The sequence below is a fragment of the Perna viridis genome, chromosome 10, assembly GCF_037379345.1.
Source record: "Perna viridis isolate PV_CMFRI_1.1 ecotype Kerala chromosome 10, ASM3737934v1, whole genome shotgun sequence".
NCBI classification, from domain to species: domain Eukaryota; kingdom Metazoa; phylum Mollusca; class Bivalvia; order Mytilida; family Mytilidae; genus Perna; species Perna viridis.
In genome coordinates this window covers 41844690-41970415 of record NC_142454.1, presented here as the reverse complement: position 1 = coordinate 41970415, position 125726 = coordinate 41844690, and the positions used below count along the sequence as shown (strand labels likewise).

The 125726-nt window shown below is 33.6% G+C and overlaps 3 protein-coding genes across 4 annotated transcripts; 1 reads left to right on the top strand and 2 right to left on the bottom strand.

The window, feature by feature from the left end:
• Window positions 1–19617: 19617 nt before the first annotated feature.
• LOC148605950 (uncharacterized) lies at window positions 19618–26567 on the bottom strand. Its single transcript, XM_088550345.1, has 6 exons — window positions 26384–26567; window positions 25367–25547; window positions 23727–23836; window positions 22391–22519; window positions 20673–20765; window positions 19618–19734 (listed from the first exon to the last, which is right to left on the bottom strand). Exons 1-6 carry the CDS (start codon window positions 26451–26453, stop codon window positions 19697–19699), a joined length of 621 nt encoding a protein of 206 aa, XP_088406471.1. The 5' UTR covers window positions 26454–26567; the 3' UTR covers window positions 19618–19696.
• Window positions 26568–37571: 11004 nt separating this feature from the next.
• Window positions 37572–39997, bottom strand: LOC148605949 (galactosylceramide sulfotransferase-like). The gene is made up of 2 exons (XM_088548962.1): window positions 39859–39997; window positions 37572–39231 (listed from the first exon to the last, which is right to left on the bottom strand). Exons 1-2 carry the CDS (start codon window positions 39897–39899, stop codon window positions 37992–37994), a joined length of 1281 nt encoding a protein of 426 aa, XP_088405088.1. The 5' UTR covers window positions 39900–39997; the 3' UTR covers window positions 37572–37991.
• A 7215-nt stretch (window positions 39998–47212) lies between these two features.
• Window positions 47213–123422, top strand: LOC148605948 (lymphocyte antigen 75-like). Of its 2 annotated transcripts, none has more exons than XM_088547630.1 (49): window positions 47213–47367; window positions 53891–54045; window positions 60462–60577; window positions 61227–61369; window positions 62233–62468; window positions 63570–63649; window positions 66111–66214; window positions 66523–66658; window positions 68164–68237; window positions 68470–68595; window positions 69691–69795; window positions 70217–70387; window positions 71672–71757; window positions 72676–72829; window positions 73377–73421; window positions 74059–74232; window positions 75140–75268; window positions 76421–76546; window positions 77873–77917; window positions 79199–79336; window positions 80742–80956; window positions 82488–82629; window positions 84191–84522; window positions 85480–85621; window positions 86551–86732; window positions 87541–87687; window positions 89461–89599; window positions 90128–90418; window positions 91618–91797; window positions 92471–92628; window positions 93110–93223; window positions 94271–94386; window positions 96646–96794; window positions 97229–97425; window positions 99292–99422; window positions 99743–99804; window positions 100303–100470; window positions 102661–102711; window positions 106822–107077; window positions 108405–108505; window positions 109087–109341; window positions 110438–110583; window positions 111399–111498; window positions 112920–113170; window positions 114413–114587; window positions 118472–118732; window positions 120065–120244; window positions 120914–121147; window positions 122702–123422. In XM_088547630.1, the coding sequence occupies exons 1-49, from the start codon at window positions 47325–47327 to the stop codon at window positions 122923–122925; spliced, it is 7485 nt and encodes a 2494-aa protein (XP_088403756.1). In that variant the 5' UTR covers window positions 47213–47324; the 3' UTR covers window positions 122926–123422. The 2 variants fall into 2 exon arrangements, with proteins under 2 accessions (XP_088403756.1, XP_088403757.1); XM_088547631.1 differs by lacking the exon at window positions 47213–47367 and adding an exon at window positions 50570–50585.
• Window positions 123423–125726: the final 2304 nt, after the last annotated feature.

The following is a 125726-nucleotide window of genomic DNA, read 5'->3' as shown; positions in this document are numbered from 1 at the left end:
TACGGTTCGTCGTCGATTTAGCAGGCAACAACCTCAGAAGTCTACATACTGCTAGAGGACCTGTCATGACACCAAGACATCGTTTAGCACGTCTTCAATTGACTTTGTAGCGATATATTTGTTTTGCGTAACTGAAAATGGCGGAATGTTATCTTTTCCGATGAAAGCCGTCAATACATGTCAACAGGGAGAACGAGGATGTGGTGGAGGCAAGGAAAACACTACAACGAAAATTGCATGTTGAAAGTGATTCTTGGGTGTCCAAGCATCATGTTCGGTATTGGTCTCAATGTGAAACTTGGTCCTGTTATCTTCCACAATCTTGACCCAGGAAGAGATAATTGTTGTCCGATACATTGACCTAGTTCTGCGGCCCCATGTTATACCACATTTTGCTCAGCGTCAAAACAAGACATTTCAAGATACAGCCAGTGTTACAACAAACTTCTTGCAACAAAACAACATCAATGTTTTGAACTGACCAGCCCTTAGCCCTGATCTGAATCCTATTGAACATGCGGGGAATCACCTCCGGTTAAAGTTGAATGAACAAGGCCGACAACTGCAGTTGAACTTTCGGTATAGTATCAAAGGGTATGAGCACATGTACCCATGACATCAATCGTCTGATCAACTCTATATATCGTAGATGTGTTGGTTATCAATGCAGCTGGTGGAAGCATCCGTTATTAACTGTTGTTGATTATAACAGTCAAATGCTGTATTTTTCATCAATTGGGTGATAAATTGATGTTCATAATCTAAAGAAAATGAATTAATCATAAAAAGTAATTTAATGAATGTAAATTATATTTCCAAAATAAATAGCTGAAACATTGTAATTTAGTGCAGTTCTTTTGCGGTTCAGTATATTGGATATTTTTGTTCCAGTTAATTATCTGTGATTTCCTGGTTGTATGATGCTATTGCATTCCTCAATAAGTGTGAAATAAGTCGTAGGTAATGACGTCACTGTATTACTTTCTATTATGATGTCAAAAATGACGACTAACTTTGCACTTACGAATATTGTTAAAACCAGAAACAAACGCCAAGCTTTGTCTTTGGTTTCTGTCTGCTAAACGTAGTGGATTCATTGTTTATCATCAGGGGTAGCCGTAGAAAATAATAGCTGTGATAAGACCTATACTGCCACTACCTTCTCCAAAGAAGAGATAGTGGAAAACCTTAAATCTGTGCTATCCTCTTTTGGTCCCTCTACCAAAGACGATGATAGTGATTTACCGTATATGTACTGGATTCCTAAACTGAAAATTAATCCGTACAACAAAGTTAAAGAACTGGATATGCAAAGTGTACCACTAAACTTCTTTTATACCTTGTAACTTTTATATTCACAGTTGTCAAAAAGTGTTTCCAGTCTTACCACAACATTTGTTAATGTGGATCCTAAAAAATTCGGAAGATGTTTTGGAGACCCTCAATTCGAGATTATTATCATAATTTAATAGCATTAAAACTTATGATTTTTCATTACTGCTTCTATTCCCCATACTCAGTTAACATCCCGAGTCAAAAATATTACACATCGTTGTTTCTCCAAAAAAGTTGGTACACCGAGATACAAATATATAGTTCTTGGTAGAGATTCCGCATTCTTTGTACAAACTAATTCCAAATTATCTTCCAAATATACCGAAGATGTTTTCAAAATGCTGGAATTTATGATCGACAACATATTTGTCCAGTGTGGTGAACGAGCTTTTAAACAAACGGTCGGCATTCCAATGGGAACAAATAGTCCCCTTCTACTTGCTGACGTATTCCTTCACTCGTATAAGGCTGACTTTATAGCTGATCTGATCCGAAAGAAAACATTGTTTAGCTAGATCCTTTAATCTCAGTTTCCGCTATATAAATGACGTATTATCGTTAAACAATCATAGTTTCGGGGATTTCATATATCGCATCTACCCCAAATAAACATGAGATAAAGGATATTACAGACATTGTGAAGTCAACCTCACATCTTGACCTACAATTAGAGATCGATGGTAAAGGAAAACTATTGACCACACTTTACGACAAATCTGATGACTTTTCATTCAGAATTGTCAACTTTCCTTTCACCTGTGGCAACATCCCTTCAGCACCTGCATATGGAGTGTTCATATCACAACTCAAACGTTATGCCAGAGCTTGTCGTAACTACGTTTTTTTTTTTGTTTTTGTTTGTTTGTTTGTTTGTTTTTTTTTTGTATCGCTCTAGACTTACAATTAGGCTTTTGGAACTGGGTTATGTTGCTACAAGTCATTACCATAGAAGTTTTATGGTCGTCATCATGAACTCGTGGATCGTTACGATGATTCCATTTGCACCATTAAGACTGATTTGTTCAACCTGTAATAGTTTTCCTTTCCACTTTCATCTACCCAGGATTTGACTTTTTATGAGCAACTCGGGGGTGTTTCTGGAAAAGAAGTGGACGCTTACCCAACCGGAGCACCTTGTCCAAGCTCCCAGTGTTTAGCGGAGTCCGAGATGCTCATTTAACTGTGTTACTTAGTATGTATGATTATAATTACTTTGTTCTTTGCTGTGTTTGTTTGTTTTCCATGTCTGGTATTTGCTACTGGATTACATTCTTTGGTTTTTTGCTAGAATCTTGGTTGCCTTGATTACTCTCACATATAATTGCTAGTACGGGAAAGACAAAAAAGGAAAGAAAACCTATGATAAGGTTGGCAAATCGGTTAGCGTGGTGCAGATGGATACACCGTGAGCTTAAATATATTTAGTGCATCGTAGTACAAAAGAACAAAACAAATGATCATTGATATTATCAACATTGTGTGACAAAGTTTTCATTCTAATAAAATTTGATATATTCTAACATGCACTCTTAACCAAATGTATGAATATATTTACCCACACAAGATGTGTTTTGATTTATGGAAGCATCAGGTAAGATTTCGGACTTACTTTGCATAGGGAAAAATACATATTTTGATAAAGAAAGGTACAACAGAAGTTTTTTCTTTTGTGAAATACTCTTTAGGATACAAAGGTTTCCGATATACTTCTGCTTTAGTAATCATGTATGAAAGCTCTTATGAGGACAATACCATAGCATATACTGTTGAAATGTACGAATTGTAAACCTATGCTCAATGCTTTTATTGCTTAGGGTCGTTACCCTTACCCTTACCCTTACCATTATCTCCATTGCCCAATTCCTCGTCCCAACCGTTCCATACGTAATATTCAGGAGCTTTGAAAGTAATTGATTATTATTTTATCTAATTATTTCATGCAATATTTAACATATAATGTATAAAATAAAAATATGTTTATCATCAATGTGTGCTTATTCTATATACCTATTCCCAGTTTCCCGTGCCCCATTGCCAATTCCTGCATGTCCAGTCCAGTCCCCTATCGTCCATTGCGTTTTTGCCCCACGCGAAATTTCTCGCTGTTTCATACCCCTTTATGTGGAAGGTTGACCCCATGCTTCTACTGTATAATTGTATTTATTGATTATCGAGTATGTAAAATAACGGAGACTCCAACATTTATTGATATATTTGTCTTATTAACTAAGCAGAGGACAGAAGTGTCATATTTTAAACGGTAATGGGTTGTATTTTGTTTTCTTCTTACTTTTCTTTGTTTGTTTTGTTTTTGTGGATTTTCTTGTTTTTTTGGTTTTGGTTTTGGTTTTGTTTTGTTTTGTTTTGTTTGCTTTTTTTTTGTTTATGATTTTGATTTTTGTTATTGTCATATTCATTTTACTTTTTTGTGTCTTTGTTGTTACATATTGTAAGCTTCTTTGTTTGTTTGTTTGTTTTTGGTTTGCTTTTGGTTAGTTGTTTTTGTATGTATTTTTTTTTCATTTAATTTTTTTTCTGTATGCTCGGTTGGTTTTAAACTATAATTGTAATGATTTTAAAATTACTCTTGTCAAATATTGATATTTAGATATTTTGTCTATTTCTCATTCAGAGTTGTCTACCATATAGTATAAGAAGATATGTTAGGTTGGTTAATCAGATATGTGTCTCGGGTTCAACCAATGATAAGGCAGCATTACTCATGGGCCTTCAATTCGAAAATTATGCGCGAACATGTAAATCATACTACCATGGAATCAGCTGTAGATAACAAAGGTAACCGTATGTATTTTTTTCTACTTTGATTACTTAATTGTTATGAAGATATGTAATTCACAGCAATTGTATACAACGACAAAATCTGTATCTTGGCAAATATGTTTAATACAATTCAATCTAAGATACAGAAAAGGTGCTTGTATCAAAACATGTGGTTGGTACCTTTTATGGTACACAAACATAGAAATAGGTCATGATGACGGAGAACTCAAGCAATGTCGTAGCAACTGAGACTTCATCAGCTCATTTACCATTGAATTCATTATGATGCTCAAAGTAGATAATACCTATTATCCTAAGGCGGTGATTAAAAATGTACATCCCTTTTTAACCACCGGGTGGTGATTGTATTTCCAAGATTCTCCTATAATGCTGTCGGGAATTACAAGATTTCTCCACTTTCGATAATTGAATTTTAGATTTAATCCACTCGCTGAAGCTCGTCGGTTGAATTCTAAAATATCAAGTGGAGAAATCATTTATCATCCTCTACACTGAAGGAGAATCTATATTTGCACGTATCATTCTTTTCTGTCATCTGGCAAAAGCATACGAATATATGTATTTTCAACTAACTACTGGTGTTTAATTGATGTGAAAAAATATGTTCAAAATATTTTAAAAGAATTTCTTACATAAAAATTCGTATGGTAAAGTAACCATTAATTATTTGGGAAAATTCTTACAAAGGGAGATAATTTGCAGGAAAATGAAATATGAATGAATTTCAGTTAATTGTTTGTTATATGATCATGAATTTATAAGAAATATTATCTAACTGTTTTAGTAGTACGCGAAATAGTGAAAATCCGACTATGTAATTCACTTGGTCACATGCTAAAGGAACACGATTGTCACAACAACAGCACTGAACTCAATAAGAAGTACACAAGTTTTCCTTGGTATTTCAGTTATCACCTTAATCATGTAATAAACAATTAGCTTTAGGAAGATACAAACGGACAAACCATACTGCCAGGAAACTCCTTATCAATAAAACATTTAAGTTTTTAATTATGACACATTTTTATTAATAGTTCATTGTTGTATTTTTAAGTTTATTACACAACAAACTTGCCGATACGTTCTGCTACAATGGACGATTTTGATGGCATCATGGACATCTATTTTGATTTAAAACATAAAAGCGAGAGACTTCCAGTATATTATACATTGTGTTTTGATGACCGTACCTGTCACACGTATGTTGCCCTCCTTGACGAGAGAATTGTAAGTGCCACATAATAACAGACAGTCATAAAAAAGTAGTTATACAATTTTAATAACAGATTGGTTTTCATCATTAATTCTGGTTGTATTACGGTAAACTATTGATGTGATAATTAATATGTTATCTCGTGTATTGAAACTTGCGTTCTATTACTTTTGCTGTATATATCAGAAAGGATACAAGGCAACAAATCAGACTCCAAGGATATTGGCACAATTGAAAATAAATCACGATTAACTTACACAATGCAGACACATTCAAGTGGCTGTTCATGTAAAAATCAGGCAGATCCTATAATACGGCTTGCACAGGGTAAATTGTAACCCATTATTATTTTTTGTTGTAATGTAATGTATATACCACTTGTATGTCAATTCGTACCAAGTTTGTTTTAAGTCGACAATAAATGGCTTTGAAACGCATTTAAATTTCCCTAACAATGCAACCAAATTTTACTCAAATAAAAGAGTTATCTCCTTTTCTTCAATGCATTTCAATACTTTCTATGTAATCTAGTTCTCTTTAATCATTGAAGCTAATCAAAAACGAACATATGTCATATGCCTCAAACCAAGAAATCAATTGAGTGTAAAGCAAAGAAAGACATATACATGCCTTAGGATGTAGTGTTGAAACTACAAACAAAAGTCAAGATTTTACATATCTCAGTGGTGCAGTAAAAAACGTTTTGTTTTGCTCTGTTGACTTAATTTTATTTTTTATGATTTGTTTTCGTTTTTGTATTTGCTTTTGCTGTGTTTTTGTTTTTGTTTTTGTTTTTGTTTGTTTTTGTTTTGTTTTTGTTTTTGTGTTGTTATTTTTTGGTTGGTTTTAAAATTGATTCATCAATTTATTATTTTAACCAACCTTAGTAATGGAAATGTAATTTTGTCTATTAAATTGAAAAACAGTTCGGTTGAATAACTTTGTTTATCACTTGTTTGTAGGAAGTTTCAACGTATCACGGAACTACCGAGTTATGTAATGTCGGGCATAACACCGGTAACAAACAAAAAATTCAGAGGCTACAACAGACTGATCTGCTAGATCTGATGACGGATAGTCGCCGGTTTCCCTTGGTATTTAATGACGTTCTAATAATCGTGGATACAGTACCGTACAAATTGACGAATTCAAACGTACCGTTGATTTGCTCAAGCAGAACGAGCATAATGGCGTCTTACATAGAGGCACCTCAAAAGACAATGCTTACATTCGGCACTCATTATCAGCTTTTTACGGGTGAAATTTTCTGCAAATTAAGTATATATGAAACAATAAACGAATGTCTAACCTCACAGATATTTGAGCATTTTATGGCATTTAAACAAGAGATCAAATTTTTTTCTTGTGGAAATTTTGACAGAAAATATCAGTGAAAACTTTCACAAGTCTGTGATAAAATTGGGGCTTCACCGAGCACCAACTGCTATAGATAATCGAAACAAAGCAATAGTAATACGATTCGGATATCCGTTCTTATCAGTTAAGAAATGAACTGCGTCGATCGTCGTGACTACTGCTGTACTCAGGTCTGGTATTCTTTGTGTAAAATTATATTCGGGTACTGTGTTTTATTTGCGTTATCTGGAATGAGAAGATCTACTGCTCTTGGTATAACTGTAACATTTTCTCTATTAAGCTCCTATCTCATCAGACTGATTCACAAGATAACTATTGCAATAACTTTGTGAAATTGGCTTCATATATAAAGGCCACGTTCATCAATTCCCCATCGTCATCGGCAATTTTCCACTCACTTGTGTTTACATCAATGTGCATATCATATGCTATTCTATATCTTTATGAATTGGGTTATCGTTATCAATGGTAATATTTGTTTTTTTTTACTTTTATGATATTTGGAAAGGTTTCGTTGAAATTAATCCACCGTCATAAAAACATGAACAGTTATGACAAATGAGTGATACGATAACACTTAATTACTGAGGCACAGTTCTCATATCGATCAGAAAATTAAAATTAGTGTTTTTATGTCATGAGGACAGGCTTTATCTTGACCAATTTCTGAGGCAAACAAACTCATAACTTGAACTGACATTTTGGGATTTTGATCGTTTTTCTTATAAAGGGAACGATAGATTTGTTTGAATGCATAATTGTATTCAAAGCAGTAGTTTTTGTGATATTATTTGATTATTCTATTATAATCTGTGTTTTAAATGAATGTTTAATGTTTTCCTTCGCTATAAACTATCCTCTAATCAGAAATTATGTATGCGTTCCTACAACAGCATGAATAGAAAGGGAAGGTATGATATGAATCCACTGTAACTACTGACAATAGCATAGTATGCAGTATATTGTCGATTATAATCAAAGCGTTTATATATATATTTACTTGGAATATCCAAGGATTGAACAGCTATTTTCGGAGCTCCCAAACTCAATGAACGGCCAAAGGCCGTTCATGTAATTTTTGGGAGTGGAGAGATCCGTTCATACATGCATAAACGACCGAAAATAGATGTTCAATCCTTGTAATTGTATCCGACAGTCAATGTTACCCTCTGAGAGCCTCATACGGGTAAATTGATACATTGTGTTTATGTTTACGCTTCAATACACACACATTCCTTTGCACACGTTTGTGAGCGCGGACGAATATTTACACATAGTCGGCTGCACAACGACAGTGAAGGCGGCATGGACGAAGTGATAGTTGGCATTGAAAAATACGAGATGTAAACAATGTCAGCAGGATAAATTATTAAGGAAATACAACAAGGTGTTTTCAAGGGTTCAGTCAGGCTCTTTCCCCGAGCTGAAAATTACTCTCTCTCTCTCTGTAAACAAACTTTGTTTGTTTGTTGGGGTTTAACGCCCGAGCAGCAATATTTCAGCTATATTCAGGCGAGTAAACAAACTTGACCGGTAAAATAAATGTGCATTTAATAAACTATTCTTACGGCTATATTATGCCGTTCAGTTCGTTGCCACACTCTTTCGAACTACACGGCCGCTATATTAGTTTCAAGTTGACTGGCGTTCATGCATATATGAACGATCTGGCAACGACGTTCTTGACCAATCAAAAACCGCTATAAGCATGAAGAATCTCATGATTAGAATAATATATCCATACATTTATAGAAAATACCGTATAAATTAATGGTTGAATGCAATCTAGTTATATGGAGATATATATCCCAGCCTTTCCTTGAAATTGGCATGGGTTTCAATATTTTTCTCCGTCATTTTAAAAAATTATAGAAATGATATCTTAACTAAAATCAATACCAACATATGTGTATATATCCACTGTATTTTCTTTACTTCCAGGTCAATAAACGGAAACCTGCTGAGTTCATTAACTTTGTCGAGCATAAACAGTATGTTCTTAATACGAAGAAATACTTCATATTTAAGTACCATTCTATTTAAAAATCAGGCAATGGGAGGTACATCGTTTTTTCTCAATTTGGTCTTTTTTGTCTCAGTTATATTCAACAAATTTAGACAGCAACCAAAAAGCTATTCAAATTTATCCCAAAGCATCTGTGTCTTAGATATTTTTTGGCAACCAATATAGGGGAAAAGTGTGGGAAATATTTCCCGCTATTTCTCCACAGTGCATTCCAACTAAAGTTGACCCATTAATATTTCAAAAAAAAGCAATCTTTACAAACACTTTTATGTTTTTGTAGGTTATGATGTATAAATACCTCGATATAGACAATATCAGTGTTTATTTTTCTTCATGTACCCCACCTTATACACATTTCGCCTGATTCCTAGACAGAAAAGTACTTATGTAATGACTCACTACACTCTATGATCAGAGAAGCTTTTTTCTCATGTTTGTTTGCTTGTGTGTTTGTCAGTTTGATAATTTGTTTATTTGTTTGTTTATTTTACTTGTTATGATTTTTTGTTTTTGTTTTAATGCTTACAATGGTTTAACCATGATTTCCTTACAATTGAGTTATTGACAATTGTACTTGGTAAAATCCCAAGATAACATATATATTATAGCATCTGTATTAATTATAACATAAATTAAAAAAATTACAGATGAAACCTTATAAAAACATTTCAATGATACAGACCATAAATATTGTAGTCTTATTATCTAACATGTGAAATGTGGAAGGATTCAAAACTCTGCTTTTCTCAATCTGAATTTTTCAATGAAAGATTGAGTTAACAAATGAAGTCACTGAGATCTGTCCCGAGGGCTTCGTTAGTTGACCTGTAAACATAGTTTAATTTTGTGGATGTTTTTGTAATAGGACATTTATTCCAGTTAGCAATTTTGTCAATTTTTATGTTTTTGACAAATAATAATTAGGATAGAAAGAAGAATTTATGATATCACATTTTGTTCGTAAGTAATTCTGGTAACAAAAACATTATTATTTACAGCTACCATGATTCAAGACTTGTAATTCGCCTAATATTTTTGTGTATGTAGCTGGACGGGAGGCAGAGTGCACATTTGATATTTGTATGCGTTAGATGCACTATATATATTTTTTTATATCCTTTAATCATATCTTTTTAACATCTGGGCGGTGAATCCTTCTTCCTCATTTACAAACATTTACTTATGTAGCAGTCTTTATAAGAATCATGCAAATTCTGTGATATTTGATACATCCAAAAAAAACGGCTACACATTTTATTTTTGTTTTTAAATTGCTACATGATGTAATGTACAATTATTCATTCCAATCTTTCTGTTCATAGAAGATAATCCACATTGAAAATTTTCAATTGAAAAAAAGTTTATATTGTATTGTAGTGTCATTTACAGAGTTATCTCCCTTAACTGTGAAATCAATAATACATTTCATATATTTTGTATCTCCTAAGAATAATATGAATAGCCGCATATTTATTTCTGTTTGCTATAAAAAAAAATTGTAATATCAAAAGTAAAAGTATGTAGGTTTCCCAACCAGGAATCACATTTTGCATGATTCGTATCTAAAGTGCTGCTTAATCGGGAATTTTGACGCCGTCATTTTTTTCGCGATCGTCACACAAATCGTATTATTGTGTCCTCGTCAAAAATATTCAACCCAGTTAAATTTTCGCGTTACGGGTCTTACGATGAAAATAAAACTGTCGCGTTAATTTCCGGTTTTACAGTATTTTGAACATTTTTTCATGTCGACGTGTAATGTTTTAATCTACATCTCGACAATAACCTATGAAAACGTCAGAATAATGTCGTGATTTCTATATTTGGGGATTCACCATGATTGCGATGAATACTACCATGTCTTAATTCATTCAAAAAAGTATTTTAAACATTTACGCATCATAGAATATTAATGCAGATTGTACCTATTTTTGCATAAAGATGATATTGATTAAACATACTGTAATTGTTTGACATAACAAAAACATACTTTGATAAATCTTGAGAAAAAAGAGTCTTAATGTCAGCGAATTTTTATAATATATCGAGAATAGATGTGGGTTTATATCTAAAAGACAACAACCCCAACAGGATAAATATGTCAACTAACATATTGGTCCTCGACGAACGACAAGAAAATGTTCATACATGTACCATAGGGCAGCTGGCCCCAAAACATCATCATACACAGGTAGAGTGAAAGAGCTGCCCCTTTATACTCAAGTAGCATTAAATTAAACTAATGGTTTAACAAAACAAGTTAAACAGGGGCCAAATATTTCTGACTTGGGACAGGCGCAAATAATGCAGCGGGGTTAAAGTAATTGGCGTGATCACAACATTCCATCTTTAAAATCTGGCCACTGTGAAAAAAATATAAGACAATTAAACACACCTTAACAAAGAACAACCTAGATCAAAAAGATATGATTCCCTCGTTACAATGGAAATAAAGAAACTGCGCAAACAAAAATAACGCAATTTTTCGAAGTAAAGACTCTTAATAGTTAACTGACATGCCATCACCCAGACTAGGAAAGACCCCATCGCTTGTATAGTAAATCCAAATTCTTCCCATGCGGGGTTGGGATTCAAGGTACATCATAAGTCATACAAAAAGAACACAAATCATGTGCGTGCGAAAACCTACTATTAAATCTAGTGTTTTAATTTCTATGTAGAGTCTGTATGAGCGAATCAATGTTAATACCAAAAATGCAATCCTTAACGATTTGACAACAATATCATAACTATAACGAATGAATCTATCCAACGGTTTAGACATATATTGACCTACAATAAGAGACCGATGGTAAAGGAAAACTATTGACCAAACTATACGAAAAAAACACGATGACATTTCATTCCGTATTGTCAACTTCCTTTTCATCTGTGGCAACATCCCTTCGACACCTGCCTAGGAGTTCATATGACAACTCATAGGTTATGACAGAACAGCTTGCCGTAACTACACAGACTTTTTGTATTGCACTAGACTTCTTACAATTAGGCTTCTGGAACAGAGTTATGTTGATACAAGATCAAAGTCATCACTACAGAAGTTTTATGGTCGTCATCATAAATTTGTGGATCGTTACGGTGTATCCATCTGCTCCATGAAAACTGATTTGTTCAACGTGTCAGATTTTTATTATTATTTTTTTTAATTAAAAACACTCGATATGGATGTAATTTCTAATCAATTACAGTCTTCATTGGGAATAATTTATTTTAAATATTGACAACTGCATTTTGTGGACTAATCTCCAACAAAAAACTGGCCAATTCAAAGACTTGTTCCAAATAAAGTTAAATTATTCAATAACGAATTAATACCCGTTGAAAAATTAATAATTTCAAGTTTCTACGAAAAGCTGTCAGAAATAGCTTATTAGCAAACATTGTTTTCATTGCTGAGAATTCTTACCAAGAATAACGAATGATTTTATGTCGCGATAGGCATTACTATAACAGAACACATCCTTAATCAAGAATGACTAGGAAATTATGCATCATTTTATTTATGGTAATATATATATTTGTGCATGTAATACCAGGCTAAATGCATGTAATATCTGGCCAAAAACATGTATCTTCTTCTTAGGGGTACCTCGTTCGTGACAGTTCTGGACCTAAAATACATTTCAATAAAATACGTGCTAATATCTATGTATAAAAAAATAATTACCTCCCCACCTTTTTGTAATTGGTATAATTCCATTGAGCATTACTGTAACTTATCAATACCGGATGTAAATGTCTGTTACTTTTTTATTTGTAGTTGTTCGTTTAATTTTTTTTTTCAAATTTTATCTCGATAACAGTTTCCTGGTATGTAATCACATTTTTGAAGATCTGAGATTTCTTCCACGGGTGTGAGAAATTCAATCTTTTGACGAGTGGACAGCACCAGAATGAGAGAAAAGACGAGGAATTTCTCTCACGGGTAAATGAAATCCCAGATACTGAATAGATAACGATTGTAAGAACATATTTCTTTCGTTTTACAGCCAAAAACCTGTTGAATTACAACAAAGGTCAATGGGTAATTGGCATAAAATATGCGTCGTATTCCTGGGCGTCGATTAACCACTTGCAATTAACAGTAATCATCCCAAAAAATCCGTTATATAGTAATTAATTCTTAAGCTTTTGTATAATTTGAATATATTATACATCATGAATTGTCATACAAAGGTTTTGGGCTGGGCACCAAAAGTTCCGAACTTTCTTGAACTACTTGTTTTAGTGTTGTGTTTGGCAATTTTACCCATGACAGACACGGTCGCGTGTACCTGTCTGTCATGAGCTTTCTCTCATAGAAAAACAACGAACATGGAAGAATGTAGGTTTCTTTACCTGTAGTTGTCCCACTTATAGTTGTCGTGCTTGTCGTAGTCTGACTTAGAATGTAGGTTTCTTTACCTGTAGTTGTCCCACTTATAGTTGTCGTGCTTGTCGTAGTCTGACTTAGAATGTAGGTTTCTTTACCTGTAGTTGTCCCACTTATAGTTGTCGTGCTTGTCGTAGTCTGACTTAGAATGTAGGTTTCTTTACCTGTAGTTGTCTCACTTATAGTTGTCGTGCTTGTCGTAGTCTGACTTAGAATGTAGGTTTCTTTACCTGTAGTTGTCCCACTCATAGTTGTCGTGCTTGTCGTAGTCTGACTTACAGTTGTCTTTCCTGTAGTTGTCTTAATTGTAATTGTCTTAGATGTAGTGACAACAGGATTACACAACTCTATTGAAGTTTGGCATGGCAGCTCTTGAATGATGTAGAATTGGGTATCGCATCATTGGTTCTTGGAAAATAAAGAAAGGGAAACAATGCTTAGAAGGAGTTTACACAGACTACCGAGCAAAACATAACATTCACATATAAAGTATTAGACATATTTCAAAAAATAGAAAGAAACAATATTTTAATCTGCATGTCAAAAACCCACTGACTTCAGTTTAATTTCTTCGTCAGAAACAGTTCCTAATCACATAACCAGTCTTAGTTTTTCATATTGTGGTTGTGCTTTTGAGAGAAAAAATATACATATTGTACATAAAATTGGAACAAGAGTTATTGTTCTTGATTTTGGTTATTTTGGTAAATTTTAGTGGGAGATAAATGTGATGTTTTCTTAAAAGTGCAGATATGAATTCAGAAATAAATATTATTATGTAAATAAATAGCATATGTAGATTGTAAAAGCATTGTTTGTTCCGTGGGTTTTTCTACACCATGAATCACTTTACTCTTGGCATTGTCTGAATGTTATATGGACTGGTACTTAAATATTTAATGAATTAACAAAATGAAACAAACTTTGTTACATATCATGAACATGTAAACTTAAACTCACAGCATGAATGACAAAGAAAACCTGCTAAGCTTTACAAATAAGATTAGATTAGTTAATGTTAACGAGTAATCAAGGGAACCAAGGTTATAGCGGTAATCAAAAGAATGTAATCCAGGGACAAAGACCAGACATGGAGAACAGACATACACAACAAAAAACATAAAGTAACTAAAATCATACATACAAAGTAACAAAAGTAAATGAGCAACTCGGACTCACTTAAAACTAGGAGCATGGACCAGGTGCACCGGTAAGGTAAGCGTCCTCTGCTTTTCTAGACACATCTGCCGAGTTGCTCATAAAAAAGTCAAGTCCGGGGTAGACAAACGAGGAAAGGAAAACTATGATCCGTTGAACAAATCAGTTAAAATATAGGTCTAGGGTGTGATATAGGGTATGCGATATAGGTCTAGGGTGTGATATAGGGTATACGATATAGGTCTAGAGGTGTGATATAGGGTATACGATATAGGTCTAGGGTGTGATACAGGGTATACGATATAGGTCTAGAGGTGTGATATAGGGTATACTATATAGGTCTAGGGTGTGATACAGGGTATACGATATAGGTCTAGAGGTGTGATATAGGGTATACGATATAGATCTAGGGTGTGATATAGGGTATACGATATAGGTCTAGGATGTGATACAGGGTATACGTATTATAATATTCTTATATTCTAATGTAACATTTAATCATGAGATCATAACAAGTAAAACAATAATAATGGAAATCAATGAAAATAACAGTTGAAACAATGCGAATAATAATACCTTTGAAAGCATCAATAATACCAAAGGATGTAATAAATTACCTTGCAGCTTAATAAATGAATTTGATAATAAAACCAAACTAAAGCAGAAACTCCACTGATATTCCATATTCTAAGGCTCGTTCAAGGGAACTAATGCAGTATGACAATAATAAATGTTTGTGTAACTTATTCGATATTATGTAGATATTTTATATCCAATTGACACATCTCTTGTAAATTGGTCACGGAACCGTCTGATGTGGCTGTTGTATTGTACTGCGCGATTTGCGGTGCAGAATATCTCAAAGTCCGTTTCGTTACAAGGGCGTATTTTTTACAAAACAAGTGACAAAAATATATGCACAAAATGAGATCAGTAAGTTGATTTTCTTAACCAAACCAGCAATATTGAATCGATTTACATTTGCCTGCTCATCAATTTCAATAAAAACAGTATCCAGAAATACGTTTGGCTAATAATGAATGGAAAGCACTGAGATACGTTTATGCAACTACCTGTTATTGGCTGACTATCATATCACGAGAGAACGTTTGTCATGGCGTCAACTGAGATCTGTTTCGTATCAGTTTTAAGTATGTTTAAGATGAAAAACAATCCTTACTAAATATTGATTTGATATATGAAAAAAGTACGGTTTGTGCCTATTCTTTTGTCTTGTAGGTTTTATTCTTCTGTCTTGTACTATTTGTTCTCCAGTCTTGTGCATTTCGTTTTTTTGTATTGTACATTTTGTTCTTCTGTATTGTACAATTTGTTCTGTCGTGTATGTTATGTTCTGTCGTGTATGCTATGTTCTGTCGTGTACGTTATGTTCTGTCTTGTATGTTGTGTTCTGTCTTGTATGTTTCGTTCTTCTGTCTTGTATGTTTTGTTTCCCTTATGTTTGTTCTGTATTTAATGTTTTTTTTTCTGTCTTTAATAGTACGTTTTGTTCTTCTGTCTTGTACGTGTTGTTCTGCCTTATACGTTTTGTTCTTCTGTTTTGTTTTGATTGTGGTGTTTCCGCTGCTGTTTTGGTAAAGGACTTTACCTCGTTTGCACTTTCAACGGGTCATAGTTTTCCTTTCCTCGTTTGTCTACCCCGGACTTGACTTTTTTTGAGCAACTCGGCGGTTGATTCTAGAAAAGCAGAGGACGCTTACCGTACCGGTGCACCTGGTCCATGTTAACCAATTTTAGTGGTGTCCGAGTTGCTCATTTACTTTTGTTACTTTGTAACGCAATGGTTGTTTCATGGCATTTTCAATGTAAAGTTTAAAATTTGTATATTTTTACGTATTTGTGCGTGTGAAATAGACACAATTGAAATAATATGATTCAGAGTAAATAATAAATTTATAGTTATGAGAGTTATGAACAACGACTATAAATCGATATGAACTGAGATATAACAGCAGATAAAAAAAAAGATAAAGAAAACATTTACATGTGTTTACTAATATCATTACACTAGCCCACATCAACTTAAGTTTTTCTAGTCGTTATTTTTTGAATTTTTTTATTCTTTTTATTTTGAATTACGTTCGAACCATGGTTCCCGTGATTACATACAAGAACCTTTAATTAGATTTAATATTCGCATAACGCATGCGTTGGTAAAATATAGTGGTGGTTGATTATGTACACTGATATTCATTATATTATATTATTAAGTAGCTGTCTTTGTAAGAATCATGCAAAATCTGAAAAATGTGATACACCCAAAAAGCATACATATTTTTATTTTTGTAATGAAGTTGTTTTATAGGTCTATATTATGAAATGTGTAATTATTCATTCAAATCTGTCTGCTCTTAGGAGATAATCAACATTGAAAATCCAATAGATTCTATTGTATTTGAGTGTCACTTACAGAGTTATTTCCCTTACTTTCGAATTCTAGAGTTCATTCTATACAATTTTTATCTCCTATGAGCACGGGTTATATGAAAAACCAAATGTTAATTTCTGTTTACTAAAGCATTTTAAACAAAATATCAAAAATAAAAATATGTAGGCTTTCCTACCATGTATCACATTTTGTATGATTCTTAGCTGTAGTGCTACTTAAACATTAATCGCTTACTTTATGGTTGATTTTATTTGGTCGAAGATGATTAAAAAACACCCTCAATCAAACGATTTATTATAACCTCTACATAACCATTGAATAAACATGTTCTTACATGGCTTTGTTTTCTTACTAAAAACTTACATAAAACACGCAGACAAAAAAAACAACAGACGTCGTAAATGACACAAAATATGAAATTGATAAAATGAAAAAAAACGGACCTAAAAAGGGGTTGAACGGAAATGATTTCGTCATCAATTGTCTACCAACAGCGATGTTTAGAGTTGAGAAACCTGTATTGTTTTACCATGACCTCCTGTTTCTGTCATTCATAGGTCAAATAAGCATGAAAATTTTAAATATTGAATTTAACGTAGATAAAGTGAGTGTAACTGTAAAAGGGGATTTGACAAGAGTAGAAAGGGCTGGGTGAATGAATACCATTTTAAGATCTTTGAGTACAAGTTTTTGTAAAAGTGAGACAAAACGGTGAAAATCTCGAACATGTTTGACGAACACTCACCACTCATTTATTTATATTTTTTTTAAATCTTCGTTTTTAATTTACTACCTTTTTCATCTGTCCACCCCTGTGTTTGTACGGAAATTCTTTTTCAGAATGTCAGACAATTTAAGATTTGTAAACTTATTCACCCTGGAAATGCTTATTTATAGTTCATTGCAATGTATTTGTTTGTGCCTGTACCATGTAAGTAATTTCAGGCCTCTGTTCGTTTTCACTTTCAGTATAATTTAAAATTTGCTGTAGTATATTGGGGTAACTATTTCGCTGCACATTTTGGGATCAGCTGCAGCCTGCCTTGTGGTGTGAAGAATTTCTCGTCGCTCATTGAAGGCCTTGCGCATACATTTTTCATTCCGGTGGTGTTATAGTCTCGTTGACATATTCCCAATTTCAATTCTCGTGATATTTTTGAGAGATATATTTTCACATTGATATTTACATTTAAAAACATAAGCAACGCTGTACACTTATATTTCATTTAAATTATAACTATCATGATATAAAGCAGATGTCGACAAAAGTGCGATCGATATTTAGTCGATATATATATGTAAAGGAGAAAATGATTACACAAAAACCGAGGTATTGATAAAACGGAAAAAAAAATAGACCAAGGATGGAAAGAAAAAAACAAAGTAAAGCAGTAGCTTTAACGGAGATAAAAAAAAATCAGGTTCTGATTTTTTTCTCATAATGACATGACAAGTCTTAGTTTATTTTTAGTAATATAGACAGCTCATGGAAATGGCATTTTCAAGAGTTATCGTTCTTGATGTATTTATTTTAGTTGGGAGATGAATGTATGATTTTCTCCAAAATACAAAGGACAAGAGTAACTTATGAATGCTGTATGCGTGATAAGTTTCTCTGCAGCATGGATCATTTTCTGCATTTTTATTGATTGGTACTAAACAGGCGATCCTTATACGTACACGCATAGGTTAACATAGAACCTACGAACCTAATCTACCAAACATTCCCTTTATTTCGCCATGCGAGCTCTCTGGTATTGTTACTTCAGAACAAGAAGTCGTTGATCAATTTTGGATTCTCAATACCAGTAAGCCTGCTCGTCCAGATAACTTACCACCAAAATTTCAACTATTTTTGGTGTCGGATTAAGCCTCTTGCGATTTTATTTAACAAGTTTGAATATAGGAGTTTTTCCTAGTGATTACAATCTAGCCAATGTATCAGGTATCCAAAAGGGAAAAGGTGTTGGTAAGAATCATTCGAATCATAGACCAATATATGTAACCTGTTGTTTTGGTAAATTGTTTGAAAAAAAAAATTAAATACCTTCACAACTACTCTCTCCATAGCAGAATTGTGACTGATAACCAGTCAGAGTTCCGACATAATATAGAATTGATTATCCTGTCAACCAGTACCTCGTCATTTATGGTGATATTATGAAAAAAATAAACAGTAAAGATGTTAGGTTTATCTTTTGTGATGTGTCGAAGGCCTTTGGTATGATATAGCATAAGGGCCTGTTGTGTAGTCTGAAATTTTCGTAATGATGTTAGAACTGCCAAATTTGCGAAGGAAATTTTTTGTTCCCACTGCCGGACTCGATTTCGTATCACTGTGACATCTATGGCAATACCGCCTGCACAATGTCCAGCCATATTTGGTATAACGGGGCAGTTCAACTAGGCGAGGTAATGTAGTATGGAGGACAAAATTAACGATACATGCCACAACAAATCAATATTATGTATATGCGTCTCAGAATGTGACGACTCTATTCGGTACAGTGCTCCATCGGAGGGCGCTGGACAATATGTAGGCGGTGTTGCCATAAATGTTACAGCGGTACGAGTTCGAGTACCGCAGAGGGAACGTCCAAAACATTTCTTCAGTCTGCTAGTTCAATTCACAGATGCAACAACCCACGCAAAAGGGCGTATAATAAGACACATAGTTGTGCCTCTGAACAAATCAATCGTCACTAAATGCCACGTGCTTAGCAAGGGAGCAGACTACGAATTTGAAAATGAAGTGACTCACTCGGTGGTCGAAAACATCGACGGCGGTTATGGAAAGAGAATCGTTAGGGTAATCATTGGAGGCGTAAACAGTAAAGCATATAGTATTAATTATGAGATGATCATTGATATTGCTTTTCGCATATATATACATATCAGATATATCACGTATATAAAGTATTTATTCAAATTACAGATATGTCTTGGTAATATCAAGAGTTGACTTTTCTGTTCTCGCTTTCCTTATCTGTGGCGGCACCCCTTACGCCCTGCTGTTGGACCTAAATAAAAATTTCAAGATAAGAACAATGTTTAGAGACATTAATTTACAAATTTCAACAAATTCATAAGATGTCCATATTAAAACTGAATGCAAGAAATAATGTCTTTTATACTATTTAATCTTGTTTGTACATGCTTTTACATGCATTATGATTGGTTATTCACCTTTTACGACCTCAACGATGGCAGCTTTTACAATTGTGTAAATTCTACGTGCATATTGAAGCAAGCATGGCTATCATCGCTTCGACAAAAGATGAAGCCGAATAAAGCAGTGAAACGGTACTATTTGAATATTCCATACATTTTATGCATCGTACATTCAAAACAACAGTTTTGAAGGAATACGGTTTTCAATAACCCCTTTGTTTACTTCGAATATTGAAATTGAAAACCATGTATAGTTTTCGATTGAATGTCACCAATTTCGGATATCAATTTCACTGAATAAGAGCCTACATGAAAAAAAACGAGTCGTGGTAAGAACAAAACGTCTATGAAGGAGGTAGACCTAGTGTAAGGAACATAACTCTTATAAATCCATGGAATGTTGTGTAATGTATTTAACATCAATCTCAAGTAAGCATTAAAGTAACTTGAATTGATTTCATTCTTTATCAAATGAACGCTTTCGATGAAATTGAATATGATGCAAACATATTACTGATTTCAAGAAGTATATCACTTACCCTAGGTCTACCTCCTTAAGAGATACTGCAATAGCAATATTGCGTAGTTTTTGGCATATGTTTTACAATCTATAACAGGAAGGATTACATTTAAACTTACTAAAATTGTTTTGAAAAGCGACAAAAGCTAATTAGTCAATTTATACAATATGGAAAAAGTTTGTTTTTTTTTTCTTACATTTAGAAAAAAAGGCAGTGACACAAGTTTAAAAAAAAATATGAATATATACTCTCTAAAATTATCTTACTTTTAGGCGGTACAGCGGGATAACACACGTCTGTCGTAGTTTCGCACGGGCAGTACTTGAAAGTGTAATCATTCGGTACCGGATCACTGGTCCCTGGAAGTAAAATAGTGGTAAATAGATAAACCATATCAATACTTGAAACATTATGATACACAGAATCAATACTGTTTATTATCATTTGATATAATACTGACAAATGATATGTACATATAAAGACAATATAGAGATTCAAGCCAAGAATTTATTAAAACACTTCAGGGGGCATATCAAGGTCAAAGGGCAAATTTCTGGCCAACTATTTGTTCGTGCGTTAAGGCCATTTTTAGGAAATTCAATCCATGAATTCAAAACAGCATAAATCTATCTACAAATGTATGTTGTGTTGATTGTGTTGTTACACCAGTAAAATTACATATATGTAATTTTCCGGTCTGGAAATGGGATGGTTTTGGAGTCAAGTTATTGCATACTATAAAAATGAATTCAAACCCACTCAAACTGAATGCCATTGAACATAAGAAGGGAAAAAAACAATATTACGTTTGTTGCATTTGAACACGAAAACACTGAAGTTTTGTTAAAACTACTTTTTGAAATTACAAAAAAGTACAGAACAAGATGTTATACTTCTTCCCATGTTTTAGTATTTGCCAGGAGAATGTGCGTTTCTTTTTTTTTTTCGCTAAGGTTCTTCATTCAGATAGTATTACCAATACATTGTATAACATAAAAAAATGTTTTAATACGAACTATGCAAAAAAGGAAACAGATAAAATTAAAAATAGCTACTAGTCCTACAATTTGTATACCTGAAATACTGACCTCAAAAAAACAAATCCAGGAAATTTACAATAAAGTACCAAATATTGGACTTTCGGGAATCTATTTGCACATAATGTTGCAACTTACATCATGTTCAACATGAGGAAAGGGGTAGGTTTATGATTCCGGTCGAAAGTATTGAGAAAAACTTATGCTTTATTATCATGGAGAACCTATGATCGAGTGTGAGTTTTCCCATTACAGGCCTAAATGATGGTCTAATGCAACATTTATAAGTTTAGTTTAAACTCATTCTCATACACAACTGTAAATGTCCATTTGAATCTCTTTTATGTATTTTCAGCAAAGAGATATGGATCTGATATAAAACAGGACAATTTGCTAAAAATGTTCAGTTCCATTATGAACTGAAAATGAGTTGCGGCATGATAATAATGCATATTTTTTTAATTCCTTTCTTCTTGAGTTTAGCACATTGTCACATTTTATGAAAAAAAGGCTTTTTAACCTAGCATATCTGAAAGATCACAATTTCAACCTTAAGTGTTTGACTTTCACTAGATGTAATTATAATTCACAGGAAGCATTTTGGTCGCAGACAATTTAGTTTAAAATTGGCAGTTATTGATATCATTCAAATGATTTTTTGTATAAATGCATGATAAAATAACAAAAAGCACACACTTTATTTATTCGTAAATGAAAAGCATCATACACAAAATAACCCTTAATTTAAGAAAAAGGTGCATGATACATCTCTAAAAAAACAAATTTTGTCAATTTTGCGAACAATATATATACGTGAAAATAAATTGTGACGAGGAAGTATATTGATTAAATCTTTGTAGAGATTGGTAAATACAAAATTAAAAATATGATTGACATTCTGTATCCCCAACATTAGCTTTTGTGTGATAAATTGCTTTATCGTTTACCGTCTTTTTTAAGCAATGAGTATTCAGTGTCTGTTGGTGGATTAGAAACCGTACAGCGATTGCATGTCTCAGGTGGAGCATCATCATCCGTAAAAGCGTTGTACCTGATACCACCAGATTTATCGGGATCTACAGAACAAGCATAATAGAATATTAGGATTAGTAATATTGATGTTAATTAGATATATTGTTTGGTTGACTGTGTGCTTGATATTAATTAATTTTTGATTTTTTTTTTTATTGATACTTAGTATCTTGCTTTTGTCTTAAGGTATGTTGTTAACTACGGTACGTCTACTGTTACGTATCAAGCAAAATGTGATACATTGTTGGAAGGTTGGAAAGTTACATAATTTTATTTTTGCTAAAAAGTGTTAAAGTAAAAAAGATAATAACTTGTGGCTTTTCATATAATCCCTGGTTTAGTAGATATAAAGAATGCACTATTGAATTAAGATAAATAGTGATAACTCTATAAATGACAATGAAATACAATAGAAACTGTTGAATATTCAATGTAAATTATATCCTTAGAACAGATAGATCGGAATGATTAGTTATTCATTTCATCATATAGACCATAAAACAACTAAGTTACAAAAATATTTTTTCAGCCTTTTTGGGATGCATCAGATAATTTGCGTGATTCTGCAAAGAATACTTCTTAACAGTGGTTTATAATACCCCTGCGTTGTTGGACAGCATAATCTACTCATTTTTGTAAGAAATGCCAATAGCTTGAAAAACTATCTTATATTTAACAAAAAGTTACAAAAATCAATTTCTATAAAAACAGAGAATACTTTATCTTCCAATTATTTAATCATAAAGCAGTCATAATTGAACTTAAACTGTGTTCAAGCACATTTTAATCAAATACGGCTTTTTTATTGGTTGATTGATTATTGCCTGACGTTGTATGACTTATATTGCGTAAAATTGAGGACAAAATAATTTGCCAACCAATGAGACCCTGCTTTGTACTAGTCTGACACACTGAATTATATTTCTTTGTGTTAGCTGACTGAAGCAACAGCCAGTTGACCGGTCCAACCAGTCGTCCGATCATTCTATTTAATACCGCGTGCTTGACGAAGAAGCTGTGAAACTAAGATCTTAAATGTTTAGTGTTACTTCGCCGGGGATAGAACCCACGACTTCCCGAATTAGAAAAAAAAAATTCTATCCTGAGACAACCGCGACGATAACTTTTTTCATGAAAGTTGGTTATGTTAGATCGTATTAATTATTCAAAAACATGAAAGTTTGTGTATTTTCAAAAATGTTCTAAATTTTTCTTGGTCTTTATTTATATAATTGACAGCAAATGTGTTACCTCCTAAAATATAGAAGGAGTAAAGGTTATTTGTTATCTTCTTTAACCTTAAACATATATACACTCTCTTGTATGCATTGGCTGAGGGGTCATAAAACTCGGAATCACTCCTAAAAATATAAAAGTAGATTACATATATATGACAATGACATGCTTAAGTTAAATTAGACAGAGTTCATAATGGTGCACTAAAGATAATGAGACAAAATTGTACAAATTGTTTCAGTGATACTAGTTATTGGTGATTGTCTATTAGGTGTCTTCAGATGTTGCTAAATACTCATCTCATTTTTTTGTTATTATAGATTATGTTATTCATAAAACAACAGTAAAAGAATAATCAAGCGAACCAAGGTTATAGCGGTAATCAAAAAAGAATGTAATCCAGGGACAAAGACCAGACATGGAAAACAGACATACACAACAAAGAACATAAAGTAACTAAAATCATACATACAAAGTAACAAAAGTAAATGAGCAACTCGGACTCCACTAAAAACTGGGAGCATGGACCAGGTGCACCGATAGGGTAAGCGTCCTATGCTTTTCTAGAAACACCCGCCGAGTTGCTCATAAAAAGTCAAGTCCGGGGTAGACAAACGAGGAAAGGTGAACTATGACCCGTTGAATAAATAAGTTTTCATGGTGCTGATGGATACATTATAACGATCCACGAGTTCATGATGACGACCATAAAACTTCTGTAGTGATGACTTCAATCTTGTAGCAACATAACCCTGTTCCAGAAGCCTATTTGTTAGAGTTCTAGCGCAACACAAAAAGTCTGCGTAGTTTCGGCAAGCTCTGGCATAACATATGAGTTGTGATATGAACACTCCATATGCAGGAGCCGAAGGGATGTTGCCACAGATGAAAGGAAAGTTTACAATTCTGAATGAAAAGTCATCACGTTTGTGGTAAAGTTTGGTCAATAGTTTTCCCTTACCATCGATTTCTAATTGTAGGTCAAGATATTGCTTTGAAAAACTTTGAAATTGTGGTCTGGTATTTGACAATAGGGTATGTAAGTCTGGTCACGTGATTCCGTGGTTTCATGAGAATGGGTCCTCGTCTACCATTCAAATGCATGGACATTCGTCATTAACATATCATTGGGTTCAATATTAACAGCAAAACATCTTTTTGTGTAAAAATACTGATGAAAAATATCTAGTTTTACAGGATAAAAATGTTAAGAAAAGCATAAAATAAAAGATTTGGCATTGTGATACAGCGTGTTGATTTCCCGGAGGTAAATAATAAAATGTATATCGGTCTTTGGATTTCAATACGTTCTACATAGGAAATTCCGGAAGGGAAACTGAAACTGAAACGAGACTTACAAACCCTATTACTCTGGACGCTGCATAAAAATCGCTCTTAGAAAAAGTAGGAATTTTGGAATGTCGTTAAAATGTTAAAGTGAGTCTTTGCGACGTTATCCAACTTTCAAGCTACGGCTGATTTTTTGACAAATGTCCAAGCATTGCGGATAGCCTGTCTGCAGCGGTTAGTTGTGAGAGAAAAGTAATGTATCTTACTTTGCAGAGCTTGTATGCTACTACACGTATTATGCTACCTTTAAACCACTTAAAATAACTTCTGTGATAGTATTAAAGGTTATTAAAAATATGAATTACCTGAAAACGTATATTCCGTTGGCTGCTATATAATTGACACATGTGTAGTCGTTGAAATTTTCACCTTGTATATTTATGTTAAATCCCTGGAGAATAGTCGTTCCAAACTTGACATTTCCGACTGCATATTGCCCTGATGTAACCCAGGTCGACTGTTGTATGTCTGTTGGAAGTTGGCACCCTATACCAGAAACAATTTGATTCATAATAAGTATGTGAAAAGGTTTGAAAAAAACTTGTATGAGACAGTTTTTACCAAAGTTATAAGATGGAGAGGACTTTATGAAATGATTTATCATTTTGGCAGTCTTTGGTCCTAGTAGACATGGGCGGCATGTCTAGGGGCTAAGTTGAAGAGAAAGAGCACGCGTTCAATTCAGCTCAGCTACTTTAACTTTGTCAATATATGATAAAGAAACTATTTAAACTGAAAATTGTGCAATTATATTCAACATGTCGCAATCATCATATAGTTACATTTGAATTAAGAATGAATAAAACATTACACTAGTTTTCTAATTTTATCGGATTTTAAAAAAGAAAAATATAATGGACAAAGATGATAAAGATGATGAGTTTCTTTATTTCTTACATATCACACCACCGTGCTAAAACAAAAAAAATATTCAAAATAATCATGAGATGAATTGTAACGTTGAAAAAACCGGCTTGTTTTACTACTTTCATTTACGTAAATACCAACACAAATAAAGTGAATACTCAAAGTTAACAAAAACCGCATTGTCTGCTTTCTTGTATCAAAAATGTTTTAGTACACGAGAACTTGAAAAGTCGTATATGTAAGGCCTAATCTAGAGGAAGAAATGAGCAAAAAAAATTGTCCTTGTTTGTGCTTATTTCTCTCACTTGTCATTGATAGGGAGAAACTTTTGTAATAGAGTACATAGACAAAACTTTGAATACTGTTAATTGCCAAAGAAAATTTTCTAGAATTTCTCCTTGTCATCAGTGACCAGATAAAACCGTGGTATATCAAAAGAGAGAATAATTATTTACCTTGTAGTGTTGTAAATGAAAATGAAATTATAATCAGAACTAAAACCGACGTCCACCGATATTCCATCATGTATATCTCTTACTTGACAAAATAAAGCTGTGTCAAGATGCTCAAAATGAACAACTGTGAGGCTTTATCGATTTCACGCTAATATTTATATATCCATTTATTACACCTTCGATCGAATTTAATATGCATGTATCTTTTCATTTAAAATATTACAGTCAATTTGAAGAGAAAAAAAACTTTTGGTTATAAAAGTTATTTTTCAGTACAGTTACAAGAAAACATTAGGAAAGTACTCATATAAAGAGAAATGTGTAAAAGTTTAATTCCATCAAAAGAAAAAACCGTAAATCTTTGTTACTGCAAGTCTCAAACCTTCCGTTTCTAGTTAAGAGTAATCAACGGAACCAAGATTCTAGCAGAAATCAAAAGAGTGTAATAAAGGGACAAAGACCTGACATGGGAGAGTAATAAAGGGAACTAAGATTCTGGCGGAAATCAAAAGAATGTAATCCAGGGATAAAGACCTGACATGGAGAACAAACAAACACAACAAAGAACATAAAATAACCAAAATAAAAACTTTTTTCTCAATATTGTCTTATAACACGATATATTTTTATTTAAATGTATGTTCATTTAATTCAAGTTAATTTGTGTTTTAAATACGATCTGGAGAACAAGGAACATTAATTTAAATTATACATGTAATAGATTGTCATGTTTATTTTATATTATTTTTATTCATTTTTTTTATTTTATTTTTTTTTTTATTTTTTTTTTACCAGAAGTCTCCCTTTCTGCCTAATTCCTACAATTACATATACCGATTTTACTTAGTGTAACCCAGTGATACACATCGTATAGTTTTAGATGTTACATTAACTCGCATGCTAGAATTCTGTTTTTATTTAAACCTTTTCACTGTGCATGTTGCAATAACGTGCCTTTTAATCGACTCAATAATCTTCTTTCAAACTTAGTAAAAATAATGTAAAATGTAAATAAATCAAATGTTTAAACATATATTTATATATAGAAAAGTTATATTTATTAACATATCTTTTACTCAAATTTAGTGTAACATTCAATTTATTCTGTGCTCGTGTATATTGTCTGGGCGTTTAATTACGCAAAATGTGAAGTAGCCTGTTGTAGGCCCTACAACATGAGATAGTTAAAACAAATCGAAAGAGCAATTATAGGAACAAAGATTAAAGGAGAAATTTAAAGAATGTAATCCGGGGACAAAGACCAGACATGGAAAACAGCAACAACAAACATAAAGTAACTAAAATAATACATACAAAGAAACAAAAGTAAATGAGCAACTCGGACTCCACTAAAAACTGGGAGCATGGACCTTAAAAATTTCACAATAACTTTTTTACATTGTAAATGGTGTGATGAAGCCAATCTACTTATATAACATCTTCAAAGAGTTACGCTTTAACTTATGAATTGGCATTTTCGCATTGGATTAAGCAACTTGAATTAGCTAGAACCATCACAATGTTTTCAAATAAAAGTGTGGTATTATCAACACTTTTACAACAAATAACTTTGTCTAAAGTAACATTGATTTTTAGGTTAACACATTTTTATTTTTCTATCAAGTCTCTTTATAGGTCTATATGATGAAATGTATAATTATTCATTTCAGTCTGTCTGCTCTTAGGATACAATTAACATTGAAAATCCAATGCTTCCTATTGTATTTTAGTGTTATTTACAGAGCGTTCTCTTTTAATTTTGAAATCTATAGTACATTCTATGTAATCCAAATCTCTTATAAACAAGGGAAATATGAAGGTCTACATGTTTCTTATGTTTTTTTTCTGTTTACTTATGCATTTAAAAACCTATCAAAAATAAACAAATAAGCAGGCTTTCCAACCATGTATCACATTTTGTATGATTCTTAGCTGAAGTGCTACATAACTGTGGTTCTGTCTAAAAACCAGACAGGTGATTCATCACATCTACATATAATCAATGAAACAGTTCAAATATATTTATTACGTCCTAAAAACAACTCAACTTTTCCCAATTTCATTTCCTTTCATCTACTGAATAACGTGAAATATTCTTAATGGTAACAGTGCAAAAAAGCTGGCAGGGAATTGTACCGTAAATTTAAATAGTCGAATATAACCATTTTAAGTGTTAATATATCCAATGGACAACTTTCATTTCCACTTTAATTATTGTATACAGTTTCCATGAGGCCTACTGAAGGATTTCAAAACAAATAATGAATCACTAATCATAAGCTTCTGTCTTGCTTTAAAGAAGTGATGTACTTTAATACAGATCGAAATACCACACCCATCATATACACAAGTCTTACTTATTAATGTTAACTTGGAATTGTTAGTTTGTCATTCTTTTATTTTTAATGTTATTGTTGTTCCCTCTGAATACGTCACTTCATTGCTACGTAAAAAATGTTTTCAACAAGTAACTAACAACAGTAGCAAATTATATCTTAAAGCTTCACTGATCTTTTGATACGTGAGAAAGTAAATTCAGTTCGTTTCCCCTGTCACGGTCGAATGAAAGTCATTAGGTTTTATAATATTATATGCACTATTTATTCAAACTCTAGCTTGTTATTTACAAAATTATTTTAATTAGTACAAATTTATTATATATTTTATAACTTAACATGAGCATATGTAGTAAAGTAATGTTAAGTGTGATAAAGGAATAGCATTATAAGTGTTTATGGATAACTCTTTGTTTTGTGTGTTTAATCCTGGTAAAACTCGCAACTCTGATCCGGCCATGTGCTTCCTAGGGTTGGACCTTCAAGACCTCCCTCTTTCATTACATTTTGTGCACATGATGAAAATACAGTAAAACCTGTCTAAATCAAACCCTTTTGGACTTTAAAATTGGTTCGGTTTAGACAGATGTTTGGCTAACTTAGCTTCAAAACCCATTTCAATTCTTATAACGAGACTTAAAAAATTGTCTTGTAACGACATGTTTTCAAATTATTCAGGGTATGGTTCTTACATGTTTCATTGTTATGCCTTCGACCCCATTATATACTGTTTCGGTCCGCATCTTAGAAAAAAACATACACATGCAGACTTAAGTAATTCATACTTCATAGTGGAAAGACGGGTGTACGTTGTCCGTTTTACTTTGAGGAAAAGAGTAATCAAGGGAACCAAGATTCTAGCGAAAATAAAAAATATAATCCAGGGACAAGGAAATGATCTGTAGCTTTCAACCTAATTAAATTCAGACCTATCAATTGTTCAATTCAGTCATTACATGTAGGATCCTACAACATTTCATTCTTGTTTCTGTTCGGATCACCTTTACAGAATCGTCGGATAATTATGAAAGATGAAATTTGATTGGCTGATTAGGAGGGTCAGCAAGTGAGGGCAAAGGAATCAAAGATGTTGAAAGGTACGAAAAACAAAAATACTAATCAAATATATTGTAAATGTCGATATGCTGTACACGAGTTTTAATGAATTACCTCTTATGAGTAGCAATGGAATCAAATATGAAGTAGATCATAATTAAAAACTTGGTTGAATACGAGAAATACTCAAAAACAAAACTATCGAAATAAGAAGCCGAATCCATCACCAAAAGGTTCTACGATGTGCAGTACAAGGAATGAAGCTTCAGTGTTTAAGTATTTTGAAATGTGTATAATACTGCAACATTTGATAAACAAACCCTGATATGATTCGGTGTCGGACAAGTCTGACTATTGGATTAGAAGTGTCCTTTCTATAGAAATTACATTGAATTGTATTTTTCTTTATATTCAATGTCTTCTTAAAACCGGTCATTGCGAAGCTTTCAGAAAAAAAAACAATCTGTATTCGTGCAAGTTTGGTTCATGGTGCATTGGTGAGTTGGGTTAATGTATATGTATTTTCACTCATGTTTCAATATTCCGCTCTTTAGTCTCCAAAGTTGTTTTAAAAATAGGGTACGATTTCTCCTTAGTTAAATCACCACATGTCTTCTGTCATTTTCATGTAATTAATAAACAATAAAATTATCTTATTGTGTAGTTTTACAGAGATATTGGAAATGTTCCATTGATGTGGTTTTGGAGGGAACTAATATATTACAAAATAAACTGTTTAAGATTGTATTGCACTTAGGACTCTTTTTATTAGGGTACAGCATGTGCATAATTATAAGAGTATAATAGTTATAACCCTAGAAGGTGAAGCTTATACAGCAGTGATACTGACCTATTGTTTAATATTTAATATTAGCAGAAGCTTTCATTCTTATTCTTCTAATGTATTTTATAATAATGATAAATTCTAAGGCTTTTTATTTTTTCTTGAATCCAATATGACTGATTTAATGAAACATGAAAAGGTGACACAAGTACAATCTTCGCAGGGATGCTAAGATATCAAATCTATTTATTTTAAATAGGCATTTTTCCGAATGCAATTAATTTTTGAACCCATAACATTTCAAACGCACACCTCAGTGCTGTTGAATAACTAATGTTATGCTACTGTTTTTCGCCATCTGAACCAAAGAACAGTTTCAAAGGTGGTTTAATTCCGACAATTTAACCTAAAATGGTGTGGAAAGACCTTTAACCGTAATATTTTTAATACTATATATTTCCTATCTTGTATCAGAAAGCTTGTGGCTATTTATTTATTACTCTATTAAATCATTAATATGATTCTATTATATTTCTATTTTTGTATTTGCCATTGTTCAAATTAAAGGTAGCATCATGATCGTACGACAGCTGCAACGTCACTACATGTAAACCTGTCTAAACCGAACTCAAAATAATCTTAAAACCTGTCTTAACCAGTCACTTGTTAAATTCCCTTTATACGTATTTAATTGGTTTTAATCCTGAGTATATCGAACACCTGTCTAAACCAAATAATTTTTAAAGTTCAAAAGGGGTTTGGTTAAAAATGTCTTACTGTGCTTTAGTATTGGTGGCTATCTATTGGGATATAAATGATGTATTGTTAGATCGTATGTTATTCATGTCGCTTTATGAATGTAATGTGACATGCTGACGTTTTAATGACAAAACTAAAATAAGTTATTTCATACTCACACATTTGAAAGGTAATGTGTTTTCCTATGGCAAGCCTAAAGACTACATTTAAATATAAAAAGTGCAAAATATTGATAAAATAATAAGTATCATTCTTTGAAAGAATCAGGAAATGAGTGGTACATCATATTTCTCAATTGGGTGTCTTTTTTTATATCAAATATATTGGATACATATAGGAAGGATCCGAAAAGCTATTATTTTTTCCTGAGGCATCCGTGATGTAGATATTTTTGAATGTTTATACATGTATAGAAAAATGCGTATTGTGCGTTTCAACTATATTTGATCTAATAATATCTTGAAAAGGAAAATTTTAATGATACTTTAATGGTTATTTCTGGAGGTTATAAGGTATAAATAATGCAATAAATATCTGCGTTTTATATCTATGTGCCACTCTTTATACCATCTTTTTTGACTGATTTTTTAGACAGAGAAGTACTTAGTTATGAACTAGTAAACATATGAAAAACACTAAGTTTACTTCTCAGAAACTTCGGGAAGTAAAGCACATTTAAAAGAGTAATCAAGGGAACCAAGATTATAGCGGTAATCAAAAGAATGTAATCCAGGGACAAAGACCCGACATGGAAAACAGACATACACAACAAAGAACATAAAGTAACTAAAATAATGCATACAAAGTAACAAAAGTAAATGAGCAACTCGGACTCCACTAAAAACTGGGAGCATGGACCAGGTGCACCGATAGGGTAAGCGTCCTCTGCTTTTTTAGAAACACCCGCCGAGTTGCTCATAAAAAGTCAAGTCCGGGGTAGAAAACATTTAACATCAATAGAATGTATATCTGTGTCCATACTTTTGTTTTGTTTTATTGGTTTTTAATATCTTTATTTTTGTTTTGTATTGTTGTTTTGTATTAAGGAAAAAGATTAAATTAATTGAAGTATATTCAAAAATACCACCCATCAAGTTTTGTTTATGTTTTATTTCCCGCAAATATGATTTTGGGATATCATGCAATAACGAAGGATTATTAACAATATTTAGGACACTAGTGATGACTTGTTCTGTAGAACTATTGTTATATGGCAAAGTTAGGGAAACAGTCATGTGGTTTGGATTGTAAATCATCAAGTTTAAGATCTCTCAAAACCGTTTTATGATTCAATATTAATAGAAAAAAAGTCCAGCAATTTGTTTGATAAATGTTATTGATATGGAAAATCTCTGATTGGTATTTGATTTCCCCTTACGTAAAGAAAGTTACTTGTATAAGTACTTTTATATTTCATGTAGTTAAATATTCAAATAAAATTCATTTTATAAGGCATCAACATATCACAAAGTCATAAAATCAATGAATTTTATATAGAAAAATATCGATATTTCTCGACCTGAGATATATTCATTAAGCCGTAGGGGTGATGAAAATAACATTTTTACAGGTTGATAAATCATGACAGCGACTTAAATCAAGGTCATATTAAAAATGTTTAGTTGCCTGTACATGAATACACAAAAAATCATGTACATGTTTATTGTAAATTTTGATATGTTGTAGACGTATTTCTAGGAGTAGCCTTTCATTAGCAGTGTTAGGATCAAATATATAAAAAATCTCAATCTAAAATATAATTGTATACAAGAAGTAATCAAACCCAAAACTATTTCAAAGTTAAAACAATACGCATGATCGACCGCTATAGATCTACTTAAAACGTAACTTTGAAAGCGAAAATTACATGCCTATGGCAAAATTAAAACACTGCCATGAATTAGCATTAGCTGTAAACAATTTTAGACCAATCAGAAAAGAGAAAAAATCGGTTCATGTAAAAAATTCATATTCAAATGCAACTTAAAGGGGAAGGATCAATATGAATAAAAACAAATATATTTATACAACTAAATCTAAAGAGTTAAATCCGAATTTAACAAATTTTTATAGATCGTTTTATTGTTGTATTTCCCCACCAATATCCAGGGATTGTGGGAGGATGGAGCGCTCACAAACATGTTTAACCCCGCCACATACTTTGTGTGCCTGTCCAAAGCCAGAAACCTGTAGTCCAGTGGTTGTCGTTGTTTTTTATAATCATTGTTATTCGTTTTACGTCTTTTCTATACATTAGGTTGATTTTCGTCTTTTATGAATAGTTTCATTTCATTTATTTTTGTTTTGGCCTTTTACAGATTGCTGTATAGTATGGGTTTTGCCCACCACTGAAGATCGTATGATGACCTGTAGAAGTTTAAGTGTTCGTTGCTTGACTTTTGGTTGATGTCTGTCTCATTGACAATCTTACCACATCTCCTATTTTTATCGTTCTTTCGAAGCATTGATTAATTACTATAATTAATGCGTTATGTGCATTTAAGCATTTTAAACCTATTTTCTCACAGGCAGAGCATAGATTTAAAGAAAAAAGATATAGCGAATTATAGAATGTGATTATTGCGAGCATAACATCTCAATGTAATGTAGATGCTCGTGAGCATCCAATAATTATAACGTTTTAATATAACCCAAACCTTATTTAGATAAGGCTTAAAAAAGAGCACTTCTTCATTTTGCAATGTTTTGTTATGGTACAAATGGTAATGCCTTTCTTTGATGAATGGTGTGCTTACTCTACCGGTGCACCTGGTCCATACTCCCAGTGCTTACCCTACCGGTGCACCTGGACCATGCTCCCAGTGCTTACCCAACCGGTGCACCTGGTCCATGTTCCCAGTGCTTACCCTACCGGTGCAACTGGTCCATGCTCCCAGTTTTTAGTGGAGTACAAGTTGTTCATTTGCTCTTGTTACTTTGTATGTATGAATTTATTTACTTTATGTTCTTTGTTGTGTATGTCTGTTTTCCATGCCTGGTCTTTGTCCCTGGATTACATTCTTTTGATTACGATAGAACCTTGGTTCCCTTGACTACTCTCTCTAAATTCGTCCTCAAACGAGAATTATATACATATACGTTGGCTGGCAAGGTGACATAGTCATTGAGTTGTAGTTTTTAAACATGTTAAACGATAATTTACTATCTGATCTATTAAAATCGATGTTTACATTTTTCATTACATTTACAATTATAAGATCGATATTTGATGCGCAACTATGACAATACAAATGTAATTCACCGTATCGATTTAATTTCATTAATAAATTTATCAGATTGTCTTTATCGCGGGGAAAGTTGCTTCTAATAATACATGAAAAGTTCATTTTAATATCAAAAAGGAAACTAGTTTTAATTGATACGCGGGACGTAACCGATATCCCCTATGCTTCCGCAATTGTCACAAGAACATTAAAAATCGCTTTCTATGCATTCATGATATTTTGTTGGTTTTCCTGTTAAACTTTTGTCAAGCAGCCAAATGGATGCCAATTTTTCAAATTAATTATAATCAATCGATGTATCCCATATAGTGACCCCTTTTTTAAATTAGTATGAACTTTTCGCGAGTATTTCATATTTTACGACGATGTTTGTTAGGTTTGAAAAAATATGAAAAGGTACAATACTACAACTTGAATTACTGTAACCAAGCTCGCAAATAATTACCCATGAACCTCTATTCATGTACATATGTCCATTTATGCAGGCCGTGGGTGGCCCATGACAAATTTTCTCCTTTCCTTCTCATCTACAATTATTTGTACGGCATACTTTTGTAACAGGTAAAAAGTATTCAGAAAAAAAGGCTTGTATTGGAATAAATAATATGAATTTATCAGTATTGACAAACACGGCAAGATGAAAAGTAATCATACCAAGTAATGAATAAAAAAATGAAATGAAAAAGAACGTATATTGACAAACAAGACAGGATAAAAAGAAATTATACCAAATAATAAATAATAAAAGAATAAAATTAAAACAGGGTATATTGAAAGCAAGACCCCTTCCTCTTATTCGTTATACATTTATGAAACTGACAAAATTCAACTGACTTTTTTCGTAATGTACATGAAGGAAAAATATATCTGACTTAAAATCTTTAAATAAATGTAATATAAGTATACTATTTAAATTCGTCTATAACCATCTAAAGAAAAGAGAATTTAAATTTGAAATCAAACAGAAACACAGTTTTTCTTTTGAATTAAAGTCGTACCTAATACCACCAATAAGGATGACACTCTCTTTTCTAATTATATATAATTAAACAGATGTTTCAAAAGTCGGTCTAAGAATTCAATGAAAGTTAATAAACTCGTTCCAAATGATGATCAAGCGCGTTATTTCTGTTGTCAAAATAAACAAAGTTCGAATACATACGTACCTGTTTTCAATTTTCGTCTGAATATGGTCATGAATTTAATGTAAATGTACTTGTTTACAACATAACAAAAATAGATTTTATCGAAATGTTTGAAATACTTATGTTCTAAAAGTAATCAAGTGAACCAAGATTCTGGTGGAAATCAAAAGAATGTAATCCAGGGAAAAGACAAATACAACAAAGAACATAAAATAACCAAAATAATACATACAAAGTAACAAAAGCAAATGAGCAACTGTGACTCCACTAAAAACGGGGAGCATGGACCAGGTACACCGGTAGGGTAAGCTTCCTCTGCTTATCTAGAAACACCCGCCGAATTGTTCATGAAAAGTCAAGCTGGAGTAAATGAAAGACATGTTGAACCAATCAGTTTCCATGGTGCAGATGGATACATCGTGACGTTACACGACTTCATGATGACGACCATGAAAGTTCTGTAGTGATGACTTCAATCTTGTAACAATATAACCCTGTTCAAAAAGCCTAATTGTAAGAAGTCTTGTGCGATACAAAAGTCTGCGTAGTTACGGCAAGCTCTGGCATAACGTATGAGTTGTGATATGAAAACTCCTTACGCAGGTGCTGAAGGAATATTGCCACAGATGAAAGGCAAGTTGACAATACGGAATGAAAAGTAATCGCGTTTGTCGTATAGATTGGCCAATAGTTCCCATTACCATTGATCTCTAAGTGTACGTCAAGATATGAGTCTGACGTCACAGTGTCTGTAGTATTCTTTATCTCAATTTCTTTTGAGTAGATGCGGTGTATCAAATCTCCGAAAGTACGATTGTTTAATGATACTACGTAATCTATATAGCGGAAACTGAGAATGGAGGATCTACTTAAACGAAATTCTTTCTTTCTGATTAGATTAACCATAAAGTCAGCATCATAAGAGTGAAGGAATAGGTCAGCAAGTAGAAGAGCACAAGTTGTTCCCATAGGAATGCCGATCGTTTGTTGAAATACGCGTCCGCCACACTGGACAAATATGTTGTCGATCAAAATTTCCTGCATTTTGAAAATATCATCTTCGGTATATCTGGAAGATGATTTGGAAATAGTTTTTACATAGTAAGAAGAATATCTTTTTTGGAGTAACAACGATGCATAATGTTTTTGATTCGGGATTTTAACTGATTATGGGAATAGAAGTATAAAGAGTTGAAAATCACAGGTTTTAATGCTATTGTATTCTGATAATAATCTTGAAATGAGGGCTTCTAGAAGATCTTTTTCGAATTTTTCAGGGTCCACATTGAATAAATACCACTACGGAAAAAAAACAAGTGTTTGGTAGAACTGGAGACGCTCTTCGACAGCTTTGAGTATCGAAGGTAGAAATTTTGAGGTTTAAGGTATACTGCAGGTTGAAATTAAACCCCTGGTGCATACAACAACTATAAATACTATGACAATGCTATAACAACTGTAAATCGTGGGGAAACAATTTTCGTGGTTTTGTAAACAAACGTCCCTTTGTATATTCTTGAACTTGTGGATTTGACAACTCCATAATGTAAACGAATAAGAAATGATGTTTTCTCGCAAACCAAATTTTGTGCTTTGCCATACCCACGAACATCCCGAAAACCAAGATAATTGGTACCCAAGAACAATGATATTTTCACAATAGTCCGATTTCAAAGTTTTTGATATGTCGGTCTGTTACTCAACATTTAAGCACAAAGTGTACATCTTCCGTTATTTTCAGATAATATCGTCCAACTGAGCAATAGACGTGTGTTCTTCAAGAACTTCCCGTATTAATCTTTCCCATAAAATAAAGCAAAACTCAAGAAAATACTAAAGGCACATGTACATAGGACGAAGTCATCATAACGGTATTTAATGCGAAATAAAATGCATTGACACCCTGATTTCAGTCTGACAGGAAGTAACGTTTTTTTAGCTTCCCATACAGTTTAGTATTTTCGTATCGTCATCACTAAAAAAGACTTTTTCGTATGATTTTCAATAATTATTCAAATACATTTTTGGGGGTTTTTTTTTTCGTTTCTAACGTGCCATTAAAATACGCCTTTCTGGCTTTGTGGCCGAAGTACGAACAATAAGAAATACTTGACTCACTAAATAGCGACAAGACGCGTCAAAAAGCGTCACTTGAGGTCTCTGGTAAAAAAGCGACAAGATGGGAAAGAGTTTTAAATGTATCTATATATTCAACGTCGTCCTCTTACGTGTTACATCTGCCTGATACTAAACAGCGTGATGACTATAAATGCAATACGTTCCTCATTTTAATCTATGCCTCATTTTGTATTTCATTTTTAATTCATCAAGTAATGTCCATTCATGTTTAGTTGCAAATATGCAATCTGATTTGGTGAAAATAAATTCTTCATTCCATTGGGTTTTACCTATAAGATATTCATTCTTAGCTTTGTTTTCAACTTCACAATATGTTTGTATTTCCTTCAATATTTGTTTGAATGTCTTGACCTCATCATGAAAATCATTTTGCTCCGTTTTAATTCTTTTAAGAAAAAGTGCTTTGAAAAAATCATAAAGTATAAAATCTGGCCAATTATAGCTTTTCAGATTTTCTAGATCTTTGCCCTTAATTTCAACACGTTCATTTCTATGCTTTGGTAATCTGTTTAATGGAATGTATAAAATATCCTTTAAATCCCAACAAAGATACCGTTTCATAAGAATCAAAGATTCGTCAAACATTTCCATCACCATTACCAGCTTAAAGTCTTTACTTAGAATTAGTAAATGTTCGATAAGTTTGTCCTTAGATTCAATATCCTCGTGTCGAATACCAAAATCTCTGCACATTCTTGTTTTCACAAACTTTTGTTCCTCTTCGGTACATATATCTGGATTTTTTAGGAAAGTCGTCATTAGTTGCTGTCCTGTCATATGACCTATCTTTTCTCGAAGGTCAATAAATAGATCAAAGAATTGTGCAGCGGATATGATTAGCGTTATTGGGTCTCTAACAATAGCAATAAAAACCGTATCAGCTGGCAGAAATTTGTAAAACACAGTTTTGTTGTATACAACGTGGTTACAAAGTATGTTGTATGTTTGACCTTTCGGTGGGGGAAGGATATTATCAACATTAATGGTTGTGTCAAAACCTAGGTAGTTCTCCGGTCTCGGATAAACAACATTAAGATCGTAAAACTGTGCAAAACGTAGAAAAATATTCATTACAGTTGTGCTTCCTGCTTTATGGACTTTCAAAAATGCTACATTCTTTTGTCTCTCGGTACAAATTCCTTTGTCTGACACAGGAAAGTTGTCAACGTATTTCTGTAAAATTCTATTTTTAACCTTGAAATTGTCCAAAGAATTGTCAACTTGTGTTTTGTTGTTCTTGTAGAGTATGCATAATGACGTCAATGAACACAATCGTGTTCCATCTGCCTTAGCTTCTAACTGTTCTGGTATGTATCTGCTCACTAAAAAGCCATTATATAGTATAAATGTCATGCCCATGGTAACGACCAACACACATAGCTTCCTGAAAAGAAATAATGAGACTGTTAACGTCAGTGCTGTAAATTATAATATTGCAGATCATCGTCTCTCCCTCTCTTACAGAAATAGTTCCTATCCCACCATTTTGTCTGTACTATACATCCAAAAAAAAGAATACTGTGTAACAGTAACTCCTTGGAGTATCTGTTTAAATGTATTTTTTTTATTCAGATCAAGTGTAAAACATGGTCATTCTTGTTATTTTTTATCAATAGGTGACAAGTAACCAAGATCTAATGCATCTCAACAACCATAAAATATATTTAAAAAATTAGTTTAATTGTTGAAAAGATCCTAATGACAAGCCCGGAATTGTCCAAGTTGTGTGAGATGATGACTCCTTATTAATTGGGAAAGGTCAAGAATCGCAATTTCTGTGGGTTATATAATTAAAACCGATGAAATTATCTTTAACATAAGTGAAGTCGAAGCTGAGCAACGGCTCTTGATTTGAGTTAAAACCCTGTTAAGGCCAAGAATAACTTTTTTACTACGAACGTGAGAAAATCGGGATCTCTAGAGCCTCTAGATTTGTTTGTTTTATTATATCATGTGTAGCACATTTGTCAGTGTAAAGGCTGGCATAATAAAAGCATATCATTAGACTTACCTATGCCTTTTACTCCTATATAATCTTAAAATTCCGCTCATTATTGTTCAAGTTCTAGACATAAACGCCAGTAAAATAGGCATGAGTGTTTGATCTAAACCTGAATATTATTTTGCTCTTGTTGACTATGGTAGTCTGACTGATGCCTCCGCTGATTGATTTTGATTAAGTTGAAAACGATATCTTTTTTTCACTTAGTATTTCCTTAGAAACGAGATTTAAAGACACCATAAAAGTTTGTACGCAATGTGAATCGATTGATACTCGATAATTATTCGATGCTATTATGAAAACCTGTTGACGGCAAAATCATATTTAATAAGATAGCATGATAAAACTGCATTTACTCGATTGTCCACGATATTATAGGAAAATGAGCAGATATGCTGAGACGCAACAGATGCACCATCTTACTACCTTAAAGATTATAAAATAGTGAGTACTTACAGAGATCACCAAACGTTCTTCTGGTAAGCATACCTTTAAGTTAGCTCTGAAAGGCCCCGACAACAAAAGTAATAAAATTCACTCTAATGTTGACATAAAGATGACACTTTTTCAAAATGAAATAAAAAGTCAAATAACGACCCGAAGACAGTCACATTAATGACCAACATCTCCTGGGTGTGGGTTGGTGCATGTCTGCGGTGGAGGGTAACTAGTACCACATTGTAAGGTCAAAAAAGAACTAAAACAACACATAAAAAAAATGTTCTCAGTAATATACCCGATTCTCCTTCATGGAATACCTCAGCATACATTAATATATAGACAAAATGAACTGAAATCTAGCTGGGAAGTTATTAAAATATGTAATACCATCAAAATTATCAACATTAGAAATAATCGGTCACTACCGATTCAGCGGACTGGATTTGGAGAAGTAACGTCAAGTACTAAAGATTTGACGAAGTGCAATACTAACAAATGACTTCGTTTTTACGTATGGTTGCAATTAGGGGTCAGATATCTGTATTTGTAAAAACAAGGTTCAAAGAATACACAATGGTTTGAAAATCTTATCCTTTCCGAATAAATCTATTAGGGCAGTTCATAAATCAATCGGATTTCATTTTAAAAAATGTGATTTATAGATATATTTCCATAAAAAAAACTAGTATAGAAACACAATTTTTAATTAAGAACCTGCAAGTACTATTATATTTTTATATTAAACTTTTATAACGGTGTAAAAAAACTTAGTAAATGTGTCAGAAGTTTGTGAAATTCTGCATTCCACAATATTTGATACTTTATTACAAATACTAGCAAAACAGACACTAAATGGAAATACCGTTGGAGGGTACTTCGAGAATATCACCATCTAGGAATGGAAAATTAATGATAGGGAAATCAAAATCGTCTCTTTTGTCATAAAGTTTTGTATGAAGGCTGATTTTTTTTCTAGTGTATAGCTAAATCAAGAAAACATTCTTTATTTCCGTTCATTGCGATTTAATCTGCGTCCATGAGACTTTTTGTCACTTATTGGTTTAGAAACTTCGTCGAAAATGTTAACCGAATCTGTTCTTGAGATGCTTTAATTCCCACGACAATGTCGTTAAGAACGGAAGGGTAAAACTGTCTGCAGCTTCCGTATCCATTCCAATTCAACCAATCTACGGGAATTGCGACTTTGGAATGAGATTCTACCGACTGTTTATTAACTATTTCCAAAGTTTGAACGGTTAAATATTTAGTGTCATGATTGTGATTTTTACAATGTTCATAAACGAAACTATTGACCAAACTTTACGACAAACGTGATGACTTTTCATTCAGAATTGTGAACTTTCCTTTCATCTGTGGCAACATCCCTTCGGCTCCTGCGTATGGAGTGTTCATATCACAACTCATACGTTATGCCAGAGCTTGCCGAAACTACGCAGACTTTTTGTATCGCGCTAGAACTCTAACGAATAGGCTTCTGGAACAGGGTTATGTTGCTACAAGATTGAAGTCATCACTACAGAAGTTTTAGGGTCGTCATCATGAACTCGTGGATCGTTATGGTGTATCCATCAGCACCATGAAAACTGATTTATTCAACGGGTCATAGTTTTCCTTTCCTCGTTTGTCTACACCGGACTTGACTTTTTATGACCAACTCGGCGTGTGTTTCTAGAAAAGCAGAGGACGCTTACCCTACCGGTGCACCTGGTCCATGCTCCAAGTTTTTAGGTCCGAGTTGCTCATTTACTTTTGTTACTTTGTATGTATGATTTAAGTTACTTTATGTTCTTTGTTGTGTATGTATGTTTTCCATGTCTGGTCTTTGTCCCTGGATTACATTCTTTTGATTACCGCTATAACCTTGATTTCCTTGATTACTCTTAAACATTATTGATCTGTTGAAACAATGAAGATTTTCCTATGTACGTTTAGATACTTGTAAGTACCAGACGGCTCACCTACATACTGAATCCTACATCCCGGTTTGCTTAACTAAGTAAGTAGAACAAATGGTAAGTCCTTCGGGTGGTATCGGAATCAAATTTCAAAGAAAAATGGAACCATTAACATTAGAAGTTATTGTTGTTTGAGGAAAGGCAAAGACAAGTTATAATCATCTGTTGGTATGACACTTATCGATAGAAGGGTATCTATGACTTCCGTTGAAAGTATATTTGTATTGGCAACTGTTACAGTAGTGTTTTGAGAAAGATGGTTTCGAATATTGAGTTTTCAGGGTACCTTTTGAAAGGACTAGTATACTTAATTTTTATACCGTTACATATAGTTCATTGCTGTTTCCCTTAGGTCATGGTAAGAGCAAAACAAGGCGCTTAGAAAACTTATCCCGCGTATAAGAATTGAAGCAGGTAAATAGAATGTACGGTATTAAATATCGAGCGCTATCCGTCATGAATTACCCGACTGAGAACATAAAGTGAACAAGAACAATGTATAAAACAAAAGGGTATATCAGGGTAGCGCTCTACATTTGACTGTATAATAGAATGGGGCAACAAATTAAATGAGTTTAGTCAGTGTAAAGTCTAAATATCGGAACTTCAGGAAGTTCTCTCTCGGACACGCACTCCGTTAACTGAAATCATATAATAGCATATATCTCTTGCACGGGAAGACATGTTCCCGTCTCCACATAGCACTGGAGACAAACTCTAAAAAAAAATATAGCAAGAATGGATATGGTGAATATGTCAAAGTGACAACAAACCCTCCAGAATAAAAAAAAAATGTCAGCTCAAGGCCACCAATGGGTCTTCAATGAATGACGAGGAAACCCTAACACCACAGTATTTTGGTGTGATCACAACCCTCTCCTTTTAAGGAGGTAGACCTGGGGTAAGGGATATAACTCTTCAAATCAGTGATATGTTGTATCATATACAATTTCACGAAGCCTTTCAAGCTTCCCTTTGAAACAGAATGAATTCAGTCCAAGTTTCTTTGATGCTTACATGAGATTGATGTAAAATGATGAATACAAACGTTCCAATGATTTATAACAGTGGTCTCTCTTATCCTAGGTCTACCTCCTTAAATCTTTCCACTGTGGAAAAAACAATATTATACAATTAAACAGTTTAAACAGACCTAAAATTCAGATCAAATTGTTCGAGTTCCTTGTTAAAAACAGAAATATACGTTACACGAATACTCAAACAAGGGACTATATACTAGCAGTTAACTGACATGCCAGCTCCAGACCAGTTTAAATCTACATAAAGTTACATGTATGTCCTCATCGTATGTAATAGCATTCCCAATTCTTCCCATGCGGGGTTGCAAACCACGGTACATGGCCATACAATAAGGATACAACCCACGACACGCCGAAAACTACTTTTAAGTATAGTGTGTTAGTTTCTATGTAAAGACCCTATGAGCGAATTAAAGCTAACACCAAAAAAAATCTTTCTTTAACGATTTGACAACAATGCCATAGCTATATCCCTTGCGAATCGGCCTATTTAATGGTTTGGTTTGGTTTTGATGAGTATTGAGCTTTCCGTGCTTTGTGAAGAATATTACCAAAAAATGTAGGTTGGGAGATACCCGCCCGTATTAAACGTTTACATTATACAAGTACATCTGTATTGTTACCGTGTATCTCCTCCAGATTTACTACGTTTTTGAATATATGATCTATCCACAAGCTGTAAAAGATATGTACAGCCTCTGAACAGGAGATGGTTTGCTCCTTCTTTTTGTTTTGTTTTCTTTCTTTATTTTTTTATATTTTTTGGGGTGGGTGGGAGAGAATTGTTTTTATTTTCATTTCCAGTCAGACTGGAATCGGATCATCAATAATATGGAAAGGGTAGTAGGCAAATTCGTATTTATCTGTGAAGGATTTTGTCCTCTAAAATAAACTAGTCTATATAAGCTCAGCTATATACAGAATGTGAAAAAAATCACAAGGCATGAGCACTACTCATTACAAGTCAGCGACGCTATTTTTATTGTTTGTAAATTTGTTCTGAAGATGTGCCCTTAAGAGTTTTTGATTATCTCTAAGTCGTCAGATAAACAATTCTTTGGTCTAAATTAAAAAGCCGTTTTCAAAGAAACTTTCGCTATTTCAAAGCTTTTACACACGAGTAGATACGGAGGCAGAAAACCTGGCCTCCCTTTCGCTGAAAAAATCGTTCAATCTAATATATAGAAAATACATGTAGCTACAATTCAATGTGTCCAATCCCCCTTTTCCGGAATGTTTAATCTGTTACACTCCTGTCACACCTCATGATCAGTACTTAATCAAGTCAAATCAAACTTTACTATCAATACAACATACACACATAAATAGATTTTGTATTACCAAATTAAAAATATAGTATATGCAAATAAAGTACGGCAGAGCTATCCGGGGGGTGAGTACGTAATCAACCAGGAAGTGATTATTAGGTCTCCGGAGGAGAGTGGGTATTTGAATTGTTTTATATATCTGCCTTTAAGATCACAAACGGTTACTACAGTAACTGATTCCAATGTTGTAACCAGACGGTATTTGAAATCTATAATATCTTTTTTTTAAATATTGGACTGTTTGGTCCAGTTAAAAACATCCCTTTGAATTGTTTAATAAACTCTTTTGAGGTAAGTTGAAGAGCATGCCCATTATATACTTCCACGTGGTAGGGCTTTGGAAGAACAAATTTAAAGATTTTTTCTTGCGGAAGTGTATATTGAGCATGCACTGCGCATGCTTGTCGACTAGACCACAGTTAGCACAAAAGGTTCTATTGATTAATAGAAAAAAACGGACGTAACTAATCATAATCGGAAGTGACTTGATGGAGCAACTATCCCCTGATTTTAGCCTAGTCTAAAATTTCAAATGCGAGGAGACAGGAAAAAATTTAGAATGAACAATTGTACACTATTTTTATTGTTTTGGGGGTGTGAGGTGGGGGGGGGAGCTCGGTCCATACCCTTATCTAGATGTTATGGTGAACTCATCGTTCTTTGAAGAACCATGGGTCGCCTTGGACTGCTTATTTGGCCACTGACCAAAATTGCGGAGATACATGCGCATTTGTGTAGGCTTAGGTGACTTAAATCTTTTATTATTATGAAAATGGTATATAGACCCTGGTATACTATTGATATTACGTGCCCCTGGAAACTACAATAACTATTTTGTCCAATCTCCTTCGTCGACCTATAAGCGCTTCCTGATTCACTGTACAGGATGTAAAAGAACTTACAAGACATGAGCACTATGTACTCATAACAAATCCACGAATCTACTTCCGCTGTACAAGGCATGAGCACTAAATATGTACTCCTCATAAAGCCGCGAAGCTACTTACGTTGTACAAGGCATGAACACTAAATATGTACTCCTCATAAATCCGCGAAGCTACTTCCGTTGTACTTTACTTGTACTTGCATAGAGGAGGGTTATAATTAAGTACTAAGTGCATATGGCAGATATTGGTGAATATAGTTAACTCTCAGAGTAGGAAATCGATTTGGGCTAATTTTGTGTTTCTATTCTAAGACTAAGCCTGTGGTCTTTATTTGTCGATCTAATCTGATAAGCTTAACTTAAGTTCATGGACATGGCATTGACATAAAATGACCAAAGGGGGTTGTATCCTTATGATTGAAAAAATTTAGTGGTTGTAAAGGAAAATATGGAAATCTCTGGAAGTCCCCTTAGGTCAATCATATGGTCCACCTTTTCTGAATTTCTGGATCGTCAGTGCTTGTGGCTAAGAGGCTATGTATTGTTTCACTTAAAAATATTGTTATCAAATTTGTAGTATATCGCTAAAAAGAATAGTATGCCTACCAAAATATGGTTATTTAGCTAGACCTACGTATATTTTCCATCATTCAATCTCATTGTCACCCCGTGCAGGTCCGGGTGTTAAAAGAATAGGCCTGCAGCAGCGCTAAGCTTGTAGTAAAAGGCGACTAAATAGTGCTCAGAACTCTTGCCGGGGGCTAGGGCGCTCTGCCAACAGAGCAACTGGGATGTGTGCCCCAGGTGGTGGAATGGGGTACCCCTGGCGTGTTACATGCTGGGGTTGTCAGGCTATAATACGGAAAACCTGACCGCAAACCATAGTGGTGCACCGTGTTGGGAAAGATGCCACGTTCTTTGCACGTTAAAGAACCCTACTGTGGTATTCTCCCGGAGTAGGAACCATAGGGTTCCGCCACAGGAGGCTAAATTCCCGACCTTACCCACCTCTCCCTATTTCCAGTGGCAATCAAAATTATTGACCCCATTGTCCTTGTGTCCCATCCCTTTTTCATTTCATCATCATTTCATGTTCATATTATCATCAATTTCATGTTCATCGTCTGAATATAGCTGAAATATTGCTGCTCGGACGTTAAACCCCAACAAAAAAACAACAAACAAACAATCAATCTCATTGTCTATTTTATCTAGTTAATAATTAACTTATTTGAATTCATATATCTGTAAAGATGTTGGATTGGGGCTTTGATAAAATAACTACGTGTAGATACAAGTATTCATCTAATCATATTCAATATAGTTCATCATTGGCAACAGAAATCTATGTCATATGCTAAAGTCTTACATCTTTCATTAAGAAACCATTCAGAAATTTGGGAACGGCCAGTTGTATCTTATTGGGTAACAGTTTCCTTTATCAGAATATCGCTGCGTGGTTTGTTCCGGATAGGATTTGAAAGCTCGCCCACGCGAAGAAATGTTGATAGTCTGTCCACGGCCAGTTTGTTCAGGTTACTGAGTTCAAGAAAATGCGACTGTCCACACCTTTTCAACTAGTCTAAAATAAGGGGTGGTAATCAAAATAAACAAAGAGAAATTAGTACCTGCCTCCCCTAATCTGATCTGAAAGATAGTAAACGTAAGATACTGATAAAATTTGGACTGAAGTCCACCTACGTTATGTAAAAAGATATTTCTAATATCTACTTTATACATATATGTATGTGTGTTGGTTTTTGACGGAATCAAATTATGTTGTGATCTTTTAATTCCATCTAAAATGCGGAATTTATTTAACATTTTGATATTTGTTGTTTTCATAGGTAAGACGAATTAATTCTTAGCATCGGACCCCCTTTTGTTGGAAAATGTTATTAATTTCGTGAGAAATTTTGGCAAAAAGTGAGAAATCAACAGACATAACCCGCTATTTTTCTAAAACCCCTCTGGAAATGAAACCTCTTTTTCAAAATTTCATGCAGATCCGATCCTGCAATATACGCAATTATGAAATTAAGGATAAACATACGTACATATACAAAAGGGCAAAAGTTCATGAGCCTTAAGAAAATAGATTTAATTTCGAATTCCTTGTTTACTATTGACATCAATTTTGGAAACTTGACAATTTGATTTAGACATAATTTTCAGTTTTTTGTTTTTGTTTTTTTGTTTTTTTTTGGGTTTTTTTTTGCAGTCTATTAACAACATTAAAACATGATAAAACACGACTTTAACAACTCTTTTAACGTTCATTTGCCCCATTTGAAGAAGATAATTTTTCAGAACTAACATTATGAGAGTGAAAACTTGAAATGTCGATCGCGAAGAGATATCACTGTCACATTGCGGAAATTAAAACAACCAATGATTGATTGATTATTGGGGTTTAACGTCCGAGCAGTAATATTTCAGCTATATTCACGTTATAAAACAACCAAAGGCTATCAATGGGCATATGCTTAAAATCGTTAACCATATCTAGTATTGTATGTTAATATTCTTTGCGCCGTCACTTGCGCAGATCACAGTACGGATCCAAAGAACTTGAAAGGGGATTCCAGGCTTTAAATTACCCGTTTTTTCATATTTTACACGAAATTGACAAAAAGTTTCCACAAAAGGGAGGTTTTCAATCCCACGAGCCTATGCCTTTTTGGATCTGTGCCTTTTTCTTTGATATTAAGAAGATTTATTTTTGTTTAGAAAGTTTCAATTTGGACCCACTTGACAACATATTTGTCCAGTGTGGTGGACGTGTTTTTCAACAAACGGTCGGCATTCCAATGGGAACAAATTGTGCTCCTTTACTTGCTGACCTATTCCTTCACTCTTATGAGGCTGACTTTATAGCTGATCTGATCAGAAAGAAAGAATATCGTTTGGCTAGATCCTTTAATCTCAGTTTCCGCTATATAGATGACGTATTATCTTTAAACAATCCTAATTTCGGGGATTTGATACATCGCATCTACCCAAAAGAACTTGAGATAAAGGATACTACAGACACTGTGAAGTCAGCCTCATATCTTGACCTACACTTAGAAATCGATGGTAAAGGAAAACTATTGACCAAATTTTATGACAAACGTGATGACTTTTTATTCAGAATTGTCAACTTTCCTTTCATCTGTGGCAACATCCCTTCGGCTCCTGCGTATGGAGTGTTCATATCACAACTCATACGTTATGCCAGAGCTTTCCGAAACTACGCAGACTTTTTGTATCGCGCTAGAACTCTAACGAATAGGCTTCTGGAACAGGGTTATGTTGCTACAAGATTGAAGTCATCACTACAGAAGTTTTAGGGTCGTCATCATGAACTCGTGGATCGTTATGGTGTATCCATCAGCACCATGAAAACTGATTTATTCAACGGGTCATAGTTTTCCTTTCCTCGTTTGTCTACCCCGGACTTGACTTTTTATGACCAACTCGGCGGGTGTTTCTAGAAAAGCAGAGGACGCTTACCCTACCGGTGCACCTGGTCCATGGTCCTAGTTTTTGGTGGAGTCCGAGTTGCTCATTTACTTTTGTTACTTTGTATGTATGATTTTAGTTACTTTATGTTCTTTGTTGTGTATGTCTGTTTTCCATGTCTGGTCTTTGTCCCTGGAATACATTCTTTTGATTACCGCTATAACCTTGGTTCCCTTGATTACTCTTTGAAACACTTTTTAATTGCAATGAAAATGATTATCATAATGACCGATGTTTTATCAATAATGGCAAGTCGAATCTTGGCTTCAACTAACTTAAATATTTCTTATGACACGGCTTATATTTTTCGGATTTTTTTTTCCAAATCCGTGCAACTGCAATTACGTCAGAATAAAATACTTATTCAAAATCTTTCTTATCATTATTTTTTTTCAATAGTCAAAACTTTATTATTTTACCTCATTTATTATTTCTTCCCTTCTGAATTATGGATGGGATCCAGGGCTAAGGATGCAGTGATATAAGTGACAAACAATCCGTTTCAACAATGATTTTTTTTCAGCAGCTCAGCTTCTGCGATGTATTCATTCTTTTTCAGTTAAAATTTAGTTGTTTTTTTTTCTGTACGAGGTTTTCTCTTTGACTCGTATTTGTTTTGTTTGTGTTTGTGTGTTGGTTTTGTTTTGTTTTATTTCATTTTTATTTTTTGTGGTAGTTTTCCCCGGGCATGACTTTTTACGAACAACTCGGTGGGTGTTTCTAGAAAAGCAGAGGCGCTTACCCTACCGGTGCACCTGGTCCTTGCTCCAAGTTTTTAGTGGAGTCCGATTGCTCATTTGCTCTTGTTACTTTGTATGTATAATTTAAGTTACTTTATATTCGTTGTTGTGTATATCTGTTTTCCATGTCTGGTCTTTGTCCCTGGATTACATTCTTTTAATTACTGCTATAACCTTGGTTCCCTTGATTACTCTTCCATGATTTATCGTGTTTTATTTTCTTTTTTAAGTTTTTGGTTTGTCTTAAATTGTTTTGATTGTTTTTTCTTCTTTTTTTTTTTTGTTTTTTGTTGTTGTTTTTTTTTTCGACGCAGTAGGTATAGTTTCGCTTTTTACCCTTTGACCTCAAAGACTCTCTTTCATGGAAACGCAAGTCACCTAAACGCAACTATGTTTCCCGATTGGCCAAATATTGATAACTTAGTGGCATTCGAAAAGAAACTGTATCGAAAATTAAGATCGCGTGTCATATGTTTTTTCCTGAATGAAATGTAGGAAATTATTAGTAAAAGGAACAAATTTTACTTCGTCGGCTATCTTTATTTTAGATAGTACTTTTTTTTTTATTATTGTTAATTGTTTAATGTTTGTATTTGTTTTTATTTGTTTTGTTCTGTTCAAAGTTTTTTTTTAATTCATTCCTACAAAACGCGGATTTCTTTCGCTCTATTTTCCGTTCTACAATCATTTAAAATTTCAGGGGAAGATAATTTTTGCGCGGAATGTCATATTTCAAAATTAGTTGACGAAGAAATGAAAGATCTGAATAAATTATAGTCAGCTGGCTTGTTCAGAGTAGTTTTGAGTACTATAACATGACGGTTTGCTTTATTATCATATTCTAAACGCTTTTATCCGTAACTTGGTAACACTGTATTAAACTTGTTGTTTTAAAATCGATTTTTAACTCTCCCTTGCTTTTGGCTTCATTTTATTTCAAGTACAATTACAAATGCCTTGTGATTCATGCACTAAAATGGTTATCATTTATCATCCTCTGAAGAAAGACATCTTTTATACAAAGATCTAATGGTTCTGGCTGTTTAATAACATTTCAGTAATGGGCAGAAAAAAATATTGGGAAGTACATTTTGTATTGATACATGTATTGAGCAATTTTATCTCAGCTTTTACTTTGGTGGAGTTAGAGTGGAGGACTTGAGTGGCCCATAGTGGAGATATTAAGTGTATTTTTGGGTACAGGCACTTTCAACTGATTTTTTTTAAAATTTTTAACTCCTATACAAATTGTAATTGTGTATATAATTTGATGCACACTCCTTGAGACATTTCGGTTTCTCACATACTAAACGCTCACCAAATGCACAATAAACGAACACTTCTATGGTGCATTTAAACGCACAATAAAAAAAACATTCCCAGCATGCCTTTAAACGCATGATAGACGAATGCTTCCAGCGTGTGTTTAAAAGCATGATAGACAAACGTTGAAAAATAATGATATTAACAAATAATGAAGAAAGAAAAAATAGAAAATAGGAGAAATGAAAATATATAAATTAATAATAGCAAAAAATATGAAAATAACTGTTGAATCAAGGAAATAAAGTACAAAAATAAATGAACGCTTCTATCATGCGTTTAAAGGAACACTTCTAAGTGTACGTTTAAAAGAATGCTTGTATCGTTTTTTAAATGAACACTTCTATCGTGCATTTATCTGTGGTTTAAACAAAGACATAATAAATGATGCACGATCGTTAAAATGGGAAACGTGAACGTCTCAAGGAGTGTATGGCTTTGCTTATAATGGATTGAGCTAATATACTTAAATTACACTTCTCTTTGTTGATTATGCATTGATACAACAGGATATGCAATGTATGTAAGATCTCACTTAAAGAATTACACTCTGTCTCAGACCCTATTATGATTGCCTGCTTACTGGAATATTTGGCAAAAGTTAAATCTGTAAATTAATGTAAATGTAGTTTTGCCCCCAGCCCTATCTTTAAAAAAAAGGACTCTTCAAAGGACCATGGCCTGGTGTGCATATTTTAAACCATTTTGGCATGGTAATTATTGACTATATTGTAATTAAAAGTTTGTAGTTGCTTACTTTTGTATTTGTATGTTTACATGCACTACCATCAACAAAAATTTTAATATCTCCACTCTTCACAGTTGGGCCACTCAAGTCCTCCACTATAACGCCACCAAAGTAAAAGCTGAGATAAAACTGCTCCATACATGTATCAATACAAAATGGAGTTATCAATATTTTTTTCTGCCCATTACTGAAATGTTATTAAACAGCCGGAACCATTAGATATATCTTTGTATAAAGACAGGTCTCTGAAATAAACTACAGACAATTTTTGAAGTGGTGATTCCACTGAGGAGAGTGGAGACACTGACTCCACTCATAATACATGTATCACTATTGTTGAGAGTGGAGAAATTAAAATTTGTCATGTGCATATAAACATTTACATGTATATACATGTACATTTGTATATGAGTGTCCTCACTAGAAAGAAAATAATGAAGTGCTGCATCCTGCCGTTCTGAGTGCCCCTGCACCTTGCTTCACAATTTAAATGCCCTGATGATTTGTTTTCAAACAGCAACAAAAAGATATCTCTATATTTAAAAATTAAGGTAAATTAATCTTTTTTTTGGGTGAGTACAAGACATGCTACCATGTAGGTGTATTAAAACAATTTAAGAAACTTAAAGGTCTATGGTACCTGCTGAAGTACCTTCCTTCAGAGACCCTCTAATTTCAGATTGTTGTTGTCAATTTGGACTTTCTCTTTGCAACTTTTTAGAATCTCAGACCCATCGAAACCTGCCGGACCGTCGGACCTGTCCGGTAAAATTGTCCCGGGTCCGGTAAATACACGTTGCTTGTCGGCCCGGGTGTCCGATGTTTTTTCTTACATTAAAGAAGATTTTCTCAAAACTGAAGTGGTTTTTGTGAATAATAAAACTAGAACGTTTTAATAATTACGTGAATTAGTCTACAGTCTAGCGAGATAGTCAATCAATTTGATTGTAAACAATAATATGTAACTTCCAGTTCATTCGCTACACGTAATTTCGTCCTTTGATATATCGTCCCTTCCGTTGTCTCGCTACTCGTTTACATGTGAAACATGCGGTCATTATATTGTCATCAGATACACTCTAGCCAAAATGAATAATGGTGACAAATTAACAAATTGAAGAGCCCATACCCAGTAGTTTTAAAATCAGCTTGATAATAAAATGTACTTGGAGATTCCCACCCCCATCAAAAATGTTAGCGTGTCGATAAATTGTTCACAGTTTTTTCGATCAGACAAATTGTTGTTCGGTCAGACAAGTCATCACCTTGTGTCTGACCGAATGTCAGATGTGCTTAAAAAATTTCGATGGGTCTGGAATCTGCTGAATGAAATTTAATTATACTCTTCATCACAAGATATTTTTGTGCACTTTCTATTTCACATATCCATGTGTATGACTTCTTGGGTTCCCTGGTACAAAACATGGACTTTATCAGTCAGGGACCAAGGAAAGTTGATCTTCCAATCTGCAACTCCTCCAATACCACTGAATGGAATTCAGTGAAACTTACACTCATTCTTTATCAGATGATACCATTTGCACCTATTTTGAATTTCCATCCAAATGTACTTTGTGTTTCCTGCTGCTAATTTTCACAAAGTCTTTGTCACATGATGCCATTGTGCAACTTCTATTTTGGATTTCCATTTAAATGACTTTTGGGGTATCCCGCTTTGAAACATGGACTTTGTTTTTTTGAAAAAAATTGGGATGTCCAAAATTGACATTATGAATTCTTATAGCTTTTTGTAACAACCTAGTGCAAAGTAAGTGACATCGATGCAATTACATTTTGGGTTTCACCCAAAACACTCCTTTATAGAGTACCTGATGTTAAAATACATGTACTTAATCTATGACATAAGTAAATGCAAAATTAGAGTATGAAAAAATGTTAAGACTTAAAACCATCACTGGACTAATAAGGTACCCCCAAAAAATGTGCGTGTTTACTGTACCCCAACCAACTCCCAGACTCTAAACTTTTTTAGAAGAAAAATTTCGATTGCCAAAATTTTACACTGTATTATAATTTTGAATTATATTTTTGCAGTTTACACCTGTAAGGCAGCATGTCCTACTAACTGGAACGAATATGATGGAGACTGTTATTTATTTTCGGAGACGCGTCAGCGGTATCTTGACCAGGAAGCAGTGTGTGCCAGTAGAAATGCTACTATTTATGTATTCCACAATGAAAAACAGAAGGTACATGTAATTTAATCAACTGATTGACAGTCTTGGCCCTTTTTATTTGCCAAAGGTGTATGGACATTAATCTGAATATGACACGAAAATACCAACTTTGTTGTTATTTTTAAAAAAATGTTCAAAAAATAGTAAAATGTGTAATTACATGGCAAGCCAAAGTGGACAAAAATCAATATTTTGTGATATTAAAAAATGAATTTTTAATATTACAAAATAATTTTGTTAATATTACAAATGATTTTTTTAATATTAGATATTCATTTTCTTATATTATGAATTGAATTTGTAATATTAAAAAGTCACTTTGCAATATTGCAAAATCAGTCACATTTTTTAATATTACAAAATGATTTTCTCATATTAAAAAATCGTAATTGAATACAACAAATCCATTTTCTAATATTAAAAAAAATCATTTTTTTATGTTAAAAGAAATTCAATTGAATTTTTGATATAAAAAAAGTGTTATGTGATATTAGAAATCTAATTTGTAATATTAGAAAATGAATTCGTAATATTAAAAAAATTTTTTTTGATATTAGAAAACTTTTATTTTCTAATATTACAAATTCCTGATTTAGTAATATTATAAAATATTACACATTTTGTAATATTACAAATTGAATTTGTAATATTAGAAAATCACTTTGCAATATTGCAAAATCAGTCACATTTTTTAATATTACAAAATGATTTTCTAATATTAAAAAATCGTAATTGAATATGACAAATCCATTTTCTAATATTAGAAAATCAATTTCCTATATCAAAAAATAGTTTTTTTTATAGGAATTCAGTTGAAATTTTAATATTAAAAAAGTGTTTTGTGATACAAGAAATCTAATTTGTAATATTAAAAAAATTATCTTTTAATATTAGAAAATAAATCTCATTTTTGTCCACTTTGGCCTGCCATATAATTACATTTTGTATACGGAAGATAAATTTTGTGTAGCTCATTTGCTTTTGTTACTTTGTATGTATGATTTTAGTTACTTTATGTTCTTTGTTGTGTATGTCTGTTTTCCATGTCTGGTCTTTGTGCCTGGATTGCATTCTTTTGATAACCCCTATAACCTTGGTTTCCTTGTTTACTCTTTAGTTCATTGTAATGACATCTCAATAGTGTCACAATTATACATCATTTAAAATTGCTGAGATTTGTATATTTTCTGGCTTTTTTAGACATGCATGTGTATGTTTATTTACATTGCATATCCAGAAATCTATGTCTACACTCAAAAAACATTTTTATATTTTCACATATGATAAACTACATTTTTTAATGATACAGACATAGACATAGACAAGCTTTATTTAAAGTCGGCAAGACATAAAAACAATGAACATAAGCTCTTATGAGCTTTTGAACCTACAAACATAATATTTACAGTCATACATAATCATGCAAGTAGGTAAAAGAAGTCATACATACACACACAGAAGACAAACATAAAAACACATAATTATATCAGTCAGTACTATGATACGAGAATATAAGCAGTTGAAGCATACAAACACTAAAAGAATATTACTACTACTAGCTAAAGAATAAAATAAGCAGATAAGGAATAAAGCTATCGTGCAACTAAAACAAAGTAACTAAAAAATAATAAAACTGAACCAAAATAAAACAAAAGTCTAGTATGTGTGGTTGGTATGCTGCATCAGTAAGAAAATTTTAGTCTGAATTTTTGCATACAAGACAAGTACATTCTTTTCCATTCCAGAAAGATAATTGACTTTTGAACTGATTAAAATTTGAAATTTGCTTGAAAGATTCTGGCAATGAATTCCAAAGAGCAGGTGCACATACCTGAAAGATCTCTTACCATAGCTAGTAGTTTTCACACTTGGAATTTGCAATAAATTTGTGTATCTAAAATTATCCTTGTGGTCTTTCTTTTGAACTAGATTTGATAAGACAGGAGGTGCTAAATTATTAAGTATTTTAAATATTTCTATTGCCATTGTTCTTGTTCTTTTTATATACATTGTTGGCATTTTTGCCTTGATTAAAAGATCTTCATATGTTGAAATATAGTCCTCATAAACAAATCTTAGAGCCCTTTTATGTACTTTTTCAATTTTTCGAGTATCACCTTCTGAACAAAAATGCCATGATAGTGGGCAAAAGTTAAAATTTGACTGTATAAATGTGTGAAATATCGTTATACAATTTAATTTGCTCAAGTTTTTACCTATTCTTTTTTAGATATATAACTGTTGCACTGCCTTTTTACACAAATTCTGTATATGGAAATTAAAATTTAGTTTAAAGTCTACGTCTACTCCTAATAATTTTACAGTTTCATCACAGCTTATTTTTGCAGATCCAATATCAAAAGTGGGTGTTTTATCAAAAGTCTTTTTGCCAACAGCTATGGCCTGAAACTTTTCATGATTTGCCTGCATACAATTAAAGTGAAACAAGTTTATCAAAATAGTACTTTCTGATTGTAGTATATCTGTTACTTCATTAAAATTTGGAGAATGAAAAGATAATGTGTGAAGATAAAGATATTGTGAATTAATGAATGTTTCTTGGGTGTGGACACTGTTTCCTTGCCAGAAAGATAACTGGAAAAAGACCAACAAGAACAAAATGCACAGAATATCTGAATTTTTGTAAACTTCAACCCATTGTTTTGTCCTTTTTAAAGTAAGAATTGTTTAAAGTCTTTATATTTTCTTTGATCAGTGGTATGGATTCAAGTGTCCCCTGTGTTCTCCCCATAATTTTCAAATAGCACAGTGCCTACTGGTGTAGCACAGCTCTTTTGGCCTTCCTTCAAATTTGTAGCACAGTGCCCATAGTGCTTTCTAACTAAAATTAATAACTGATAGCACAGTGCTATAGTTATCATAGTGCTGCAATGTACAGTGCTATTATGGCCTGGGGAGAACAGAGATTCATGATTATCCCTTTCAACACTTGATGATTAATTTTCAGTTGTATTTTAGGCCTTTAACGGCTTTTAATGCACCTTTACAGGAGTAATGGGACTGGGGAGAACAGAGATTCATGATTATCCCTTTCAACACTTGATGATTAATTTTCAGTTGTATTTTAGGCCTATAATGGCTTTTAATGCACCTTTACAGGAGTAATGGGACTGGGGAGAACAGAGATTCATGATTATCCCTTTCAACACTTGATGATTAATTTTCAGTTGTATTTTAGGCCTTTAACGGCTTTTAATGCACCTTTACAGGAGTAATGGGACTGGGGAGAACAGAGATTCATGATTATCCCTTTCAACACTTGATGATTAAATTTCAGTTGTATTTTAGGCCTATAACGGCTTTTAATGCACCTTTACAGGAGTAATGGGACTGGGGAGAACAGAGATTCATGATTATTCCTTTCAACACTTGATGATTAATTTTCAGTTGTATTTTAGGCCTATAACGGCTTTTAATACAGGAGTAATGGGACTTTAAACATTTTTGTGAATATGAAACAATGAGAACTTTGTAGGTGCAAGTCGATTGATTTGGATATATAATTCTATTTGTTAAACAGAATCACACCCAGGTCATCCTAAGTTAATAGAGAACTAGTCCACTTTGAAATTTCAATTGCAACTAGTACATGTAACAGGAAATGAAAATTATATAATGCAGTATTTTGTGGATTCTCACTTCCTGTCGCATTGTACAAGGGACATTTTTGTTAGAGAAAAATATTCATTATGTTCAAATTTCCCCAAAGTAATATATGTAGAGAAAGAGTATATTCTTTTATACCAATTTTTGGACCTATTATTAAATGAAAATACACTAGGCTTTTATAGTTAGAATATTTAATTCTTCGAAGCATGTGGACAAAATCTCCTGCAAAGGAAAAATGTAATGAAATCATTTGCTTCACTAATTTTGGCAGAATTCACACATTGTGGCTTCATTTGGCACTAGAGTTTCCATGTTATGCCAAGATGATAAGGTTGACAAAGTAAGCACAAATGTTATTCAATATTATGCAATGTCCATCCTGATTTGGCTAAGTTTGGTATTTTCAGGGCTGAATTTGACATAACCCAAACATACATGTTCCCCTTTGGAAAAGATATTTACATGTAGTACAATGTATCAGCAAAAAATTAAGGTTAAATTTTGGAATTTGCACCAAAAAACATATTTTTCTGGACAACTGATGTACAGGCTTAAGTTCATCTGTTATATCAGAGTAAATATTAGGACAAACTGACCCAATTATTTAGTATGTAAATATTGTGAAAACTTAAACTCATGATATACATTCATAAGTTCACTCATTATCATGCTGTGTGCAATAGATAAAGTAAAGTTTACATATACCAAATACCACTATCATAAATGCACAAAATTAACAAAAGTAGTATGTGTATTCAATAAAGCCGATACACAAAATTTACAAGACAAGTATGTGTATTCAATAAAGCCGATACACAAAATTTACAAGACAAGTATGTGTATTCAATAAAGCCGATACACAAAATTTACAAGATAAGTAAGTGTATTCAATAAAGCCGATACACAAAATTCACAAGACAAGTATGTGTATTCAATAAAGCCGATACACAAAATTCACAAGACAAGTATATGTATTCAATAAAGCCAATACACAAAATTTAGTGGTGAGGCAATTGACAACCATGCTGTAATGATAGGTGAATGTAGGCACTTTTTTGGGGGGTTCCAAGTCATTATGAAGCATTAGAATGCCCTTTTCCTTGCAACCCTACATTTCAAAATTCCAGCTTGAATACTGAAAGATGGTATTAGAAGTATTTCGATTGAATAAATATGTTAATTTTAAGAAGCCATAACCTTTAAAACCGAACCAATTTGAAAGTAAAAAAAAAGTTGATGGTATTAGAAGTATTTCGATTGAATAAATATATTAATTCAAGAAGCCATAACCTTTAAAACCAGACCAATTTTTAAGTAAAAAAAAAGTTCTGTTTAGGCAGATTTCACTGTAATGCCCTAATATGGAAATACATGTGACCCTAAAGCATGGTTCACTTTGTATTACAAAATTTTGTGATTCAATTCTCAATGACAAGTTGTCAGACCTCCTAATATGAATTAAGACTTAAAAGAAGTACTTTTTGATCTCTTAGGAAATAATTTAAAAGGTTTTTATAAAATGAGCTTCAAGTTTTCCATGTACATTTTGTAAGTGCTATTCTCTGTAAGAATCAGGCAGTCTGTGAATTATGGTTGGAAAAAACACACAAGTCTTTCCAGGAAATCTTATTCAAAATGTTATCTGAAATGCAGAAATGGCATTCATTTCTTTTTCTTGTTTTTAAATATCAGTAATTTTAGGTATAAATTATTTGAAATGCATTGTAATGTCACCATCAAAGGGAGATAACTCACTATTTCCTCCATCATTCTATTGCTACTTTGACCTTGCTTTTCTGCATCCTCTGACACTTCTAATACCAACAGACTGTCAATTGGTCTTCAACAGACCATGAACTATGTACCCTTATTGTCAATATGTGTGTTTTGTTTACAGTATGGTTAATTATTTTTCAATTTGCCCGATTCTTACAGATTCCAGCACTTAAGTACCAGTCCACGTAAAATTCAAACACTACCAATGGAAAAGAAAAACCCACCAAACAAACAATGCTTTTTTATTCTACATATGCAATATTTTCGCATAGCAACAACCTTTTTGCATTCAGGTTTGCACTTTTGAGAAAATCATACATTTATCTCCCACTAAAAGCAACCAAATGAAGCCAAATCAAAAACGATAACTCTTGCAAAGTACAAATTTCATGTACAATCTATATAAATTTTATCTCAAAAGCGCAACAACGAAATGAAAAACTAAGACTGGTTAAGTGATCAGTTACTGTTTATGAACAAGAAATAAAACTGAATTTGGTGGGTTTTTGACGTGCATGAATCACCTTCTGTCTGATTTTTAGAAAGACTGCTACTTAATACATTTCAGCATGATCCATTAGCCAAGTTCATAGTCTCTGATCTGATGTCACACAATGACACAGTGTGTGTTATCTACAACAAAGTAATGATAAACTGTAACATTATGTCTGAGTTAGGGATGGACCTGTATCTACTAAATCAGGGTCACGACCTTCAAAAGTGTAGTATTTGAATAAAAAAAAAATTCCACATTTTTGAATTTTTAACAAAAGCAAGGTTATAACTTATTTCATTAGATTTTCTAACTTGCAAGTAGTTCAACTAGAATGTTTTGACTGAGAATCTGTTTGATGTATTAGATTCATATTAAAAGCCTGGGAAAAAAATAAAAATAGTTGTAAAAAACCTGCATGGACTTTGAATTAAAAAAACAAATCAGTCATTTTTTGAGACTAGTTTTTGGTCTTAAGCACATGTGTCCGTAAATACATCCTTGTTCATGTTGTATACTTTATTTACAGCAATGGGTAAACTCCCAGCTAATTCATGGAGTTCGCATGGAGTTCTACATCGGTTTGCAGAGGGTCAATAAAACATGGACATGGGTAGACAATACAACTTATGATGCCAATTCCACGTGAGTTGAATAAAAATCAGGGCCTAATGAGCGTAAAGTTCTCCTTTGTGCTCACTTTTTCCCTTTGTCTTTGACAGGGAGAAGTTTTTGTAATAGATTACATAGACGAAAATGTTATTTTACTAACAGAATAATTTTGTCCTTTCCTTCAAAATTCTCTAGGACTAGCCTGAATAATAGAGGACTGTAAAGGATTCAACTAGCCTGAAACTAGAAAAGTAAACATCATTTCACTAGCCCAAATCAATTTTTACTATCCCTGGGTTTTGGGCTATTGGTTAAAGGCAAACCACTGAGAATTTAATTTAACTTCTCCTTTTCATCAATGTCTAGATTAGGCCTTGAAAATGGTGTAAAAATCTGTGATTATTTATTTAGTTGAAAATTTCTCTGCGAGTTTTATCTTGCCAAATGATATTTTCCATGTTTCTACATTGTTTGTGGAAGGAACTTGTACTCCTTCAATCAAGTCAATACATAGCAAAATATAATTTTGGCATAGGTGCTTAAGGTAATAAGTTGAACTTCAATGTGTTACTACCTGTAGAATAGATATTGCTCAAATGCATTTTTAACTCACTTCTTTTACTATTGGAACTGGGGAAATAATTTAAACCAGTTGAATGTTAAGGAGAATATTTATTCCTAGGAAATGGTTACGAAATCAAGTTGGACATCGAGAAGACGCTAGGCATAGATGTGCAACCATGTATAGCTATCGCCCTTATCAAGGTCAAGTTCACCAGGTCGACTGTTATGGTGGGCAGGGTGTCATTTGTGTCAGGTCAAAAGGTAAGGTCCAGGACCGTCTGGTCAGTATCAGTTAAAGTCAAGGGTAGATGACTTAGTGTCAGGTCTTTTAACATGAAAATTCACAGGCCTTATTGTCTAAGTAGTATTCTAATGCAGCCTGGTTGCAGTATTGTCTTTTGTTTTTTTTTGTTTTTTTTTAAGTTTAAAATGTCGAAAGTATCTAGACTCAACCACTCATATCTAAAGAAGTTTTTTCGCAAGCATAAAAGTCACTTTTAATATTTGAAAATAATTGGTTTTAAGTCAGTGGAATAACTTGATATAATGTAGATGTATTAGAATGAAGATACATGTACATGTACATAACAACATAACATTAAATCACTAATGGCTATAATGAAATGAGAGCTATATTTATGGCAAGCTTCCATTTATGGCTGACCAGTGATATTTTAAGCATTATTCTGAGATCAAATTTAGCCTGTTCTCTGAGAGAAGTATGCAATATATTTCCAAAATTAAGCAGGTAAATTCCCAATTGTGACTTGAAACATGGTATCATGATTTGTTCATGATTAGAATAGATATTTTTTTAGGATTTGATAAACATAATCCTCTGTCCGCTCTTCTGCACCCTATGTGTCATTCAGAGGGCATCTCATGGCTTTCTGTACAATAGAGTCTTAAGGATCCTCAGAAAGGGATTTTCATTTAGAATTATTTTAAAGTACTTAACAAAAAGCCTTGCACTCATGTATACAGATTATTTCACTAAGTAGCAATTTTTACATTTTTTTCCCAAGTACATGGGTCCTTTCCTTAGAACAGTAGAAAAATCAGTGCTGAGTTATTGCTTTTAGTTAGAAAGGTTAAGGACATTGGAACATGGCTCATTTTTACAGATGCTTTTGAACTGTGTAATGAAGCAGATGGTTGGACACTGGTTGAAAATGAATGCATGAAAATTTTTACTGAAAAGGCAGCTTGGTTAGATGCAAATCGGACATGTTCTAAAAATGGTGGCAATCTTGTTAGGCCTGTTAATAGGAAAGAAGTTTATGCATTGGGAGAACTTGTACCTTGTAACAATAAAGATAATGCAGATGATAATCAATTATGGACAGATATCTCTGATGTTGTAAGTACTGATGAATTCCATAAGGATTAGTTCTTTTATTGAGAATGGACTTCTAAGGGGGTGGGGGATTTGATAATTTTTTCATGATGAGTTTCAAAGAACACACAGGTATAGCTGAGGTACACTATGTATAAATACCTAGCTTACATGTTTTCAATAAAGGTTACTTGTACACATACAAATAACTTTTAGTATAAGGTAGATCATAACCAATATTTCAAATTTCATGGTTTTTTTAAAGTAGACCCTGATTGAACATACTTAAGAATTTTATTGTAATAAAACATAGGTCACCAAACTTGATTCGAGATAATTGAGGTCTATTAAAGCCTTTATTTACCATGTTTTATATTTTAAATATTTCACAAACTAAATACTGATGAATAAATTTTCTTACAAATTTATATGAAGCCAACATTCTTTCCTATTTCAAAACAATTACGATTTGCAAGATGACAGAAAAGAATGCTCTGTGTTATAGGTATGATCTACTTTAAAATTCAATAGGTAATAAAAAAAAGACCATAATCCAATGATAATAACAACCCTCAAAAATTGACACACAACAAATGACATGAAATAACACACACATAGAAACTAAAGTGAATGAGCAACCCAGACTTCACCTAAAACTGGGAGCATGGACCAGGTGCACTGGTAGGGTAGGGATCCTCTGCTTTTCTAGAAACACTTGCCAAACTGCTCATAAAATGTCATATCTAGACTTAAGAGGAAAACCATGACATAATGAACAAATCATTTCTCGTGGAGCCAATAGATACGCAGTAATGATCAAGAGTTCATACACCGTAATGATCCACGAGTTAGAACACCCTGATGATCCACGAGTTCATGATGATACAACTATACAACCATTAAACTTTAAGTATACAAATGTACTGCAATTCTTTGAATCAAATACCACAAATTTATTCCAGTAGAATGTAAAAAAAGATAAAAGAATGATTGAGATTAATGAAAATGTAGGATATCATGATGCTCATTTTCAGAAAATCTTGTAACTTCATTTTCATACCTGTTAACTCTCCAATATGGGAGGCAAACTCCCACAAAATCAATGAAAAGTTGTGTATTTTATAGCCATATCCAGGTCAATTTAGATACAGCAATAATATGACACTTAAATGGCAGCCATGGACATCATATGGAAGACAATATCTGTAAGTATTCAGCTAATAAAACTAAAACTGAAATGAAATAAAATTCTGAATATAGCTTTCCAGTAAAAAATATCTCTATGAGATTTTCAAAAAGTATTTGAATTGGAGAAATATTTTCTTGCTTCTCATTTGATACAAGGTAATTTAACTGTAGGGTTTGTGTATGGTTTCTCATGGGTAATAGTGTAAGATTCTGTTTCTCTTATCAAATTTAAGTTTTTCCCGTCATTAAAAAGATCCTTTGTGCCCTATATACCATATGGCAGGTGTAAAATATGGTGATTTTTTAGACAAAAATTTGGCTGATTCATATTTTGGTAGAAAACTGGTGCTCTAAGGACTTAATTGTAAACATTCATCAATTCATCATTTTGGCAGAACTTTATCCAGTTTTCCATTAAAAACTTAACAATCAAATTGTTAAAAGTAATATTGAAAGAAATATACAAAAACACACTAACCAAATTATAAACAGAAAATCTACCACCCCCCCCCAAAAAAAAAAAAAAGAAAGGAAAGCATCATTGTAAAACTATACATGTACATCATGACTGTAGTACATGAAAAGTTTAAAATGAGAATGAATATGGTGGATATGTCAAAGAGACAACAATACAAATCGGGATGAAAAATGTCAGCCAAGGCCGCCCATGGGTCTTCAATGAATGATGAGAAACTGTCAGGCTGCAGCTGGCCTTGAAACAACATGATATACGGGTACATCAAAATAGTTGCCCCTATATATATAATTAACATAAAAGTAAACTTAAAGTAGAAACAAAACAAAACGTACAGTGGCAAATTGTACAGGTTTTGTCTTGGGCAAAATATTGAGTTAAATTCTTGCTTTTTTGAGATAAAAATTCAATTTAGTACTGCCTGATGCTTAGTAATCCAAGATTAAATTGTTGTGACAACTATTTTGTAGCATTTTAAAAAAAAAATTCACCAAATTGAAGTAATATCTAAATTTACAATAGTTTGAATAGGGATTAGTTACAAATTTTTGCATCTGTAAACTTTTGTGGTTTTCGACAGGTGAATAAGGCAGATACAGAAAAAATATTCACAGTTAATGATCAAGAAATTTATTTTTCAAAGAAAGATAACTCAATTTTGACCTGTAGTCCACCACATGAATGTCTTGCTTTTAATGCAGCAGTGTTTTTTACCTGTAGTCCCCCACATGAATGTCTTGTTTTTAATGCAGCAGTTTTTTTTACCTGTAGTCCCCCACAAGAATGTCTTGTTTTTGGTGCAGCAGTTTTTTTTACCTGTAGTCCACCACATGAATGTCTTGTTTTTAATGCAGCAGTTTTTTTTTACCTGTAGTCCCCCACTTGAATGTCTTGTTTTTAATGCAGCAGTTTTTTTTACCTGTAGTCCCCCACATGAATGCCTTGTTTTTAATGCAGCAGTTTTTTCACCTGTAGTCCCCCACATGAATGTTGTTTTTAATGCAGCAGTTTTTTTTACCTGTAGTCCCCCACATGAATGTCTTGTTTTTAATGCAGCAGTTTTGTTTTACCTGTAGTCTCCCACATGAATGTCGTTTTTAATGCAGCAGTTTTTTTTACCTGTAGCCCACCACATGAATGTCTTGTTTTTAATGCAGCAATTTTTGTTACCTGTAGTCCCCCACATGTTACCTGTAGTCCCCCACATGAATGTCTTGTTTTTAATGCAGCAGTTTTTTTTTACCTGTAGTCCCCCACATGAATGTCGTTTTTAATGCAGCAGTTTTTTTTTACCTGTAGCCCACCACATGAATGTCTTGTTTTTAATGCAGCAATTTTTTTTACCTGTAGTCCCCCACATGAATGTCTTGTTTTTATTGCAGCAGTTTTTTTTTACCTGTAGTCCCCCACATGAATGTCTTGAATTTAATGCAGCAGTTTTTTTGATGCACAATCTCCCTGTCAAATCCAACACATACATACATACATACATACATACATACATATAAAAGTTGATAAATAGCGTTTTGTGATTTTGTTGGGGTAACAAATGTTTATAATACACAATAATTAATTGGTTCACAGTCATCATATTATTGTGTCAGTCCCTGTAAGAATCAGGCAGTAAGTAGGTGAAACATGGTATGTAAAAACCCTTCATTTTGATTGTGTAATTTGACTACTTGCAAGACAAGATTTTCCATGTCGTGCTGGACCACTGAGTTACAATTTCATTGAATAGCACCGAAAATGAACATTTCAAGAGCAGATACATGTAAATCTGTCAAAAACCTCATTTTTCTATGATTTTATGGAAAAAATTTCTGAGCAAATCCAATGATGCAGAGATCAAATAATGGTCTTTTCAAATAAAGAAAGCATCCTTGAGTAATATTATATTGTCAGATCGGTGGGGTTTTGACATGCATGTTTCTGATTTTTCCAATTTTGCCCGATTCTTACAAAGACTGCAACTAAAATCATTCTTTTTATCATTCCTGTAGGACCAAAGGAGGAACCTGCGTTTATGCCAACCCCCGGCAGAGTTATTACTGGGATTCAGATTTGTGTACAGAAGAAAAGAAATTTGCTTGTACTAAACCTACTGGTAAGCTCTGAACTGGAATTCAGGCCACCAAAATTAAAACTTGTTCTTCATATTATGAACCCACCTGATAATTCAAATATACCAGTAAGGAAGACCCTTTTTACTGTGTAGGCTGTGGGCCAAAGGTCTTTATATATAGAGATTTTCACCTAGTGTTAGATCATGAACACTACTCTTGTAAATTTTGAAACACACATTTTTTTTTTATTTCAATCTATGAGTATGAAAGCATTTTTAAAATTTTCAAATTTGCGTCCTACTTGCAAAAGTTTTGTTTTATATTTGACTTTTTTTTTTTTTTGTTTCAGGCACGTGTCCAGATGGTTGGGCACAGTATATTAACTACTGTTACCAGTTAGTTAGTGTCCCAGCTTTGCAAAGCACATGGGTTGGAGCTAAGAGCTACTGTGAAAACCAGAACACAAAACTAGTAACTATTTACAGGTATACAGAAACTGGAAACTTAATGATATTATTGAAATCTGTTTGACCGCACATTAGGCCAAATAAAATCAATTAGTAGATTCTCGTACCCTCCTGCCCTTAATAGATTGACAGAAATGAAAAAAAAAACAGTGGCAGGAATTGTAAAAATCTGACTTTTTTTCGCATCAGTTTCTAGTATTGAAATACTACAAAACTCAAATTTTTCATTTCTTCGTGACTAAAACAATATGTCGTCTCTGAAACTGAAGTGGCTGTGGATTTAGAACATATCTATGTTTTAAAAAGCTACAATTAGGCTAGCAAATATCTGGTTAGAAATGAAAAATAAAAGCCCACTATTTGTGAAGTATGGATGAGAATCTAAGATTGCCTGGCCTTAATATGTGATATATGTAAGGCTTTAGCCCCTTAAACTTTTGTTGCCTTTGGTGAGCAATGATATAGATTTTAGATAGCAACACCCACTTTTGTGACGAAAGAAGTAGTATTGTTTATATAACTCTAAAAATAAGTTCCACTTCATGCAGTTCTTGCATTAAAAAATTTTCTGGGAATGAACGAATTATTTAGACTTGAGTTTGAAATGTCCTCTAGGATGTTTAAGTAGCAGTCCAAGTAAGAAACATGCAAAATGTGACGCATGGTTGGAAAGCTTTTATATTTTTATTTTTGATATTTTGTTTTCAATGTTATAGTAAACAGAAAATAACATGTAATTTTTCATAACCTTTGTTCTTGGGAGATAAAAATTATATAGAATGTACTGTAAACTTCAAAATTAAGGGAGAAAACTCTGTAAATGACACAAAAATACAGCAGAAACTATTAGATTTTCAATGTGAATTATCCCCTTAGAGCAGACAGATTGGAATGAATAATTATACATTCCATTATATAGACCTATAAAGCAACTTAATAACAAAATAAAAATGTGGAGCCTTTTCTGTAATTTTTGAGTTGTATTACATATAGCAGAATTTGCATGATTCTTACAAAGACTGCTACTTTATGTCCATTACTGAATGGTGGAGAAAGTTTATTTCCACTTGCATATTAGCATATACATTGTAGTTAAAATGAAAAAAAAAGTAATGAACTATCTGTCTGATAAATAGCTATTGGTCATGCAAATATCAGCTGCTAAGCCTTAATGGCTTTCCGCTCTTATTTGATACAAATGACCTCAGGTTGAAAAAAGCATGTTATATGAAAAGTACCGTGAATTATCTATATTTCTGTCCAGACAAAGGAATATCATTGTCCATCTGTCCAATCAGTCACAACAGTTGACACAACTCCTCGGAAAGCACTTCATAGATTTTGTTCAAATTTTGTAGGATTGTTAGTCACCATTTGTAGTTAATCATATTGCATCGTCATTTTTATTTGGCAAATTGTACAGGAGTTATGGGACTTTTACACTTCAACTTTTTTTACAGTGGCAGGAGACATTAGGCATGAGTTACTTGTTATCTTCTAATTTTATTTTTATATTTTTGCAGTGCAGAAGAGGAGGGATTTATTCAGAACATGATGGTCAGTCAACAAGTTCAGAAAGCCTGGTTAGGATTAAGTGGTATGCAGTAGTATAACAATTTATTTTAACTAGGGAAATATTTTACTGTGAAAGTACTATTGTTTGTGGGGTACCAGTTTTCGTTGTTTTCGTGGGTAAGCTTCAAAATTTGCTTCTCAACGAAAAAGAGATTTCTATAGAAGTGCTAACTTTAAATCCTCAAAAACATGAATTCAACCTTTTGTTTCTAAATGTTATTGACACTTTAATGTTTTTATTTGACATTTTTCAGCAATGCCAGGAACCAATCATAATTTTACCTGGGTTGATGGAAATAGTTTAAGTAACTTTACACATTGGGACTTAACATATCCAAGGTTTACTAAAAATAGAACAGATTGTGGCATGATTATGGCAGGTAAGAAATATGTCTAAAAATAGAACATATTTACATTGTGAAAGTGAAACTAAGAAAAGTCACGGTGAGTTAAATAAACAGTTCATGTTTTATTGAAAAACATTAATCTGTGTTAGCAGTAGTATAAAATTTGCATTGGCCACACTGTTATAAAAATAAAGACATAGACTAATGCTGTGGCTAATGTCCAATGTATTTGGATAAGCCGTCCTCAAATTTAATTAATCACATTCAAGCTCATCTAGTATTTGGCTATGTGGGTACTTTCTACCACTAACACAGTTGATGGAACATTGACATGCAGCCACGTTATGTAGGGGGATGGATGGACACAACTTGTCACGGGGTATCACATGATATCTTGCCATTTTGTGTGGTGGGGTATAAAAACTAGTAGAACATGTTTTTATGAAGTTGAGTAGTGTAGATACTCTCATCTCCTCTACACAGGCAGATATAGTTTTTTAAGTGTAGACACCATTATAGAAAGAATAACTGAATTAGAGTATACTTCAAGCAATCCTTTTGTCCTTTTAATGCAAGAAGGCGTATTATTTGCGTAATTGTTATGGACTCAAGTTGCCAATTTCACAACAATTTCAACACTTGTTGATTAATGTTCAGCTGTATTTTAGGCCAGTAAGAGTGGTCAATGCCCTTCTCATTTATGTGGTTTTCACTTGAAATTCTAAAATTCACTTCTTATGATTTTCATATAAACTTCATCTTTCTTAGCAATTTGAAAGAATTATTTAGACTTGAGTTTGAAATGTCCTCTATGATGATTCTTTTGACAAAAGTTGCTTCCCTCAATTCTTAAATATGTTTTGATGGAACAATTTTAATTGGTCATCTCACAGTCCTAAATTTCTAGTTTCAAAGTAAAGTATTTTGAACTTGTGTCACCATAACAACAGCCTTAACCAAACAGTCCAGAAGTTCAGTTGAAACAGTATTTATTGTACTCGATTTAAGGTCAAAATTTAGGACAATACTACATATAAAGTAACAATTATTTCATAAACATGTCAAACAAGAAAACAGTGATGGCCAATAAAGATAACATGATTAAACAAGGTTTTTTTATTTCATTAGGTAATACTGCTAGTTCATGGTCTGATGGTTACTGTTTTAATTCTCTACCTTTCATCTGTAAAGCTACCATTACAACAGACATTAACCAGAAAGTTACACCTGCACGTATGTTTTTATCAACAGCTTAAATTGTAAATGATTGAAATGTAGATTTTATTTATTTATTTTTTTTTTTTTTTTTTTTTTTGGGGGGGGGAGAGTAGTTTATTATAAAGGTAAATCATTAAAATGTTATTATACCTCATAGGTTTGAAAACTCGTTTTAAAAAATTGAGAAATGAAATGTAGGTAAACAAAGGTCAGAATTAGATTATAAGGGTAATCATGGTGAAGTTGAACTTGGAAAACTTGCTACATGTACTTAAGAGGCTGCGAGCTTCAATATTTCTCCGATTTGGCATAAACTTTTTTTCCTATGAATGAATCGCTTTTGCATGTGAAATGGGCTTACTTCTTGTTACATTTAAGGATGTAGCAACTTCTTTTAAGTTAACACCAATTTACCAACATTTATTTCTTGTTATAGCTGATGTCCACTGTGACCCTGGGTGGGTACTATATAGTGGGCAGTGTTATTATTTCGGTGTTTCCCAGAATTCCAGTGGGCTGAGTTGGCATGATGCCCAGCGTTATTGTTATGCAGCCAATGCTGACCTCGTCACCATTCATGATTCTAATAAGCAGGATTTTATAATTAGTAAGTAATTTAGAATAAAAGTTCTTAAATTAAACACACTTTTATTACTATGGTTCACTGAGTTCTAAAGATTAAACACATTTTCAGAGATTAAAATTTTCATTTGCAAAAAAATTTAAGTAGCAGTCTTTGTAAGGATCATGCAAAATCTGAAAAATATGAGACATCCCAAAAAAGCTACATATTTTTATTTTTGTAATTTAGTTGTTTTATGGGTCTATATTATGAAATGTATAATTATTTATTCAAATTTGCCAGCTCTTAAGAGATAATCAACATTGTAAATCCAATAGATTCTATTGTATTTGAGTGTCATTTACAGAGTTTTGAAATCTACATTGCATTCTATGGAATTGTTATCTAAGACGATGGGTTATATGAAAACCTGTATGTTAATTTCTGTTTACTTTGGCAATTCAAACAAAATAACAATAATGGAAATATGTAGGTTTTTCACCCATGAATAACATTTTGCATGATTCTTAGCTGGAGTAATATTTAACAAATTGGGGACTTATTGGGGGGATGTACCAGCAGTTTGGATTCTTTCGTACGTTGGAAAAATTTGTTCACTTTTGATTATTATTCACATTATTTGTGCCAAACTGTCTAATAATTACCATTGATGGAATATTCTTTAAAGATGTTTGGAATTGTGCCAAAAATAATTTGTTATGCATCAGTCATATTTTTTTTGTACATAATTCAGGAAACATGAATTATCTGTTTTTTTACCTCCACAATAAATTAAATGCAATAACAGATTTATGAATCTAACATTATGTTTTGTGAAGTGACGTTTTCATCCCACCTTGGAGTAATTCCAGATACCATAATAACAGTCTTATGGTTTTTACCAGTTTTATAGGTATTCATCAGTATTAGGTAGCAGTCTGTAAAAATCAGGCAGAGGTGATCATGCAGTTTAAAAACTATGATTTCAAATTCATTTTTAATTCAGATATTGTTACACACCACATAAAAGTCTTGGTTTATTTTTCGATTGTTGTATTGTCAAGATATATAGATTGTGTTCGAAATTGGCCCTGTGTTATCATTCTTGATTTGGTTTGATTTGGTTGATATTAGTGGGAGATGATTGTAAGGTTTTCTCAAAAATACAGAATGCGAAACGACTGAAAATGCTTAAAAGTAAAGCCAACATCTGCTGAAAAAATATTGTTTGTTTGGTGGGTTTTTTTACACTGTTATTCACCTCTACAATAGGCAGTGCCTGAGTTTTATTTGGACTGGTATTTAATAATCACAATTTTTCTGCTATAGAGAACCTGTTATCTGTCAGCTCTTCATGGATAGGTCTCCGCTATTATCCGGTCTATAAACAACTACAATGGGTGGACCAAACATCGGTAAGTCAATATACAGTAAAACTTACATATACTAAACCCTTGATAAACCTGTAGCCTGTGTAAATCACACATCTGCTGAAATTCAATACATGAATTAACACTTGTCATTTTGCTCCAAATGACCCCAGATCTGTCTCCGAGTAACCTTTTGATGTCAATGAAACAATGTAATTTTAAATTGTGACATCATTGATCTTTAAGTTGAAGGAGAATTCAGTAAGAAAGCAACGGGAAAATATATTATTTTCATCAATGGCATCCACAAGTTTTTTCATAAATGACGTCTAATGGCATGTAAATACGTCTATCATGTTAGTTTCAGTGCATTTCAAACCTTTGTATGAGAATCTTATTAAGAGCAAATAAATCAAGGGTTATGTAAACGATGGGTGCTGAAATTTCTCAACGGTCATGAGGATAAAAAACATTGGACCTTTTCATTCTATGTTATGAGCAGACACAGTACTTGTGTAATGTAAATGCAAAGTATCCCCTTAAAATTCTTAGTTTTTAAGTGTAAGTGTTTGTAGGAATCAGGCAAAATTGGAAAAATCAGAAACATGTATTTCAAAACCCCACCGATCTGGGGATATAATTTCATTGCAGGATGCACTTTTTATTTGAAAATACCATTATTTGATCTCTGCATCACTGGATTCGCTCAGAAATTTTTCAATAGAATGTAAGAAAAATGAAGTTTTTGACAGAGTTATCTGCCCTTGAAATGTGCATTTTCACAGCATTACACCGTCATAATGATGTTTTTTTTTTTTTTTTCATACCATGTTTCACTCACTGCCTGATTCTTTCAAAGACTGACACTTAATCAAATTTTTGAAAGAAGTGTTCTTTTTACCTTGGGGAAGTATTGACTGAGTCTTCAAGAATATTAGTGTGAAAATGCCTATAACTTTACAGCCTACCTTCCTGAACTTCTTCCCTGGGGAACCTGATGACATTGGGTCAGGTGAAGACTGTATGCAGATAGTTGGAGGTCGTCAGGATTTCACTGGGGCTTGGGATGACGGCAATTGTACTGTTCAACAAGATTTTATCTGCGAGAAAATTGCATGTATGTATTTAATCTCTAAATTTTCACTTCTATCTTTGTTATAATATTGATTTTTTTTTTCTGATTAGAGATTAAAAAAATAATTCATTGATACTCCATTTTATCATTTTTTTACCATTGCAGCATGTCAAATGAGTTGACATCATGAAATACATGAAATGTCTGCCATTAAATACAATTAAATTCATGCATGACTATTTACTGGTAGATCTAAGGTACACAACTCTTACAGATCATTGAAATGTTTGCATTCATTATTTTACATCAATCTCATGTAAGCATCAAAGTAACTCGGATTGATTTCATTCTTTTCAAATGAAAGCTTGATAGGCTTTAGTGAAATTGAATATCATACAAACATATCACTGATTTCAAGAGTTGTGTCCCTTACCCTAGGTCTACCTCCTTAAGGTGGGCATGTATTTCTTTACATATTATTTACACAAAATAACACTATCTAAGTATATTTCATAGAGCAACTTTAAAACTATCGTTCATAGATTTATGTATATTATAAATGTGATAATCATTTCTTTGTGTTTTGTAGCACCAGGAGCAAACACTCTAATCACTCTGCCACCTACTACATTAGGTATGTACAATATTTCTATTTTTATACCCCAGCTCAAAAGGAGAAGGGGGTATACTAATTTACCTTTGTCTGTGTTTAGGTATGTCCGTAACAATTTTTTCCCTCACAGTTTTCTCAGCAACTAATTACAGCAGGTTAAAATTTTAACACAGTCTTCCTGTAGTCAAGCCAAATGGTGGGATCCATTTTCCAAAAAATTCTACCATTTCCTGTTTACAGAGGACTTTTTATATATTTTTACTTTATATATTTGAAAGTTAGAATTTGTGTCACAGTTTTCTCAGCATCAACTCATCACAGTGGCTTGAAATTTTAACACACTCTTCTTGTAGAATCCAGGAACTTGTGTTTCTACCCAAATCCACAAAAATTGGTATCCACGAATAAATGTCACTGTAAAAGTATTAATTTGTAGTTGACAGAAAAACACCAAAAACAGTACCCATAAAACTCAATGGCACCAAAATTGATACATGCAAATATGTTCTCTTGACAGAATCTGCAAAAAATTAAAACATTTACAGTACTTAAATGTTGCTATGCTTTAAAGTTAACCAATATTAGGAATATATGAGTGTATCTATGGCCATGTTGTGAAATGTTGAATTTACTTAAATCTTTGTTATCTTACTGACAGGAGTATATTCTTATCGCTGTGGTTCGCAGTGGATTTTTAATTCCTTGGATGGATTCTGTTACCAAGTTGTACTGAATCACCCAAAAACATTTGCCAATGCCCAGTGGGCCTGTCAACAGATGAACAGTAATCTTGTCAGTATTGTATCACCACGGGAACAGAGATATTTACAAGGTAATAGATGTAACATGTAAGAGGAAGAGGTCACAGGTTTAAGACGCCTTATTGATAGATATGTCAGTTATCATAAGCAGGGTAGCATGCATACCTCAGGTTAGGAAGATCATGGGATATATCCCTGGGCGAATCACATCAAAGACTTCTAGATTAGCAGTCACTGCATCTCCACCAAGCACAGGGTGCTTAGGGGAATAGAATGAAGACTGATTGGCAGGGAGTCAGAATAAAGTATCCAAATAAGGGACATATTCACCTATAGGCGGTTGCTTCTGTGAGCTACACAATAAAAAATGGCTCAGCAGGTTGGACTAGTACAAGGCAGGGTCTATCTGATAGGTTGATGATTGTCTTCAAGTAACGCATGAAATATATCTGCCATAATCAATCAATCAGTATCATAAGTTGGATGTCTTTCCTAGGTCCTAGTAGACAAAGACCAATTTAGTTATGCTAATTGAAATTTAATGACCACCAAATATTTCAATATAAATCTAACACACTGATTAAAAGTGGTTTGAAAAGTGGTAGGTACAAATTAAAGGGTTATCATTCCTGTATGCTCAGATAGGGCTAGAATATATATAAATAATATTTGGGGGTTTTAAATAGTTTTTAGATCCATGTGTAGATCTCAGCTTTTATTGTTTAAAAAAAGAACATATCATAAGAAGTGTAGTACACAAGAGCTATTTATATTCCCATTGCATATGTGCTCATTCAGATTTAAGTAGCATATTTGTTCAAGAATATCTTTGCAGATAACAAGAGTTAAACTAAACTTCCTTATCATTAATAATGTTGATTGCAGTGATGTATTATATTTTTCAACTATACTGAGTATGCCTAAGTACCTGAAGTTATCAAGAAATTACCACATTGATGATCAACATGTATATTTCAGCTATACTGAGTACACCTAAATACCTGAAGTTATCAAGTAATTATTGGATTGGTGGATCTGATTCCTCACAGGAGGGAGGATGGTCATGGCTTGATGGCTCACCTTTTGCCTACCTCAACTGGCATCCAGGTAATGTTGACTAATCATTAAACACTATAGAAAATAAGAACAGTTATGGTAAAACATAACCAGCCTATACCATAAATACAAAATAGAGATCACCAAATGGTCTGCAATAAGTGTGTATGACACATTTAAGTAAGCTTGGAAAGGCCCTGGCAATAAAAGTAATAAAATCCACATAAACAGAAGGATGACATTTCTTTCAAATCAAACTAAATAAATTAATAATAAGTTGTTTTAGACATAGATTATTGTAGAATAGGGTATGTAAGTCTCGTCATGTGACCCCATGATTTCACGAGAATTGGTCCTAGTCTACCATTTAAAAGCATAGTGATTTTTCATTTAGAGAGCGTTGAGTTAAGTGTTAAGGGCAAAAATTTTTCTGTATAAAAAATACCGATAAAAATGACAAATAACTATTTCTAAATGATAAATGAAGTAAGAAAAAGCATAAACAAGAAGATTTTGCATTGTTAGACAGTGTTTCGAGTACCCGGAAGTAAACAATAAAATACAGGTCGGTCTTCGGTATTCAATACGTTCTACATTGGAAATTCCATTAAAGAAAATGAAACTAGAACGAGATTTACATAACCTATTTTGTTAGACAAAAGATTGATATTTTGCACTTGATCAGTCAATTTATTTGATTTCCTGATGTATTTTAAAAATGATCCTGAACAATTCAGTTTCATTATCTTTTACATTTCAAAACATTTCTTCCAACCTGACATATTATGAAAGGTATTAACAAAATTATAGAACTAAAAATTTCTAGCTGCATTGGTTTAGGTATTTCTGGTAGGAATGGTGGGTTAAACCAGGTTTTTATAGCGTGCTAAACCTCTTGCTTCAATTGAAGTTCATTTATTCTGGTATTGTTCTACACCAATGGGCAGTATCAAATTGCCACTGGTCAAAATCTAAATTAAATAAATGTTATGGAAGATATGAACAGTAAATTAGTGACAATAAAGGGAACTAAATACAATAATTAAATGAAAAAAAAAATATGTTCAATGCTTTTGGGTTGTACTTGAACCAAGCTGGCTTGTGAAATTTTATTTTGTCAATTTGTCGATCTCTCGCCATTCTGACAAGAAGAATTTAAAATACAGTTCACAAATTTAAACCATAAAGGATTTTTTTTTTTAGGAGAACCTAATGATAGAATGTTTGCTCCTTCTGGAGAAGACTGTGTAGAAATTGTACCAAGTTGGAATTATCAATGGAATGACAAAAGATGTGACCTAGAACAATACTATATCTGTAAAAAGTCAGGTAAAAATAGAGACATTTTTACTCCCAGAAGGAGGAAGACTTAGGGTGAGGAACATAAATCTTGAAATCAGTGATGTGTTTGTATCATATTCAATTTCACTGAAGCCTATCAAGCTTTCATTTGAAACAGAATGAAATCAATCCAAGTTAGTTTGGTGCTTACATGAGATTGATATAAATTGCTGAATACAAACATTCTAATGATTTGTAAGAGTTATGTTCTTTACCCTAGGTCTACCTCTTTGATCAGGCATTTGTGATGGGCACTGGTGAATGTATTGGTTTGCACATAGTCGAAATGTCCCCAGATTGTCTTCAATGAACTTTTTAAATTTAGAAAATTTATGTAATTTTGAATTTTTTCACAATTTATAATTCTGTTGAAGCAAAATTCAATATACTTTAAAGTAGTCTTTCCTTCTTTAATTTCATTGGGAACCAAATTTCATGCTTTGCTAAATCCACAAAAACCTTGAAATTTGGTATCCCACAAAACAATAATACTTCCACAATACTTTTTCATTATTTGCAAGGCAATGTCCTATAGTGAAAAAAGACTGCTTCAAAATATAATGCTACTAATTTTCCAATAGTTATGATTTTTATACTGAGGACTGTTCCATTAAAAGATATGAGGTACCCAGGGAAGTCACATTTCAGCAGGGGAGTCACCAATAGAAGTTCTATTGATGTTTTGTATTATGCTCTACATTTTCTCAAGAGACCTGAACACCCATCTGTGTACAAAGAATAAAAGTGCCATCCCCCTGTCCCTCGTATGTTTTAATTGAGCAGCCCTAATAAAAAGAAGCTTAAAATTTGTTAATCAATTAAAGTCATGAAAATTGTGTTCAAATTACCCTCACCCCCTCTGAACCCCCTAAAATGACTGGCTTTAGGCCTGTTTTTAATGGAATGTATGTTTTGTTTTCCTATTTCTAAATTAAGAGATAATGTTTAAGGGGGAAGACTTAGTGTAAGGGAATTAAGTCTTGAAATCAGTGAGCTGTTCGTATCAATTTCACCAAAACAGAATGAAATCAGTCCAAGTTACTTTTGTGCATACATGAGATTGATGTAAAATGCTGAATACAAACATTTTAATGACTTGTAAGAGTTGTGTCCCTTACCCTAGGTCTACCTCTTTACAGAAGACCAAATACTGGAAGGGGAAATTGAATTCATGTATTGTGTGTTTTATGGCAGCATTTTATCATTTCTTATGATACCATTTACATCGAGAAACGGGAGGAATGTAGTGATCAGGCTGTCTATTTGTCTATGTGCTGTAGGACATCATTTTATCATTCTTTATTTCTATTTCAGCCGCCCCTATGACAACAGTAGCGACACCAACATCTCAGACTATCAGTGAGTTCAAATTATCATATATACTAGAAAAAAGAACCCAATATGATGAAACCTAACAAATGCACAACTGTATAGCTTAAATACAAAATAGTAAATACTTAATTCAGAGATTACCAAAAGGTCTTCAACAAGTGTAAACACACTTAATTAAGCTCTGATAGGCCCTGGCAACAAGAATTAATATGCATGTATATTTAGTGCAGTAACTTTCCCAAATATTTCAGTTGAATGGTTTATATAATTATATTAATGTTATCATTTTCTATGCAGTTTAAATAGATTTTTGAATATTTATGACTTAAAATGCCATGGTTTATATCTACAGTAAATTGAGATATTTTTTAGGTAGTTTTATTTTGGTTTATTTGGCACTTCTCTTAAAAGTGCCAAATTAAACACTCAAAAATATAATGTATGCTACAATTAGGACAGCCAATATATATCAGTCAGTTCGTGTAGACGAAAGCTACTGTAATGTTGTAATGAGTATGACTATTTTAACTGATACTATTTTTAGAAAATCCTAGAGAGCTTATTACTAATATACAGTTCATCCTTAATTTGAAACTTAATACACGAAAAATAAACCCACCGAAACTAAGCATGCATATTTTGTTAGATAGCTGCCAAAATAATTGAACACAAAAATATTCCAATTTACAGTATAACTAATAAGTGATTTGCTAGACTTTAGTATGTTTCCTTTATTTGTACTCCTCCCTAGCAAAAGAGCCAAAATTTTCAAGGCTATCCTGGCAAGTTGCAAGAGTAATACCGAGCATTGCATTTGAGGCTAACAATATTTGTCCAAGCAGAATAGGTATCTGAAAGGTCTGCAGAAATGGGCCAGGAAAGTCAATTTAAAGTGAAAATAGTCTTTAAATTGATTTAAAATTAAAATATTCAGTTTATAAACAAAGAAAAATACTGTGTCTTGATCCAGTAGCTTATTATTTTATTTTAAATAAACAGCCATTTACCAATCCTATCTCGTCCCTTTCATCTATCGTCCCTTTTTTCATTGACTTAACAAGCATAAGAAAAATGTTTAGTGTGAAGCTTGGTTGTAGGGTGTGCCTAACTCAAATTATATTGATAGTGCATGACTTAATAAAGGAAAGTTCACAAGAAAAATAGCGAAGGAATACTCCTAGGAAAATGTTATATTAATTCTGTCAGTGTTATTGAGATAACATATTTATACGCCTGTTCCAAAAGAGGGTGGTTTACTGTTTTACCCTTGCTAATCCATCTGTCAGTTTTTAAAAAATATTTTTTCAGCTACTTGCGGCAGTGAACCAATGATTTCCGGAAATTACAGTATCTTGGATGGAGATACATCTCTGACAGCTTCTTCATCCAGGGACCAGAGTCATGGTCCATTTAACTCACGATTGTACCTTGTAAAGGGACTTAATGGTTTGTAATTTAAAACTGGTTGTGATAAACTCAAAGTTTGGTTTTTTTTATCTTCAATGGATTAGTGGATCTGCTTGAAAATGTCATATTTTTTAATAGAGAATTATTATTTATTGACAAAACCTACAAATATAACTTTAAAGTTGAATTTATGTGGTAAAAGACAGACAGCATTGGTGTATTTTGTTGAACAAACAATACATGATTACATTAAAAGAGAGACCATGCAAAAACCAGGTAGTAGGTAGCACATGACAAATTTTGTTTTCAAAATTTTTTTACCCACTTCATATCACTAATGCATCCATTCTCAAAGTTGAAAGTTGGTTTTTGATTAACTTCAATGATTAAAGATAAATAAATAACATAGAAAGCACTTAAATTCATAGAAGAAAGGGAGATAACTCTTTAATTTTAGCAAAATTTGGTTGCTTTGTTAGGGATCTTTAAAATCATTTTCTGAGCCATCCATTGTCGATTCTAAATAAACTTTATACTCTTTGACATACATGTGGTATATACATTACATTGGACCAAACATTTCATTGGGATAAGATTTACCTTGTGCCATTCATACATAGCATCTACCTGATTTTTACACGACAGCCTCTTAAACAAACAATATTTATTATTAGTGTAACATTAACACCTGGATGTTCTGAGCATGTCAGACTAGTACAAAGTAAAGTCTGTTCAATTTATCAGCTGCTGCATGAAATATCTGCCATAGGACCTAACCAATAAATCATTCTTACAAAGATTTACATCATGTACACTTAGTATAGTAAATTGATTGATTTAAGGAGGTAGACCTATAGTTATGGATATAACTCTTACAAATCGTTGGATGGTTTGTATTCAGCATTTTACCTCAATCTCATGTAAGCATCAAAGCAACTTGGACTGATTTCATTCTGTTTCAAATGAAAGCTTGAAAGGCTTTGGTGAAATTTAATATGATAACAACATATCACTGATTTCAATAGTTATTTCCCTTACCCTAGGTCTACCGCCTTATAAAATGCAGTGAAACCTCTCAACCAGATCTCTTTGGACTGACAGTTTTGTTTGGTTCAGAGAGATTTAAAATATATTAAAATATCGGCCCAACAAAATAGCATAGTGTCAATAGATAATTCACATATCCACAAACATGGCCTAAACATGAACACATGAAACAGATGATCTACATACACAATGTAGTGTACTGAACAAAAAAAAATTATTAGTATACACATAAAAACTGAAGACAACATATTCAAGGGGAAATGAGAGGTCACACAAAAAGGGCTAAAGCACTAGCTTGAAATTGATATTGATGAACTTGATAAAGGTATCTGGTTTACGCAGGTTTCTGGTTCTTCCAAGGTTCAGTTAAGATATTTTTCACTGTATGTCATTACAGGAAATTCCTATGCCAACACACCTGGTTGGTCTGCCAGTAAAGCTGCTCAAGGGGAGTTCATCCAGGCATATTTCTATAATCTCTTAACGGTCAAAGGTATAATAACAGCAGGCAAACCAGATGGATCAGAATGGGTGACAAAATACCAGATAAAATACCAGTATGATTACTACTCTAAGTTTGTATGGTATGAAGAGCCACCAGGTACTATCAAGGTGGGTAGAATTGGATATTTTAGTAGGGCTGAAATGATATTTTCCTCATGGTACAATATATTGTTTTACTTCCAAAGGATACTTTTACTTTTGGTACGATACGAAATATTTTTGACATTTTGTGATTTCAACTATATTTATGGATTTTCATTGTAGTATTTAATCCTCCATAATCAGTTTGAATCCATAGTACTTCTTAATGTGTGATAGGAAGAGATCTTTTATCTTTATTTGCTCAGAAAAGATCAACCCCTGGTTGGCCATCCAAGGTTGCCACTTTGTTTATTAACTTAACTCTAATCTCCCCCTGTGCAGGTCCGGGTGATAAAAGAATAGGCCTGCAGCAGCGCTAAGCTTGTCGTATAAGGCGACTAAATAGTGCTCAGAAACCTAGCCGGGGGCTAGGCGCTCTGCCCAAGGGCAATTGGGATGTGTGCCTCAGGTGGTGGAATGGGGTACCCCTGGCGTGTTACATACTGGGGTTGTCAGGCTATAATACGGAAAACCTGACCGCAAACCATAGTGGTGCACCGTGTTGGGAAAGATGCCACGTTCCTCGCACGTTAAAGAACCCTGCTGTGGTATTCAATAGGAGTAGGAACCTTTGCGCTCCGCCACAGGAGGTTAAATTGCCCGATCTTACCCATCCCCCCTTTTTCCAGTGGCAATCAAAATTTGTGGACCCTATTATCCTTGTGACCCATCCTTTTTTTTTTTTCATTTCATGTTCATTATATCATCCACTTCATGTTCATTGTCTGAATATAGCTGAAATATTGCTGCTCGGACGTTAAACCCCAACAAACAAACAATAACTTTAATCTCCGCAAAGATTTCTCATGGAAAACTACCAAAAATAATGACTTCTGGTCCCGAGCATTTACCGGAAATGAGGCGAGTTGCACTATGTCCTGAAAATGGAAAAAATACCTTTGTTTTTTGGTACCTTAGAATATCGTTTTACCCCTACATTTTAATGAGAATTTTCTTCCTCTATTAAGTGTGTCAATGTTTTAGTAGCATGCTTGCCTTTGGTGCAGGAAGTTGTAGGTTCTATCCCCAGCTGAGTCACAAACTTTTTTAAATTGGTACCTAGTGCTTTTCTGCCAAGCATAAGATATTTGTCCTGATGTAAAACCACAACAATAAATTGTCTGTTGTATAGCGAATTCTATGTTTTGAAAGCAATGTTGGATATGCATTCTATAGCTAATTTTTCTACATTTTCTCTTACTAATTTTTCACTAGTTTGCATTCTTGGTAACAATAAGGGTTTTTCTACAGAATTTGAAAAAAAATTTCTGACATAAAAACAATTTTTCACTTAAAAATATGAAATAGTTAACTAGTGGAGAATTCAGGGGTAGGTTAGGGGGATGGATTTAGACTTCTGAACTCAATTGCTGTTATGTGGAAGTAGAACAAAATATGATATTAAGATTCAGTATAGTATAGAAAAATATATTTAAAGATTTGTTAAAAACACTGGATCAAATCATGTTGTGTACTGAACCTGGATTGTTTGTTACAGATATTTGATGGCAACACTGACAATACCTCACCAAAGACCAATACAATACAGTTCCCTTTCCAAGCTAGATATGTACGACTCTATCCATTGAGGTGGAATAATGCTATATCACTCAGATGGGAAGTTCTTGGCTGTGTCCAGGGTAAGTTATGTATGACTCAATCCAGTGAGGTGGAATAATGCTATTTCACTCCGATGGGAAGTTCATGGCTGTGTCCAGGGTAAGTTATTAAGGACTCCATCCATTGAGGTGGAATAATGCTATATCACTCAGATGGGAAGTTCTTGGCTGTGTCCAGGGTAAGTTATTAAGGACTCCATCCATTGAGGTGGAATAATGCTATATCACTCAGATGGGAAGTTCTCGGCTGTGTCCAGGGTAAGTTATGTATGACTCCCCCGTTGAGGTGGAATAATGCTATATCACTCAGATGTACAAGATATTGTGGTGGAGTACTGCGATTATTAGTACTATGTCACTGAGATGAAAAGATCTAGGCTATGTCCAATGTAAGATAAAAAAAGCTGTTGAGATTCACACTTTAATTCATATTACTAATACCATATTTTTGGACTATAAATCAATACTTTTTTCAGCAGTGTCTGGCTCACCTTATTGTCCACTTCGATGTATATGAGGATTTTTCAAGAAAAAATGTTCATCTACAACGCATTTCATTAGATTTGTTTATTTCATTTTTTATTGCTTTCATTCCAAATTTTGGGTAAAATGCAATCAATGAAAGCCATCACTCATGCGATCAAACACAGCAATCATACTCAAAAGATCATTGATAAGTGCCAATATCTGTTATAAATGTATTCAACGATGTTAATAAAAACTTGCAAACTGTTAAAATATATAAACAAACTTCCAGAAGATTGTTAACAAAATTTTTGTTTACTGGTAAGACATTATTGAGTGTTCCAGAGTTATTGGTCCTTTATTACGCAAATTTATTCACATTTATGGTATGTCGTAACACATTTGCATGTGGCTCAAATTTTAATCATTTAAAGTGTTATCTAAATGGGTAATTGCCACCAAATTTATTGGTAACAATTTTTTATATTTTATTTTGAAATACTAGGTAATATTGTATATTAATTACCACTCATAATTATGACCTATTCATCAAACCAACTTTACGCTAATTTTATACCTGGGCGCCAACGCTTGAATGTTTATGATTTTTTACTCCTGATGATCTAAGGCTTCAGAGCAATTGACATGCAATTCAATAAAAATAATTGAACACGCAGACAAAGTACATTTTAACAAAAATACAAATATTAATTTGATTCAGAAATGCTATATCAAGTTACATCACTGGAACAAGGATTTTTATAGTAGATTTGACTGGAATAATATGCTGTGAAAAATAAAAACTGCTAAACTCGGATCTCAGCTGATACCTACGATGTAAATGCACATATCTTACCCATAACTTATCTGGCAAATTCAAATTACCTGTTTTTTTTCATCAATTTTGGTCAAAATTGTGCAATTCTACTTATACACCACATCAACTTATAGTCTGAAATATACGGTAATAACAGTTTCACTATCATCAATGCATGTATATAAAGATTTCTACATTGCTGATGATAAATGATAAATTTGTCAAATTTCTAGATATTCATGATGCAACAGGTGAACGAACTGAACAAAAATTGTTTGATACTTGTGATTTAATTTTCAGAGTTCTGTCTAGCTGATTATGCCATTAGTGGACCATTGATAGCACCAGATAACAGTCTGACTGCTTCTTCAGCAGCCGATAGACAACATGGTGCAACAGCCGCTCGCCTCCATCAAGTCGATCCCCAGGTTCCTTTGTCGGCATGGAAACCAAATGCTAGTGATAAAAATCCATATGTGCAAGTAGACCTTGGATCTATGAAGATTATAAGGGGAATCACCATAGCTGGTAATCCCAATGCACAAGAATGGGTTAGACAGTTCCGAGTGTATTACGGGTCTCAGCCTAACCTGGTGACTTCTTACTACCAGGAACCATATAAACAGATTAAGGTCTGTACAACCCAGTACATCCTGTTCTTCTGAAATTTTATTTAATGTCCCCACTCCAAAGGATGAGGGTATACTGTTTCACTCTTGTCCGTCTTTCTGTGTGTCTGTGTTTCTGTGACACATTTTCTCAGCAACTACTCATCACAGCAGCCTAAAATATTAACACATTCTTCCTGTAGGTATGACATATGGTGGGATACATTTAAAAAAAAAATCAACACCAACTTCTTGTTTAGCTAGGACTTTGTTTACTTTTGACATATTTTGAAAGTTAAAATTTTCATTACATTTTTCTAGCAACTACTCATCACAGCTGATATTTTAATACATACTTCCTGTAGGTATGCCAATGGTGGGATTGATTTTTTCCAGTACATCAGGTTCTCTTGAAATAGAATATTTTAGAGGCCTACCACCTAAAAATGTAATGGCACAGCAAGTCAAACAGCTTGATAATAATGTTAATGATTTAAACCTTCTTTAATGTCTATTTTAATCATAGATAATGGATCATGCACTGGGGAGACAGTTCTCCATCAAATAATCATGCTTTCCATTTTTTGTGGGTGAAACCTTACAAGCTATTTCAGTAATTTTTTACCAAGTCTCATTTCAAGAAATCTTACTGTGAAGGTACTTTAATTTGTGGATACCAATTTTCATGGTTTAGGGAAGAAACACAACTTTGTGGATTTTTTAATTTGTGGTTTTGAGGTTTTGTTGTCTGCAGGGAGCTTTATGGATGCATTAATATGGTCAACAATATCATTAATAAATAGGATAAATAAGCCTATACTGGCTGTGTTAATTTGAAATTAAATGTAACATGCTGTATGCATAAAAGTTATTAATAGATTACTGCAGTACAAAAATTGTTGCTGTTGAATTTTTTATTCCAAGATACTGCCAAAATCTTTTCATAAATTTAAATATTTTTTGTTATTGATAAAATTGTAGGTATTTGCTGGTAATACAAACAACAACGAGACTGTGACCCATTACTTCAAAGGTCATTTCCAGGCAAGGTTCATCAAGGTCGAGCCAACAAGTTACCAAGGAGCCAGATCAATGAGATTTGATGTTTTGGTGTGTCCTAATGGTTTGTTCTCTACTTAGTTTTTTTACCACTGGGTTTCAAAATTCATTTCAAGAATGAAAAGTCCTGGACTGGACATTTTGTATCCTAAATGACAAGTCCTTTTTGAGAAAGTGGAAGGTTCTCAGTGATAGTGCATGTAAATATGGTCCAGGACCAAGGTACATGTAAATGCTATTTGAAAGGTCCTGCACCGGAAGTTGAAGGTCCCAGACCTCAGACCAGTGATAATTTGAACTCCTGAACTTCCACTGACTTCCTGGGTGTTTACATTCCTAAAATAGATCCAACTGAATTTAAGTTTGTTATTATATCCTGATAAGTTAATAAAACTGCATTCATTACTCAAAAATAAAAAGTATTCATTGAATCTGCTACTAAACAAATTTCAATGGTTTGTGAATCTTCTGATACATAATACACAACCCTGGATGCTTCCATTGACATTTTTGACTCGTGTGGCAAGACTTAAGGTATTGCTTTAGCCATGTCAATGTCCGCATCAAGATTTTAATTAGTTTTCTGATTAGGATCACTTTAATATGAATCACTTGTACTAGGTCAGCCATGTTTGATACACTACCAGGAATTTGACTACAGATTTTAATACTTTTAATGCCGATATAAGATCAGTAATTGGGAATTATTAGAAAAAAATTTCCCCCAATACATTTTTTATAAATTTAAAAATAATATCAAATTATGAAGCAGTTGTGTAATTAAGACCTCCTTTTGTCCCTTCCGATGTACATGTAGAAAAAAATTCACAAAAATACAAAGTAAGCGTAGATCGCTATTTACAATCTAATGTTATGAGATTACAATATAAGAAAAATGCATAATTTTGTCTACAGATTTGTTGTTTTTTGGTTTTCTGGCTTTTTATTTTGCAAATCTGCATTGAACATCCCTGTTTCTTTTAATTTTTCCAGGATGTAGTCAGAAAGCTCTCCTGGGTGGTCAGTCACCAGTGAAAGATGACCAACTTACAGCATCTAGTTTTATTAATAATGTTAAGGGACCTGCCTCCAGCAGACTTAACTCACCTGCTGTGGCTGGTATCAGTGATGGGGCCTGGGAACCTCGATATAATAACCAGAAACAGTGGATACAGGTATTTATTTTATCGCTGCTGTGTAAATACGGTGATATGGTTTTTTTGGGAAGGGTAGCTTAAGGTATGCTATTTGGCATCTAGCTTTGCACACAATTTTTATAACCCCACAGACACACACACACAAAGTATTGTGATACCATCTGATAAATTGTGTGTCTGTCTGTCTGTCAGTCCATCCCCTAGTGGTTTCCAGATGACAACTTAGATGATAAAGAAGGATCTTTTTTCAAACTTTGTATATTTATTGAGTGTCAGTTTACAGATCAGATTTGAATTTCAATTTGATAGGCACACAAAAGTTACAGCCATTTTAAGTTGTTTTTACCTCCAAAATTTGTTTTAATAAATTGGAGTTATCTTTCTTTGAACCTTAGTTAGATCTTTCGGGTATTATAGAACATGGCGATATCATTGACTGTCCCATTAGATACCCTATTTTTACAGTTTAACTAAGTGTTAAATTATAAAAAGCTTTCTTAAGTGAAAGAGTCAAGTTTTGATTACATTAAAACAGAAAAATGTCCATTTAAGGAAAATAAAAATGAGAAGTCCATTATAAGTCAGACCCTACCTCATTGGAATTTTTGTTGAGTTAGTAGGAAGGACTGATTAATATAAAGACCACAAACAGGTGGTAACATGTCCTTGAACTTAAATGGGATCTCAGAACCTCCAATGACCAAAGAAAGTGGAAACATATACATGTACCAGAAAGCCGGTTTGTCAAATGAAAGGGATAAGCAATGAGGTGTGAAAATCTTCCTTCTATGACAGTGGATACATGTTAATCTTTTTTTCACTTTAGGCAGATTTACAGGCTTTGATACAAATAACAGCCATAGCCACTCAGGGACGAGCTGGTCATGATGAATGGGTAAAACAATACAAGATAGCCACATCAGCAGATGGACAAGCTTTCACCATGTATTCTGGCTTCCAGGGAGATGCTGTGGTATGACTTGTTTTAATTACAATAAAAGTACAGTCAAACCTGTCTTAGCCCCACCTGTTTTCAGCAATACCTGATAACCTGTCTTAGCCCCCACCTATTTTCAGGAATACCCGATAACCTGTCTTAGCCCCCACCTGTTTTCAGCAATATCCGATAACCTGTCTTAGCCCCCAACTGCTTTCAGCAATACCCGACAACCTGTCTTAGCCCCACCTGTTTTTAGCAATACCCGATAACCTGTCTTAGCTCCTACCTGTTTTCAGCAATACCCGACAACCTGTCTTAGCCGCCACCTGTTTTCAGCAATACCCGATAACCTGTCTTAGCCCCTACCTGTTTTCACCAATACCAGATAACCTGTCTTAGCCCCCACCTGTTTTCAGCAATACCCGATAACCTGTCTTAATAGACTATGAATGAATTATCCATATGTATTATACCACCTGCCATATGTGACCAGGATTATGCTCTCCCATGGAAGGTCACTTGTTAAGACAGGTTTGATTGTGTAATCAAATCAGTCCAGAGTGACTTGAAATTGAATATCTTTTGCAATGGGTTACTGCAGAGAATGTAAAGGTTGACTGTACATCTGTTATGAGTAGCAATTTTCATGGTTTTTATGAGCTGTCTAAATTATGATGTTATTTTACCCCTATCCTTTAATGGACATTTTTTGTGTACTTTCTGTCCATATGTTCAACAATGAGTCAAAAATGCTTTGAGAGACTTTGAAAAAAATGGTTGATGGAAGTTTTGTTTTCATTAAAAGTGTTAAAGAAGTTCTAGATTTTTTTTGTTTTTTTTTTCATTTTTTCTTGACTTTTTGTTTTAGAGTTACAGAGTATATTTTTATCATTTATTCTTGACTATATGTTTCAGAGTTACAGAGTATTTTTTTCATTTTTTTCTTGACTTTTTCTTTCTGAGAGAAGGGATATTTTTCATCATGTTTAGTTATGCTTAACTTTAGGTGTTCATTTACAATAACATCAAGTAAATTCATACATTTTTCTAGAAAAAAATAAAAACTTTGCAATATTGCTCCTAGAAATGTTTTTCATCTACCCTGAAATGTTTACCTGCTAAAATTTGCAAATATTCATAAATATATCTGCAATGTTAATAGAATTACCTTTTTAGTACCAATGTGCAATGGATGAAATTTTGTATTTTCTTCTCATCAAATTTGGGTGGGGTGGGTGTAACTTTCCATTGCAACTCACTGAAATAAAATTTCACTCGTCAGCTTTGTTTAAGTAACCCCCCCCCCCACACACACTGAACATGATGTGTTTTGACATGTGTATTTAAGATAAATCAAAGTATTATCCGCATACATAATGCTACTAGTTCGCAAATTATAATTTGTCACCTTGGCTAGTGTTCAATATAACAAGAATAGATATGGTGAATATGTCAAAGGGAAAACAATTCCACTGGGATGAAAAAATGTCAGCTCAGTGTTTACCACTTACTAAATCCAACTGTTACTGTGAAAATATTGTTATTCGTGGGGTACCAATTTTCGTGGTTTCTGTGGATAGACCAAACCATGAAATTTAGTTCCCAACCAAATGAGGATTTTACTTGATGTGTATCCTGCAAATTTCAAAACCATGAATTCAAAAGTCCATGAACTTGTGTTATTTCTGTAATCCACGGAAATTGGTATCCACAAATTAAAGTACTTTCACAGTACTTGTCTTTGGGGAGTTGCCCTATAGGGGTTTCACATACTATGGGCTTCCATTTTGTACTTTTCTGATTCAGGTGTTTTCTGGTAACTTTGATGATAGCACTGTGAGGAAACATTATCTAACTCTTCCAGTTGTAGCTAGATTTGTCAGGATTTATCCAACAAGCTACCATAAGCAGATTGCATTGAGATGGGAAGTGTATGGCTGCCCAGGTAAAGATTTTTTTGTCGTTTTATTTTATGGTTAGAAAATAGCACATATTTATGATATTATAGATATGTGAATTCAGAAATTAATGTGGTATTCTTTAAGTCGTGGAAATTTTCTCTTACATAAACTGCTTCCTACATTTTGACAATCAAGTATGCATTGCAAAACTAAGTGAAACTTAGATACAACTTGTAAGATTTAGGTAAAATAGGTGTGAATCACATATTACAGACTTTGCATGGTTCTTTCATTCAAAGACTGCTACTCAAGATTTTTTTAGCTTCTCACTTGAGTTTAGCATAAATGTGTCATTGTGGGATGACTTGTTATCCTTCTTTGTGTTATGACTATGGCCTTGAACATTGAAAATTAAGCAGAACATTTTGTTCTAGTACAATACCATAAATACAGAGCCTGTTCAATAGATCAAAAGTTTCCCCTGAATTAAATAAAAATGAAATTTAAATGGAAGTCAATTGCAACCAAAGTAACAGTAGAAAGATCATTATATCTCTCCATTCTTCTTGTAGGTCCAGATTCTGGAACTAGTATTGGTTGCTATGCCGATGACAAGCTGAGTCGTGACCTATATTTTGAACCTTATGGTAATCCTGGAGTTGGCATGTGGCCACCTATGTGTATCCACCATTGTTTTTCTAAGGGATATTACTATGCTGGATTACAGAATCGGTATATGTGTTTCTGCGGAAATTCCTATGGCAAATATGGAAAAGCTAACAACTGCAACCAGTCTTGTTATGGACGACCTAATTTTAAATGTGGCGGTATTAACTCTAATTCAGTGTACACGACTGGGTTAAGTAAGTTTAACTATAATATTAGTATATTAGCAGGGATAGAAATTAGTTTGGTTTTTACTCTTGACAACAGGGCTAGACAGATTTGAATCCTTCTAGCCCTGAAAAGAAATGTTAAGCCTGACAAATCAATACATTTTATCGTGACCTTCACATTTAACCTTGATCGTAGTAACTAATTTTATAACAGGCACGAGTAATAATCCGGCTATTTAAAGCCCTTTTGTGATCAGGTAAAAGAAATAAAAAACCGATGTCGGAATGGAATCAAAAATACGAAAGTCGGCACTTGTAAATTTCATTTAGACACTCAGTCCAACACAATGCAAATTTGTGCAGACCGACAGCAAAATATCTATACTCAGGCTATCGGACCTATAGTAATTTCCAACCCTGAATTAGAATTAAGAAAATGCTTGGCATTTTTATTACTTTCACATTTCATTTAACATACAGAAAAAGAATGGGTTCAAATTTTGACTTTACATGATAGAAAATAAAGCTTACAGAAAATGACTCTAAAATGATTCAGTGGCATTTTCCTTTTTTTTTTTTACCATAGTTAGAAACTCTAGGCTGGTAAATATGCTGGAAGGCATATAAAAAATTCACTTACAGACCACCTATATGGATCCATATATATTTAGAATTTCCTCAAGTGTTTTGCCTCAAATCTTCAACTGCAAGTGATCTGATTGGTCGAAATTTGACTTGAGGAAGGATTCAAGGAAAATCTCAATTTTCAATATACAAAAAAAATTCTTCTAAATTTGGATAATTCTGTCAACAAAAAACACTGCTTCATAGTATTAACATAATTTATGTCCATGGAACAACTTTTTTCCCATGAATCACTGTTTAATAATTTTGTTTATGATGAATGAAAACGTCTTATTGACTTAATTTGATTAAAAAGTAATGAGTGCCCATGTAACAATATTACTCTATAGACACATCTGCATTGCAGAAGGTATATATATAGTTCTCTGTGCAACTACAAACATGCATGCAACAAAAACTTGATATTTTGACAGTAGCTTTATATGAGTATACCGTACTGTGGGATTTGATTTCAGACTGAAACATTATCAGTTTTAAACTCAGTCTTTAAAACAGTTTTGACCATATATTTTGATAAACATGTATATATCCTTGAGGTTTTTCTTTTTTATGAACTGGAATAATTCTGACTTCTTCTTCAGCTCCAGTGACTAAAGTTTGTCCACCAAACTGGAAAGATTACAAAGACAAGTGTTATCTATTACTGTTTAATACAACAACTTGGTTAAATGCACGACAGGACTGCCACTTAATGGGTGGAGATCTAGCCACAGTGAATGGCCAGCCGGAGCAGGATCTGGTTTACACCATAATGAGCAATAGTAAGAGGATATACAGGGAACCAATTTAAACAGAACACAGAATAAGCTGGAGACCTGGGTCCGGTTTCATAAAACATTTCAAACTGAGACTTTTCTCATATCCTTCCTCAAGTCAAATTTCAACCTATCAGATCATTTGAAATTGAAGACTTGAGGCAAAACTCTTGAGGAAATTCTCAATTTGACTTTTTTTATTTGAAACCCAGGCCTTGCTTGTTCCACATTTATCAATACAAATCATCTTTCAACAGTTCTGCTTCCTATTTGTCTGGTATGTTATCTGACAATAGCCGCTGGGTATCAACCAATAATGAAATACAAATCTTTGGTTCAAGTGTAACAAACCATATACTGTAAACTGCAAAATTTTCCCACCGTTTTTTTTTTTTGGCAGTTTTTGTGATCACATAGTTTTTAAATTTTTCCCAAAATTAGTGTATAATGTTTTTTGAAGAAAGTATTCGCTACAGTTTTGTTTTGTATTACAGATGACAATGTGAAAATAAAACTGATGTGATAATTTCACAGTTTACAGTAATGGAAAATCCTCATTGCTTAAACAAATTATTTTTTTATAATTTGGTCTATTGAGTATCTTTATTTTCCAAATATTAGCACCAGAAATATAAGAGACCTGAGTTAGTACAGATAATATATTTGTTGTAAATTGTAGAAGGTGCCTCTGATGTATGGATAGGATTGAACAATCGGAAGGAGCAGAATTACTTTGAGTGGATCAACGGAGAGGTTACCAAGTACACCAACTGGAATGTTGATCAACCATCCCATACCAGTTCACTTAATGAAAACTGTGTTCTTATAAATAAAACTGTAAGTTAAGGTACAAAATAGAGTCTTAATGTACAAGTTAAAAAGTAAACATGGTACTATTTTAACAGATAGCAGAGCTTTTTTAAACTCCATGCTAAAGAAGTTTTTGGGAGTATATTGGAACCACACTGTCTGTTTGTCCACATTTTATGTCTGCACAACTTCTCCTAAATTGTTAAAGGTATTTGGCAGATATTTATAGGAAGGTTGGCATTGTGTGTAGATGAACACACTGAAATATAATTGTTGTTTGAAGGGGAGATAATCCAACTTAAATGTTCAACATTTGACATTTAATTCCACATGAAGTGAGGTGTATTCCCTTTGTTAAATTTTATCACAATATTTCAAGTTTAACTTTGTAGTCCATGTCAGTCATAGAAATGCTTGTTGTCTGAAAAGATCAAATTAAAAAAAATGTGAATTAGTTTTTGGAAAACAGTGTTACCAATATGATGTTTAATTATATTTTCTTTGCCAGGATGGAGGATGGCAAGACCAGAATTGTGAAGAGCAACATCAGTACCTTTGTATGAGATATAAACAGGGTTCAGCCAAACCAACCTTGCCTCAGGTGTTCCCTGGCTGTGATATTGTAAGTTATCAGCCAAACCAACCTTGCCTCAGGTGTGATATTGTAAGTTATCAGCCAAACCAACCCTGCCTCAGGTGTGATATTGTAAGTTTTCATCCAACCTAACCCTGCCTCAGGTGTTCCCTGGCTGTGATATTGTAAGTTATCGACCACACCAATCCTGCCTCAGGTGTTCCCTGGCTGTGATATTGTAAGTTAACAACCAAACCAACCCTGCCCAGGTGTTCCCTGGCTGTGATATTGTAGGTTAACAACCAAACCAACCCTGCCTCAGGTGTTCCCTGGCTGTGATATTGTAAGTTAACAACCAAACCAACCCTGCCTCAGGTGTTCCCTTGCTGTGATATTGTAAGTTATCAGCCAAACCAACCCTGCCTCAGGTGTTCCCTGGCTGTAATATTTTAAGTTATGCCTCCTCACATGGAAGTTTATATTACCATATAGCATGTAATTTCCCGCAGGTGAATAAGGGTATAGGGGTATTTAATTTGAGCGGTCCTTAATTTTCACATCTTTAGATTTAACAAAATGAAAATTATAAGTCAATATCTGAACTTAAATTTGGCCACCTTTTATTTTCGCAGTTCCCAAAACCTCGTAAAAATTTACTGCTATACAGTAAGTCTGTGTCGGTCAGGGGTCTGCTATTCATATCTCTGTCACAGGAACGTTGTAGACTCGTGGATGCAGCTCCTATTAGGTTTTTTTAATAAAATTTTCATAAAATTTGGTAGGGTTGTTTAAAACATACTACTAAATTGATAAACTTTACTTAAATGCTGTTTGTGCTAAAAATTTGTCTTGACTGTTGAGAAGTATTTGACCATATATAACAATTTTGTCCGGATAAAAAATTTAGGGGGTTTTATTTTTTTTTATGTTCAGTATTTTAACAATTTTAATTTTAAACTAGTAATCAAGTAGGAATATTTATTGTGGTTTTATATTCATGTTCCATTTTTTATGTGAAATTAAATAATCGAGAAAAAAATATAATATACCAATGTAGTATATATGACTTTTTTGTTTATTTACACACTGTTATAGGGATGGGTAGGCTTCAGATGGTCCTGTTACTTGTTTATGGAGCAGACCAGATCATTTGCCCAGTCCAGTCAAGCATGCCGTTCAAGGGGAGGAACTCTGGTAAAGATTGATGATAGGTAGGCAATATCTCATTGTGCCTGAGACCCTTTGGCAGTTTTTAAATGTACTTGTTCCTTAGCTGAAGGAAAATTTTTATTGAGTTTAATTTTTACTCACAAATTAAGTTTGAGAATTATTTAGGAATCACCATATTGGTTCAATTGTACACATATTTTGTAAATGCAACTAAATTGTGCAAGAGATTTTGATGACATCTTACTGGAAGATTGGCCATCATATGTAGATGTGCATGAAGAAAGATACTTATTGTTTGTGGACTTCAAAGGGAGATGATTTAATTTAAGGGTTTTGGTATCACTAACCACTTCCGGGTCAAATGGCCACCCCCCTATGTAGTACCAAAAACACACTGAACCTAGACATATGCATTGTAAGTGCATTATTTGTGTGTATTATGATTAAAAGTAGTCAAAATAAAGCTGAGAATGTGTACTTTAAAATCATATATGTAAATAACTACAAAAGTGTATGAATATTGTTTACATGTGTGGGTAATTTGCCTCCATGCTGTCTGTTAGTAGAACAGGTAAAAATGTGAATTTTCAGTATTATTTATTCAAGTAAATTTTGTGAAGAATTTCTACAATCATTGTGCCATTAGCATAATGATTTTGGAAGCCTTATTTTCCAAGCTTTGCAACGGTATTCAACTTTAAGATGTCATTTGTCCAGGGAATTCACAGTGAAACTTCAAAAATTACTTTTTTAACATGTAAAGTAATGGAAACCTTAGAAGTGGTTAGTGAGACCATAAGGTGAATTATGGCATATTTCAGAGAAATGCATAATTTGAGGAAAATTGCCTTTCCTGGTCATTGTTTCCATTTTCCCAAAAAATCAGTACAGTGATATTGGTAATCTGGCTATATTTTAAGAGGTGCATTATGCAAGGTATTTTTAAAAAAAACATAGCAACAAGATTTTTATCAGTAACAGTGACACATAACTTGACGTCATCCATGAAATACATAACGTCACTGCTTGGAATATTCAAAGTATTCAAATAGTCGCACAGCACAGACTTAGAATCACACAGTAATGAAATAGGTATGATATAAATTGTTTAATTATGTTCTTTTTTCATAATGATAAATGATATTTACTATTACAACTTGTATTATCATAGGTATCAATTTGGTATGACAAGTTAGTTAAAATTGTAATTTTTTAGTAATTTAGGGAAAATATCACTGAGGGGCATGATATAAAAATGACCATTTCTTTATAGTCCTATGTCCGATTTTGATAGTTTTGGTCTTATTAGACTCACAATACCACAAGCTTTCATAAAATGTTTTTAAGGTCTCACTAACCACTTCCGGGTCAAATGGCCACCCCCCTATGTAGTACCAAGAACACACTGAACCTAGACATATGCATTTTAAGTGCATTATTTGTGTGTATTAAGATTAAAAGTAGTCAAAATAAAGCTGAGAATGTGTACTTTAAAATCATATATGTAATTAACTACAAAAGTGTCTGAATATTGTTTACATGTGTGGGTAATTTGTCTCCATGCTGTCTGTTAGTAGAACAGGTAAAAATGTGGATTTTCAGTATTATTTATTCAAGTAAATTTTGTGAAGAATATCTACAATCATTGTACCATTAGCATAATGATTTTGAGAGCCTTATTTTCCACGCTTCAATAGCATGCAACTTTAAGATGTCATTTGTCCTGGGAATTCACAGTGAAACTTTGAAAATTACTTTTTTAACATGTAAAGTAATGGAAACGGTAGAAGTGGTTAGTGAGACCTGTACATGTTATAACTTAGTAAGGGCAATTCTGCCTAAACCACTCAAGGGAATTAGATGAAATTTGAAGGAAGATTGGGCATCATATGTACATGTACATGATCGTCTGAATATAGCTGAAATATTGCTGCTCGGACGTTAAACCCCAACAAACAAACAAACATGTACATGGTAGAATATACTGGTAGTTACTGTTGGAGGACTTACAGTTTATAATTAACTTCATTTGTAGCAGGTGGTATTCTCTTTGTGAGCTTGCTCTGTGGACTGATGTTAACTTTTTGAGAGCTTTTTCATATCAGACAGGTTGAAGAAAATTTCACTTGCCCCAAGTAATGACTTGGTTGTTCTTTTCTAATAATCCTTGTTAAAAATTTCGGAGTAATTTAGTGGTCAATTTTACTTGTCTAAACAATAGAACTGCCTTTATTGTCATCATATCCTGATTCACAGTATTTTTAGTCATATAAATCAACAACATTGTACATTTTTTCCAGGTTTGAGCAAGCTTTTCTTTCCAGTAGTTTGACAGGAAAATCTGGGCTTTACTGGACTGATGCAACTGACCTACAATCTCCTGGAACCTTTAAAAACTTTGACACTAATAAGATTGTGTCCTACACAAACTGGGGACCAAATAGACCAGGTAATAAATACATTTCATTAATTTATTTTTACAGTAAGAATTGAGGAAGCTGTGATGCAAGGATTGATTGATTGATTGTTGGGTTTTAATGTCGGAGCAGCAATATTTCAGATATATTGAGACGATGAACATTAAATGGATGATAAAATGAACATGAAATGAAAAAAAGAGATGGGACACAAGGATAATAGTGTCGAAAAATTTTGATTGCCTCTAGAAAAAGGGAGGGATGGGTAAGGTTGGGCAATTTAGCCTCCTGTGGGCAGAGCGCCTAGCCCCCAGCTAGGTTTCTGAGCACTATTTAGTTGCCTTATACGACAAGCTTAGCGCTGCTGCAGGCCTATTTTTTTGACACCCAGACCTGCACGGTGCAAGGAAAAAAAAATTCACATTACATCTTATAGTGTTGAAAATGTTTTTCGTGTTTCTTTCAGGGACCAATTACACATGTGTAGCAATGCAGACAATGACACCTGCGGGGTTGTGGATAGATACTGCATGTGGCAACCCAGCTGGAGCAGTATGTGAGAAAATGGCCACTGGGAAAACTTCACCTGCCCCACCAACCACAACACCAGCTCCAATTCCCTGTCCTGATGCTTGGACTGAAATTAACAATTTCTGTTACCAGGTAATTTTAACTCATTACATGAAAACCTCAAATTTCTACTGTATATGTTTCTCATCCTCTCAAGACATACAAATGTATTTATCAATATTTTAATTTTTTGTGAAATTCAGATTAGTTCAGTGTTATTGATCAACATAGTCCATTTAGAATAACATAACTCCGTATTTTAGCCATGCCCCCTAACTACAGAACTATTTCAATGGGGGATTCGAGTACGCTAAAAGTGTGCATGTAATTTACAGGTGGTGCAATGGATTGACAGTTGACAGTGATCTGTGTTAAAAAAATGTTTTCAATTTATAACAATAATATATTGTGATTTTACAGTGGAACCCCCATAAACCGGCCCCTCTGAAAACCGGATTCCTCTGAAAACCGTACATTTATTTTTGGTCCAGAATTAACGCCTATATATTCAAGTAAAAAAGTCATCTGAATACCGGCCCCTCTAAATTCCGAATTCCGGCCGTACATTCTGGGACGAAACATATGTTTTCATACAATATTGACCTCTTAAAACAAAATCTGTTTACCTGAGAAATCGGTGAACCGTGTTACCTGTCACTCTGTGTATTGATTATTGATTGACATATTTTACTTGTAAACCATTGCCGCCGCACTATTTACCTTGTTACGTAAACATGTCATACAGGTGCAAATCGTAATTAAATGTAATTATCAAACATCAAAACATAATAATTAAAACAAATCGACTTGTTAAGATAATGATTAAAAAGCAATTTAGCTTGCACACACAATGATCGGCGTGGTTTACGACATGTATATTTTTAATTTGTTTGTAAACCCTTGAATATCAAACGGTTTTGTAAAAGCAAACTTCATTTGATTTAAACAACTTTTCCGACCGCGGTGCATTCTTTTGTCTTATGAGTAAATGAAATTAAATTTATGGTTTCATTTCATTTGGTTATAAATTTTGAGCGTTAATAAATTAAAATCATAACTAAATATTTCGTTTTACTTGCTAGTTCAGTTACTGCTAAAATTATTCATTTCATGTTAAAATGTCTAAACCGCCTGCTAAACGTCGCCGCATGGAACTTACTCTTGAAGACAAAAATAATTTGATAAAAGAGTCTGAAAAGTATCCTAAACCATCTCAGAAATCTTTAAGCGAGAAATTCGGCATAGGCAAAACAACAGTTTCCGATATTCTGAAACGCAAGTCCGAGTATCTTGGCAATTTTGAAAATAATGACAATCTTCAGAAGTTCAGATTTGCAACTAAAAGTAAGCATGACAATTTCACATACGAAATGAAGAGGTCTTATCCACGTGGTCTTATCATGCTTTGTACATTTAAACGCTGACACAGATATACAGGTATTTCAAGGTCAGTGACCCCCGGTATCGATGTATTTATGGTATTCTACAAATAAACTTGTAAAATAACAACAACATGGATAAAAATATTTATTCAATGAAACATACATGTATTACAAAAAAAACATTTGAAAAGATACAATGCACTGCACAAACCGTCAGCATGCTTTAAAAATGAAATGAGGGTATTTTGCAGACATAGATTAATCAGCGTTGTATACATCCGGAACCAGTTTCCACACCAACAACGTCAATTTCCGGTACCTCTGGAAACCGGACCCTCTGAAAACCGGCCGATTTCGTCAGTCCCAGTGATGGCCGGTTTACAGAGGTTGCACTGTATTTTTGTTTTCTGGTATTTTTGAATTAATATATTAGTATTGTTTTCAATTGTTGGTTAGATTATGGGATTTGAACGACTTCGGGTCGGTTTATGCTGAAAAAACTGCAAAGTGGTTTAAATAATTTTATTGTACATCATCACTTATCCGACTGCAATCAATCTATCATGTGTCTTTCTAGGTAAATGCTGTGACTGTAGGCCATCAAAAGCCATACCAGGATGCTGACAAGGACTGTAGAATACAGGGGGCACAGCTTGCTAGTTTCCATAATAGTAGTGACTTTAATGCACTCTGGAAATTCTACCTGCTGTAGGTGTAAAAATACATAATATTTGGTCGTTTGTTGTTTTATTCCTTCACAGATTAAACAAAAATTCAACTGTTTTGCTTTCAAAGAAGTAAAATATTTGTCATACTTGAAATTTTGTCTGTTTGTCTGTCACACAGGTTTTGCAGCAGGTAGTGGACTGAGTATTTCTGTGGTGGATAGATTTGAAATTTTGTCCGACCGTCTGTCACATTTTTTCTTTTGCTGCAGTATTTCTATGATGGATAGGCTTGATATTTCATTCGTCAGTCTGTTGATCTCACCTACTACAGATGCTATCATTTTTTTTGTTTATTTACAGTGGCACAAATGGCAACTTTTGGTTTGGTTTGAATGCTCTTACTATTGTCAATAAACAAAGAAGTAAGTGGAATTACTGTAGCAGGTAACTCTCGCAGGGTGCTGATTTTGGTGTAGAAAAGCGGTCTGTAAAAATGTCATAATAAATTCCACACAATATTTACTCTTTGCTTAGGGTACACTATACAGTTATATTTAGGCACACTGTTTCACACAACAAGTTGACCCAGTTAAAATTTTGTAAAACTTAAAATTAAAAGTTGAAAGGAGTATGTTCAGAAAATATCAAAATCAGCCCCAAAAACCAGAGAGTAAGTGGTTTTTTGTGGATGTGAAAATTAAAAACAGATGAATGAAATACCACCAACAGTTTAGACTTGTACTTCTATTTGTGTGTACAATGTAAATGGTAGATAAGAGGTTGCTAAAATTGCATTATGCAAAACTAAAATCATCAATTTTTACTACAACATGTACAAAAAACGTGAAATTTTCAAATTGCTTATGAAAACAAAAAAACTTTTTTATATTATTGTGATCTGAGAAATTTGTTTATATCAGAGTATACATGGTCTGATGGAACAGCTCTAAATTACGTCCACTGGGCCCCACGCCAACCTGACAATTACCATGGCACTGAGGACTGTGGAGAGATCTGGTCTGGTAATGGTTTGTGGAATGATGCTAACTGTTTTGCTCGTAGGAACTGGATCTGCAAAATTGCTAAAGGTAAACTCAAGATATATATGTTATTTATGTTTATAATGAATGACTATTACTATTCTATAAATGAGATGTGCATTGGAAAAAAGGCTTTGTATCTGTTTTTATCATAGTCATTTCACAACCTTTTCCAAGAAACAAATAAAACATAATGGCTTTACAGTGTCGTTATATATGTGAACTGGAGTATCAAATGGTGGTTTTTATATTAATAATATCCACCCTCACTCCATATTAATCCTTCAACAAACTCTCTGTGAGAATTTGATGATTTTTGGTTTATATGAGGTGTGATATTGGAAAAAAAACTTTTATTATATTTTGTACTGAGTATATTTTGTGTTCATACCAATATGTGGCAAATCTTATTGTGGAGTTGAACAGCAGTTCCCGACAGTTATATCTCAGTAGCTGGAAAGGCTGAGGAAAGCCCTACCATGAAGCTATATATATTCGTGGGTAATTTTATTTAAGGTTTTGCCTATGAGGGACGGAACTATGACCAACAGGAGTACTAGACTTCATATTACATATGCATCTGGGTTAAAAATTCAGACAATTGCTTCTTAGCTGCATATGGCATTTTTTAGATACTTAAAAATGCTGCATTTTTTGGCCTGTCCCAAGTCAGGAATTTATGGCCTCTCTATGTCTAGTTTCATTTTCACCTTTAGTTTACTTTTTATGTTACTTGAGGATGAGTAATCAAGGGAACCAAGGTTATAGCGGTGATCAAAAGAATGTAATCCAGGGAAAAAGACCAGACATTGAAAACAGAGACACACAACAAAGAACATAAAGTAACTAAAATCATACATACAAAGTAACGAAAGTAAATGAGCAACTCGGACTCCACTAAAAACTGGGAGCATGGACCAGGTGCATCGGTAGGGTAAGCGTCCTCTGCTTTTCTAGAAACACCTGATATAAGGATATAAGGGCAACTCATACCTTGATGTTTTGGGGTCAGCTGCAGCTGCAGCCTGCCCTGTGGTATGAGGGTTTTCTCTTCTTTTATTGAAGATCAAAGGGTGGCTTTCAGCTGACATTTTCATTCTGATGGGGTTGTTGTCTCTTTAGCATATACACCACACCTATTCTTATTGTATTAGTATCTCACTTCTGACGGAAAAATTTTGACCCATACATGTTTCACAGGTTGCTTACCCTACCGTTGCACCTGGTCCATGCTCCCAGTTTTAAGTTGAGTCCGAGTTGCTCATTTCCTTTTGTTACTTTGTATGTATGATTTTAGTTACTTTGTGTTCTTTGTTGTGTGTGTCTGTTTTCCATGTCTGGTCTTTGTCCCTGGATTACATTCTTCTGATTACCGCTATAACCTTAGTTCCCTTGATTACTCTTCCATGTCTGGTCTTTGTCCCTGGATTACATTCTTTTGATTACCGCTATAACCTTGGTTCTCTTGATTATTCTTTCACAGCATTTACATACACAGGACATCACCAACTACATCAAATTTTAGTTTATATTTCTTCAATTTTTTGTTAGTGCTTGGAATTTAAAATTCATGAATATAATGAGGTAGACCTAGGGTAAGGGAGACAACTCTTAAAAATCATTGAAACCTTTGTATGCAGCATTTTATATCCATCTTAAGTAAGCATCTAATTAACTTGGATTGATTCTATTCTGCTTCAAACAAAAGCTTGATAGGCTTTGATGAAATTGAATATGATACAAACATATCCAAGGTCTACCTCCTTAATTTTCAAAAGCATCAAGTTTTTTTTACAAAGACTACAAGAAAGGATATTCTCTTCAGAGCATTAAAAATTACTGGAATTTGTCATTATTTATTTTTAAAGCAAAATACTACATAAAAGATTTTGCATTGTTACCAAACAGTTTCTGTTTGATTGTCTATTGTTTTAACCAACCAGTGAGTAGTCCTGTGAAAGTACTTTAATTCGTGGATACCAATTTTCATGGATCTGGGAAGAAACACAAGTTTGTGGATTCTTGAATTTGTGGTTTTGAAATTTTCAGTATATGCATCATTGGCAATCTACTATTAGTTGGGAGCCAAATTTCATGGTTTGACCTACCCACGAAAACCATAAAAGTTAGTACCCCACGAACAATAGTATCTGGTACTATCACAGTAGGCTATTTTGTTCAAAATCAAACATAGAGTGATAACCTAATAGCTGATCTGAAATATATGTTTTATCTCAGGTGCCAGGATCAGTTCCAGAATGATTGACAGAGCTCCTACTGGTGGTCCACGTAAGTATTCAGGGGCAGATCCAGGATTTGAGTTTAGGGGGGCCATTAATTGAATTAAATGCCGTGCAAAGCAAGGCAAATAATATTATGGGATGAAACTTGTGGTGAAAAATTAAGATTTCATGCAAACATTCTTTTTTCTTACCGATTTATTGGGGCGTATGCCCGGCACACCCATCCTTGGATCCGCACTTGGTATTGGTACAGTTTAGTTGTAAAAATTGGGATCTTTCAAGGAATATTTCTAGTATACAGCTTATTAACTACCATTCTGTGTAAAAATCAGGCAATGAGTGACACATCATTTTTTTTTCAATTTGGTCTTTTTTTGAAAAAAGCTTCAAAAATATTCAATACATCTAAAAAACAATCGAAAAGCTATTAAGATTTATCCTGAAGCATCTGTTACATAGATATTTTTTACTGCTTATATAGGGAAAATATGCAGGAAATTTTTCCCGCCATTTTACCTCAATTTTACCTGAATCTGACCTTTCAATATCGTAGAAAGGCAAAATTTGCAAACACTTCAATAGTAATTTACGGAGATTACAATGTATAAATACTTTGATAATGCAATAAAACAATCTCTGGGTTTCTTTTCTCTGTGTACCACATCTTAAACCCATGTTGCCTGATTCTTAGACAGAGAACGAAGTACTTAAAAATCTTGCTAAAATATACCACAATGTGATTATATTAGTTTTCATATACCAATTCTTGCTATTTTCATTATTTTCATGGCTGACAGATAAACATAAGAAATTGTGCTCACAAAATAGATTTTTATTAAAGGCCAAAGATACACTAATCATTTTGAAACCTTGATTTTGTGAAATGTACAGAATCCAGGAAAAAAAAACATATGTTTACGGTAACACTTTTATTTTGTTAATGTGATTTAGAAAACATGGATTGATTTTATTCTCCTGATATTTAGCAGATTTCCTTTTATCTAATCCTGACTTTCCCTTTTCATTTAAATTATTTCTCCACTCTCTATGGTAAAATTTATTTTGCTAAAGTAGAGAAATAATTTTAACCCCTCGTTACTGAAGTCAATCAATATTTCTTTATTTTATCTCATTTTATTTATATTTTGTTCCTTTTTACCTTGTAAATGTAGCTACTTTTCATTTATTTATTATTCATGCAATGATTTAACCAATCCTGGGCCTGGTTTCATAAAAAATTCTCAAATTGAGATTTTCTTCAAATCTTCAATTTCGTGTGATCTGATTGGCTGAAATTTGAGTTGAGGAGGATTTTGAGGAAAATCTCAGTTTGAGATGTTTTATGAAACTGGCCCTTGACACTGTACAAAAAATGTATACCTTATTACTACATAATGACACTACATTGATTATACCTTGCACTTCTTCCTCATGTTTTAATTGTTTATTTTCAGGCTTCAGAAAAAGGGCTTATTTTACACCTTCACGACACCAACCAATCCTACGCCAGCGTCACTTAACCTTTAATGTGCCATTAATTCAATTCACTTCCACCACTGCACCATCACCTCAACCCACTCAAGGTAGATAAGTATTTTTGTGAATACAAGAGGCAGATTTTGGCTGGAAATTGATATGAATGGACTTCCAAAATTTCTGCAATACTTTTCACAAAAATCTTACGTGTGAAATAAATTGTAAGTTATGACGTCAAAACAGCTCAAAGTGTTGTGATGTCATAACTTACGACAGATTTTAAACTTACAATTTTTTATGTAATCGGCTACTGGTTCACACTGGTTTCCTGTTTTTATTCAGAGATTGGTTTTGGCAGGTTTCACTGTAAGTAAACCTCAGTTGCATTATGAAGTGAAAATATCGAGACAGTTTACTTACAACTTTTTAAAAAAAATAAGCAGTGTTCATTCCAGACCTTACACCATTGGCGTAAATATTATATGTATGGCGCACAAAAAATGTGCCACTTAGCCCCTACAGTCGCACAGTACTCCGTAGGTCAATCTCTGAATTTTCAGATTCAGTTCTGGGTTTGGACGCTTTTCTGTTATTTAAAGCGCCAATAGCCTTGACCATAAGAGGGGAATTTTCGGATAAAAATTACTTGGGGAAAATGCAGGCGTTGCCACAGGGACATGATCTTTATCTCTGACCCTGCTGATGGCACCCAATAAATGACAGATGAGCCAACTGACTGAAAACAAATGGAACGGCTGGGAATCTAGAGAATTTTGAGTAAATTGGAAAACTGAATGTCAATACAATCCTGACGAGAATAGAAAGGTTCTAAGTGGAGCTGAAACATCAAAATGAATGACATTTTGAATCAGCGAAATGCCATAATAAATAAACAACATCAACTAATATTTTATTCATTTTAGGTGTATACCTCTCACCTGAAAATTAAACTATAAAGTGTATACAAACATGAGGCAAACTTATCTGTTGGTTGTACCTCTCCTGTTACCTAAAAATGACCACCTATCATACTGCCTTAATGGCCCCATTTTATTTGAAAATGACCCCCGTTTTACTGACAAGGGGGTCACTGGCCCTCTCGTGCAGTTTTCTGGAATGAACACTAAATAGGTAATGTCAATACTTTACGTAGAAACATCACTTTTCAAATGAAGAGCCGTATTTGATTTGTTTTTGTGATGACCTCAGGTCTAAATTACTTGTACAATACTTCAACCGAACCTGAGCATTTTAGGGAAATTTTTGTCACAAAAATTACAGTATTTGTCATATTAGAAAAGAAATAGTTCCTTCTGGGGGTAGATTTGTACTCATTTTAACATGGGTTTGGCATTTATGTTCTCATTTAACACCTCGCTGTCACTAAGCGTTAAATAATCGAATATAAATGAATTACCCATGTTAAAATGAGTACAAATCTACTCCCTCCATGAATGATTTCTTAATTAATTTTTAAACATAGGATAATCTTATTTTTGTGAAAAACATAAGTCAACTGAAACATATGATTAATATATCAAGCACGATTTAAGGAATAAATCATGGAAACTTCATTTTATCATTGTATTACCTCAGGCAAGTCATTTATGTCACATTACTTAACCATCAGCAATAAAATGATGTTTCCCTGATGTATTTTAATTCTTATAGGACAAGTTTATTCATGTTTTTCAAAGACGCAGCCTATATAAGTGGGAACCATTTTATGGCAAAAGTTCTGTTGTGACGTTCATAAAGTTCGGTAAAATGTTTATCAAAGTTTTACCATACCAGTTGTCTGAAGAGCTTTGAAGCACATCAATTTTATGAGAATCATAAGCGAACAAAGCTCACTCCTAAATGTATAGAAATTTGTCTTAAAATTCATCATACCGACACTTGAGAAACTTTTGTCCAATGCAAAACACTACATCGGGATACATTAAAGCTTCAGAAATAGTAAAAATACAGGCTAGACCAAACGTTTAAAAAACATCTGTTATTTTTCAAAAATGTTACTTCCTGTTGGAAAGATCTTGATAAAACCCTGCAATCGACATCAAACCCAGAACAGTTCTTCCAATATTTTTTTTACTAATTTGCCATCTCCCACTTATTATCTATGAAAAATTTCTTAACAACTTGACAAAATGATAAATGGCATGAAGTCTAATTAGTTGGAACCTTCGGACTTTACTCACACTTAAAGCCCATTGCCTTCCTCACATTATGATTTTGCTTATGGTACTTGAACTTGCACTGATCATTTCAGGTATAGGGTATGTAAGTCTTGTCATGTGACCCCGTGATTTCACAAGAATGGATCCTAATCTACTATTCAAAAGCATAGAGATTTGTCATTTAGAGAGCGTTGAGTTCAGTGTTAAGGGCAAAAATCTTCCTGTGTAAAAAATACTGATAAATATGATAAATAACTATTTCTACACGATAAATGTGTAAGAAAAACATAAACTAGAAGATTTTGCATTGTTATACAGCGTTTCGAGTACCTGGAAGTAAACAATAAAATACAGGTTGGGCTTCGGTTTCAATATGTTCTACATTGAAATTGCAGTAAAGAAAATGAAACTAGAACGAGACTTACATACCCTATTGTACATGTTTTTATCTTCCTGATCTTTACATTGAATGGTACTGCATATTTCATTATCAATTACAGCTGGAGAATGCCAGAGAACCATGGGGTTGATTAACTGGCAGAGTTACAATGGCCACTGCTACATTGTCCAAGATGGCTCTGGCGACAATGCCAAGACATGGCGAGAGGCAAGAAAATATTGCAGCCAATACAATGCTGACCTGGTGTCTATAACCTCTATATCTGAACAACTTTATGTCCAGTCTATAGCAGCCAATATTTCATCTAGAGCTCTTTGGACTGGCTTCAGTGAAATAGACTTTAAATATGGTTATGGGTTAGTATTCTTTCCTTTATCATCAGATTGCTATAAAGCTAATAGTAGAAGATGTATTGTTTTGGTTATTGTTGGAACATTTTTAGACAAAAACACTTGCTGAGCTGTTTATAAAATGTCAAATAACTTCTGAAATCACGAGCTTGTTTGGTATCAATGATATAATTTGGTTGAAGGTAAGTATTTTGGTTTGTTTGTTCTATTTATTTTGTATAAATAGATGTGGTACAGTACCTGAACCGATCCGTGCAAAAAAATTGCGATTGGTCATTGATCAACGATCAGTTTCCGGTCGGTCATCAGTCCGTCAAACCGATCCATTTAACTGGTGATCGCATCACGTGACCACAGTGCGGTCAATGTATTTTACGGTTTTTGTCGTTTTCTTTTTCAATGTTACACATATTTACATAATGTTATATATTTAAACATCAATTTATACTTTTATTCTACATTTCTTTTATTCAAAACATATCTTACGTCATTTTACATAACAAAACTGCAATCAGATCATTCAGCGGCCATCAGTCATCAATCCCTCAATGATCTATCAGTCTCAATCAGTCAACGGTCATCAATCTGTCAAATTGTTGCGCATTTTAGTTCAAGGACTGTATGTTTACTGTGATGTCATTAACATTAATTTAGTGGCTGCCAACAATTCAGATAATCTCTTAATAAATAACATTTTACTTCAGGATGAATTCTAAATTTGTAATGGAATCAATTTATATAAATAAAATTATATGAATTGGTTTTTTTTGGTTTTTTTTTTAAATTTTTACCAATTTATGCTTGCATATAAACAAACTTAGGGACAATTTAGTTTGTTTATAAATATAATCGCTTCACAGTCATCATTGTTTATGATGTGTAAACTACCCTAAAGTTAGTCATATCACATGAATTGGTCACAAAATTTGAAAAATTCCATCCTTAAATGTTTTAACTAAGAGTGAGTCCACTTTATCCTTATTATATCAAGGGCTGGCCATTACATTGGTTATTATAATCCCCACATCAAAGTGTACCTGTTAACCCTCCCACATTAGGGTGAAGACTCCCAAAAAAAATTAGGATCTTCCACTTAAAAGTGTAATATTTGTGGAAGGTTTTTGGTTAGATTTTCTGTGAAAAAACAATTATTAAATTTGTACATAATAAACTAGCTCTCACATGAAATGTTCCAAAGGTTAAGAGGTATGATCAAGTTTGGAGGTTATAGAAATCGCATTGTCAGTCTGTCTGTCTGTCTTTGTATGTTTATCTGTTGAGTGCAACTATTTCTTAACCCCTCTTTCACTGTGTATTTTGTTTTGTTTTACAGATGGTCTGACGGAAGCGTTCCACGCTACATGAACTGGAACAAAGGCGAACCTAATGATTTTGCTGGTGCTGAGGACTGTGTAGAACTAATGGTCTATAATGGTCAGTTGTTACAGGGGGATTACATGGCTATGTAGAATGTATGGTCTATAATGGTCAGTTAATATGGGGAAAGGGGAAACTACATAGCTATGTAGAACTTATGGTCTACAATGATCACTTAATGTAGGGGAAAATTTAAATGGGATGGGTAATACTATGAGGATGGAAGACATTTTACTACCCTAAACTGTGTTTACAATGCTTCTTTCATTGTCCATGAATTTTGCCTGATTATATCATGAAATCACTCGTCCATATGTCCCTCTGGATTGATTGATTGATTGCAAATTTGGTATGTGGCTTTATATAGATGTTATTGATTCTGGTTCTCATCTAATACCAACTTTCCGTTCCATGAGACCTGCACATTTTTTGCTATGGATATAGAATGAAAGAGAAAATATGCGTTACCAAAATCTTGGCTTCCACTGGACAGATTGATATCAAATTTTGCATGTGGCATTATGTAGATGTTATAAGTGATTTTGATTCCTGTCTGATATTAACTTCCTGTATGAAATGGTATACTTAGCACAACAATGAGTGCAACCTATGTTTTTTTACCAAGATGTCTTTTATAGGCAAATGGAATGATGCTCATTGTGCAGAAAAGAAAGGTTTTATATGTGAAAGATCCAATACAACTCCAAAACCCACCACTTTAGCACCATTGATGCAAGGAAACTGCCCATCAGGTTTCAGGGCTCTTAGAAACAAATGTTACCGGGTCTTCACTACTCCTAAAAATTTTACTGATGCTGATAAGGCCTGCCAGGCACTAGGTGGGAGACAGAAGGGGTACCATCTAGCCAGTATCAGCAACATATTTGAAAATGGTAAGTTTCTTAAAATAAAACTACAAAATGACTTTGTTTTACATTTCCAATACAAATAGAAATAGGATATGTGATATCATTGCTAGTGAGACAGTCATCCACCAAAAGCCAAGCAATGAAAAATTGAGTTTCTCAAACATAGTAAACAAAAATGCACACAATTAAAATTCAAAAGGCATTCAAGTAAACTATACTAAACTGGTTCCAAGTTTTGAGTGACCTAAGAATCATGCAGAGGGGTATTTAAAATTGAACTGTCCAAAAGCGATTTTTTTTTTCAAATTACTCAAAGTCAGTAGTTTGTTTTTTATTTTTTATTTTTTCTGCATCAGACACATAGAGGAATGCATTAATAACTATCTTGGTTCATCCCAGGCTATTCATGGGTGGGTCTGCCCCACCCTTAAATCTGGCAGTCCCACCCATCAATTCTGAGCTAAACCCTTATATTTTAGAAAATTGATAACAAAACCATATTTTTAAGCAAATACATATAAATATTGAGTAGGAAATTACATATTTTTTGTTGAAACAAAATATAAGCCAAGTCCATGAAATCAGATTTAGGGACCTCTGAAATGTTTGAAAACTTTGATTGGACATTTCAAATACATGTACTACGAACATGGAACATAGTTTGATTTCCCCAACACTTGAATTTTAATCTGTGGTGGTCCCTGACCAAGCATTGTCCCTTGGTGGCTATTGCAGATATACAACTAAATGGTGTCAATAGGTTGGATTTCAATATTGATCATTTTATAGGCTGCTTCTATGCTAGATAACCTTGTCTTGTTTCCATGGTCTCAGTGTCAGACATCTGTTGTCGTACGTCTTGGTACATGTATTTGTGTATTAAATCATAATTTTTTTTTTTTTTTTTTTTTTTTATTATTGCCCTCTCCCCCTCCCCAGATTGGTGATTAGTACAAGAAAATAGATGGATTGATCTTAAATTGACTTTGATGCTTCATATAGATGAGGTATACCATGTAAAAGATTTTTGTTGCTCTAGATCTCCAATATCAACTTCCTGTACAAGTGTGGGTAAGCTAAGTACAACAACACATGCAACTTCCTGTTTTTAATTTTTCAGCCTTTGTGACTACCATACTCCAGAACACTGGTGTAGAACCATGGATTGGTCTACAACAGCATTACGATAAAAGTTATTACTGGATTGATAACACTGAGGTCAAATTTACAAACTGGGACAAAGGTCAACCAAATTCCTATGGTGGGGTATGTATAGGTCAAGGAGTTGATTGTATGCGACACATTCTGTGGTTGTACAAGGTTCATAAGTAAAACATAAATTATGCAGATTAAAAATATTTTTAGGATATAAAATGGAAAATTGTCCCTCTTCAGGCATTAAATGAAGTAATGACTGGTACCTTTTTATACCTTGCCACACAAAATGGCAAGGTAATTTGTGATACTGTCCGAAAAAATGCATGCCTGTCTGTCCCTCTGTCCCTCAACAGTTTCCTGATGATAATTTTAGAAGATATAGAAGGATCTTTTTGAAACTTTACTTTACTTTACTTATTTAGTATCATGAACTATAGATCAAGTTTGAATTTCTGTTTGATCGCATAGTTTACACTTAAGTCTATTTTGTATTGTTTGTATCCCCAAATATTTTTGGATGGATTGGAGTTATCTTTCTTTGAATATAAAGAAGTAGTTGAGTTGTATCTTTTATTCCCATGTGATGATTTGTAATTAAGCATGTGTCCATAGATTTTAAATATGACACCTTGTATCAGGGTATCATGTCATGTCCCATTTGATGCCTTATTTTTGAACGGGAAATTGGAATATTAACTTTGAAATGTCTCTATCATAATTTATCAACCTGAGAAAATTTGATAGGGGCGGAGTGTCAGGAATGTCCTACATATGTAGATCCCCTGGACTTGTTTTTCCTCAAGTGGATCATTAGTTTGAAACTTTGAAAGTCTGTTACCTTGAACTCTTGAAAGTAGGTTGAACTTCTCCAAATGTAGGTCATTAAAGAGGTTATTCTTATTCTTTTTATTATGTATTTTCAGGCCAGTTGTGTACAGATATATAGTGCAACACACAATGCAGGAAAGTGGGCAGTCATTCCTTGCAATGTTCTCCAAGGTTACATATGTGCTACAAATAAAAGTAAGTTTTCTTTACTTAAAGGGTAACTTTTTAAGTAGCACTCCAGCTAAGAATCATGCAAAATATGATTCATTGGTGAAAAGCCTACATATTTTTATTTTTTATATTATGTTTGAATTGCCATAGCAAACAGAAATTAACATTTGGTTTTTCATATAATCCGTGTTCTTAGAAGATAAAAATTATATAGAATGCACTGTAGATTTCAAAATTAAGGGAGATTACTCTGCAAATTACACTCAAATACAATAGAATCTATTGGATTTTCAATGTTGATTATCTTCTAAGAGCTGGTAGATTAGAATGAATAATTACACATTTCATAATATAGATCCATAAAACAACTTAATTACAAAAATAAAAATGTGTAGCCTTTTTTGGGATGTATCACTTTTTTCAGATTTTGCATGATTCTTACAAAGACATCTACTTAATGATACAGTATGATGTATTTATATGTTACATGTTCAGATACTGTCTTGTTATGCATATTATGTAAGGCACTAAAATCTTATATATGTACTGCATTATAGTCACATGACATTTATGTAGCTTGTAAATTTTTTGTACTTAGACAGTGATTTTACATGCTCTTGCACAACTACGCTGACTGTTTGTACCATACTAAACTTAAAATAGTTAGGTTTCCAGAACAGGGTTATGTTGGTACAAGATTGAAGTCATCACTACAAAAGTATTATGGTGGTAACCATGAATTTGTGGATCGTTACAGTGTATCTATCGGTACCATGGGAACTGAATTGTTCAGTGTCATATTTTACCTTTCCTCTTTCGTCCACCCCAGTCATGACTTTTTATGAGTAACTCAGAGGGTATTCCTAGAAAGGTAGGGGATGCTTACCTTACTGGTTCACCTGGTCCATGCTCCTAGTTTTTAGTGGCATCCAGATTGCTAATTTACTTTTGATATCTTTTTGTCAGGCTTAAATAATTTATAGTTTTTATAGATGTTCTTCTGCTATAATTGTAATGTTGCAAATGTGTGCAACCAATGGATTAAAAGGGGTTAATCAGCCATCAAATCTTGTTTATGGAGCATAATACATATGATCTTAGTATTTTTGGTTGCAGTTTGGTATTAACTTCCTGTGAGAGTTGGGCATGCCTAGTATGACAATGCATGCAACTTATTGTTACAGTGGGAGCATTCATGTCTTATAGCAGACATGATTTTTTTTCCGCTTTTCAGTGGAATTCCGCTATTTCAAATCCGGATTTTACCGTTACCATTCTTTTTTTACTGTATATTCACTTCAAATTTTACCAATTTCCGCATTGTTTGTAGACCTTGTAAAATTGTGTCTGCTTTTAGACACATTTCTCCTACTGTGTATCGACAGATACTAAATGCAATCACTGAGTATTAACTTAAATTAATCAATAAAACTTATGTTTTACAGACCCTTCAATAACAACACCTGAGGCCATCCCTAACCCCTGTCCTGCTGGTTCCCAGTCTTATAACAGTGACTGTTTCCAGTACATCGCCAACAAAAGGACATGGTCTGCTGCACAACAGGACTGTAGATCCAGGCACAGTTACTTAGCAACCATAGCTGGTCCATTTGAGCAGGCCAACCTATTTCTAATGATAAATGATCCGTCTGTAGCCTCCAAATCCTCAGTTTGGATAGGGTTGAATGATATTAATGTAAGTATTTAGTTCGTAGCGCTTTTTTAACCCACTGATTTGAAAGCAGAAGGTATTTAGTGACCATGATGTCCATCTGTCCATTCTTATCCATCCACACCTTTTTCTGAACAGTTTTCTCTGCATCTTCTCATCACAGTTTCCTGATACTTTGAAAGTAGGTTTTATAGGTATGCCAAACTTTGAGATTTGATTTTAGACTCAAGCAAAGTTAACTTTCTCTTTGATGAGTTTTTTATATATTTTGACTAGTTGGTTTCTTTGGGGAACAGTCAAAGGTATCCTTTTTGAGCTTTCCTCACAGTTTTTAGAATTTCTTGTTTGAATGTATATCAGTAAAACCTATTGCAACTGAACCCTTTTGTAATTTAGAATCAATTTGGTTTAACATGCTTACACAGGCAAATATTTTTCATGTGAAGTTCATGTTAATTGAGCTTCACATGAAATTCATGTGAACTTCACATGAAATTAATGTGACTTTCACATGAAATTCACTTAACACGACTTTCATGTTATCAATTCGCGTGAATTTCATGTGAAGACTCGATTCACCTGAATTTAACGTGAAATTTATCACTCAGTTTTTTTGCTCAATTCAGGTGAAAATCATGTGAAATTCATGTGAAAAACATGTGAAATGATTTTTCCTGTGTACAAGGCTAGACCTAGGGTAAGGGACATATCTCTTGAAATCAGTGATTTGTTTTTATCATATTCAATTTTTACATGAGGGTCTGGAGCATAATTTGATTTGGTTCTGCTTCTCTTATCCCCTGCTTTAAATTGATTCAGTCATTTTTGTCCCTTGCTGCTACTCGGAAATCAACTAACCTGTCAAGATCAGTCTCTTTTTGACTCTTCTTTAAAGTTGTTTTATCTCAGTTTAATTGTATCAGTGTTCTAAGATTCCACTTTCCTGTCACCTGGGGCAAGTACAGTGTTGGTGTGGAAAAGTTGATTATTATGCCCAACTTTCCGTTTGGCAAGTAGAAATCTTGAATTTTTAAAAGGATTTGTTTAAAAGTTTTGAAAGCAAACTTCAAGTGTGGGAAAGTTAATCTTTATTTAAAGTTTTCTTGAGGAAACCTAAAATTTTGAAAAATCCTATAACACTGTATATCAGTGTAAAAACTGGACTAATTTCAAAGTCCAAAAGGAATTCAGTTTAGACAAATTTTACTGTACTTTCAGTCATGACTAGTCCTATAAATTGCTTGTTCAATATTCGATCCTTTGTAGAACACTGGGGCCTATACCTGGACTCAGCCTGGTTGGTCAGTCACATATGCAAATTGGGACAGTGGACAGCCAACTCGGTCACCTGGTGGTGGATGTGTGTCATCTAATGTTACGGGACATTGGGCTGATGTACCTTGTAACACACAGTTGCCATATATATGTAAAACAACAACAAGTATGTAAAACATATTTCAGTTCATGGAGTTTTAGGTGGACAATTTTTAAGATTGGGTGTTTCTGGTAATTCATTTTTATTTATCTTGACAATCATAATATACTGTGAAAGTACTATTGTTCGTGAGGTACCAATTTTTATGGTTTTTGTGGGTAGGCCAAACCATGAAATTTGGTTCCACATGAAAAGGACATTCCCATTGATGTGTTTACTGAAAACCTCAAAACCATGAATTTAAGAATTCACAAACTTGTGTTTCTTCCCCAATAAATGAAAATTGGTATCCAAAATTAAAGTTCTTTCACAGTATACTTTATTATTGTTATATCCTTCACTTTTAGGAGGTATATAGTGATAGTGGTGTCTGTACTTCCTTCCCTCCTTTCTACCATTATGTAGAAGGGTACTTTACTCTTATCCATTACTTCTCCTATACCACTGAATTGACTTTTGCAAGAAAAAATCACAGAGTATTTATAACATATTCCCATTGTGCTCCTCTTACTTCAAATCCGAATCAATTTGGAGGTCAAACTTTATAGGTGCTGTTACCAAATGAGTGGGGAGTATAAAGTTAGTGAGCATTGTTAACAGTTTTTCTCTTTATTGGTTTATGTTGAACTATCAAAATCTGAATTACTCTTGAAAATATTACATTCATTACACTCCCATTCAACGAGTGGGTGGTACATTGGAATCACTTTATCCATCTATGTTTTTATCTCAATTATCTCAGCTCATAATGGATGGATTGATTTCAGATACGTTGTGTGGCTTAATATTAATTTGGTATACCAGTACTTTGTAAGTGATCATAGTTGCTGTCCAATGACAACTTCCTGTTTCATGGAACTTTGCCATTTTCTGGGCTGCCATTGTACAGATTGATTCAAATGTGGTACAGTACCTGAACCGATCCCAGCAGCAAAAATTATGATTGATCATTGATCACCAATCAGTTTTCAATCAGTCATTGATCAAACCAATTCATTAAACCAGTGATCGCATCACATGACCACAGAGTGGTCAATATATTTTATGGATTTTGTTGTTTTATTTGTCATTTTTTCGCATTTTAGCATAATGCAGTAGATTTAAACATTAATTAATACTTTTATTTTACATTTGTTTTACATAACAAAACTGCAATCAGATCGGTTATTGATCTGTCACCAATCAATCAGTCAGCCGTCATCGATCCGTCAAATCGTTGTGCGGATCGGTTCAGGGACTATATGTGGCTACATAAATTTGTTGATAGATAAAGCATATGTTGTTAATAATGTTGGTTGCTATCCAATATCAAACTTCCTGTATAAGTGGAGATACCTAGCACAACCATGCATGCAACCTTGTGTATTATCATGATTATACACAGGGGTGGGACCTTGACTTTGTCATTTTTTAATATTGGCAGATGGGGTGACCAATCTTTTATCCATTCCTCCTCCTATACCACTAGATGAATTTAATGAAAATTTCACAGAATCTTTATAACATGTTTCCATTTCAAATTCTGGCTATGAACGGAAAATGCCCACAGCAGTACTAAGCTTGTTGTATAAAGCTACTGAATAGTTCTCAGAACCCTGGCAGCGGCAAGGGCCCTCTACCCACTGGGCAGCTGAGTTGTGTGCCCCAGGTGGTGGAATGAGGTGCCACTTGCATGCTACTTGTTATAGTAGGGAAAACCTTACTGCTAATCATAGTGTTGCACTTTGTTGGGAAAATTGCCACATTCATCACACTTTATAGAACCCTGCTGTGGTATTCAATAGGAGTAGGAGCCTTGGCGTAACTGCTCAACCCTACCCTCCCCACCCTATTTCCAGTGGCAATCTAAATTTGTCAACCCTGTTATCCTTGTGTCTCATCCCAAGTAGGAGCCTTGGCTTAACTGCTCAACCCTACCCTCCCCGCCCTATTTCCAGTGGCAATCTGAATTTGTCAACTCTATTATCCTTGTGTCCCATCCCAAGTAGGAACCTTGGCTTAACTGCTCAACCCTACCCTCCCTGCCCTATTTCCAGTGGCAATCTAAATTTGTCAACCCTATTATCCTTGTGTCCCATCATCCCAAGTAGGAGCCTTGGCTTAACTGCTCAACCCTACCCTCCCCGCCCTATTTCCAGTGGCAATCTAAATTTGTCAACCCTATTATTCTTGTGTCCCATTCCAAGTAGGAGCCTTGGCTTAAATGCTCAACCCTACCCTCCCCACCCTATTTCCAGTGGCAATCTAAATTTGTCAACCCTATTATCCTTGTGTCCCATCCCATTTTTCAATTCATCATCATTTCATGCTAACATTATACATCGTTGTTTTTCCAAAAAAGATGGTACACCTAGATACAAATATATGGTAGAGATTCCTCATACTTTGTAAGAAATTATTCCAAATCATCTTCTAAATATACTGAGGAAGATGTTTACAAAATGCTGGAATTTTTAATCAACAACATATTTGTCCAGTGTTGTGGACGTGTTTTCCAACAAACAGTCGCTTTCCAATGGGAACAAATTGTGCTCCTCTACTTCCTTACCTTTTCCTTCACTCTTATGAGGCTGACTTTATAGCTGATCTGATCCAAAAAAAAGAATATTGTTTAGCTAGATCCTTTAATCTCAGTTTCCGCTATATAGATGACGTATTATCTTTAAACAATCCTAATTTCGGGGATTTGATACATCGCATCTACCCCAAAGAACTTGAGATAAAGGATACTACAGACACTGTGAAGTCAGCCTCATATCTTGACCTACACTTAGAAATCGATGGTAAAGGAAAACTATTGACCAAACTTTACCACAAACGTGATGATTTTTCATTCAAAATTGTCAACTTTCCTTCCATCTGTGGCAACATCCCTTCAGCACCTGCGTATGGAGTGTTCATATCACAACTTAAACGTTATGCCAGAGCTTGCCAAAACTGCATAGACTTTCTGTATTGCGCTAGAACTCTAACAAATAGGCTTCTGCTACAAGATTGAAGTCATTACTAAAGAAGTTTTATGGGCGTCATCATGAACTTGTGAATCGTTATGGTGTATCCATCTGGACCATGAAAACTGATTTTATTCAATGGGTCATAGTTTTCCTTTCCTCATTTGTCTCCCCCGGACTTGACTTTTTACGAGCAACTCGGCGGGTGTTTCTAGAAAAGCAGAGGACGCTTACCCTACCGGTGCACCTGGTCCATGGTCCCAGTTTTCAGTGGAGTCCGAGTTGCCCATTAGCTTTTGTTACTTTGTATGTATGACTTTAGTCACTTTATATTCTTTGTTGTGTATGTCTGTTTTCCATTTCTGGTCTTTGTCCCAGGATTATATTCTTTTGATTACCACTATAACCTTGGTTCCCTTGATTACTCTTTATCATCCATTTCATGTTCATTGCCTGGATATGGCTGAAATATTGCTGCTTGGGCATTAAACACTAATCAATCAATCAATTGGATGTACAAGTACACTGTACAAGCAAAGTAAAGTTCACTAAAATTAGTCTTTAATTATTATGCTGCTTTATGCAGAATTCTAATAAAAGTAATTATTGTAATAACCCTCTACAAGATGTGGCAAGGTATTATCTGATACACTCCTAAAAGTTCCATGTCCATCAAATAATGGAATGGCTAATTTTTTGTTAAACTTTGCACTGTCATCTACTCAGCACAGTAAAAAAAACAAAATCCAAGATGCATTTTTTGAGTTAAGCAATTTTGAACATTTTGCCATCGCCCTTTTGTCATCATTATGTTTGGGGAGGGTGGTAATCACTTAATGTTCCATTAATGCCCTACTTGCCCATTTCCACTTCATTTGTAGACTTTGTTGAATCATGTCAGGATATCAGGATTTCAATATGTAATTTTCATTGGTACAGATCAACCACCTGCCACCCCTCCTCCACCAAATGGGCAGTGCCGAAGTCAAGATTGGATTTCTTATGGAAACAAGTGCTATCGCTTTTATTACCAACAAACATCAATGAAGAGTTATTTGAATGCTGCACTAACTTGTGCACAGCAAACTTCTACCATGATATCTGTACATAGCTCAGATGATAATAAGTTTATTTTGAATATGCTGAAGTCTTTCACTGTACAGTCAGAGGGATTGTGGATTGGACTCCATAAAACTCCAGGTTTGTTCTTATTTTCTATTTTCATAAAATTGAAGATTCAAATTTGGGCCATTCAAAAAATTAATGTAATTTTTGGTTCTCATTTTTCATGGAATGTGATAATAGTGGAAGCAAGCAATTTGTTGCCATGAAAAGTGATGATCATTATTTACATTATTCACAAGAAGAAAAAAAGGTGCTTTCTTTTGTTATGCGCCCGCAAAGTTTTGGGGGTATATAGAATTCACCCTATCTATCTGTCTGTCTGTCCAAACTAATATCTATGCAGCTTGCTGTGTTGTTATGAAACTTTGTTGGATGTTATGTTAACCAGATGGAGATGTGCATACTATCAGGAATTTATGTAATAGAACAAAAGTTATAGAAATGACATCTGTTTGACTTGCACATTTTCAGCAAAGCTTGGTTTCATGTGTTGTCTGAAACTCCTCGTCAGTGAATTGCAGGATTGTTATGACTCAGTAGGGTGTTAAAAATAATATTGGGATGTGCATTTTGCAGGAATTTATGTTCGAACAAGCATTATAGAACAGATGTCTGTTGGAACTTAGGTATTTTTTACCAAACATGGTCTGATGCATTGTCCGCAACTCTACCTTAACAACTTGCAGAAACTCCATTGAGTGTTAGATTACCAGATGGAGATAATTAATCACATCCTGCTATTATGTTCTCAACAAAAAATGGTACTGATTGCTGTTTGGAGTTGGGAGATTTAGAAATGACATCAAATTGTGTATCGAAAGTGCTTAGTCTATCCATCATAAAAATTGTATCCAATATAAATAGTATGTCCAGATTGTTCCCCAAATGTACAAGGTTCAACAGGCTTTGAGGGGTATTAGTTTCGTTAGGGGAAATATCTAGTTTTTTTTTGGTTGTTTATCGTAAAAAATAAGTGATGAGGTACCTTGAAGAAATCAAGAGAGGACCTGAAAGCAAAGAATGTATTTAAGTTGAACCAAAACAATGTTTTGAAGGTCCATTTATGGTTATCAACAGTAGTTGGTCCATAACATTGTTTTTGTGAAGGTTTATTATCAACTGTATTACATTGATCCTGATGCCAAGTCACACCAAAGATTTTAAAAGGTGGTTATCACTACTTCTCCACCAAGTATGCAAAGATAGAGTAATGACTGGTTTGCTCGGAGTCAGAATAATGTGTGCAAGTGGGCTGGCATGCCTGCCCGTGGGCTGTCATTTCTCTGAGCTAGTACAACAGAGATCTGGCTCAGCATGTCAGACTAGCACAAAGCAGGGTCTCAGCAATATTGTTTGCCTAATAGCATTTATCATTGTGAACTTCATTTTCCTTTCAATATATTTTAGGTGGATTTGAGTGGTCTGATCTGACAACTGCGAACTTTATAAACTGGGACACCAACGAACCCTCTAGTAAAGACCAGCGTGGAAATCCCAAGAACTGTGTCCAGATACAGACATGGAATGGAAAATGGGGTGCTGTAGATTGTTCAGATATTAGAGGTTTTGTCTGTGTAAATCAACAAGGTTTGTAAATTTCGATAAACCTGTCTCTTGGTGGGTAAATTATGGTATATCAACATGCTAAAGACTATGAGGGATTTTGATCATTTTTTGCTTTAATAGTTGTCTTTATAGAAGAATACTCCTTTTCAATTTGTTTCGTTTCGTTTTGTTTTCAGATTTACAAATCTGTAATATCTCTACTTACTAAAGTTCATTTACCACAGTGGCAATCATAATTCGTATATATTCAATCATGGGTGTGGCCTTTGTATTCAAATTTCTGTTTTATTTCTTCTTTTGAAGCAGGTGTTTTATAGTATGTAGTAATCAATCTATATGAAAATGAAAGAAATGTAAAATAAAAGTTTAAATTAATGTTTATATCTATTACATTATGTAAATATGTGTAATATTAATAAAGAAAACAACAAAAACAGTAAAATGCATTGACTGCTATGTGGTCACATGATGCCATCACCAGTTAAATGGATCGGTTTGACGGATCGATGGTTTCACCATGTTCTGTGGTGAAACCATGTTCACCGGAAACTGATCGGTGATTGATGACCGATCGCAATTTTTGTCAGAGAATCACTTTTCCTTATCCTTTTGTGTGACATTCTCGGCAATATAGCCCTTATTCACTTTAAAAATTTTGTCTGATTTGACATGTTTATTTTCGTATTTCAGTTTTAGACACGACAGATAAAAACACCCCAGGAGTGGCTACCAATATGAAAACACCACAAATAGGGCCTTCACCCTCTACCATTACACCTCCACTTCCAGGAGTTACTACTCCTAAGCAAGGAGGAACGACCTCAAAGGCGTCTGTTAAACCAGGAAGTAAAACCCCTGGACCTGGTTTTACATTACCAACAGTGAATCCTTACACTGGTCCTACTCAAGCTGCTCATAATCAAGGTAGGCAATCAATAGTTATCTCCCTTTTTAAGTAAATTTACAGCATAATAATCATATGTTGCTCAATTCAATTTCATAAATGAAAAATTATATGATACTTTATCATAGAAACAATAAATGGCAGAAAGGTTTCACACTCAAAGTAAGGTGGTAATATAGATTTTCAGTCAAATCACTTATAACTAAGAACCTCCTTGGTTAATGATTCACAGCCAATTTGTCATTGTGGATGCTAATTTTCATTTTTGATGTCACCATATTTAAACAATTTGACATTCACAAAAAAAAACAAGTAACATGCATATGACATTGTTACTCAAATAGTTCATTTAGGCATAGGTAGGAGGCCACAAAATTGGGTTAATAAATTTTTATACATTATTTTGGAGGTTTCAAATGACAGTGGGTATAAATGACATCTTTTATCAGTTGTTTTAGTAAAATAGTCTATTTCCCTTTTATTACACTGTTGTATTCATACATCATGTCAATTTTCTGAATTTTGATAGGTTCAATACGTGGGTAATATTCTGTTCTATCACATGTCTTAGAGGGTGGTAGTATTTTGTCAATTACCCTCTTGTGAAAAGCTAAATTGGTTCCGTAAATATTAGGTACCAGTTCAATCTTAGTCACTTTGCATTTGAAGGAATCAATATGCACAATTTCCATATCAATAACTGATATAACATCAATCAATAAATGAAATTCAGCAGATATTTTTTGTAGTTATGATGCTAAATCTACTTCAGCACCCAAACTTTTATAACTGTAGTGTCAAGTTAAAAAGTGACTGAGGTTAAAAAAGAAAGTGTTCAAATGAAAATCTATGTCATTGCTGTTAAATTTTCATACACATATAATGAGAATAGATATGGTGAATATGTCAAAACAACAATCCCACTGGGATGAAAATGTCGGCCCAAGGCCACCCATTGGTCTTCACTAAATGACAAGGAAATCGTCATACCATAGGGCAGGTTGAAGCTGCCCCAAGACATTACACACAGATACAACGAAAGAGTTGCCCCTTTATACAGAAGTAACAAAAATAATCTAAAGGTGAAACGGAAACAAGACACACAGAGGCCAGAAATTCCTGACATGGGACTGGCACAAAAAACGCAGCGGGGTTAAATTATGAAGTTATCTTATTGATATTTCTGTTTGAAAGCAAGAAAAAGGTCCATCACAAAAAAGGGGTGTTAATTTGCAGTTTGAAATGAATGCTAAGTTGAAAGAAAACAAAGCAATAATAATAGTGAAAAAAAATGATAAAGACGAAAGACAAACATGAAAACAAATTATTTTTGGGGGCTTAAATTGAATAAGAATGACACAATGGAACATTTATTGTAATAAAATAACATATAGCTGAGAGGATGATTGAGAGTTTGTTACCCCTTGAAAATACACTTGGCTAAGTCTCGGGGTGACAACAATTTTCATTGGGTAACAAACTGCTCTATCACCCTCTTATCTGTGTTATTTGTATAAATTTCATAGTTCAATGTACACATTTCTATGATCATTACCTCTGTTCTTTGTTTTCAGTGAAAACTAACAAAAAGAATGGACTTGGCGCTGGAGGTATAATTGGCATTGTTATAGGTGCCATTATTATTTTAGCTCTACCAACCATTGGACTTATATTCTGGAAACGACGAAATACATCGACTACCTCCATTTTTGGAGGCGAGGGCATTGACAATATAACTTACCAGTTAGAACCGAAGTCAAAAAATGGTGACGTTGACAACACGGAGACAGAATCATAATACTCTTTGTACAATATTGTTTCTTGTTATTTATTTTTTGTTTATTGTTTAGAACTCAAATGGCTGATAAGATCAAGAGCATTACCTTTAATGTTTCTTAAGAAGTCTGAGTGTGTACTAGCTTAGTTCTACCAGCATCTTGTGTCATAGTTATGAATGAGATTTATACTTTATTGAGAAATGGTGGGCTGCACATACATTTGTCTGCTAAAAGAAAGATATATATTCTTCGAAGGCCATAATTACTGCCTTTTAAAAGCTGTTGTAAACACTTTTACACTCTTATTATTTGCCTATGATATTCAATGGACATACAGGACCTGAACCGATCTGTGCAACAACAATTGTTATCAGTCATCGATCCGTCAAACTGATCCATTAAACCTGTGATCGCATCACGTGACCACAGAGCAGTCAATGTATTTTACGGTTTTTGTTGTTTTCTTTGTCAATTTTACACTTGTTTACATAATGCAATAGATTTAAACATCAATCTATACTTTTATTTCACATTTCTTTTATTTCAAACAGATTATCTGTCATTTCACATAACAAAACTGTTGTCAGATTATTCGTCAATCCGTCAGCTATCCATCCGTCAGCGTTCAATATCAGTCAGCGATCATGGATCTGTCAAATCATTGCATGGATCAGTTCAAGGACTGGACTATTGTATATGTTTGTCCTTTCTTTTCATTATCTGAGCTTTGAGCAATTCTAAATCGATTTTTTATTCTTAGTTCTGAGAAAAACATACCTGTTAACCTTTGGAACAGTTCATGTGGAAGGAGTAACAGGTTTGAGAAAAGAGGTACCAGATGCGCTTCAGCATAGCTGTAAATTTCTGCTTTCACAGGTTTAATCTGGTTTTCTTGCTGAACACATCATACATTAGGTTGTATATACTGTTATTTATACACATAAGTCGCAATCACAAAGCCATCAAAACTCTATGAAAACCACATTTAGGCTGATATCTCTACAGAAAAGTTGCCAGCAGGAATAAAGTGAAGAAAATGAAGAAATGCAGAAAAGATAATTTCTTGAGTGCAGCTGCAGCTAATTCTTGTTTGTAAACTCATAAATATAGACCACTGCTAATGTTTTTAAATTCTATATAATTGTTCAGGCAAAAACCAGGCTGTGAGTGGCACATCACAAATTTTGTTTTCAAGAATTTTTCATTTATTTTGTGTCAAAAATGCATCCTTTCTCAAAGTTTAATATTGGTTTTTGATCAACTGCAAGGATTCAAGAGTAATAAATTACATAGAAAGCATTGCAATTCATTGAAAAAGGGAGATTAACTCTTTCATTTTGTGCAAAATTTCATTGCTTTCTTTAGGAAACTGCAAAATCATTTTCTGAACCATTCATTATCAATTTAAAAAAATCTTTGTTCTATTGGACATATACATGATATAAACATACATTTGAACACAAAATTCCTTGTTACAGAAATTTTAGCTTCTACTGGAGAAAAGCTAAGATAATTTGTATATTGCTTTTGCAGTATAACTTGTACCTTGTCTTCCCTTTTTACTTCCTGTCTACATGCACTTAATAATCTTATAGATGATGCATAATGTAAATTTTTGTAACAGTAAATAGTAGTTCAGTTTGGGATAAACTTAGCACAAAGTAGAATGCAAAATCTTGTTTTACCAGCTACCACTACATGTATATGTACACATTCTATAAGTAATTTTATATTGCTGCTTGGATGTTAAACCCCAACAAACAAACAAACAATATAAATAATTTGAAGGAACTTATAAGCATCTAGTCTACAGTTTATGCAGCATTTAGTATTCTTACATGTAGCACAAACTCAATCATTATCCTTGTGCACTTTCGTGTCTGTCTTTGAACATCAGATGAAGATGTGGTTTATTTTCTGGTGTGGATTCATAGGGGGAGGATCATTTGTCCCCCCCTTCATCTAAGATGAAATTCTGGATACTGTCCCTGATTTTAATCAGCCTTAATTCTGTTTACCCCCCTCCTCATCAAACATGAAATTCTGGATACTGTCCCAGATTTTTATCACTAAAGTGAATTAAATGTATTATGTTACCTATTAAAAGAGTGCATTTAATGATAAAACACTTCGAAATAAAAAAAATCCTCTTCTTGGCTTTATTTTTTAGTGTTAATGAAAAATATCAATGAATAATATCAACCAAAAAACTTGAATCACCTCCTGTCTGATTTAGTTTTTGACTTGCATGAATCACCTGTCTGATTTAGTTTTTGACATGCATGAATCACCTCCTATCTGATATAGTTTTTGACTTGCATGAATCACCTCCTGTCTGATTTAGTTTTTGACTTGTATGAATCACCTCCTGTCTGATTTAGGTTTTGACTGGCATGAATCACCTGTCTGATTTTTATAAAGACTGGTATTTAAAAATCTCTATACCAGTTAAAACTACTTTTACACAGTAACCTTATATCAATCAAACCCATTTAAAATACCAAAAGGGGGGTTGATTTTAAATAGGTAGACCTAGGGTAAGGGACACAATTCTTACAAATCATTGAAATGTTTGTATTCAGCATCTTACATCAATATAATGTAAGCATCAAAGTAACTTGGATTGATTTCGTTCTGTTTCGAAGGAAAGCTTGATAGGCTATGGTGAAATTGAATATGATATAAACATATCACTGATTTCAGGAATTATGTCCCTTACCCTAGGTATACCTCCTTAAACAGGTTTCACTGTGTAATAAATGAAAGAGGATTATCTTTGCCAACTGTGCAATCGGAACATCTCAGCCTTTCTAGTTACACA

What these genes read in the sequence shown, in the direction of transcription:
- LOC148605950 (XM_088550345.1), bottom strand. Translation starts at nt 26,453, where the DNA reads ATGATGGAATATCGGTGGACGTCGGTTTTAGTTCTGATTATAATTTCA. An exon ending in AACGGAATATACGTTTTCAG is followed by an intron (nt 23,837 to 25,366) that starts GTAATTCATATT and finishes TTATATTTTTAG; the next exon opens with GAGTGATTCCGAGTTTTATG. An exon ending in TCCCGCTGTACCGCCTAAAA is followed by an intron (nt 19,735 to 20,672) that starts GTAAGATAATTT and finishes ATTTTTATTTAG; the next exon opens with GTCCAACAGCAGGGCGTAAG.
- LOC148605949 (XM_088548962.1), bottom strand. Translation starts at nt 39,899, where the DNA reads ATGAGCGGAATTTTAAGATTATATAGGAGTAAAAGGCATAG. An exon ending in TATAGGAGTAAAAGGCATAG is followed by an intron (nt 39,232 to 39,858) that starts GTAAGTCTAATG and finishes ATTTCTTTTCAG; the next exon opens with GAAGCTATGTGTGTTGGTCG.
- LOC148605948 (XM_088547630.1), top strand. Translation starts at nt 47,325, where the DNA reads ATGCGGAATTTATTTAACATTTTGATATTTGTTGTTTTCATAG. An exon ending in AATGGGTGGACCAAACATCG is followed by an intron (nt 71,758 to 72,675) that starts GTAAGTCAATAT and finishes ATAACTTTACAG; the next exon opens with CCTACCTTCCTGAACTTCTT. An exon ending in AGCCACCAGGTACTATCAAG is followed by an intron (nt 80,957 to 82,487) that starts GTGGGTAGAATT and finishes TGTTTGTTACAG; the next exon opens with ATATTTGATGGCAACACTGA.